Here is a 114,509-nt window from a genome sequence, read left to right as displayed (position 1 = left end):
AAAGTAAAAAAAAATGTCAATAAATGTTTTCTCAACAAAAACATGAGAAGGGGTAGCAATGATTGTTAAGCAATGCACCTTCTATCTGACCAATATAATGTAACCCTTCTATTAATTGCAATAAAATATATGTAAAAATAAATAAATAAATGTTTTCTCAGAGATGCTTTTTGAGATGTGTAGGGGATAAAAAAAATAGGATGTCTAAAAATTTCTGTGGTGTTGGCAAGTGTTTATCAATCCAACTATGGCAGAAAGTATAAATAGGGGAGGATTGAAGTCAAGCCTGGCCCAGACAAAAAGTGAGATCCTACCTCAGAAATAAATAGAACAAAGCTGAGCGCCAGTGACTCACGCCTGTAATCCTAGCTACACAGGCAGCTGAGATCTGAGGATCACGGTTTAAAGCCAGCCTAGGCATGAGAGTCTGTGAGACTTATCGCCAATTAACCACCAGAAAACTGAAAATGGTTCTGTGACTCAAGTGGTAGAGCAGTAGCCTTGAGCTGAAGAGCTCAGGGACAGTGCCCAGACCCAGAGTTCAAGCCCCATGACCACCACCACCACCAACAACAAATACCTAGAATAAAAGGCTCAAATGGCACATCTACCTAGCAAATACGAAGCCCTGAGTTCAAACCCTAGTAGTGCCATAAAAGCAAAATGAAAGGGAAAGCCTATTGTTCTGGACTCAAAGACAAACATAGCCGGAAGACTTTTATGTAAATCCTTTCAATATGTCTTAAAGTACAAATGCCAAAACACAAAATACGTATTATATGCTATAGTCATTTAAACAAAACTCTACTAATATTGCACATGGTAGTTAAAATTTGTTTCTTTTTTTTTTAAGTTTTTTTATTTTTGTCAGTTGTGTGGCTTGAACTCTGAGCCTAGGCACTGTCCCCGAACTCTTCAGCTGTACCACTTGAGCCACAGTGCTACTTCCAGTTCTCTGGTGGTTAATTAGAGATAAGAGTGGACTTGGGGCCAAGAGCGTGGCTTAGTGGTAGAGTGATGGCCTACACTCGATTCCTCAGTACCACATACTCGGAAAAAGCTAGAAGTGGTGCTATAGCTCAAGTGGCAGAGCACTAGCCCTGAGTTCCAGGCAAAAAAAAAAAAAAAGAATCACATGGACTTTAGTGCCCAGGCTGGCTTTGAACCGTGATCCTTAGATCTCAGTTTCCTAAGTATCTAGGATTCCAGGCTTGAGCCACCAGCACCCGGCTAAGATTGTTGGTTATATGAAATTTCCATTAGACACCATTGGCTAAGGTTCCACCTTTCAATCAAATCATTCATTTAACAAATATTTCCTGAGAAAATGTCATCAGCTAAATATTACTCTGTCCACTAGGGATATAATAAAGAGAAGACCTAGTATTGGCATTCATGGAATCTATATCTTCCTGCAGTTCTAATAGGGCAATTTAATCAAAGACTGTCTGTATATAAGACACCTAGATAGGAGGAGTCAAAACTGTCATAAAATCATAAGGGCCAGGAGTGGTGGCTCATGCCTGTAATCCTAGCTACACAGGAGGCTGAGGTCTGAGGATTGAGGTTCAAAGGCAGCCCGGGCACTAAAGTCTGTGAGAGGCTGGGAGTTTGGCCTAGTGGTTAAAGTGCTTGTCTAGCATGCATGAAGACCCGGGTTCGATTCCTCAGTACCACATACATAGAAAAAAGCCGGAAATGGTGCTGAGGCTCAAGTGGTAGAGCTCTAGCCTTGAGAAAGTCCAAGGACAGTGCTCAGGCCCTGAGCTCAAGCCCAGGCTTATTATTATTTAATAATTAATTAATTAATTAATAATAAAGTCTGTGAGACTCTTATCTCCCATTAGCCACCAGAAAACTGGATGTGGCACTGTGACTCAAGGGATACAGCAATAGCCTTGAACTGAAGATCTCAGACAATGCTCAGGCTCAGAGTTCAAGCCCAATGACCGAAAAAATCATAAGAAGGTCTGGGAATGAGGCTTAGTGGTAGAGTCCTTGCCTAGAATGCATGAAGCCCTGGATTCGAATCCTTGAGATCATATAAACAGAAAAACCTGGAAGTAGTGTTGTGGCTCAAGCAGTAGAGTGCTAGCCTTGAAAAAAAGAAGCCCAGGGACAGTGCTCAAACCCTGAGTTCAAGCCCTAAGACTGGCAAAAAAAAAAAAATATATATATATATATATATACACATACATATGAGAAGAAATACTTTCTGTCCCTCCGAAAAGCCTATGACAAAGTCAGGCACTGGGGCTCCCACCTGTAATCATAGTTACTCAGGAGGCTAAGATCCGAGTATCCAGGTTTGAAGCCAGTCCAAATAAACAAATGTAAGAGATGCTTATTTCCAATAAAGAAAGTGGAGATGTGACGTGACTGTCAACCTTGAGCGAAGAAGCTGAGTGAGAGCTCAAGGACCTAAATTTAAGCCTCGTTACTGGCACACCCTCCCCCCCCCCCGACACACACCCCTACTCAAATGCAAGTACAGTTACATACATTACAAAGCAGAGTATGTGGTAACTTCAGAAATATGAATTCTTAGTTTATAAATATTACTGAGCTGGGTGCTGGTAGCTCACAGCTGTAATCCTGGCTACTCGGGAGGCTAAGATCTGATCATTGAGGTTCAAAGCCAGCCTATGCAAAAAGTTCATGAGACTCTTTATTTCCCATTAACCACCAGAAAACTGGAAGTGGCACTGTGCCTGGAAGTGTTAGAAAGCACCAGTGCCAATGGCTCCCACTCATCATCAGAACTGCTTTGGAGGCTGAGATCTGAGAATCATGGTTCGAAGCCAGCCTAGGCAGTAAAGTCTGTGAGATGCTTATCTCCAGGAAACTACTCAGAAAATGCTAGAAGTGTTGTTGTGGCTCAAATGGTAGAGCACTAGCATTGAGTACAAAGACTCAAGGTGCTCAAGGACTGCACCCAAGCCCTGAAAAAAAAAAGTGATAGAAACCTAGCCTTGAGCATAAAAGCTCAGGGACAGTGCCCTTGTCCTGAATTCAAGCCCAGTGATCAATAAATAAATAAATACAGGGGCCGGGAGTCTGGCCTGGTGGTAGAGTGCTTGCCTAGCATGCACAAAGACCCAGGTTCAATTCCTCAGTACCACATACTTAGAAAAAAAGCTGGAAATGGTGCTATGGCTCAAGTGGTAGGGATCTAGCCTTGAGAAAGCCTAAGGACAGAGCTCAGGCCCTGAGTTCAAGCCCCAGGAGGGGCAAAAAAGAAAAGAATTAAAAAAATACATACATAAATAAAACACTACTGAACTGTGCATGATAATAGATATATAGCTCTGAAGGCATTTTCAGTATGAAATAAAACAGGTTTAAAGCTTTCTATAAATCTCAAATAAATATAGTAATGAGTAAGTAATGATATAAAAGATGAAGCACAGCTTGGCATAATGGCTCATTCCTGTAATCTTAGCGCCTTAAGAGGAGGAAATCCAGAGGATTTCACTTTGAGGCCAGCCCTGGCAAACATGTACAAGATATTACCGATACACTAGGCATTGCCATACAAGCCCCTCATCCTAGCTAAGTGGGAATTATCTAGAAGAATCTCAGGCCAGGATGCCCTGGTAGAGGTGAGAATCTAATTCAAAAATATCACAGCAAAAAGGGCTAGAGCCTGTATCAGGTGGTAGAGTCTCTGCTTAGCAGACCCTTGCAAGACCCTAAATTCTAACCTCAATAAAGAAATAATAGCAACAGCAACAACAACAAAAACAACAAAAGCAAAGACAAACATCCAAACCCATGAAAGCATATAATTTAGGAACACTTCTCTGAGGAAGTATAGAATGCCATTGATAACAGAGAGAAAAGAATGAGTTGATTTGGTCAGGTTTCTTAAAAGAATAGGTATTTGTTTTTCATAAGTTTTTGGTTAATTATGAGTTTTGTTTCTGTTTTCACTGTTTTGTAATTTTTTTAAACCAATACTGGGATTGAACTCAGGGCCTGAGTACTGTCCCTTAGCTTTTGCACAAGGCTGGCACTCTAACACTTGAACCACAGCTCTAGCAAAAAGCTAGAAGTTGTCTGCTCCAGTTGTCTTTGAACCATGGTCCTCAGATCAGACTTCTTAGTAGCTAGAATTATAGGCACGAGTCCCTGGCGTCTGGCTGCTTTGGTATTTATATAAACTTGAGGTCTTCCTCCTAGGTATCCAGATTTCTGGGATTACAGGTATCCATGGTCACACTTCCTAGGTATATTTGGGGGTTTTGTTGTTGTTGTTGGTGGTGGTCATGGGCTTGAACTCTGTGCCTGGGTACTGTTCCTGAGCTCTTCAGCTCAAGGCTACTGCTCTACCCCTTGAGCCACAGTGCCACTTTCTGTTTTCTGGTGGTTAATTGGAGATAAGAGTCTCCTAAACTTTAGAGCCCAGGCTGGCTTTGAACCTCAATCCTCAGATCTCAGCTTCCTGAGTAGCTAGGATTACAGGTGTGAGCCATCAGTGCCTGGCTTTTCCTAGATATATTTGAATGAGTCTTAAACCAAGTGAAAGTTTCATTTTACAGAGATGGTAAGAGGAGTATTCCAGGCAAAGTGGGGGGGAAAGCATCAACAGAGAAATTTAAATGAGAGAAAATACAAGGTGGTCCGGGGTGACTGAGGAATGGAGCATGAGATATCAAGAAGAACGGTAGGGGCTGACTTGAGTCAAACCTGAAGGAATAGACTGAAGCCTATGTACAGGAATTTAGACTTTATTTTTTTAGTCAGTGGAAAATGCATTGACTTAAAATCTTTTGGGACTTTGTAGATCAAATGAAGATTTGGGCATTGCCACCAGAGGGTAACATAGGAGATGGTCTGCCTAAGAAATTAGGGAGTGCTTTCCCTTAGCTGTTTCTACTAGAACATAAAAATATTGGGGCTGGGCACAATAGGACCTGAGACTCTTCTCTCCAGTTAACCTCTAGAAAATGGGAAGTGGGGCTTGGCTCAAGGGTAGGGTGGTAATCTTGAGTTCAAGAGCTCAGGGACAACACCCAGAAAAAGGGTAGGGTGGTAGTCTTGACCTGAAGAGCTAAGGGACATGACCCACCAAAAGAAAAAAAAGAAAGGAAAAGAAAAGAAATGACTACTAAAGCATAGGTGATTTCTTCCTGAAGTAATAAAAATGTTTTAAAATTAGATTCATGGTTGTATAATTTTATGATTTCACCAAAGTCCACTGAATTGTACCCTTAAATGAGTGAATTTTATAATATGTGAATTATGTCTTAATAAAACGATTTTTCAAAAAAAAAATATTGGGGCTGGGAGTTTGGCCTAGTGGTAGAGTGCTTGCCTAGCATGTACAAAGACCGGGTTCAATTCCTCAGTTACCACATACATAGAAAAAAAAAGAAGCCAGAAGTGTTTCTGAGGCTCAAGTGGTAGAGCTCTAGCCTTGAGAAAGTCCAAGGACAGTGCTCAGACCCTGAGTTCAAACTCAGGACTGGCAAAAAAAAAAAATTAATATTGAAACTACTAAGGGGACATTATGATGTCTCAATACATTATACACCCCATAATTTTCAAATCTGATTAAATCAAACATCTTGTTTTTTAAGTATGAAAAATGTTTAGCTGGGTGCCAGTAGCTCATGCTACTCAAAGCTAATTGTAGCTACTGAAGAGTCTGAAATCTGAAGACTGTGGTTCAAAGCCAGCTTGGACAGGCCAACCCATGAAATTCTTATCTTCAATTAATAACCTAAAAGCTAGAACTAGTTCTGTGGCTCCAGTGATAGAGTGCTAGCCTTGAGCAGAAAAGCTCACACTTGTAATCCTAGCTAGTCAGGGGACTGAGATCTGAGGATTGTGATTTAAAACCAGTCTGGGAAGGAAAGTCTATGAGATTCTTATTTTCAATTAACTACCAAAAAACCAATAGTGAAACCATGACTTAAGTGGTAGAATGCTGCTTAAGCTAATGTATAGTGTCTAGTGTCCTTGAGCTCAAACTTGAGAACCAGCACACACATATACACACACAAAGGAAATAAACAATTCATAATTATTATCTATATTCACCCTCCAGTCCAGTAGCTCACAAGAACTTTCTCCTATCAACTATAACTTAGTACCCATGGAATAACCTTTATGCCAAATATTTGTCTTTTTCTTTTTTTCTAGTCCTGGGCTTGAGCTCAGCGTCTGGGCACTGTCCTTGGACTTTCTCAAGGCTAGCGCTCTACCACTTGAGCCACAGCACCACTTCCGGCTTTTTTCTATGTATGTGGTACCAAGGAATCGAACCTGGGTCTTCGTGCATGCTAGGCAAGCACTGTTCCACTAGGCCAAACTCCCAGCCACCCTTTGGCATTTTTATTCAAGACTAGCACTTTACCACTTGAACCACAGATCTACTTTGTGTTTTATGGTGATAAATTGGAGATAAGAGCCTCCTGGACTTTTCTGACGGGGCTATCTTTGAACTATGATCCTCAACTCTCAGCCTCTTGAGTACAGGCGTGAGCCACTGGCGTCTTCTTGCTATTTTTATTTCTTCCTTTCCTTGGGACCACTGCTTTGTCTATGTGGAGTCACTGAAGGGTTTTGAGCAAGACAGAAATATAATCAACTTCGAGTTTGATAAAAACATAACTCTGGGAGCCAAATGAAGGTGGGAAGTTCTAGACAGCAAGATAACAGGAAGCTACGATGGTGAGACGGAGACAGAGGGGACAGGGCGAAGACAACGGAGAGACAATCTTGAGAGGCACAGGGAACAGGACTTAAAAACTAATTTGATATAATACTAAAAAGGGAAGAGGAAAAAAAAAGAAATAGAAGTTTCCAGCATAGGTGATTGTGAAGGTGAGGTTGGGGACGTGGTGGGGACGATAGATGTAAGAACAACTTGAGGGAAGCCAGTTGAGTTTTCAACCCAATCACCCAATGTTATGTTTTGGACCTTGAATGTCCCATAAAGACTCATATGTTAAAAAAAAAATGAGAAGGAAGGAAGCAAGGAGAGAGGGAGGGAGGGAGGGAAGGGAAGGGAAAGAAAGGGCCTGATGCGGTGGCTCACACCTATAATCCTAGCTACTCAGGAGGCTGAGATCTGAGGATCACGGTTCAAAGCCAGCCTGAAAGTCCTTGAGATTCTTATCTCCAATTAGCCACCAGAAAACTGAAAGTGTCGCTGTGGCTCAAGGGGTAGGGTGGTAGCCTTGAACTGAAGAGGTCAGGGACAACACTCAGGACCAGAGTTCGAGTCCCACAACTGACCAAAAAAAAAAAAAAGGAAGGAGAAAAAGAAGGAAGGAATAAGTGGGGGGGGGGGATTTGAGGCATGGCTTAGTTATTAGAGACTAGAAAATGAGTAAAAACATCAGGTACCGAGTTGGAGTTCCTATCTCAAACCAAAAATAAAAAGATAAAAGAAAGAGGAAGGAAGAAGGGAAGGAGGAAAGTAAAGAGAAGGGGGGAAGGAAGGAAGGAAGGAAGGAAGGAAGGAAGGAAGGAAGGAAGGAAGGAAGGAAGGAAGGAAGGGAAGGAAGGAAGGAAGGGAAGGAAAGAAAGAAAGAAGGAAAGCAAGGAGAAAAAGGAAAGGAGGAAGGGAAGAGAGGAAAGAAGAAAAGGAGAGAAAGAAGGAGAAGGGAAGGAAGGAGGGAGAAAGAAATAAAGGGAGTGAGGAAAAGAAAGAAAAAGAAAATTGTAGCACCTGGAATAGTATTTAAGTGTCCAGGCTCTGGTTTAGAGAGCTAGTCCCTGTCTGCCTTAACGTCTAATATAACAGATAATACTATTGCTACCAGTTTTGTGTCTGTTACCTATTTTTCCACTCTCATTTGTTTTGAGGCAGTGTCTCCATATGTAGCCCAGGTTGGCCTCAGACTTTTAATCCACTTGCCTCAACCTGAATACTGAGATTTCTGGCATACACTACCACTTCTAACTTCCCTTGGGGTTTTTATGTCATCCCTCTATTCTTTGATTCATTTGGTAAGAACAAATTCACGCCCAGGCTGGGAGTGTGGCTTAGTGGTAGAGTGCTTGCCAAGTATGCACAAAGCCCTGGGTTCAAGTCATCAGTACCACATATACAGAAAAGGCCAGAGTGGTGCTGTGGCTCAAGTGGTAGAGTGCTAGTCTTGAAAAAGCCCAAGGACAGTACCCCAGGACTGGCAAAAGATAATACTAATAATTCATGCCCTATATCCTACATTCCAGGCTCTCCAGCATCATGTGACACTCAGCTGCATTGTCTTCTTGAAAGGCACTCTCCATCCTGTTCTGTTTCAGAAGAGGTAGCTGTCCAAGCTAGCTGCCCACTCATCCTGGGTTTTTCGATGACTTTCTAGTTTGTGGCACCTTGTTCCTGAAGCGAGGGTTTTCTTCATTGTTGGGTAGTGTTAGATCTGCCCAGGAGAACAATCCCTCCCCAATTCTCTTCACTTACCTGAAACCATTTATCTCCTGACTGTCTATCACCTGACTGTGATTTGGCAGAGTTCCCCAGACTCTGAAGTCACTTCCACATCTGCTTTTCCCTATACAATCTGGCTCCACATGAGTCCTCTCCACTCTTCCCTTTTTCTCTTTTCCTTGCCCTCTATCTCTGCATGCCTCTATTTTGTGTGGGCTCACAGTTTGCTCTTTCCTCAAGAAACCTTTTCTTTCTAAACCATGGTGGAGGGTTTCCTTTCATTTGTGGAGAACCTTACAGATGGTAAGTACACACATTCTTTAAAGCTTTCTAAAAAAGGCACAAGGAAGGTAAAGTTGACATCTTGGATTTTGGAAAGGATTTTCTTGTATGCATTTATCTGAATAATATGAGTGATGTTAGCTTTATATGACTTTTTATGTTTCTTATATTTAAGTAGTTGTACAAAGAAGTTACCACTCAACAAATCAGTTTATGAATACAATGTGTCTTCAGCATTCTCCCCATCCCACCCGACTCAACTCTGTCAGAAAAGTGGAAGAGAATGCAAAAGGAATAGGCTGGACTCAATTGTCAACAGGCAAGGACTGTTTATTGAGGAACAGCAAGGAACATAGACCTTCCCACGGAATTGGAGGTTGTGCTCAGGCACTGGGTTTGGGGGTAGGTTTATATAGGGCTTAACAAGGAGGTAAAAATTTAAAAATGGACCAGGTGCAGTGACTCATGCCTGTAATCCCAGCTACTCAAGAGGCTGAGATCTGAGGATCAAGATTCAATGCCAGTGGGGGCACTAAAATCCTTGAAACTCTTATCTCCAATTAACCACTAGGAAACAGGAAGTGGCTCTGTGGCTCAAGGGGTAGAGCAGTAGCCTTGAGCTGAAGAGCTCAGGGACAGAGCCCAGGCCCAGAGTCCAAGCCCCATGACCGACAATAAAATAAAAAAAAATAAAATGAGTTATGGTCTCTTGGGGGCCCTGGGTGGTGTTCTTGGCCAGGCCCACACACAGTGGAATGCTCTACCAGGTGGGGGAGGGACGGGGGGAGGGTGCATTATCCCCCAGGGAACAGGTCAGAAGGAGGCTGCCTGCAGACAAGCACAAGAGCATGCACCTGGTGTTCTACTTGACCCTGGGGAATACGGCAGCACTCCATCCTTCAAACTCCACCCTTCAATTTTCTTAATTTACAGGTTCTGAAAATAAATTCTTTTCTGCCTGAATCATGTGGCAGTTTCCTTTCCGTGAATCTTACAGTAAGTGAAGTAATTCAGACCCAGAGAGACAAATGACAGATTTTCTCTCACATGAGAAAGCTAAAACTAGGGCCGGGAGTTTGGCCTAGTGGTTAAAGTGCTTGCCTAGCATGCATGAAGACCCAGGTTCGATTCCTCGGTACCACATACATAGAAAAAAGCCAGAAGTGGTGCTGAGGCTCAAGTGGTAGAGCTCTAGCCTTGAGAAAGTCCAAGGACAGTGCTCAGGCCCTGAGCCCAAGCCCAGGACTGGCAAAAAAAAAAAAAAAAAAAAGAAAGAAAGAAAGCTAAAACTAGTCTATAAATGTACAAGTAAACACATAGCTATGTAGTTTCCTAAAGTACAAATTATTTCCCTTTGGACTTTTGAATGCATTGCTTCATTTAAACATCTAGCATTGCTTGTGAGAAATACAACACTATTCTGATTCCTGAAATCACGGACAGTACCAAACTCTATTAATACTTCCTTTGTTAGGTAAATAAGCTATACTGAGAGTGGGGGGGAGGAGAAAAAGATGTAATATGTTTATCTATGGTCATTGAAGTTCTTGAAGATAAATCATCTCATCACCATTGTATTATTAATGTCTAAAAGTTGTTCACTAATTGACTAAAGTAATGGCATTAGTTCAACATACGGAGGTATGTGTATTTCTATTTATTTTTTTTTTATTTGCTATACTGTCACTTGAGCTCAGGGTCATTGACGGGAATCTGCTGTGTTTCTCATAACTCAATGTTGCCTCTAGGGCATGGCTCTACAGACATTGCCAGAATTCTCCAGAATCTTAGCAGCTAATCCTGAAGGATGGGAATCTAAATGTGAGAGCCCGTCCTCCCCCTCCTCAGGTGACAGGCTCCAGGTTCCTCAAGGCAGGCCACACACCGGGCTGAACCATAACCTGCACAATGGATTTGCACAATAGGTTCCCAGAACCACACTTAAGCCACCAACTTGCAAGGCCCATCCCCAAACTCTTTGAGCCTTTCAGCCCTATGATCCTGTTCCCACCCAAGATCCTTCTTAAAGTCCTTCCACCTCTGTCTCCATTATGTTTCATGTCTCTCAACCTCAGGTCACCCTGGGTCCCTCATCAACTTTCATTAAAGTTGATCTGGTCTGTTGAGGTGGGTATCTTTGTTTTCTTATTTTCCTGCCTTTTGAATCCATCCTTTTTCCCTAAGAGTCTTGAGCCTACCTACTTAATTCTCTTGAGTCATGTTTCCAGCCTGGCATTGGGCTGGTTAGTTGGAGATGGAGTCTCACTGATTTTTCTGCCCAAAGTCAAACTTCTGCTTTCATTCTTCTTAGTAATCAGGATTATAAGTGTGAGGCCACAGTCATTTGGCATGATCTAATTTCTATTAAAGTTTCTTTCTCTACTAATCTAATAAATGATGTAGTATTGGAAATCTGAAAGACTACATTCTCTTATCATAGATTCTGTATTCTATATCAATGTCTCAAAACTGCTCTACCAAAAGTTTCCCATGAGGGGCCGAGAGTTTGGCCTAGTGGTAGACTGCTTGCCTAGCATGCATGAATACCCTTCCTCAGTTCCACATACACAGAAAAGTTGGAAATGGTGTTGTGGCTCAAGTGGTAGAGGGCTGGCCTTGAGGAAAGCCCAAGGGTCAGAGTTCAGGCCCTAAGTTCAAGCCCCAGGACTGGGGAGAAAGAAAAAGTTTCCCATGACTAGATCTGGAAATTTTCAGGTGTAACCTGGGTGATCAGGATATAATCTCAGAGAAAGGGGAGTTGACTGCCTTCAGGTCTTCCTGGCAGCTGCATTAACATAGGTGCTGGGCGCAGACTTCCTGCGTGGGAAGCAAAAGGGGTGGCGACATTCAAACTGGCACAGAGAAAAGCTGTGCTCTTCCCGAGCGCCGCCCCCCAGCAAACCTAACAGTACCACAGAAGTAGAAAACACCGGAAGTGGTGCTGTGGCTTAAATGGTAGAATGCTAGTCTTGGGCAAAGCTCAGTAGTGCCTAGGCCCTGAGTTCAAGCCCCAGGACTTAAAAAAAAAAGGGGGTGGGGGGGTGGGAAAGGAAGATAAAACTAAATTGTTGTCTTTTAGTCCTCTGACAATTCTGATAGAGGAGACAAAGAAGCAAATAAATAATGTTAGATAATCTTTTAAAAAAGCAATCAAGATTCTAGTTTTGAAGTTCCAGTTTTCTAGAGGCTAAGGCAAGAAGATTATGAGTTTGAGGCCAGACTGGGCTACACTGTGAACACCTTATCTAAAAGGAATTTATTCATAGATGACCCAGCAACATGGTAGGTAGTAAGGAGCTCCTCTAGGGATACCTGCAAGAAGTGTTTTTTTTTGTAATGGTGTAACAGTTTAACAAAGGAATGCCAGGAAGCTGAGACCTGTTGTCAAGGGGATGGGAGAGAGGGGGGATGGGCACATGCACTCATAATATTCAATTTACATAGGTGAAAATAGAACCAGATAACTTAGGAGGATGGGTGGGGCTGGGAAAGATGAGGAAGGATGGAAGGAGTGACATTGATCAAGATATCATTGTAGGGCTGAGACCGTGGCTGAGTGGAAGAGTGCTGGCCCAGCATGCATGAAGCCCTGCCTTTGATTCCTCATACCTCATACACAGAAAAAGCGCTAAGTGAAGCTGTGACTCAAGTGGTAGAATGCTAACCTTGAGCACAGAGACAGAGCCTAAGCCCTGAGTTCTAACTCCAGGACGCAAAAGGAAAAAAAATATGACATTATACTCATAAAATGTTTGTACAACTGCTTGAAGATAATTTTTATTTTAAATTTAAGTGGTTTTGGTTGAAGTTGCTGCTGGGGTCGGGGTGGGTGGGGGCCCGAGGAAGAGCTGTGTGTTCTGAGACTGAAGGACCAAGGAAAAGGAAGAAGACTCTGTGGACTGCACTCATCACTGGGTCAGGACCAAGGCTTTTTTTTTTTTGCCCATTGTGGGGCTTGAACTCAGGGCCTGATCTCTGTCCTTGGACCTTTTTCCTCAAAGCTAGAGCTCTACCACTTGAGCCACAGCATCACTTCCAGCTTTTTTCTATGTATGTGGTGCTGAGGAATAGAACCCAGGTCTTCATGCACGGTAAGCAAGCAGTCTACCACTAGGCCAAACTCCTGGCCCTACCCTATGTGCTTCTATCACCAGACAAAGCAAGGCTAAGACATGACCTGATTTATGTTTATAAAGGATCAATCTAGATAGAACATTACTTGCCAACATTTGCAAGGGTTCAGTCTCCAGATGAAGGAAGGAAGGAAAGGAGGTAGGACAGGAGAGGAGAGGAGAGGGGACGGGGGAGGAGAAGGGAGGGGAGGGGAGGGGAGGGAAGGCTCAAGTGAGAACTGACAGGGAATGTGATGAACCAAGTACTAACATTAAATTTAGTCAGTATCTATTTTTGAAACAGTAAAGATAAGACCCTTACTGTTACATGTTTCTAATGGGTTTCACCAAGGCATATTCGTAATTTGATAGGAATAATTCAATAAAGAATAAAAATGTGGGGCTGAAATATAGCTCAGTGGCAAAGTGCTTGCTTAGCAAGTGCAATGTCCTGGGTTTGATCCCCAGTAATAAAAGAGAAAAGACAAAAAAAAAAAGAATAAACATGTTATGGTGAATGAAAGAGAGGAATAAATCTAAGAGCAAAGACACTGAGCAGGGAGATGGGGCAGCGTCACTGGCACACACATGGCAAAGAGCATAGACACACAGGCTAAAAATTCATTTCTGTGGGAGGGAAGGCCCAGCTGAAAGACAGTAAATAAAAGATGTAGAAATCCTCTTCTGCACACTTCTATTTTGTCTGAGTCCCAGAGATGTTACCAGGAAGTGAAGATGTAGAGGGGCCAACTAGAAGGGAAGGGTATGTGGAGTGTGAGCTGATTGCAAGTGTGCAGTGCTGCACGGGGCTGAGGGTCTATCTGAGATCTGTGTTCAACTTGGAATATGTTCAATCAAAACCTGCTTTTTGTCTTTTCCCCTTTCGGTACCCCAGGCCCTGTCCAGACACTGAGGACACTGGGGGTTCCATATTACAGTTAGCTAACTGGCTTTTTTTTTTTTTTTTTTTTTTTTGGCTGGTCCTGGGGCTTGAACTCAGGGCCTTCACAGTCCTTGAGCTTCTTCTGCGAGAAACTAGTACTCTCTACCACTTGAGCCACAGCACCATTTTCACCTTTTTCTATGTATGTGGTACTGAGGAATCAAACCCAGGGCTTCATGCATGCTAGGCAAGCCCTCTACCACTAGGCCACATGCCCGGCCTTCTTTGCTTATTATATATTAAAGTAATCACCTTTTAGGCAGGTGCTAGTAGCTCATGCCTGAAATAATCCTAGCCACTAACAAGGTTGAGATCTGAGGATCGTGATTCCAAACCAGCCTGGGCAGAAAAATCTGTGAGACTCTTTTCTCCACTTAACCAGCAAAAAGTGGAAGTGGCTGTGCACTGGCGGCTCACATCTGTAATCCTAGCTGCTCAGGAGACAAGAAGATCGAGGTTGGAGCTAGCCTGACAGGAAAGTCCTTAAGACTTGTCTACAATAAACTACCAAAAGAGCTGGAACTAGGGCTGATCTCAAATAATAGAGAACTAGTCTTGAGCAAAAGAAGCTCAGGGACATCACCCAGGCTCTGATATCAAGCCCCAGTACCATCACAAAAACAAGCAATCATTTTTTTTGTTTATTCACTCATATTTATTGAGCACAAGCACAGGTACTGGATTCTAACCATGAAGAAAGCCGGTCTCGAACTTCTAGGGACTCACCATTCACATCTAAAGACATGAACCTTCATCTTCGGTAAACGTAATAAAAAGCAATTAGGCAATTAGCAATTAGTAGTTCCACTTGTAAGTATTTAGAACTAGAGTTCACCTAAACAGAAGAATGAGAGACTGGGCCCAGCAAAGAATGCATCGAGGTATGTTCTGCTACATCTTTATTTCTTTCCCACTAATGTTGGGCTAAATGGCCGGAATCCAGCTAAGTGCAGCAGACAGAGAGATAATCTGCTGGAATTTTTGTCTCTAGTGTCAGAGCAAGGATTCATCATCCTCTCCAGAGAGTGTGAATTAATTATCCATCATGACAAGTCAGAGTCTCCTCTATCCAAATTCTCAGCACCGAATAAATTCTAGAAGACACAACTGTCTTTGAACTTATGAATGTGTTCAAAAGGCAAAAAGGCAAACTGAAAAGGGTTTATTAACATTTCATCTTCCTTTCTTCCTGACCTGTTTTGACCTTTTAGGGTTTTGTTTTTAATTTCCCATCCTTTTTCTTTTGTCTTCTGCTTTTCCCTTTTAAAATTGTGAAGACTTCTAGAGGTGGTGATACGAGACTGGCCTTACCAAACATGAAAGCCCAAATTCAAATCCTGGGATCATTAAAAAACAAAACTTTTTTTTGTCAGAATTGTTGGCCCCAGAAGCCATTAAGTAATGTACTGTAAACTTTAATTTATGTACCATAAGCTTTAATTTAATTTCGTCTGTCCGGGACATGTAGGACATGAATTGAATAGGACTAGGTGCCAATGGCCCATAGCTATAATCTTAGCTACTCAGGAGACTGAGATGTGAGGATCATGAAATTAGCCCATGCAGGAGATTCTTATCTCCAATTAACCAATAAAAAGACAGAAGTGGAGCTGTAGCTCAAATGGAAGAACCTCATCCCTGAGCAAAAAACTAAGGGATACCATCTAGGCCTTGAGTTCAAGCCTCAGTACTAGGAGAGGGAGGTAGGGACAAAGGGAGAGGGAGGGAAGAAAAAGAGAGGGAGCGGGAGGGAGAGACTGAGGAGACTGAGTTGTCTTTAGGTAGAGGCTTGGGTTTTGATGGTAACCTTAGAATTCACTGCTCTATTACAGAGAACAAAAATAAAATCCTGTCATTTGGTTCCAGAAAAATGACAACAACATGCAAGAATGGAGTGGATGAGTTTTTGTGATCCAGTGTTTTGCACTAACAGTCACTTTCCATGTGTTGGTTCTAAAAGGAAATATCACAACATGAGTGTTTTGTCTACTAGTAACATGTCAACTCCCTTTTTATACAGTAGGTGTCAGCCACACACAGCCTTCTCTTTCTGAGTCCACGCAGAATTTGCAAGTGAACAACCGTACTCATCCTTTCTCTGGTTAAAAGGATTGATTTCTTCTCATTGTAGGCATGCAAAACAATAAGAACAGTCATTCATATACTAAAATCATATTAAGTGTCGAAGATAAGGACAAGCAGAGGACTATGTGAAGAGGGTGAGAAATGTCAGGAGACACAGCTTGAGTCCCATGAGCCCCCATGAATAGATGAAGTCTTGACCTTACGAAGAAAGTCTTAATACCCAGTTAAAGCCAAATGTAGCAGTCAATGCAGAGCCACAGGCGGGAAGATCTTGAGTTTGAAGCCAGTGGAGGCAAATTTAGAAAGACCTTATCTATAAATAAACAAACAAATAAGTAAATAAATAAAGAGAGAGCCTAGAGTTACTTTCCTAACAAGCATGAGGCCCTTAGTTCAATCTCTAACACTTCAACAATAATCAATCCATTAAAGCTTCCGTTATGACACCTACTCAAGAACATATGGAGGACCAGAGTTCAAGGCCAGCCTGGGCTACAAAGAGAGATCCTATCTAACAATAACAAGAGGAAGAAGAAAAAGAAGAAGGGGAAGGGGAAGGAGAAGGAGGAGAAAGGTCCAGTCTAGAGTCTTCATTTCCTCCAGGTGACAGAATTTGAAGTATTCACAAGTAGCTATGGAGTTTCTGAAAACAGCAGAAGTATAAACCACTCATATCTTAGTTTATTGACTCTGTGTCTGGTCTTTGGCCTCAGGTGAGACATTACCTTGAGCTCAACTTCCTAAACCATTAAAATGTTAAAATAATAATAATAATAAGGGATAGTGGAGGTTTAGCTCTGTGGGAAATAGTTTCCTAGTAAAGCCCTGTGTTTGATTCTCATCACTACAAAAAGTAAAGGTAAATTTAAAATAACAAGCTTTAGAAAACAGTTTTTAGGCCGGGAGTTTGGCCGAGTGGTAGAGTGCCTGCCTAGCATGCATGAAGACCCGGGTTCAAGTCCTCGGTACCACATGCATAGAAAAAAGCTGGAAGTAGTGCTGAGGCTCAAGTGGTAGAGCTCTAACCTTGAGAAAGTCCAAGGACAGTGCTCAGGCCCTGAGCTCAAGCCCAGGACTGGCAAAAAAAAAAAAAAAAAAAAAAGAAAACAGTTTTTAGGGGCTGGGAGTTTGGCCTAGAGGTAGAGTACTTGCCTGGCATGCACGAAGACCGGGGTTCAATTCCTTGGTAGCACATACATAGCAAAAAAAAAAAAAAAAAAAAAAGCCAGAAATGGTGCTGTGGCTCAAGTGGCAAAACTCTAGCTGAGAAAGTCCAAGGACAGTGCTCAGACCCTGAGCTTAATTAAGCCCAGGACTAGCAAAAATAAATAAATAAATAAATAATAAAAAATAAAACAAAACAGTTTTTAGACCATAAAGCATTATTCAAATGCTGAGAGTAAAAATATAAAGATGGATGTCAATTAGAGTTATGACAACAAAAAGAAGTCAGTGCTCAAAATGTAATGAACTCCAATTAACATTTTTCTTTACAGATTTTTCTCAATATATAACATCAAAACTTTCTTCTCTCCTGTTTGATTTTTTTGTTTTTTTTCTCCTGTTTGATGTTAATTGTTTGAAACTTTGATACATTTAGAGTTCATGTCACAAAAAAGACCCCAATTTTAATGGAGATCTATAATATGATTTTTTTTGAAGTAGAGGAGAGTCCTATGCTAGCTTTTATATCAAATCATTAATAGACAGGCACCAGACACTTAATATGTTCAGAGTACTCAAAAATAGAAATAATAATCTTCAACATTTTGGTATTACACTGTATCCCAAGAATGTCTTTGATCATTCAACATCACGTAGCTTCCTAAATTCATAAACTGAGAATACTAAATTTACTACATTGTCTGCTTGCACTGGTTTTGACCAATACTAAACTAAAAACAATACTGAAAGAACTCACGTTTGAGAAGTAGAAACATGGTTTTATTTTTTGATTTCTTGAAAATTGAGCAGAAGTCTTCAAAGTGGATCTTTAATGATGAATCTGTCCAGTTTTCCCTCCATGCTTTCTAAGATTGTCAGGGAAAGGGAGGCAATTTCTTTCTCTCTCTCTCCCTCTCTCTCTCTCTCTCTCTCTCTCTCTCTCTCTCTCTCTCTCTCTCTCTCTCTCGCTTTTATTTTCCATGACTCATTGCCTCCCATGGAGTTTTGTGCTATATATTCCTTGACTTGTCCTTTTTGCGGAAAATCCTTTATACACCACCCCCACCTGTTTTTTCTTTTCTTTTTTTTCTTTTTGCTGAGCTTTCAATTTACTCTATCTTAAACCAGCAGAAGGAGAAGGGGTTGAGAGCTCAACCTTTGAAACATCTTGCTGAGTGATCAAGGGGCAGACTGAGAAGAGGATTGCTGATCAGACTTTTGCCATTTGCAAAAGTTTGGGCTGCAGTAGTTCAATGAAACCCATTTTAAAGAATTAAGTATTTATTTTCCTACATTCTTTTGGAAGATTCTCTAAAATACGACGTCTAATTTCGGTAGTAAGTGGTTAGTATGGGGAGTTTTTATTTTTTTAGCCACACTTAAAAGTTTTTAAAAATTACATTTATATATCATATATATATCAGACTTAACAGTATCATCTACTATTATTGCTTCATGTTGTTCATTCTAGCTCTTGTGGTAAAGCAACAATTTGAAACTCTTCAAGGAAGCAGGAGAACTATCCACATGGAAATAAGTTACTCATCTTTTAACACTAACATCTGCTTCATGAGTGGTGAAGTGCTGTGTTCTGGGGTGTTTTTAAAGTGTCGATACAGAGTCTTGAACTCAGGGCCTGGGGGTGTACCTTATAGGCTGGTGTTTTACCACCTGAGCCACAGTTCCATTTCCAGCCTTTTGGTGGGACTTCCTGCTGCAACTGGCTTCTCACTGGGTTCAGAAGATCCCAGCCTCCTGAGTAGTTAGGATGACAAGATCTGAGCCTCCCGAGTAGTTAGGATTGCAAGACCTCGGCCTCCTGAGTAAGAATTACACGCCTGAGCCACCAGTTCCCAGTTTCCATTGTGCTTTTGCAAATAACGAACAGGTTCAGAGAAAGAAAGATGGGGGAGGGGGAAGCAAGCTGCAGTTCAGGTTCAGAGAACCAGCAATGGCCGCCAACTAAATGCAGAACTTGCATTTCTTCCATTTCTTTCTCAGTAATTCCGTTATTCTCCTTGCTGGCGTGTGAATGTTCCCTGTTTTCAAGAGCCAGCTTGACAGTGACGCTCTCCTGGGTGTCTCCTGGGTCCTCACATGATCCACTTAAATATTTTAATACCTCGGCCAGTTTGTTTCTGCTGGCATTAGAAGTATCCGCACAACTGTTCCCTTATTTATAAGGCTCCCAATTGCTGAACGACTTGTAATGCAATCTCTCCCGGAGCCGCGGGTGCGAAAGGATTCGACTTCCCCTGGGCGGGGAGGAGGCCGCTGGGACCCGCGGGGACGCGTCGTCGCCGCGGGGGTCTCGGGGGAGGCCGGAGGTAATATTTAAATCGCCGGGGGAGGAGAAGGGGCTGAGGATGCGGAGCAGAGGCGGCGGCGGGGGCGGAGCCTCGGCCGGCGAATAAAAGCCCGGGCCGGGAGGGAGGCACGCCGGCGTGCGCAGGAACCACTCTCCCGTAACCTGGAACGATGGAGCCGTGCGAGCCCTGAGCGCCCAGATCCGACCCGGGAAAGCAGGGCGCGGAGAGAGGACGCGAAGGGGGACTGGTGGAAACTAGAACAAACCGGTCAGGTCTGCCGTTTTATTTTTCTGGAAGAGGAAAGCACCTGAGGATTGCTTTTTTTCCCTCTTCTTCTTCTTCTTCTTCTCCCCTTTGGCTACCGAGAGCTACTTTCATCCTTATCATAAAGACTTACGGGCTGGCAAAGGCCATCCCAAGAGTCTACCATAAACCAGTGCTTGCGTGGTACACGCGGACACGGCCCTTTCGGGAGAATTCCCACGGGAATCTCCGGTTCCCGTTCTGTTTTGGTATTTGCACATCTATATGCCTCTGACATTTGTTTCTTCTTCTTTGGAAGCAATACCTCGGTTCTCTGCTTTTTATGAGCAGTAGTGACAAAGTGTCAGCACAAAGTAGGACTATTTTTTTAAGTTGTCCCTTGTACCTGCTGTTTTCTTTTTAAAGAGAATTTGAGTGGTTCCTATTTTGGAAAAGGGCATCTTAATTTGAAAGCCTCTACACACGTGCGCGCACACGCGCACACGCACATTTAGAAAAAGAGGCAGCTTTTGGAGTCCTACTAAGAAAAGATGGCAAAAGGAGCCAGGCACCGAAACAACACTGAGAAGACCCAGCCCGGTGAGAGCAAGTCGGAGGACAAGCCCGAGGCCGGGTCCGGAGCGGGCGGAGTGGCCCTGAAGAAGGAGATCGGGCTGGTCAGTGCCTGTGGGATCATCGTGGGTAAGTCCGGGTCCTCCCCCTCGTCGGGGGGGGGGGTCTTCTGGCGGGACTGTGGCCTCCTGCTGAGGAAGGCATCCTCAGCATCCGTGCTCTCAACCCCAGCTCTGCTGGTTCAGGGTGAGAGGTGTCAGCCCTGATAAGCATGATGCAACTCTCCCTCCAAACCAGTCATTACAAATCTAGCGGAGATGCATCCAGCCAGCCCCGACTGGGAACGGGTGAATTCCCCATCAGGTGCTCTGGGTTCTTCTCCAGGAGGTCCCGATTCAGCCTGACATACCTGGATTTTTTGTTAGGCGTGTGTGTGTGTGTGTGTGTGTGTGTGTGTGTGTGTGTGTGTGTGTGTGTGTGTGCGCGCGCGCGCATGTACCTGTGTGCATACACATCCTGGGACTTGTGTTCTCACTAGCTGTGTGTGTGTGTGTGTGTGTGTGTGTGCGCGTGTGCGCGTACGCGCACGCATGCATACGAGTCAGTCCTGGGGCTTGAACTTAGGATCTAGATACCATCCCTAAGGTGTTTTTTTGTTTTTGTTTTTTTTTTTCCCCCCAGCACTCTACCACTTGAGCCTAAGCTCCACTTCTGGCCTTTTGGTATTTAATTGGAGATGAGAGTCTTTCTGCCAGTGCTAGCTGGCAGATCTCATCCTGAGTAGCCAGAATTACAGGCATGAGCTACAAGCACCCCGCTGATACCTGGATTTTAAATTAGCTTTTATTTAGCCTCCTCCACTTTCGGATTGACTCTTGAGGCATCTCTAGTAGAAATGTTATAGCTTTATGTTTGAAGAAATTGGCATGTGTAATAAAAATTATCCATAGTAGTGATAATGATGATTTTTTTCCCCCTAGCCCTTTCTATCCATGAACATTTGCAGCGATTTCTCTGTGTGAGGGAACAGGGGGGGCTGTTATTCCCATTTCACAGATGAGGGATTAAGGAAAGAGGGAGAAGACAGATTGTGCTCTTCTGCAAACTGTTAGTTTGCATTTTATAATTAAAATTCACTGGTGGAATCCACCTGTTTTATTTTTTAACCCACAAATGATCCTGTAAGGTTCTCAGAGAAAGTCAGAAGTAACTAGTGTGGGAGGCTGGGAGTTTGGCCTCAGGTAGAATGCTCACCTAGCATGCAGGAAGACCCTGGGTTCGATTCCTCAGTACCATATACATAGAAAAAGCTGAAAGTGGTGCTGTGGCTCAAGTGGTGGAGCTGGAAGTGGTGTGTGGCTCAAGTGGTGGAGCTCTAGCCTTGAGAAAGCCCTAGGATAGTTCCCAGGCCCTGAGTTCAGCCCCCCAACTGGCAAAAATGGGGGGAGGGGGATGGGAGTGTGGTAGTGTGCTTGCCTAGCACACACGAAGCCCTGGGTTCAATTCCCCAGAACCATATACACAGAAAAGGCAGGGACCCTCTAGACAACATTCAGGCCCTTGTGTCATCTTTCTCCAGAGGTCCATTGTGAAGGCTTTCTATGCCTTGGTGCCCATGAACGGTTTCTGGATTTCTCCATGTTCCATGCATAGCTCAGAGACACTTGGCACTTGAGCAATAGTGACACTGGAGAACACTGTGGAAGGCAAATGAAATGAGTGCAGTATCCTGATAATTCTCATCACCTTTACACCCAGAACTCAAGGAGTATATTGTCTCCTATATTTTTTTCAAAATAGAATCCCATTTTATCTAATTTCTGATTCTGAGAGATTTTTCCACTCATTTATAGTCATAAAAAATACAATGTTTATCTTGGGCCGGGAGTTTGGCCTAGTGGTAGAGTGCTTGCCTAGCATGCACAAAGACCCGAGTTTAATTCTTTGGTATCACATACATAGAACAAAGTTGGAAGTGGTGCTGAGGCTCAAGTGGTAGAGCTCTAGCCTTGAGAAAGTCCAAGGACAGTGCTCAGGCCCTGAGTTCAAGCCCCAGGACTGGCAAAAAAAAAAAATAAAGTACAATGTTTGGGCTGGGACTGTGACTTGGTGGTGGAGTGCTTGCCGAGCATGCATGAAGCCCTGGTTTGGAGTCCTCAGAACCACATAAACAGAAAAGGTGGAAGTGGCACTGTGGCTTGAGTGGTAGAGTGCTGGCCTTGAGCAAAAGAAGCTCAGGGATAGTGCCTAGTAGGTCCTGAGTTCAAGCCCCAGGCCTAACAAGACAATGTTGTTGAGCTCCAGTGGCACATGTCTATAAACCCTAGCTACTCAGGAGGTTGAAATCTGAGGATCTTGGTTCAAAGTCAGCCTGTGTGCCTTTTATCGCCAATGAAGCATACAAAAAAAGCTCAAGTGGCAAAGCACCAGCCTTGAGCATCAAAGCTCAGAAACAGCTCCCAGGCCCCGAGTTCAAGTGCCAGGACTGGCACAAATAAATAAAATTAATACAATGTTATAAAAAAGAAAGCTAACACCATTATCTTCTCATCTTTTCTTCTATTCTTTCCTTCATCTCAGTGCTCCAAAAACTAAGGTCAACTAGGTACTCCATATTTATAGCATATGCCAATTTCAGGTCTATAAATAGCTCTTTTGTCAATTTGACTGATAGGATTAAGTTTTTTTCCTTTGAGAAGACTCTGATTCATGCACAGCTGTGCTCACACATGCAACACAAGCACACATACATACATACATGCACACACATACACAATCAAACCTCCCTCTTCCTGCCTCAGACTGCCTGTTCATCCTTTCATCTGTGCAGGTATCCATGAATGGAGGCTATTTTCCCAAATACTGAAGTTTTTAATCTTTAACTTTGTGTGTGAGTACACATATGAGTGCACATGCATACACACACACACACACACACACACACACACACACACACACACACACACACCCCAGCATGATGGATTAAACGGAGGACCTAGGTTCAGTCCCTGAGCTTTTTTGCTTAAGGTTGACACTCTACCACTTGAGCCATACCTCTGTTTCTGGCTTTTTCATGGTTAATTGGAGATCAGAGTCTCCCAGACTTTCCTGCTTGGGCTGGGTTTAAACTGTAATCCTCAGCTCTCAGCCTCCTGAGTGGCTAGGATAACTGTCATAAGTCACTAGCCCCTGGTTTCTTCAACGTTTTTCAAGTATATGACAGTGTCCCAGTGTAGTTAGGCACAGTTTCAGTGGTATGGCTGGTACCATCTGCCTGTGACCTAATAAATGATACTTCAATGTGAGACAGCCCCAGCACTCCCCAGGGTGACCTTATGGTAACAAGAATAACAAGTCGGTGAAAAGAATTCCAAGCACAGTGTGTGATTTCAGAGGAATGAGGTTATTTCTTTGACATGTAAGAATTGTTCTGCTCTCATTCATGCAAGGATGAGAAATACATTTTCCCTTCTGAATAATATGGGAGCCAAATCCATTCTACTAACCCTCCTGTGTGGCTGTTGAATTGCAGATGTGCTGAGGAGCTGCCCTGAACTCGTCTAGAAGAGTTTCAAAGGGGATGACAGCAATGCACTTTCCTTTTTTTTTTTTTTTTTTTTTTTTTTGGTGGTGGCACTTGAACTCTGGGCCTGAGCACTGTCCCTGAGCTCTTCGGCTCAAGGCTAGTGGTCTACCACTTGAGCCATAGCACCACTTCTAGCAGTGTAGATTTTTACAAGGTAAAATGCAAAGACACAACTGGCTTTCTTCATGCAGAATTCAGTGACTCGGTGTTCTGTTACCAACATTATGGAAGAAAGAAGAAAATGTAGAGCTTTTAAAAAAGCTTTACAGGAACCAGGCACCAGTGGCTCATGCCTGTAATCCTAGCTACTCTGAGATCTGAGAATCACAGTTCAAAGCCAGCCCAGGCAAGAAAGTCTGGGAGATTCTTACAAACTACTCAGAAAATGCCAGAAGTGGCCCTGTGGCTCAGGTGGTAGAGTGCTAGTTGTAAGCCAAAGGGGCTCAGGGATAATGCCCAGGCCCTGAGTCCAAGCCCAAGGTCCAGAGGGAGAGAGCAGAGAGAAAATTTCCTAAATGGATGGGATAAAAAATAGCATTTGCTCTAAATCTATGTATCTCATACTCAACTGACCTAGAGGGCTAAGTTGAAATTATTATAAGCTCATAAAACTTCACTCTCAACCATCATAGATGATTAGGCATAACGGAGTGGTGGGTATTATGGAAATACAAAATAACAAAAGATTCATGACTTTGAGTTTAATTTATAATCTTGATTAGGAAGATGAGATTTATGTAAATGAACAGAGAACATTGAAAATTACAGTATGGCTCAGTTATAAGATAAGGAGGAGGGGCCGGGAGTTTGGCCTAGTGGTTAAAGTGCTTGCCTAGCATGCACAAAGACCTGGGTTCGATTCCTCGGTACCACATACATAGAAAAAAATAAAAGCCGAAAGTGGTGCTGAGGCTCAAGTGGTAGAGCTCTAGCCTTGAGAAAGTCCAAGGACAGTGCTCAGGCCCTGAGCTCAAGCCCAGGACTGGCAAAAAAAAAAAAAAAAGATAAGGAGGAGAACGAAGTTAAGTGAATAGCAGGAAAGAAAGGTTTGTACCAACAACCAGGTAAAGAAGCCCAGAGAGATAAGCAACTTAGGGAGGTCACACAACTAAAATGTCTTGGAGCCAGGATTCAAATGTAGAGTTTGTCTGAATTTTAAATCAAGTTCTAAATATTATTTTCTACTATTTCTTTTCTTACATCCTAAAGGAATATTTTCATTTAGAACCTGGTCAAGAGCCCTTTGTGTGCGGGGGAGGGGGGTGCGCACGCGTGATACTAGTACTGGGACATAAACTCAGGGCCTAGGACCTCTCCCTTAGAGCTTTTTGCTCAAAGATAGTACTCTACCATTTGAACCACAGCTCCATATTCAGCTCTTTGATGATTAATTGGAGATAAGAGTCTCATGGACTTTCCTGCCTGGCCTAATTTTGAATTGTGATCCTCAGACCTCAGCCTCCTAAGTAGCTAGCTATAGTAGATTAAATGTATGAGACAAAAGCACCCATCAACAATCAAAAAAAATACTATTGACTGATTGATTTAGGCAAAAATCTTTTGATGTGGCAAACCTAGTCTCAAACAGCAATCCTCTTGCCTCTCAAGTGCTGGAAATATAAGAATATACTACTAAACTGGCTAAAAAAGCACTCTACTTACTGAGATCTTAGTAAATGCTAGTTCTTGTGCTCTGAACTCTTTCCATGTATTTATCTTATCATATCCACAGTTATAAGGACAAGAATATGATTATGTTGAGTATGGGAAAGTTGAATCACAGAGCTAGTAGGATCACAGGACTGATAACTGAGTGGCCTAACTCCAGAGCCACAATCCTTCACCGGTCCTTATTTGTAACTAGTAACCAAGAGAGAAGGAAGGAGGCTGGGAATGTGCCTTAGTGGTAAACTGCTTGCCTAGCATGTATGAAGTCCTGGGTTTGATTCCTCATTGCCACATACACAGGAAAGCCAGAAATGATACTGTGGCTCAAGTGGTAGACTGATAGCCTTGAGCAAAAAAAAAGCTAAGGCATAGTGGCCCAGACCCTGACTTCAAGCCCCAGGACTGGCAAAGCCGGGGAGGGTGGAAAGAAGGAAGGCAAGCAAGCAGGCAGGCTGCTGTGTACAGCATGGTAATGGAGTAGACAATGGATTGGAATCTGGGAAGACTATGGGTATCGTACTAAAAAACATGGAAAAGACATTTTTTAAAAAAGGACAGCTAATAGCATATGCAAGTAATCTTAGCATATGGGAAGCTGAGGCAGGAAGCTTGAAAATTCAGGGTCAGCCTGGGCTTCCATAATGACACCCTGTCTTAAAAAAAGGGGGGGGGGAATAGAGAAATGTGGTTGCAAGTACAACTGTATCGAAATGGCACTGGGTTAATGGAAACATTCAAGCCCAAAAGATTTCAGACTCAGATGCTTTACCATTTCAGAGGATTTCACATTTTAGCAGCTAACGTAATGTATTAGCATCTAATCCCAGCAATGTTAGCCAGAGAAAGAAAAGATGAAAGTTTGTTCTTGAGTATATATTGCCTTTTTTTTTTTTGCCAGTCTGTCCTCGGACTTTCTCAAGGCTAGAGCTCTACCACTTGAACCTCAGCACCACTTCCGACTTTTTTTTCTATGTATGTGGTACCAAGGAATCAAACCCGGGTCTTCGTGCATGCTAGGCAAGTACTCTACCACTAGGCCAAACTCCCAGCCCTGTATAGCCATTTTAAAAACATGGATATTAGGACTTGGCTCATTCATGATGAAAATATGACCAAAACTCTCCTCATTCTCAAAAAAAATACTAGGAGAAGCCAACTAAGAGACATTTCAAAACAAACCCGTTTTGTTTTTGGTTGGGTGGTTATTTTTTTTGCCAATCCTGGGGCTTGAACTCGGGACCAGAGCACTGCCCCTGAGCCTCTTTGTGCTCAAGGCTAGCACTCTACCACTTGATCCACCGTGCCACTTGTAGCTTTTTTGAGTAGTTTTTTGGAACTTTTATGCCCTAGCTGGCTTTGAACCACATATCTCAGCCTCCTGGGTGTCTTGGATCACAGTCATGAGCCACCAGAGCCCAGTTTCAAACCTATCTTGAATAGAGTAGGTGCATCGGGAAAGGCTATGCCCAGCAGTGGAATAAGTGATTGCCATTTGTTGAGCACTCACTGTGCTCCAGTTATACAGCACCTGATGAACACTTTCCAGATAATCTCACATGCTGAGGACCACTATAGAAATAAGCTGGTACTGGTGGCCCATGCCTATAATCCTAGCTACTCAGGAGGCTGAGATCTAAGTAAGAATCCTAGTTCAGAGCTGGCCAGCAAAGGAAGTTTGTGAGACTTTTCTTTCCAGTTAACCACCAAAAAGTCAGAAATGGCGGTGGATCAAATAGTAAAGCACCACCCTTGAGAGAAAAAGCCAAGCAAGAGGATGAGATTCTGAGTTCAAGCCCCAGCACACACACAAAAAAAGGTTTACTTTGTAAGTGACAGAGTGATTGCGTGCTACAGAGCTGGGTTCCTATCCTGGTTGTTAAACTCTGAAGCCACTCCAAAAGTCTGCACAGCATGGATCCCCTGAGCCTGGGACCAGCGATCCTGTTTTGTGCTTCCTGTCTCTAAAACCTAGAAAGTTCAAGAAATAGTTTGGTGCCAGGGAGCACCAAAAGAGCAGTAAGTGATGAGCAGGAGATGCTTAGAGTCTGGGGGAAAAAAATAGGTACCCAGAAAGTGAAAACTTGCATTTAAGTCCAGGAGTATAACCTAGTGGTAGAGTACTTGCCTAGCATTCATGAAGCCCTGGGTTCAATTCCTTGGTGCCGTATACACAGAAAAAGCTGGAAGGGGTGCTATGGTTCATGTGGTAGAGTGCTAGATTTGAGGAAGCTCCAGGACAGTGCCCAGGCCCTGAGTTCAAGCCCCAGGATTGGCAAGAAAAAAGAACAAAGAAAAATTTCACTTAAAGGACAGAACCAAACCATCATTTTCTTTAGAGAAATAACCAGCATTTAAAAACTACCTTGCACCAGACATAGGTGGCTCGTGCTTGTAATCCTGCTACTCTGGAGGCTGAGCTCTGAGGCTTGTGGTTCAAAGCCAGTCCAGGAAGGAAAGGCTGTGTGACTCTTATCTCCAAGTAACCACCTGAAAACCAAAAGTGATTCAAAGTGGTAGGGTGCTAGCCTTGAGCAAGAGAGCTCAGAAACAGTACCCAGGCCCTGACTTAAAGCCCCATGACCTACAAAAAACAAAACAAAAACTACCCCACACCCAAATCAAATAACTTAAAGATGTGGCCACCATATAGATGTATAGGGAGATAGAGATATACAGATAGAGATATATCCATAGATACATAGATATAGATATAACTTTTCTGAGTTAAGATGGCTTAGTGAAGGGAAATAGAGACACAGGGCTTAGCACTCAGCTTCTCAAGCTGTCAGGTTGCCACAGATTTCTGCTTTCCTCTGCAGGCTAATCCAGCAGCACAGCTGCCTACCAAAAGTGCTTCAAGAATTTCTCGTTGCTCTGTGTTTTGTTGCTATTGCAGAGTGAGGGGCAGATCTAGAGAAGCAGGCAGGAGCAATTTATTCCAGGAATAGATTCTGATCGTCAGAAAACAAGAAGCATACAGGAACTTGGGGCTAGAAGCTATTCTCTTCTGACATTGTGTGTGTGTGTGTGTGTGGTCTTGGGGATCCAAACCCACCCTGGCCTGTTGCATGTTAGGTAAACACTTTAATCTGGTACTGTAACATTTCTTTTTTTTTGTATGAGAACAGGGAATTGAACTCAAGTCCTGGCATGCTACCTCTTAGCTTTTTCATCCAAGGCTGACACTTTACCTCTTGAGCCCACAGCACTACTTCTGTTTTTTTTGGGGGGGGCGGGGGGAGGGTTGGTGATAAATGTACCAATCTCAGGCTGGCTTTGAACCATGATCCTCAGATCTCAGCCTCCTGAAAGCTAGGATGTGAAGCTGTGGAGGTTACACATCAAGCAGCACTAATACTCTTCTCCTTTTCCAACATGCCTATAGAGAGCTACCCTCAGTCCAGTCTCTTTTTGAAAGTCTGACAGCAGCAAACTGCATGCATAAAATGGGACAGAGTTGAAGGCTGCGAGTTTTAAAATTAGGGATTGTTCTGTATTTTAGCCAGAAATAGGTCTTGTGCTAAGGACTGGTGAATTTTATTTCTTAGGAGCAAAATAAACTGGATGTGATGTCTCATGCCTGTAATGCAACTACTTGGGAGGCAGGAAGACCCTGAGTTCAAGGCTAATCTGGACAACATACTGAGACCTCTGTGTCAAAATAAATAGTATTAAAAAGAAGCAAAATAATTCTTCAAGGGCTGAGCGTGTGGCTTGAATGATAGCAAGCATGAGTCCCTGGGGTTCAAATTTCAGTATTGAAATGAAAAAATTAAAAAAAAATCCCTCAAGTCTATTTTAAGCTGCTTTATTTATAGAATGAGAGAAGTCTGAGCTGAAAAGCTTTATCGATTGCATCTCATGCCTCCTCCCCACTGGTTTGCTCTCTGCTGTTAATATCCTGAGCATCAGCAGTGACGTCACTTCCCGAAAATGGTGTGGCTCTCACAGTATGTGTGAAAACAAACTGGGCAGTCTCACCCTGAACTGCACATTGTGAAGACAGCATGCTCAGAGTACCCTTGCTCATCTATATTTTAATATAAAGATGCCTGCTTGCACATCTATGGAATGTGTACACATTTAGGCAGCTTCTTTAGTAAGCAGCTGATACAGGCAGGCCAGGCTGCTGTTAGGAGACACTGGGTCCTGGCTCTGGGAGTTGGAAGCTTAAGATGAATTCTTCCATGCTTTGCATGAATGTGTTGTGCAGAGGGAGAGCCTGTCAGTGATATAGCCCAGGTCCAGTCTTCAAAACCTGGAACAGGTTATCCATTTACTTCCTTATAAAGTGGACATTTATTTTTTTAAATTGTAATTATTATTTTTGTGTGTGTGTGCAGGTCACGGGACTTGAACTCTGCCTGGGTACTGTCCCTGAGCTCTTCAGCTCCATGCTACAGCCCTACCCTTGAGCTAAGCCCCATTTCCTGTTTCTAGTGGTTAATTGGCAATAAGAGTCTCAGGTCCTTATGTACTGGGCTGGCTTTGAACCTTGATCCTCAGATCTCAGCCTCCTGAGTAGCTAGGAATTTAGGTGTGAGGCACCGCACCCTGCTTGTGGAAATTTATTTTTAATTAATTAATGTATATTTGATGCCAATACTGGAAATTGAACTCAGAACCTGGGCACCGTCCTTTAGCTCTTTTTCACTCAGTTGAGCCACAATTCTATTTGTGGCTTTTTGCTGGTTCATTGGAGATATAAGAGCCTCATCATCTTTCTTGCCTACTTGGCTTTGAACCACAATCATCAACCTCCTGAGTAGGATTATATGTATGAACCACTAGCACCTGGCTTGGAAATTTCTTTTTTTTTTTCTTTTTTTCTTCTTTTTTTTTTCTGTGTATGTGTGTGTGTGCCAGTCCTGGGCTTGAACTCAGGGCCTGAGCACTGTCCTTGGGCTTTTTTCCTCAAGGCTAGCATTTTACCACTTGAGCCAGAGCACCACTTCTGGCTTTTTTCTATGTATGTGGTACTGAGGAATCAAACCCTGATCTTTGTGCATGCTAGGCAAGCATGTTGCCACTAGGCCAAACTCCCAGCCCTGGAAATTTCTTATGAAGTATTAAAACAAAGCCCTTTTTCTGTAGTATATGTTCAGTAAACTGGTTTACTTTCTCCTTGAGGTCATCCTCCACCACCCTCAATTTCCCTCCTACTCTTAAGCTACACATTCCATACTCACTAATGACCTAATGATAGCTCTGAAATTTTATACCCATTGGGTAATAAGAATTGGACTCATTCAGCCCAACTCTGACTTGCTTACCAGCCAGCCAGCCAATTGCCTATACTTTTTTTTTTTTTTTTGCCAGTCATGGGGCTTGAACTCAGTGCCTGGACACTGACTGTCCTTGAGCTTCTTTTCATCAAGTGGCTTTTCAAGGCTAGCACTCTACCACTTGAGCCACAGCACCAGCACCATTTCTGACTTTTTTTGTGTGTATGTGGTACAGAGGAATTGACCTAAAGATCACAGTTCAAAGCCAGACCAAGTAAGAAAATCTATGACATTCTTATCTCCAATTAACCACCAGAAAGCCAGAAGTGTATCTATGGCTCAAGTAGTAGTGTTAGCCTTAAGGAAAGGAAGCTCAGGAACAGCACCCAACCCAGGCTTGAGTTCAAGAGCCAAGACTGGCATCAAAAGCAAGGAAGAGAGGAAGGAAGGAATCAAGGAATCATTTCCCTGAATAATTATCTTGTAGTTCTCCTTTTTTTTCTTTTCCTCATTCTCTCCTCTTCTTTCTCTTCCTCCTCCCCTCTTCTACTTCTTCTACCTCCTCTTTTCCTTTTCTTCTCATCCTGGAACTTGAGCTCAGAGCTTTTCGAGTGCTTGAGTAGGTTTTCCTGCTCAAGGCTGAAACTCTACCACTTGAGCCATATCTCCATTCCCAGTTGTTGTTCGTCAATTGTAGGGCTTGAACTCCGGGCCTGGACACTGTCCCTGAGCTCTTCAGCTCAAGGCTACTGCCCTAACCCTTGAGCCACAGAACCACTTTCCGCTTTCTAGAAGTTAATTGGAGATAAAAACTCAATGTCTTTAGTGCCCAGTCTAGCTTTGAACTGTGATCCTTAGATCTCACCCTCCTGAGTAGTTAAAAAAAAACTAGTTAATTGAAGATAAGAATCTGTTAGATTTGTCTGTCTTGTTTGGCTTCCTATAGGATCCTCACATCTCAACCTCCAGAGTAGCTAGGATTATAGGCGTGGTCTGCTGGTGCCCAGCAAAAGTGTGGCTTTTCAACGTTGGCACTATTACGGTTTTTTGTTGTAGAAAGCCATCCTGCTCATTGCCATTTCAGGATCTTCAGCAGGTCTCTTGATCCTAGGTGCCTATAGCACCGTCACCCCATAATCAAAACCAAAGTATCCCCATGCCAGGTGCCTAAAATCCTAGCTCCTCAAAAAGCCCAAACCCAGGAGGATTGTGTTCAAAGCCACCCAGGGCAGGAAAGTCCAGGGAGACTTCATCTCCAGTTAACCAACCAGACTGGAGTCAAGGCATGGCTCAGGTAGAGTACCATCTGTGAGTGAACGAGCCAGAGTGCACCACATACAACAAAGATCTCAGGAAGTGGATGAGGGGACAAAAATCAGCCCTACTTGGAAACTACTGAAGAAGGTCCAGCTTGCGGCTGTAGGGTACCCACCTCTTCCATCATGCAGGGAAATGCTGGAGGCCAGCCAGATGGGAGCCCTTAATGCACATACTTGAGGACTCAGTACTCTTTTTAGTCCCGCAGGCCACAATGCCTGTCTTCCAGTTGTTGGTGGGCGGTGGTTGGCTCCATCTATTTCATTAAAAGACCTTGTGTGAACAAGTGTTCTCAGTCACCTTCCAAAGCAAGCATGTACAGAGTGGGCGATCAATAAATAGTTCTTAAGATGTAATTACCTGCTACCCACCCACCTGCGGCAGCTAACAATTAGACCTAGACAAGCAGACAAATGACTCAGAGGATGCTGCTTGGTCCTGTCTCAACACTGCTGTGGGAAAGCCAAGCCGCCAAAGCAAGTGGGTCAGATTCTTCTACAGCTGGTCTACATCTCCACTGCCACAAATCCCTGTCATTCATTCTAACAATGTTAGCATAGCACAGATTATCAAGTGATCCACACAGCAACAGAAGGGATGAGGTTCCTAGTTCCATGCATGAAGACAAGAAGTGTCTGATCAATTCAGGTGACATGCTTGTGGGAGGTAAAGCAAGGACTCTGGTTAATCCAACTCGAGTCTTGAACATCAGAGCCCTGCAGGGCCTTCTCCACCTCTAATCTGCAGGCCATGCACCCCCACAGAGCCAGTGCTGGAACTTTGACCTGCCCTCCCCACCCCCAACCTTGCAGTAGCTGTTTGTACAGTCCTGATGGGAAGTTTATACAGCAGAAGAAGCCCAGTGAGCTCACATGCCTGGTGTGAAGATCAAAGTCCAGCCCCAGCATGCAAGACCCCCTTCCACACTCTTCCCCCTAGTCCTGAGAAGCTCTCAGATTCTCCCAGCCAACATATGGAAGAAGCACAATGCAGGTCACTTCCGCTTTCTCCAGATCTTATGGAAACGGCCATGATCTCCCATCACCAGCAGGAAGCTGTGGCTAGACTTCAAGACTAGCATGAGGAAGAAAGGAAAGCCAAAGCCCTTTGAATCTGAGGGGCTGGTGGGTGCTAAAAGTCTATAATTTCATGCCCTAGGAAATTCTTTGATGGCTCCAACATACTAGTGTGGACAAGCCTGGATGTGAGTAATGTCTTAATGGGAGTCCCAGGGGCACTGGCTTACAAGTGAGGAAGTGAGGGATTATTTATTCATAGCAAATGTGGATTTTCTCAATTCTGGCAGTTTTCCTGGTGCAGGCTTGCCCATTGCTACAACTTGGCCCCCATTTGAATGGAATGTGTAACTTTCCTTGGCCAGAACAAGCCAAGATCAGCCCCATTGTCGAGGCATCCTAGAATTCTTTTCTAAAATTATTATTGTTACTATTAAAGAAGATCTGTGTGATAAGATGATGACTTTCTTCACTGGGGTAGAGGAAAGCAAGAGTAAGACCCTGACCTCCATCCAGTAGCTCAGCTTTGCTAGACAGGTGTGTATCAGATTCCTAAATGGTTCTAGATGAGTCTAAGAGTAAAACAATAGAGAAATCTTTACTCCATTTTCTTCTTACATTTTCTTTCAAGAAAGATTCATAATAAAGATAGATAAGCCCTTCCCCAGCTCTCATGCCTCAAAGCGACCTCAGGAAAGTCTCCCTTGGACTGAGTCCAAATGTAAAAGCCTTGTTGCCTGCTGTGGTCCAAGTATCTATTGTGCAATTTCTGGAAGAGAGACAGCATGAACTCTGGAGGAAGCCTTGGGGTGTGGGGGTTCAAGGACTTGGCCTGTCATCCAGACCTTGCTACTTATGCAAGGTGTGACTTGGGTCAAGTCTTTTCCCTGCTCTGAGCGTCAGTTTCTACAAAAGTAGATAAGAATGAAGGTGCAGGGGCCAGGAGTTTGGCCTAGTGGTTAAAGTGCTTGCCTAGCATGCACGAAGACCCGGGTTCGATTCCTTGGTACCACATACATACAAAAAAAAAAAAAGCCAGAAGTGGTGCTGAGGCTCAAGTGGTAGAGTTCTAGCCTTGAGAAAGTCCAAGGACAGTGCTCCGGCCCTGAGCTCAAGCCCAGAACTGGCAAAAAAAAAAAAAAAGAATGAAGGTGCAGGGGAGAGGAGGTGAAAGTACAGCAGTTCTGAGAATCAAGCAAAGGAAAGAACCTGAACGCTCTATAAATCACTGAAGGGAGAACTACAATAGAAGGAAAAGATTTGGATCTATGTTCCAGTTCTTGAATAATTACCTTCTAGTGTGAGTTCTTCCCATTGTCTCTGGTGGAGTTGAAAGGCTGTCTCCAGTGTGCGAGGAAGGTCTCTTATTTTCAAGGAAAGTTTTAGAGTGTGGCAGAACACATAGGTTCTAACCCAGTGACTACCACCATCATAAGCCTGTGACTTAGACAACTACCTCTCTGAGTCTGTTTCTTCACCCACAAACTAGGAATAAAAACTCCCTCTTTTTCCCTGATTGTAAAATGGGAATATAGCAGTTACACTACTCTCTTCCCCTACAAATTGGAGATGGGAACAACGGACAGTATTTTCCTTGTCAGTGACGTAAATGGGTTGTTGTACTAATTGCCCCTACACACTTGATATTTTTTCTCTCCTTCCCTCCTTCATCTCTTTCTCTGTACTAGTACCTGGGCTTGAACTCAGGGCTTCATGCTTATTCAAAGCTGACACTCTACCTCTTGAGTCATACCTCCACTTCTGGCTTTTTGCTGGTTAACTAGAGATAAAGATCTTCTGAATTTGTGTGTTTGGGCTGGCTTTGAACCTCAGTCCTCAAATCTCAGTCTCCTGAGTAATTTAGGGTTACAGGTACAAGACACCAGTGCCCAGAGCTGGCACACACACACATATGTATATATGTATGTAGTCATCTTACATATTTATTTTTGTTACTTCTAAGACATTCATATTTATAGAAGATGGTATTTACATTAATAACCTATACTCGGGAGTGTGGGGGAGGTTGTGTGTATGGGCTGGTCCTAGGCTTTAACTTGGTAGCCTATATTTTTTGTTAGCACCAATAACACTTATAGGTATTGAAAGTTCTGAAGAGAAATACAGTACATGATATGAAATATTACTTACTGGAGTAAGTATGCATAGAGTGAACGTCTAGTAGAGTACCGAAAGCAACAGTTTCTGCTCTTAGAGCTTATGGTCCATTGAGGAAGGTGGGTATTCATGATGTAACCACCTGAGAATTGTACCTGCTAGGGATTGCTTTCGAGTAAATGTGAGCTTTTGTCCAGATCCAAAGCCTAACTTTGTTTTACCTAATGCTCTCATACATAAGCTCCTCAGGCTGTTACCACAGAGGGAAATGTTCTCAGGTTATACATTTCTAAGTAGTGGCATGCTAGGAGCAGAAAGGGCTTCCTTCCTGAGCTTGAACACAGCATAAGTGAGCATAGTTGGATGTCTCAGGCTTCAATATGTATAATTTAAAGTTGGCTATATATATATATTTTTATCATTGGAGAAGAACCCAACTTTGTGGGGGGGGTGCGCACACCCCCACATCCATATCTCAGAGTCTGAGCATTTTCTCTAAGCTCAAGACTAGCACTGGAGCTGTCACTTGAGCCACAGCTTCTCTTCTCGCTTTTTTGGTGCCTGATTGGAGATAAGAATCCCATGGACACTCCTATCCATTGGCTTTGAACCATGGTCCTCAGATTTCAGTCTTCTAAACAGCTAGGCTCACAGGTGTGAGCCCCCAGCACCCAGCAGAAAATTCTTTTCCTACTGACAATGTACTGTGACTCTTAACAATCACTCTGCCAACTCCGTGGAATGTCATGGCACCTCCAACAACCAGTGGAGGCAGGAAGTGGAACAGGCTCTCCAAAGACAGGGCAAGAGAGCATAGGCTCCAAAAATGTCACTGCACTAGCAAAAAAGAAGTGCCCACAGATTCTGTGATCCCTGTTTGTTTTCCAAGAATCCTTAGTAGAACATTGACTCTCCTTCAAGAGGCCAGATCTTTTAAATAACACCTCAACACCCCATAGTCAATCCCTTTGCAACAGCCATTCCTGCCTCTGAGGAATGCAGAGCGGTTCCTTTTCCTGTCCTAGTACCTTAAAGACCAAAGTCAAACCTTGTTTTTCTCCTGGTATTGTTTTTTTAACCTCTTGATCTGATTTTACAGCCCTCGTTCTATCTCTCTGTTCTTGGCTGAGTTTGGAATGCCTTATAACACTTTTTGATAACTACCTGATTAGGTAAGGGATTTATTATTCTCTTTCAGCAGTCTTCACAACCTGTCTCTAAATCACTTTCCCAATACTTGGTGCCTTTGGGGAACCGCAGTTTTGTTCTGGCAAGTGAAATCATTTGACAAAGTGAATGTGTCCTGAATCCTGGGACACTAAAAGTAAGATTTTTCCATCTCTCCTAAGTCAACAGATCACACAAAGCATATGGAGACTGGTTGACGAGACGAAAGGTGAAAGACATGCTCTCATGCTTATCATAGGGCTTCACATACACATACAAGAAGGAAATGTTTTTAAGAACTGCAGCCAGGCCCTGGTGGCTCATGCCTGTAATCCCAGTTAATCTTGGAGCCTGAGGTCTGAGAATCAAGAAGCTAGCCCAGGCAGAAAAGTCCATGAGACTCCTCCCCACCCCAACCCCCAAGTCCTGGGGTTTGAACTCAGGGCTTGGGCACTGTCCTTGAGAAAGCTCAAAGACACTACCACTTCTGGCTTTTTTTGTGTATGTGATACTAAGGAATCGAACCCAAGGCTTGGTGCAAGCTAGACAAGCACTCTACCACTAGGCCAAACTCCCAGCCCCTTCATGAAACTCTTACCTCCAGTTAAGGAGCAAAAAGCTGAAAGTTGTGGCTCAAGTAGTAGCGCACCATCCTGAGTGAAAAATCCAAGTGTGAGGTCCTGAGTTCAAGTCCTAGTACAGGCACAAAAGAGAAAGTGATGAAAATTGTTATGTTTTAGGACTAGGCACCTGTCCCTGGGTTAAGTACTGAATTGTAGTTTAAACATGACTTTCAGGACTGGCTTGAGGTTAAGTTCTAGTTCAGAACTAAAGGTCAATGTAGGGAAGTTGAACATACAACTTTATAGTCTCCATCTCACTGATTCCAAGCCACTAGAGAGACTCGATGGGCACTTGAGATGCCCCCCAAACAATGTCAAGCCCAGCTGGTCTCCAGCTCTGCATTTCTACCTAGATTTAAGTTTGTCTCTGCCTCTCCCCATAGGCATTTAGTGGTACTCTTAGGCTGGGCATGAAAAGAACTATCAAAGCATCCATCCATTGGACCTGACTAGTCTTTAGTCATAGAAATGGACAAAGGAAAACTTGGAAAGAATCATGCTCTGAATTGCCCTTCATCTCCTACTTTTCTCCTGCCTGACACACACAACCCCAGGAACCATCCAATCTGTGCTTCCGGCCTCATGTCTCAGAGAAAACCCACCCTGTGCACACAGTAGAAGTGGATTGGTGAAGGAAAGTACTGGCTTAAACATCAGGAGGCTGATTTTGAGGTCCAGTTTCACCCATCATTAGCTGTAGAATTAGGAGAAAGACACTTAACTTAGATTCCGCGTAAGTCTTTTAGTTTGAGAGAGAGAGAGAGAGAGAGAGAGAGAAATATGTGCCCTTCCCCATCTTTCTGAATTCTGAAAAGTTGTATAAGGGCCACAGGAAACCATGGAGAAGGCATATGACCTTTGGAAGAATAGTGCTGGGGTTTTGCACGTATGTTCGTCAACAAACCATTTCCAGACTACTAGGATGACTTTTATAGGATTATTTCCTGTTCTTCTAGGGTGGGACTATTGTATCTGGAGGAGAAACCAGTTTGCAAAGGTTCTGCCTGCACTCATGTGTTCTGTTTTATTACCACAAATATATATATATATATATATACATATTTGTCTTTATTATATAATGTTTTATTAAGACAAATATATAGAGCCTAGGCTGGCCCCATATTCATGATCCTCCACCTCTGTCTCTATTGTTGGAATTACACATGGACAATTATACTGGGTCCATATACATTGGTCTTGAAAACTCCTGGTTGTTCAGTGTGGCACTAATCTGTCCAGAAGACTTTGCCCTTTGGCTAATTGTGTGTGTGTGTGTGTGTGTGTGTGTGTGTATACGCACATGTGTGCATGTGTGCATATGTGCATGCGCATGGGCCAATTCTGGGTCTTGAACTCAGGACCTGAGCACTGTCCCTGAGAATTTGTGCCCAAGGCTAATACTCTACCACTCGAGCCACAACTCTACTTCTGGCTTTGTTTTAGTGCTTAAGTGGAGATAGAGTCTCATGGACTTTTCTGCCCAGGCTGGCTTTGAATCTCAGTCCTCAGATCTCAGCCTTTTGAGTAGCTAGGATTACAGGCATGAGCCACCAGCACCTAGTCCTTTGCCTAACTTTTGAAGCTTTTAGTTGGCAGATGGTTCCTAAAAGTAGCTCACTTCTCCACTCTTGCCCTTTTTTTTTTTTTTTGTGAGTCTTGGGGCTTGAGCTTGGCCTGGGTGCTGTCCCTGAGCTCTTCAACTCAAGGCTACTATCCTACCACTGGGCCTGGGCATTGTCCTTGTGCTCTTCAACTCAAGGCTACTGCCCTACCCTTGAGCCAAGCCCCATTTCCCATTTTCTGGAGGTTAGATGTAGATAAGTCTCAGGTCCTTTTTAACAGCAATCCTCAGATATCAGCCTCCTGAGTAGCTACGATTACAGGCATGAGCCACCTTGCCCACTACACTCTTGCCATTTTAAAATCCAGTCCTAAACCTGTTATCCTGTGTAGCCCAGTTAGTGTCATGAGATTGGATATTTGCTCCATTACTTACTAAATGGCCTTAGGCAGCTCATTTGGCATCTGAGACTTGTTCTCACCCTCTGTAAAATGTAAGCAATGTTATCTGGACTCTACAGGGTTGTTTTGAGGATTCAATAGACTTTGAAAGTACCTGACCGTGTTCTTAGTCAATACATGTCCGTTTTGTTTTCTTCTCTTTTCCCTACTCTAAGGAGAATGACTTGTAAGCACACCTACCTAATGATCATCCATGCATCTCGGAGGTACTTCAGAGTCAGATCAGAGAAGAGAGCCTGGGGGAAATCTTGCTAGACATACCTGCCTGGAGAACATTTATACATCTCTGGGACATTTTAGAATCCAATCAGGGATACTTGATCTTCCTGCCAAAGCCCATCTTGCCAATTGTCCTGACCCTACTGTCTTCCCCTGCTTACCCTTGGTGTCTTTTGCAGGGAACATTATCGGCTCTGGGATCTTCGTCTCACCCAAGGGTGTGCTGGAGAATGCTGGCTCAGTGGGCCTCGCCCTCATTGTCTGGATTGTGACCGGCCTCATCACCGCTGTGGGAGCACTCTGCTATGCTGAGCTAGGGGTCACCATCCCTAAGTCAGGAGGTGACTACTCCTATGTCAAGGACATCTTCGGAGGATTGGCTGGGTAAGCAAATTTGGGGAGGTGTCAGTGAATTTGAGGAAAAGAAGAAAGATGACAGAAAGATGCCAGTCGAAGGAAACCAAGACCAAGGTTTTCTGGTCACCAGTGTGCCAAGAAGGGCAAGGGATAGGATTATTCTTTGTTTGGCCTCTTTGTCATGGCTGTTAGTGTAGCCTATGTCCTCTTCACACTCCTGAGAGTGACAGAGGAGCTAAGGTGTCATTTTGGGTGTGGGTGCCTGCACTGGCACTTGGAGGGTGTCTGTTAGCTTTTCCACTCAAGGATAGCCACTCCCACGTGAGCCACAGCTCTACTTCTGACTTTTTGCTGCTTCACCCGAGATAAGCATCTCATGGACTTTCCTGCACAAGCTGACTTCACACTCTGACCATCAGATCATGGTCCACAGATCCTAGCTTCCCGAATGCCTCGGATTACAGGGATAAGCCTGGCTGTTATTTTAATCTATTGAATTTGGTAGGCAAGATTGTATAAGCAAGAGAAAATAGAAAGCATGTGGCAACACGGACCACAGACTGCTAGGAAAAGTAACCAACAAAAACACAGTGTTTTGTCTTGACAAATGAGAGTAAGTACCTAAAAGTAAAGTGTTCCTTTTCTTATATTGCCGAGGATAATAACCTCTTTTATGTGTATGTCAGTACTAAGGTTTGAACTCAGGCCAAGGCATTCTCCTTTAGCTTTTTTTGGCTGGTGCTCTACCACTTGAGTCACACTTCCACTTTTGACTTTTTGCTGGTTAATTGAAGAGCACAGTCTCGGACTTTTCTGCTAAGGTTGACTTTGAACCTTAATCCTCAGATCTCAGGCTCCTGAGATTACAGGTGTAAACCACCAGTGCCTTGCCAATGGCTCCCTTCTGTCAACCTCCCGTCTCCGATATCCTTGTCTCTAACTTTACTTAGGAGCTCAACCTTTACCAATGGGCCAAGGTACAGAATTCACTTGGCCCACAAATCCCAACTAAATCCATTCCCTGACTGGCGCTTAAAAAACAGCATAATTAGCAAGCCATAGCTGTCAGAATTCTGCACTTACAGATTTACTTTTTCTACTATGGGATTGGGCAGGGGGTGGGCATGGTGGGGTGTCATAGCCACAGAGAGGAGATGCTGAAAGTAGTAAGGAGAAGAAAAGAACTTTTAAGACATGTCAGTGCTAGTTGAAACTTAACACTTGATCATTAAATTATTTTATTGCCATTGTGGAGAGCTGCTGTCTCCTTTGGGTTGGGGTGGGAGCTGGGTGCTGCAGCATCCTTGAACCTGTTTGGGCTCACCTGCTCTGCTCATGGCTGCCCAGTGACTTGCCTGGGCTTTCCACTGATGACTAAATCCCTGCCATTCCTGGCGGCGGGGTGTGTGTTCCTCCTTCAGATTCCTGAGGCTCTGGATTGCTGTGCTGGTGATCTACCCAACCAACCAGGCTGTCATTGCCCTCACCTTCTCCAACTACGTGCTACAGCCACTCTTCCCTACCTGCTTTCCCCCAGAGTCTGGTCTTCGACTCCTGGCAGCCATCTGCTTATGTAAGTGTTGTTTGGGCCTGAATTTCAGGTCAGTCTCTGTCAGCCTCATTCTTTTTTCTTTTTTCTTTTTCTTTCTTTCTTTCTTTTTTGTCTTTCTTTATATTTCCTACAAATGTGTCTTGAAAATGTTTTGTTTTATTTGGGTTTGACCCCAGAACCTTGAGCTTGTTAAGCAAGTGCTTTACCTCTTGAGCCATGTCTCCTGTCCATGCAAGTATGGACGAATGGATTCTGCTTGTAATGATCTGGTGCTAAAAACAAGAAGTCACTGAACACTTTAGATGGACATTTTAAGTTGTCGTCCCTTTGTAGTTAAAAAATTTGAAGTTAAAAAAATACAATAAAAAAAACCCCAAGGCAAATCCTAAGTAGCTTCTTGACAAAGTAATTTCCACAGACAGTTTTTTACATGAAGCACTTTCACCTCTATTATCTGATTTGAGTCTCATGAGAAATCCATGAGGTAAGCTAGGCCAATATTATCCTTTTCCTTGAACAGATAAGTAAACATAAAACTAAGCAAGTGACTTAACCTAGGAAGCAGGTCCTGATTTGTTCTCTTTCCAGCACAGTAGAACATGCTGGCTTCTCTCAGTTGATGACAGGAAGAACATTCTGGCCTTACAATGGTCTGCTTTTACATCAACTTGCCAACTTGTGTATGTGTGTGTGTGTGTGTGTGTGTGTGTGTGTGTACACATGCATATGCTGGAGACATGCATATGCTGGTATTGGGGTTTGAACTCAGAGCCTGGGTGCTATCCCTGGACTAGTTTCCCTCAAGGTTAGCACTCTACCACTCGAACCACACTCCACTTCTGATTTTTTTGCTGGTTAATTGGAGATAAGAGTCTCACAGACTTTCCTACTCTAGCTGGCCTATAACAAAGATCTTCTGATTAGCTAGGATGACAAGCAGGAGCCACCAAGCATCCAGTTTCAACGCACTTTTTTTTTTTAAACTGTCCTAAGAGCGAGTTTATCCCTGGCTGGTCCCTGCCCTGAAATTAGCTTTTTGACTAGAGGGAACACCTTATATGCAGATCTTATGTTTAGGGGGGTAATCAGGAGTTTGGCCTCATGGTAGAGTGCTTGCCTAGCATGCACAAAGGCCAGAGTTCAATTCCTCCATACCAGTACATGGTGGGGGGCAGGGGGAAAGCTGGAAGTGGTGCTGAGGCTCCAGTAGTAGAGCTCTAGCCTTGAGAAAGTCCAAGGACAGTGCTCAGGCCCTGAGCTCAAGCCAGGACTGGCCAAAAAATAAAATAAAATAAATTCATAAAAGGGGAAAGATGGGGCCAGGAGTTTGGCCTAGTGGTTAAAGTGCTTGCCTAGCATGCATGAAGACCTGGGTTCGATTCTTCAGTACCACATACATAGAAAAAAGCCGGAAGTGGTGCTGAGGCTCAAGTGGTAGAGCTCTAGCCTTGAGAAAGTCCAAGGACAGTGCTCAGGCCCTGAGCTCAAGCCCAGGACTGGCAAAAAAATAAAGGGGGGGGGGGAAGATGGCTGTGATCGCAAACAGGTAGAGAGCCTTGATAGAGAAAGTCTGCAGAGCCTTATTTCTCAAAGCACTGGGGCCAATGATCTCTTTGGATTGAGATACTTCATGTCTTTAATCCAACGCTAACTTCTCAAGCAACTTGTTGGCTGTACTTCTAGGGTTGCTCCCCATCGCCTTCTGCTCACATCTTCCAACAGGTTACAGCTAGCTCACAGGCTCAGGACCATCCTTGCTATTCCTTTCCTCTATCCCAAGACTTCCCTTCTGATGTTTGCTGAGGGGATGAAGGAGGGGGAGGACCACTGACCTATCTCAGCCCCCTCCCAGGCAGGCAGTTGCATAGGAGAAGAAAGAGGGTTCTTTTAAGCATGTACATTCAGGAACAGATCCTACCACCTAGGCAAGTTGTAATGTGGGGCAGAGACCCTCAGGGGAAGAGACTTCTTCACACATGTCTAATGAAACCTTCAGACCTAGAGGCAAAGGGATATAAGTCCCCAGGCTGGCCAAAGCTGGCTCCACTCTGCATTCTAACTGCAGTGCTTACCCAAGCTATTGTGTTGATGGGCTTGTAACTTGTGACCCTGTGTCTAGGGAGGGTTAGCACAGCATTCGGTTTTTAGTGCCAGATCTTGTCAGTCTAGGGGTGGGCTGGGGTGTTGGGACCCCTTGGTCCTTGCTCTGTGCTTTCTGGCTGAATCCAGAGCTTGAAGGAGAGGAGGGGAGGTGTGGGAATGCAGGGAAGATTTGTTTCTGCCATCACACAAGCTTTTGGGGAGGAAGAGGAAGCACATGAGTGCTGGCCAGTGCTTGTTTCAGTGTCTTATGCACACAGCTTCCTTTTTCCTGCTGATGCTGCTGAAATGTCTCAGACCAGAGGCCCTTTTTTCCTCCTGTTATGGTAAGAAAGCCTAAGATTGCCAGGACAGTGTGGTTCCTGCCTGTAATCCTAGCTTCTCAGGAGGCTGAGATCTGAGGGTTTCAAGCCAGCCTAGGCAGGAAAGCCCATCACTTTTTTTTGGGGGGGGAGCAGAGGGTGGGTTTGAAACTCTGGGCCTAAGCACTATTCCTAAGCTCTTCAGCTCAAATCTAGTGCTCTACCACTTTGAGCCACAGCACTACTTCCAGTTTTTGATGGTTAATTGGAGATAAGAGAGTCAGAAACTTCCCTGCCTAGGCTGGCTTTGAACCATGGAGTAGCTAGGATTACAGACATAAGCCACCGGCACCTGTCACCCATGACATTCTTTTTTTTTTTTTTTTTGCCAGTCCTGGGCTTGAGTTCAGGGCCTGAGCACTGTCCTTGGACTTTCTCAAGGCTAGCGCTCTACCACTTGAGCCTCAGCACCACTTCCGGCTTTTGTCTATGTATGTGGTACCAAGGAATCAAACCCGGGTCTTCATGCATGCTAGGCAAGCACTTTAACCACTAGGCCAAACTCCCGGCCCCCACCCATGACATTCTTATCTCCAATTAACCACCAAAACACCCTAAGTGGATCTGTGGTAGAGTGGTAGAATTCCAGCCTTGAGCAGTTCTCAAGCCCTGAGTTCAAGCCCCTGTACTGGCTCACACACACACAAAGGTTAAGGCTTGTTCAGTCCCTCTCTCCCTGGAGACCAGCCAGGCCTCGCCACAGTGTGCAGTTTGTATTCCCAAAGTCTGTCTGCTGCACTCAAACCCTTTTTCAGTCGTTTTCCCTGAGCTTCCCCTGGGACAAGAACTTGCTTCCAACTTAACACATAGTCTGTCTTATCCTGTAAAGACAGGAATTCCTCAGTGTCATTGAGCTAGGTATTCAAGTATTTTTCTACCTGTTTTGAAACAGGAAAATCTTAAGCCCGAGAGCATAGGCATCCTGTTTCCCTGCAGGGGAGAATGGAGCACCACACCCTGCCTCTCTACACAGCTTACCTCCGCTGCCCAGGTGCACTGCAGACCCTTCCTTCTTTCTAGGCCACGCAGTCACAGCTGCTTGCTGCTTTGAATGTGGCTAGAGGTCCAGCTTTCTGGTTTATTGGGCACTTTTTATTTATTTTTATTATTTATTTATTTTTTTTTGCCAGTCCTGGGCTTGAGCTCAGGGCCTGAGCACTGTCCTTGGACTTTCTCAAGGCTAGAGCTCTACCACTTGAGCCTCAGCACCACTTCCAGCTTTTTTTTTTCTATGTATGTGGTACCGAGGAATCGAACCCGGGTCTTCATGCATGCTAGGCAAGCACTTTAACCACTAGGCCAAACTCCCAGCCCTTTTTATTTTTTTTTAAGTACTATGATTTAAACTCAGGGCTTCATGCCTTACCACTTGAGCCACATATCCAGCCCTTCTTTTTGTCAGGTAATTAGAGATGAAGCCTAGCAAACTTTTTCTGCTCAAGCTGGTCTTCAATGGCTCACACCTGTAATCCTAGCTGCTCAGAAGGCTGAGATCTGCAAGTCATAGTTCAAAGCCACCAAGTCACGAAAGTGAGTGAGTCTCTTATCTCCAGTAAACTACCAAAAAAAAAAAAAAGCCAGAAGTAGATCTGTTTCTCAAGTGGTGGAGTGCTATCTTTGTGCAAAAGAAAAAGGAAAGATGGGCTGGGAGTTTGGCCTAGTGGTTAAAGTGCTTGCCTATCATGCATGAAGACCCGGGTTCGATTCCTCGGTACCACATACATAGAAAAAAAAAAAAAAGCCAGAAGTGGTGCTGAGGCTCAAGTGGTAGAGCTTTAGCCTTGAGAAAGTCCAAGGACAGTGCTCAGGCCCTGAGCCGAAGCTCAGGACTGGCAAAAAAAAAAGAAAGAAAAAGGAAAGAAAAAAGTCTTTTTTCTCCTCTTTCTTCTTCATGTAGAGGATTAAAAAAAAAATTCTTTGTAACCCAAAGAGCCCTTCCCAACCCCCCACTCTCAGCATCCTTCAGCCCACCCTTACAACAGGTGTCTGGGTAAGCCAGGAGCCACCCAGCCTGTCCTTACCCTTGAGAGAGAAGCAGCAGAAAAGCTGGGCATGCAGTGAATGTATATATAGGAAACTGCTTTCCACTGTCTTATCATGGCAGGCTGGTGATGGGATGGTGAGAGATTTTGAAGGCTGTCCTTTGTGGAAAGGTCACTGGTGTGCATATATTATGCAGAGCCCGGAAGAACGGGGCAAGAAGCCCAGAGTGTGGCAAATCCCAGGCTGCCTGAGGGTAGGGTTTGCTGTGGGAGGGAGGAGATGAAGTCAAGTCTAGTTATGTGGTGGGGCAGTTTTGGAAGCTATCAGATGAGAAATTAAGTTTGGATGAGCCAGATGGCTGGGGGTGGAGAGGCAGAAAAACCTGCTGGAACTAGCTTGCCTGGCCTAGAGGAGAGCCGCCAGGGGGGTGGGGAGAGGAAGAGGACAGAGAGAGAGAGGGGGGGGGGAGGAGAGAGGGAGAGATAGAGAGAGGGAGAGGGGGGGGGGGAGATTTGGATTTGCTTGTGCAAGTAGAGCCACCACTGTGAGTTCTTTTATTATTTAGGTCAAAGCTGATTATTCACTGCTGAGTCAGCAGATTATTCTTGGACACCAGGCAGTAAAATTTTTTTTAAGGCATTTTACATTTTAATTAAATGAAAATCCTTTTTCCCTTCTCCAGAGCAAGCATATTCATGGGAGGAGGGAGCTAAGGTGTTAACTTGGTTTGGGTGCCTCTTTTTGTGATTTAGCTTCTCCCTTTTATTGTCTCATAAATAATGACTGTATTTGACTGTATTCTGCACATAGAAGAATCAAGTTAAGACATAAAAAGAGTCAACAGGCTAGCTAATGCCTGTAAATCCTAACTACTAAGGAAGCTAAGATCTGAGGATTTCAGTCCAAAGCCAGTCTGGGCAGGAAAGACTCTTATCTCCAGTTAACCAGCAAAACCCAGAAGTAGAGCCATGGCTCAAGTGGTTAAAAAAAAAAAAAAAAAAAAATATATATATATATATATATATATATATATATATATATATATATATCTCCAGGGAGGTCTGGAGTTTGGCCTAACGGTAAAGTGCTTGCCTAGTGTGCACAAAGACCCTGATTCAATTCTTTGGTACCACATACATAGAAAAAAGCCAGAAGTGGCACTGGGCTCAAATGGTAGAGCAGTGCTAGCCTTAAGAAGGCCCAAGGACAGTGCTCAGGCCCTGAGTTTAAGCCCCAGGACTGGCAAAAAGAGAGAGAGAGAGAGAGAGAGAGAGAGCGCTCCAGCCCAGGCCTTGAGTTCAAGCCTCTAGGCCAGCACACAAAAAAGGCAACAATAAAAGCCACCTTCTTTGCCTCACTCCTCCCTTGCTATGGTTCTAAATAAAATAAATAATGTTGAGGTCTGGATTTGTCCTGACTTATGTTATCAACAGCTTATTTCTACAGCTTGACCCTTTATCAAGCTGTTACTTGGCTTTCTAGAATCAAAGAACAAAATTATGACAATTTCAGTTAGAGATTATACTCGTTTACTTATTTATTTAGTGCCAGTACTAGGGCTTAAACTCAAGCCCTTGCACTCCCACTTGGCTTTCTTGCTCACCACTTGAAACATGCCTCCACTCCAGCATTTTGCTGGTTAACTGGAAATGGAGTCTCAAGGGGTTTTTTTTGCCTACAGCTACCATTGAACCACAGCCCTCCAGACTACAGCCTCCTGAGTAGCTAGTATTATAGGAGTGAATGAGCCTGTGGTGCCTGGCTCTTTGTCTAGGCTGGTCTGGAATTCCTGGGCTCCAGGGATTCTCCTACCTCAATCTCCTAGTATAAGGAAAATGGAGAATGGAAAAGGAATAGGCTGGACTCGGACTCGATCCTCTATAGACTGTTCATTGAGGAACAGCGAGGGGCACAGAGCTTCCTGTGGGATTAGAAGTTGGGCTCCTGACTGGATTTGGGAGTAGATTTATATAGGGCCTAACAAGGAAGCAAAAATTAAGACGGCTCACAATGGAATGCTCCACCAGGGGTGTGGAGATCATTGTCCCCTGGGGACCAAGGTCAGAATGACCTGCCTGCAGACACCAGCAGGTGAGCATGCACCTGGTGCCCTGATTGCCTCTGAGGAATAAGACCAGGACTCCATCCTTCATCTAGGTCTACAAGGGATCATCACAATGGCTAGCTTAATTGGTCCTGTGTTTAATTCCAGAATGGAATAAACACTTTATTCCATAAAGGAAGTGTACCAATGGGCTGAGAAAAAAAAAAAAGTTGGTATCATAGGCAGAGAAGACATGAAAGCACAGACAAAAACCCAATAGCACAGCAGTCGTGCCAAGCATACTCTCCTTATAAGGTGAGTGTCCTCAGCCTGACAGGTAAGTAAATGCTCAGTTAACATTTCAGGTCATTACTGCTTTGTGGAAAGATTAGAGGCACAGAATCATCAATGAATCTGATAGGACTGGCAGTTTGGATTATTATCCCAGATAACAGAATTGGTCAGATAAGTGATTTACTTCGAGCTTGTTGGTATAGAACTTGACTGGACTAAGTTAATTTTGGTTTTTAGTGTGGTTCTGAGACAAATGTTACCCCTCTGGGCGAAGCACTTCCTAGCTTCTAGTTGCAGGAATGTGGCCCTGAGGGACTGCTCGGCAGGCATTATTTTAAATAACAATACAGAAAATATAGTTATGGAATGTCCGGATTCCTGCACAGCTAGAAAAGAATTGCCCACCTGGTCAGAAGTAGATGACAACCCACCTGACCTTTTGTATACGTGATTAATGCCTGCTAACTGTGTAACCATCTTGCATAAGACCCAAGGTCTTCCCTCCCTTGCCATCTGAACATCTCCCTGGAACTAGCCTGCTTTGGGTTGCTGACAATAAACTCATTTATCCTCTCTAAAAAGTGGTCTTGATCTTAGCTAGTCCGCATTGCCTAACAGTACCTTGGGTGGGGCGGGGGCAGGGCAGTTCAGGAGCTGAATCTAGAAAAATGGCCACCTATTACTGTGTAGATATGCACGTGTGCCAGTGCTTGAACTCAGGGCCTGGGCACTGTCTTAGTTTCTCCCCCTTAACGCTGACACTACCTTGAACCATATCTCCACTTCCAGCTTTTTGCTGGTTCCTGGAAGATAGGAGTCTCATAGACTTTCCTGCCCATGGCTGGTTTCAAACTGTGATTCTCAGATCTCAGCCTCCGGAGTAGTTAGGATGACAGGTTTAAGCCACCAGCACCTGGCAACTGGTATTTAACAATTGTCTCAGTCAAAGTGGCTTCAACAACAGGATTCCTGTCAGCCTCTGTCGCTCTTGCTTCCCAACATCCATTTTGGTCGACATTTGTTGGTTCCCTCCCATCCTTTTTCTCTTAGGAACTGGAATGTCTTTCATTTCAGATCATTCGTGGCCTTTCCTCTCTCTTGAGGCTGGAGTCACTCTTCAGTGTCTAAAGTAGAATGTTCATTCAAGTTCCTTCTCCCTGAGGGTCTTGTCCTCAATAAATTCTTCCCCCTCCTTCACCCGGAGGAGAAAAGAAGGATTCTGTGTGCATTTCACAAGGAAAAATGCTTCTTATCTTGTTTTTCATCATTCTGCTGAAATTCCTAAGAAGCTCCTTTTCCAGGGCTTCAACATTTTCTCCTCCTTCAATGAGTGTTTGGAAAGGGAAACAGTTCATGGGTTTCTTCTAACCCTGAGATGCCCTGTTGTTCCTTTATAGAAGCTTCCAGCTGCCTGCAGCTAGATGCTGCCTGTTGTTTTGCAAGTCTCCCCACAAATTAATCCCAGGACATGAGAGAACTCAGTAGTCTTTCCTAGCATCTAAGTCCCTTAATCTCAGTTGATCTTCCCTTGAGCCTTCATATTCTCTAGCCTCAAATTTCTCAACCCCAAATATTAAAGATATTACCTCAGATACCTGGGCAATGCTGCCTCTTTGCCCTTTCCAAAGTTTCCAAAGAGTGTTCTGGGTATCTTGTATATAGTACAATTGGCAAAAAAAAAAAAAACCCAGACTGACCTAGATCTGATTCTCATATACCCAATACCTCTTTCCCCCCTCTCAGTGTGTATGTGGGTCATGGAGCTTGGACTCACTCAGGTCATGGTCCCTGTCCCTGATTTTTGGTAAAGCAATAGCACCATTTCTGGGTTTTGTTGTGTAGGTGGTTAGTTAGAGTCTCACAGCATTATTCTGCCTGGGCTGGCTTTAAACCACTATCCTCAGATCTCAGCTTCCTGAGTAGCTAGGATTACAGGAGTGAGCCACCAGTACCCAGCTTTAGAAATCTTTTGAGTTTTACTCAATGGACAATAGGTGTGTGGCATACTCTCATGGTTATAGCTACTAAGGAAGGAGAGGTAGGAGAATCTTGAGGCTGGCCCAGGCCAAAAACCAAAGGAGAAGTGAAACAACAGGGAGGTTCTGCTTAGAAGCACAAAACCCTGAGTTCAACCCCGGGTACCAGGGTTGTAGTGAAGGTCAATTTTACTATATGTCTCTTTTTTGAGGTTGTTCCTTGAAACAGGATCTCACTATGGAGTCCAATCTGGTTTGAAACTCTAAATGGTGCCTAGCCTGCCTCTCTCTCTCTCTCTTTCCCCCTCTCACTTTTCCTCCCTTCTCCCTCTCCCTCTTTCCATCCCCCATACACATACATACATACTTTGTTATGATACATTAAGATTAAAATTCAGGCTATAGAAGATGAACCATCAATCCTTAAAATTCCTTTTAAGATTAGAATGGACCAAAGTTGTTTAGAAGTAGGATGGATAGATGAAAAGACAGGGAAAATACCTATCTTTTTAGTCATTATTAAGTATAAAACCAGGAGATAAACTTCAGGCAGATAATCTCCTTTTAATTTTAAATTACAAAATTAGATGCCGGGTGGGATGGCTCATGCCTATAATCCTAGCTACTCAGGAGGCTGAGATCTGAGGATCAAGGTTCAAAGCCAGCGTGGGCACAATAGGACCTGAGACTCTTATCTCCAATTAACCACCAGAAAACTGGAAGTGGTGCTGTGGCTCAAGGAGTAGGGAGGTAGCCTTGAGCTGAAGAGCTCAGGGACAGCACCCAGGCCCAGAGTTTAAGTCCCATGATGGCAAAAAGAAAAAAAAAAAAATTACAAGATTAGGAAATATGGGAGGAACAATCTAACTCTGTTTTACCCTTTAAAATTGTAAAAATCTAGAAATTCCTTGAATGGATAAAGACCTAAAGAATGAAAGAATACATCTGGCTGATAAGAATCTTGAGAGGCCAGGAGTTTGGCCTAGTGGTAGAGTACTTGCCTAGCATGAACAAAGACCCAGGTTTGATTCCTTGGTACCACATACATAGAAAAGCCAGAACTGGTGCTGTGGTTCATACTTAGGTGCATTTTTGGTGTGCTTGGCTATCTTAGCTACCTGAAACCGTGGTCCTGAGAATTAGGACTGGCTAGTCTACAGGTATTCTCTCAGCTCAAAAGGTAGTTCATGCTTTAATCCTAGCTACTCAGAAGGCTGAGATCTGAGGATCTTGATTCTAAGCCAGACTGGGCTGGAAAGTCTGAGTGACTCTTATCTCCAATTAACCACCAAAAGCTAGAAATAGAGCTGTGGTAGAGTGCTATCCTTGATCAAAAGAGCTAAGGGACAATGCCCAACCCCTAAATTCAAGCTCCAGGACTGCAATCCTCCCCCAACCCCCCCCCCCAAAAAAAAAGTATAAAAACTACAGATAAGTACTGCCATTTTGAGCCAGGAGTATGGCCTAGTGATAGAGTGGCCAGCATACATGAAGCCCTGGGTTCAGTTCCTTGGTACTACATACACAGAAAAGGCCAGGAGTGCTGTGGCTCAAGTAGTAGAGCACTAGCCTTGAGAAAGCTCAAATACAGTGCTCAGGCCAAGTTCAAGCCTCAGGACTGACCGACCCTCCCCCCCCCCCAAAAAAAAGCAATTTTGAGTTCATAACTTCTATTTTCTGCATGGGGCACAGGAAATGTTTTTCTCTCTTCTCTACTCCCTACTTAACCTTTTTTATACTAAAATAAATCCTTGGAAAAAAAGAAACAAAGTAGAAAATCTATTTGTCAGTCATCATATTAAGTTGATTGAGTCTTGTGATATTAAGAATTTAGGATTAATTAAAGACTTTATCAAGACAGAATGGAAGAAATAAAGATTTATTAAAACACCAGTACAAGAGATAGCACGATGCTATTGCTCCTGCTGTTTTGGCTAAGCTCCTGCTCTCCTATGGGGTTAGGGGCATACTTTTATAGGGTCAGTGGGGATTTGATTGATGGCCTTTTTGGATCCTACTAACTGGCTGTCTGTTTCTGAGACCATGGTTCAGATTTTATTTGTGCAGAAATGCCTTAAGCACTCAGTTTTCATATCTGCATTCCATCTGGCCCATTTTAGGGGCTTACCTCATTTCCTCATTCCACCTGGCCTGTAGTGAAGAGGTTGATGACAATACACTGTGACAAGAAAAAAAAGTGTACAGCAGGCAGAAGAGTGTTTTGAAGTTGAGACGGGGTAAAAAGGAAGGCTCCAGATGGACATAAAGTTGAGAATAGCACGTGGATATAGTGGATCAATCCTATAATCCTAGTTATTAGGGAGCAGAGACTGAGAGGATTGAGGTGTGAGGCCTGCCTGAGCATGAATTTGAGACCACTATCCTAACACAGAAATCAAATTCGGCTTGGTACTGATAAATCACCCCTGTCATTCTAGCTACTCAGGAGGCTGAGATCTGAGGATCATAGTTTGAAGCCAGCTTGGGCAGAAAAAGTCCATAAGATGGTTACCTGCAGTTAACCAGAAAACCTGGAAGTTGAGCTATGGCTCAAGTAGTTGTATGCTAGCCTTGAGCACAGTTCCCAGGCCCAGAGTTCAAACCCCAGGACCAACAGGAAAAAAAAGAGTTAACTATGGCACCAGCCTGTTATTCTAGCTACATGTATAAGTAGGCAGATCATGCTCCAGCCAGGTCTGAGCATACACTTGAGACCCTGTTCAAAAAAAAATAACAGGGGTCAGGAGTGTGGCCTAGTGGTAGAGTGTTTGCCTAGCATGCATGAAGCCCTGGATTCGATTCCTTGGTACCACATACACAGAACAAAACAGAAGTGGTACTATGACTCAAGTGGTAGAAGGCTTGCTTGCCTTGAGCAAAAAGAAGCTCAGGGACAGCATCCAGGCCCTGAGTTCAAGCCTCAGGACTAGCAAAACAAATAACAAAGATCTATTATAAAGGGTAAGGTTGTGGCTCAAGAGGTAGAACACCTGTCAAGTGAGTGTAAAGCCCTGAATTCAAATGCAGTACCACCAAAAACCGTAACGACAGAGAACAACTAGGAAGAAGAAAGGGTTTGAGCATGATTTGGGATCAAAAGAAAAGTAACTTCTTGGGGAAAAGTAACCACTTTTTTTGTGTGTGATCGGAGCCTCCAAGAGGGATCGGAAATGAAATAACCAGGTGAGTAAGAGCCAAATCTTTGTGTGTATGCGTGTGCGCGCGCACACACGCACGCACTGGTAATGGGGCTTGAACTCAGAGCCTCATGCTTTTACTTGGCATTTTTGCTCACAATAAGCAATCTACCACTTGAGCAGTCTGATCTCAAAGGATACTGCCATACCCAACTTGCTGGTTGAGATAGAGGTCTTTTTGCCTGGGTTGGCCTCAAACCACCATTCTCCCAAACGAATTGCTGGGATGATAGCTGTAGGCTATCATGCCTGACAGGCTTCTCTCTGAATAACTATTTGTTGAGTGTAACTGCTTGTCCTCTTACAGGTACAGCGGGAGATACAGAATCAATCATTAGCCAGTATTTCAGTACTGGTTTTTCTGCAGGCACTGTGCCAGGCATCGTTTGTGTACTAAGAAACTAACCAAATATACAGAGAATTTCACTTCAAAGTAGTAAGTTCCCCAATAGGACAAGTAGGGAATTAGCCCTAAGAGAAAGAAAGGCATAGAAGTGGCTTAAAGAATATCTTGGACCATGTGGAAAGAGACAATCCAATATCTACAAGAGGGTAGAATGTTCTCACAGGAGGTTATTTAACAAGTGGTAAAATCTGGGAACATGGTCCTTTGTGTCACCACAGCATAGAGGAGGAAGAAGGAAGTGTAGCAGAAGTGGGGACCCCCATTATAAAGGGATATAGGCCCACGCTAAAGAGATTGGCTTTACCTCAAGGGCAATGGGAAGACATTGAAGGTTCAATTGGGGCAGTGAAATTATATCAGGATTTTATTTTAGAAGAATCTTGCTATGACAGTAAAGGTGAAAGAGCAAAGGATAGATTGTCCAGGGGAGAAAGATCAGAGATAAGAAACAGATTATAGTGTAGTTATAGAATCAGATTAGAAATGACAATTCTAGGGCCAGGAGTTTGGCCTAGTGGTAGAGTGCTTGCCTAGCATGCATGAAGACCTGGGTTCGATTCCTCCGTACCCCACATACATAGCAAAAAGCCGGAAGTGGTGCTAAAGCTCAAGTGGTAGAGTGCTAGCCTTGAGAAAGTCCAAGGACAGTGCTCATGCTCTGAGCCCAAGCCCAGGACTGGCAAAAAAAAAAAAAAGAAGAATTACCTGACCCCTGTATATAATATATTTATAATAATAAAATTATATTTTAGAAATGACAATTCTACAATTTGGGGCTTGGGACACAGGAGAAAAGAGAAATGAATATATTTGATATTAGGTTATAACATTGGCAAGATTTGGTAATTAAGGGTGATGGAGTTGGGGGTGGCACATTTTGTTGGGGGAACATGAAGTAAATTGAGGACAATGCTTGATTGTATTTGAAGGCCTTCTCATTGGCACAATTTACACTGGTTAAATTGGCCCTCTGTTTTTGCTAGGTAGCCAGTACTCAAAATCTGTTTCTGAGATGTCATCTCTTATACCTCTGAACTCCATATCTGCTGTAGTAAACACCTGTTCATTCACTGTCAGGCCTATACAGTGTTCCTTGTTCCAATAGTGCCTGGAACAAAGATACAGTTAAAAGTCATAGAGCCTCAGTCTTGCGCTCCATTAAAGAAAGAACATTGGTACAGTGACTTATAGTTTATATATCATAGTTACAATTACATATATCAAAGAATTCAGCAGTCTTACAGAGGCTTCTTCCCCCACTAGGGAAGGAGATATTAGATATGCCTATCGACTTAAGTCTTGTCTGTTCAGTCTCTTGGTCTCTACAGACTACCTAAGAAATCACAGTCTTTCCAATTTCAATATGCTTCCATTCCTAATCCAGATCACCACTTCTTTCCTGGTTTTGCATCATGTCTTTTCTAATCTCCATTGTTTACCCTTGGATTGGGATTTTGCTATTCAAAGTATACCAATTGAGATCACACTTAGGAAACTGAGGCATAAGGGGCTTTGTTTCTCCACTTCCTGTGTGGGAGATGATAAGAGGACTGATGAGCTTGGAAATTGCCAGTTTTCCTGGAGTTGAGTTTCCACTGGGTGTGGTACCAACTTGCTTGCTTTCTCATGCCAACTTGAATTCTCTTCCATCCTTTTCTTGTGGACTCTCAAAATCACTTTGTTTTCCCCAGGGGAATTCATGCCCAGGGGTTAGAAACTCACCCATTAATCATCTAATCATCTAGTGAACCTTTTTTTGATGATTGTTCTAGAGCTTTGAACTCAGGGCCTGGTCATTCTCCCTTAGCTTTTTCCACTCAAGACTGATGCTATATCATTTGAGCTACAACTGCACTTCTGGGTTTTTGGTGGCTAACTGACTCTTGTCTCACCGGCCTTCTTGTTCAGGGAGGCTTTGAATAGTGATCCTCAAATCTCAGCCTCCTGTGTAGCTAGAATGAGCTAGCCTCCAGTACCTGGCTTGTCAAGTAAAATTTTAAAAGCTAATATGAGCAGTCCAAGATCTTATCATTTACCCAGGAATATAAAATCACAAGACTTAAGGGATTCCGAGAGTATGGCCTCCTGGGACTGGAGATTTAAGGAGAAGGGACAAAATGTCAGAGATTAGCAAGTTTGAATGCTAGCTGCCCTCACAGTTGGAATATAACTGAATCATTTGAGGACTACAGACTTTGGTTAACAGACACAATGAGCCTTCTTGTTTTTGTTTTGTTGTTGTTTGTTTTTGTTTTGTTATGTTTGGGGTTTTTATTTCTTTGGTTTTTGGTACTAGTACTAGGATTTGAATTCAAAGCCTGGATGCTGCTCCTTAAGCTGTTTTCACTCAAGGCTGACATTACCATTTCAGCCACTACTCCACTCCCAGCTTTATGGTAGTTAACTGGAGATAAGGGTCTCTCAGCCTTTTCTGCTTTGGCTGTCTTCAAACCAAGATCCCCACATCTCAGCCCCTTGAGTGGCTAAGATTAGAGGCAGGAGCCAGCAGCCCTTGGCTTCCATGAGCCTATATGTGGACCCATGAGCTTTTTTAGGAGCCACATCCTCTCCTCCAAGCCTGAATGTGAGGGATTGTCTAGCAAACCCTGCCAAGCAGTGCAGACCCAACAAAACAACCCCATCCACTATATTCCATGCCTGAAGGTCATCAGCCTGGAGAACTGGAAAATGAGGTAATAAAATTTTCACACATAGGCTGGCAAAGGAATGAGATGAATTCAAATGAGTCCTGCCTGCCAGCCCTACCCCAGGTAGAAGGACATGTCACACCTGCTTTTCTGAGTGTCTTCCCTTTTCCTATGCCCCTCCACCCCACTCAGCTTAGAAGCCATGAAAGCCAGTGTTGAAGAAAGAACTACTCAGCTCTTGGAAAATGCTGAGCTGGGTGGTTGGGCTACTTGGCTGAAGTAAATACGGGATGGTGAGTCAGCAGAAAGTCCAGGTCCAGCAGCTGACACTGGAGGGAACAGGATAAGAAAGAAGGGGAAGGGGGGGTGGGGCAGTGTGGGAGAGCATAGCATAATCCAAGGAAAGCTGTGCTACATTTACCTGGTCCTGGGGCTTGAACTCTGAGCCTGGGCACTGTCCCTGAGCTCTGCTTGCTCAAGACTAGCACTCTACCACTTGAGCCACAGCTCCACTTCTGGCTTTTTCTGTGATTTATTAGAGATAATTCTTGTGGCCTTTTCTGCCTAGGTTGGCTTCAAACCTTGATCCCATGATCCTCAGATCTCAGCCTCATGAGTAGCTAGGATTACAGGTTTGAGCCACAAGCGCCCAGCTGGAACACTTTTTTGTGTCTTGGGACTTGAACTCCTGTTGTCCCTGAGCTCTTCAGTTCAAAGCTACAGCCCTACCCCTTGAGCCACTTCCTGTTTTCTGGTGGTTAATTGGAGACTAGAGTCTCATGGACTTTAGTACCTGGGTTGGCTTTGAACTCAGTCTTCAGATCTTAGCCTTCTAAGTAGCTAGGATTACAGGCGTGAATGAATGGCCATGCCGCCAGCGTGGAACACTTCTTTTAAAAAGGAATTCTTTTTTTTTTTGGTTGGTCTTGGGGCTTGAACTCTGGGCCTGGGCTCTGTCCCTGAGCTCTTCAATTCAAGGCTACTGCCAGACCCCTTGAGCCACACCATTACTTCCAGTTTGCTAGTGACTAATTGGTGATAAGAGGCTCAGGTCCTTTTGTGTCCAGGCTGGCTTTCAACCTTGATCCTTAGATCTCAGCCTACACCGCACCGGGCTTAAAAAGGAATTCTAAACGCTGTGTGCTACTGGCTCATAACCTGTAATCATAGCTACTCAGGAGGCTCACATCTGAGCATTGTGGTTCAAAGCCAGCCTGGCAAGAGAGGCCACTCATATTTCCAATTAACCACCAAAAGGCCAGAAGTAGAGCTGTGGCTCAAGTAGTAGAGTGCCAGCCTTAAGCAAAAAAAAAAAAAAAAAAAGCTAAAGAAGAGCATGCAAGGCCCTGAGTTCAAGCCCAGTACCAAAAAAAAAAAAAAGGTTCTGAGATTTAAGATGAAAAGAGGAAGGACAGGGATAGCGGATGAGGGAGAATGATGGAAAGGTAATGAGTTCAATCAAGGTGCACTGCGTGCATATATGGATCTATCAAATCGCCTTGTATAACTAATTGATGCAAATTAAGAAGGTCAGAAAGAAAGAATAAAACAAAGGTGGGGGAAAATGTTACTCTACTGTGTTGGCAAGATCTATTTGAAAGCTGGCTGGATACCAGTAACACATGCCAGCCATCCTAACTCCTCAGGAGGCTAAAACCTGAAGGATCAAGCTTTAAGTCAGCCTGGACAGATACCATCTGTGTATCCTAAGAGACTCCATCTCCACAGGAACCAGCCAAACACAAGATGGGAGATGTAGTTCAAATGGTAGAGAGCACAGCCCAGCAAGAAGGAGGCCTGAGTTCAAACCCCAATACCAAAAACAACACACCCCCACCCCCCCAAAAAAAGCTCACCTAGAAGTACACGGGATCAAAGTGTAATTTATGACGAAAGGCTGCTTTGATTTTATTTTTGGTTGCAGTTGCTTTGCTTTAATGTTTTTGTCTTTCACCAGTCAAGTTATTTACATGTATGACTGCACCAGTCCAGTTATATCACATGTACAATAATACAGACCTTTGATCTCCATAGACAGGGTCTGGAGAACTTTAAAACATGGTTCCTCATCCCATAGGAAGGCTTCTATGTAAGAAACTGGCTCCCTATCTCCCCCACTCATATCCCAGGACTCTCTGAGGTCTTTGAGAAGGAAAAGATGGCTCCGTCTCCCCTGCAACTTGCTTGGGCAAGAACTGGAATCTTATCGGGTGTTTGTTGCAGGGTGCAGTGTTTTCTCTGCCTATCAGTGCCTTTTGGCCGCCCACACCAGAAACGATCTGGAAACGGACAGACAGGCCGGGTAGTTCCACAATTAGAAACCCGTGCCTGCTTCCTCCACTGAGTGGAGGCAGCCAAGGGGTGTGTGTGTGTGTGTGTGTGTGTGTGTGTGTGTGTGTGTGTGTAGCCAATCACAGAGCAGAGCGTGGGCACAACCCCCTCCGTGGCTGAGTGGCTCTCCCAGCTCCTGCCTGGCACCCTGCGGGCTTTGCTGAAGGGCAGCCTTCTGCTGCTGCAGTTCCAGGGTCAGGGAGCCAGTGGGTGATGCCATCGTGGGGCAGAAAGCAGAGAAGTGCATGCCCCTGAAAAAGGTGAGACTTTGAAACTCTCCCTTCAGCCAGATTCACCAGATGAAATGTATGGCTAGTTCAGAGGGCTAAGGGCACTCCATCCAGAATAGGTGGAAATTGTGGAGAAGGAACAGGGCATTCTGCTTCCTACCAAGGGGCGTCACTCCTTCCTTTTTTCACTAGCTGTTTAAAGCTTTGCATCTTCTTCTTCTTCTTTTTTTAATTCCCCCAGCATTCTCTTAATGCCTGTCTTCTCAGTTTTGCCTCTCTCGTGCTTTTTCTTTATCGTTTGTATTACTCTCCCTTTCTGTCTTTCCTCTTCTACCCTGCTGATTCCTATGTCCTCTTGTCTTCATCATCTGTCTGTACAGACTTCTGCACTCCTTTTACACACTTTATACTGTCTAGGTTCATTTTCTCTGATCAGACCAGAAGGAGAGGCCAAGTTCTGACAATATAAAAGGAAAACAATGTTTTTCAAGGTTCCTCCAGTACATTCCTTAGATCCCAATCAGTGAGACTAAGAAAACCCAGGGGTAGCTGAGCACAGGTGGCTCATGCGTGTAATCCTAGGTTCCCATGAGGCTGAGCTCTGAGGATGGATGGGAGAAGTCAGCTCAGGCAGGGAGTCTTATGGCCAATTAACCAGTGAAAGGTGATAAATGGAGCTGTGGTTCAAGTGGTAGAGCACTAGCCTTGAGCACAGAGGCTCAGGAACAGTGCCCAGGCCCTGAGTTCAAGCCCCAGGACTGATTAAAAAAACAAATAACCCACAGAAAGAGAGAGAGAGAGAGAGAGAGAGAGAGAGAGAAAGAGGGAGAGAGAGAGAGAGAGAAAGAGAGAGAGAGAGAGAGAGAGAGAGATTGAGAGAACGCCAGCGAGAGCGCCAGCCAGGCTACAGTGGATTAGGTCTCTAATCCTAACTACTCTAGAGACTAAGATCTGAGAATTACCATTCAAAGCCAGCCCAGGCAAGCAAATTCATGAGACTCTTACCATTAATTAACTAAGTAAAAAAGCTTTGAGGAAAAAGCCCAAGGACAGTGTTTAGACCCTGAATTCAACCCCAGCACTGGCATCAAAAAAAAAAAAAAAAAAAAAAACCAGGAAGTAGGGGTGTGGCTCTAGTAGAAGAACACCAGCTTTGAGTGGAAAAAGCTAAGGGATAGCATAGCATTAAGTCTAAATCATCCTTTTCCCAGCCTTGGCCTCTAATTGTCAGCGCGATCCTGAGCAAATTACAGCCTCTTTTTGAGGATGTCATTTCCATGAACAATAAAAAACATAATCATCTAAGGTCACTGAAGGTTTTATAGCAAGACACAGGTTTTAAATATACAGAATATGCTCTTAGGATGAAATGGGCTGTTTCCCCATTTCACAGAGGGAAGGGAAGCTCACAGAAGTTAACCAGCTTGTCTGGGTTCCTCAAGAGTCAGTGACTAAGCTGGGAGAGACCGCATGGCCTCTGGGTACTAGTAGTTCTAAAGTCCTGTGACCCTCAGACATGCCAGGTCCCTCTGAGGGAGCCGTGTCTGCCTCCTCCCTCCAGGTTACTGATACCCCTACCTTGTAGCTCACTCCTTACCTAATAAGCTACTCTGAGCTCTGCTTGTTCTGCCCTCAGAAGATACCAGAAGCAGAGTCATAGGTCAACCCTGACTCTGCAATGTTGTGGGGATTTCAACCCAGCTCCACTGCCACTTAAAGGGACTTATAGCCCCTGTTTCTCCCCCCCTCGGCCCCCCACACACATACTTGCTTTCTCTCCCTCTCTCCCAGTACTAGGGCTTGAACTCAAGACCGGGGCATTTTCCCTTAGCTTTATTTGCACAAGGCTGTCTCTCTACCACTTGAACCACAGCTCAGCTTTTGGCTGCTCAGGATTCATTGGAGGTGAGAGTCTTATAGACTCTTCTGCCCAGGCAGACTTCAACTTAGGATCCTCAGACCTCAACCTCCTAAAATAGCTAGGATTATGGGGGTGAGCCAAGCTAAAACTTTTTAAATGAAAATTGTTTATGCTGGTGAGTCAATGATATTCTGTTTGAAAATGGCCTAGAGAGAATTTTAAATTGTTCTTAATCTATGTTATATATACATCGAGGTGAAAATTCTTCCCAAAATGCTTACAGTTTTACATACTGGGTTTTCGATGACTCAAAGACAAATCACAAAACAAGCTCTACCATTGTGGGTCTCATGTTATCAACAGCAATATGGTAAGCCATGTGACTACTCCATAACCTCCAACTTGAGGACTAAACTTATATATAATACTTCTAGGATTATCTCTTCCCTTTCCATTTAAAAAACATTTTTTGGGGTTTGTTTTAGGACTAGAGATAGAATCCAAGACCTTACACACACATGCTAAATACATTCGACCATTGAACTACAGCCCTCATCTGCCTGGTTGTTCTCTTTTTTTTTTTTTTTTTTTTTTTTGCCATTCCTGGGCTTGAGCTCAGGGCCTGAGCACTGTCCTTGGACTTTCTCAAGGCTAGAGCTCTACCACTCGAGCCTCAGCACCATTTCTGGCTTTTTTCTATGTATGTGGTACCAAGGAATCGAACCCGGGTCTTCGTGCATGCTAGGCAAGCACCTTAACCACTAGGCCAAACTCCCAGCCTTGCCTGGTTGTTCTTAACAAAGCCTTTCATCCCTGTAAATCCTAGCCTCTCAGAAGGCTAACCAGAAAAGCCCACGAGACTTCTATCTTCAATTAACTCGCAAAAAGTCAGAAGCGCAGCTGTGGCAGCTGTGGCTCAAGTGGTAGAGTACCAGCCTTAAGTAAAAAAGCTAAGAAAGAGAGAGGGAGGGGCCGGGAAAGTGAGGGCTTTGGCCTCAGCAGACAGTTTAGGAAGTCACAAGTCCTAAACTGAAGTGCTGGTGAGGACGTACCCCTCTGAAGACTAGGGAAAGTCGTTTCCTTGCTTTCTCCAACTGCAAGGGACTTCCTGCATTTTCTGGCTCATGCCCTGCGGGCCTTCTCCTCCCCCCCCCCTCCCGTGTCCTCGAAGCCAGCAACAGCATCTTCAAATCCCTTTCTCCCTCCTGGCCTCCAGCACCACTTTCTCCTCTGCCTTTATAACTGCTGTCTCTCCCCTTGTAAGGATTCTTATAATTATACTGGGCTCACTCAGATAATCCAAGATAAACTCCCTATCTTCAATTCCTTAATTGAATCACTTTTACCAAGTTCCTTTTACATATGCACAAATCCTGGGGATTGGAATCTATTGACAGTGGTTGAGATGTCCGCTCTTCTGCCATTGTCTGCTTTCATGGCTATGGGGAGGAAGTGAAGGAGGCTTCTGGATAGCCAAGGATCAAAGCCTGGGGATCAAGGTAGAGGCGGGGCTGAGGGCCCCTCTCTGCAGGGAGCAGGCCTGCTCCACCCCTCCACCATGGGCAAGTGCTAGTGCCAGGGTGGGGATGGGAACTCTGCATGTGTGCAGTCCCACAGCTTTCCCAGAGCCGGAAGGGCTGAGCCCCCTCTCTCTAACTTGGCACAGGAGAGCCACTGCTGTAGTCTGAGATTTTCGCCTCCTGCCTACCTCATTTTTTTTTCTCTTTCTCTTTTGTCAGTTGTAGATCTTGAACTCCGGGCCTAGGCATTATCCCTGAGCTCCTCACTCTCTACCACTTTGAGACACAGTGCCATTTCTGGTTTTCTGGTGGTTAATTGGAGCTAAGAGTCTCACGGACTTTCCTGCCCAAGTTGGCTTTGGACCTCAGATCTCAGTCCCCTGAGCAGCTAGGATTACAGGCATGAGCCACCCATACCCAGCTTGCCTCATTTTTTATGTGTCTCCTGACACCTTGATATTGAGTTCTTTATTCTGGGTAGGTTAAGCAAATAACCCTATCTTTTTTTTGGGGGGGGGAGCCTGAGAGGAGAACCGAGGCTTGAACTGAGGGCCTGGATGAGGTTGGCTGGGTAGTAGAAAGGCTGTGGCAGCAGCTTCCTGGGCACAGCAGGAGTGCTTGACAAGCGCCTTCATCCCTGACCTTTCCTCTCTGGATAGAGGCTCAGGTTTCAGCTGTCTCAAGGCACTGTCCTGCAATAGCAGGAGACTGAAAGTTCCCGCACGGCTTATTTCAGTCACGTGCTGCCATGGCCCAACTGTGGGGTGAAGAGTGAGACCTTCACCCTTCAGCCTTGTTCTGAGATGAAGGGGCACAGGCAGACTGCCTATCTCTACTTCATTCTCAGAATTCTCCTCTTGTTTCTGAAGGATCCCTGTGAAGGTGAAAGGTTAAATATTAGTCAAAGGCTAGGATCTTGTGAAGTTGAGGAGATAAAGTACAACAGAAGACCCTGAACTGTGCAAGATTTTGCTCTCAGTAGATCCTCAGAACATCTGTGTGTGTTCAAATTCACAATGTTGGCCAATCTAACTGGGATGAGATGGATCAGAGTTGTTTTGACTTGTATTTCCTCTATGGCCGAGGTGATGAGCATTTTCTCAGGTGTTTCTTTGCCATTCTTACTTTTTCCTCTGAGAAGTCTTTGTCCATTAGCTTTCGGGGTGGCGGGGTGGGGGTAGTTCTTGAGATTAGGCCTCTGGCTGATATGTAGCTGATAGAGATCTACTCTCAACCTGTTGGCTGTCTTTCTAGTTTAGTAGCTAGGTGCTTTGCTGTGCAGAAACTTTAGTTCCATATAGATCCATTTGTCAAGTTTCTCTCCTATTCGCTGGGCCCCAGGGACTCTTGTCAAAAAGTTTCTGCCTATGGGGGGCCAGGAGTTTGGCCTAGTGGTAGAGTGCTTGCCTAGCATGCACGAAGACCCAAGTTCAATTCCTCAGTACCACATACATAGAAAAAAGCTGGAAGTGGTGCTGAGGCTCAAGTGGTAGAGCTCTAGCCTTGAGAAAGTCGAAGGACAGTGCTCAGACCCTGAGTTCAAACTCAGGACTGGCAAAAAAAAAAAAAAAAAGTTTCTGCCTATGAGTCCTCATGTTTCTCCTGCTCCCTCTTACAGTAATTTCAAAGTTTCAGGTCTTTGATCCAGTTTGACTTGATATTAGTGCATGATGACAAACAGGGATACACTTTTAGTTTTCTGCAAATGGATGCCCAGTTTTCCCAGCACCAGTTATTGAAAAGAGGAGGGGAGGAGAGGAAGGAAGGAAGGAAGGAAGGAAGGAAGGAAGGAAGGAAGGAAGGAAGGAAGGAAGGAAGGCAGGCCAGAGAAAGAACTTCCCAGTCATCTGTCTCATCTAGTCTCCCTGCCCTGCCCCCTGGCTTCTCCTCTGGGTGGAAGGTAATTTTCTCTTCTGAATCAGAATCCAGTCTCTTCTGTAATCCTCATCCACACCCATGCCACATGAGTTTTGTTTTCTAATGTCCCTTTCCTTCACAAAGCAATTTTTATTCTTGAATCATGACTGCTTATATCTGCCTGGATTCCCAGGTACAGGGGCCAGCCTTGTGCTTGGCAGGTTTTCAGGGCTCTGGGGAGAAGCTGAAATCACACCCCAGTTGTTTAGAGTGACTTGAGTTGGATTGTCACCAGGCACATGATCCTGAAATCTGACTGAATTGAGTAAGATAATCAAGTGTGTATTTGTCAGGATGTCTCTGTCCATCTGGAACATTCTAGTATTTACAAAATGTTCTCGCTGTTCAGGCACTTAAAAACCTTTCCTCAGACCACATGTTTTGATTCTCCTTGTATGATACCGTCTTGGATAGCAGCTCCTCCACAGAGTCAGGAGTTTCTTCCCTTAAACTCCAGCTTCCTGTTGCTCATTTGGCTTCATGAGAGGAACTGGGGGTGTGTCTCATTAAATACACTGTGGCATGTGTAAAGGGAGGTGACATTGGAGGACTGATGAGTAGACTGTGACATGTTTGTTCTGTATTAAATATTTGTTGAGCACCTACTTACTTGCAGGCATCAATGATATGGGGATTCAAAACATGAAAAAGTTACAGCTTTGTCCTCTTCCTCTACCAGGAAAGAGAAGGAAGAAATAGATCACTTTAGTATGAAGAAGTGAGTACCACAATTAGATATAAACAAAGTAGTGCCAGGAGCTGGAAGGGGGTAATCCTAGCTACTCAGGAGGCTGATCTGAGGACTCTGATTCGAAGCCAACCAGAGCAGACAAATGCAAGATACTCATCACCATTAACCAGCAAAAAGCCAAAAGCAGAGATGTTGCTCAAGTGGTAGAGTGCCTTCCTTGAGCAAAAAAAAAAAAAGCCGAAGGAGAGTACTGAAGCCCAGAGCTCAAACCCCAGTATAGCCATAGCCCCCTCCCCCTTACCCCCCCCCCGCCTCTAGTGCGTGTGCACGCCTGGTCTAAGATTGTTGGAGCAAAGAAGGACAAATTTTGTGCCTTATGGATAAAATGTGACTTACACAGCTTGGCACTCTACCACCTTAGCAACATTTCTTTTCTTTTGCCAGTTCTGGGGCTTGAACTCAGGGCCTAGGCACTGTCCTTAAACACTTTTTGCTCAAGGATAGCACTCTGCCACTTAAGCCACAGCTCCATTTTCAGCTTTTTCTGTGTATGTGGTTCTGAGGAATCAAACCCAGGGCTTCATGAATGCTAGGCGAGCAAGCTACCACTAGGCCATGTTCTCGGCCCCTTAACAACATTTCTCTGTCCAGCTTTTTGCTGGTTAATTGGATATGAGTCTCTTGGATTTGGACTGGCTTTGAACTTCAATCCTTAGATCTCAGCCTCCTACGTAGTTAGGATTAAAAATACAAGCCACTGGTTTCTGACAGCAGGCTCCATTTTTAAGAATAAATATAGGGTGAGATAAGTCAGGACCAAAGGAACAAAAGCTACATGGTATCCTTAATATGTGGATATTAGATCAAACAGTACAAGAGAGATGACTCAATATTTGGGTAGCCAATATTATGGATATGGTCTTGGAGATATAAACATAACTACAAAGACATAAAAATCTATAATGGGCTACATACTCTATAGACATAATGTTTTATTACCTAGATTAATATGTATCTATGACATTCAAACCCTCAGTTTAATTTTAATTATGTTCTAAAACCTAAGTGCCAGTGATTGTCTATAGAGATTCCCTTCTTGAATACTTGTTTGTTAATCATGACATTTGAAATATGATATAAAATTCAATGTTAATAAATGTTAATAAAAAAAAGAAGAAGAAATATAGGGGTCAGGAGTTTGGCCTAGTGGTAGAGTGCTTGCCTAGCATGCACAAAGATCTAGGTTCGATTCCTCAGTACCACATACATAGAAAAAGCCAGAAGGGGAAGGGGAAGAGGAAGAGGAAATAAAATCACAGAGCTTGGTGGAACAGAGGAATCTAAAAAAGCAGGGAGTTAGTCAGGTAGAGATGGTTGTTTTAGGGAGGAAGATTACAGACAGATGCAATAGAGCACACTCCTTCCCTGCTGAAATCAAGCACAGATCAAATAAGGTTGTGAAATCCTTGGAGAACAAAAGCTTAGTTTAACTGCAAGGTGTTGCTAAACTTCATCAGTCATTCAGGATTGTGAGTCCTGGCAGAAGTCTGGTGCTTTTATGTTCCTGAGCACTAGGGGGTGTCCTGGAGGGTTTTCATTTTCTTCTTCCTTCGCCTCAAGCTCTTTAGAACCATCTGGAAACCGGGAACCACACTCCTCCACACAGAGCTTGGTGGGTGGCTTGAGGAGTGTAGAACAAAGCAGAGAGCCCCCCCCCCGTCCCCCCGCTAGTGCTCCCTATCACTTAGTCATTAGGGAAATACAGATCAAAACCACAGTAAAATAATATTCCTGCTTCCCATGAGACAGGCAGGCTTGCCCCTCCCCCACACTCCCTCTCCTGTCTCTCCCCCTCCTTCTCTCTCCCTCTCCCATCACACACACACACACACACACACACACACACACACACACACACACACACACGTTGATAAGGATACAGAACAACAAGAATTTGCATATATTATTGGTGGGAATACAATGTGATGTTGACTTTTTGGAAAACTGGCTGTGTGTGTGTGTCTGTGTCTGTGTCTGTCTGTCTGTCTGTCTGTCTGTCAGTCTGTCTGTGTCTTAGTATCAGGGCTCAAATTCAGGGCTTTGCACTCAGCTTTTTCTCTCACAGCTGTCTCAAGCTACCACATGAGCCATATCTCCAGTTCTGTCTTTTTGCTGGGTAACTAGAGATGAGTCTCTGATTTCTCTGCACAGGCTGTTTTGTTGTTGTTGTTGTTGTTGTTGTTTTTTGCTAGACCTGGAGCTTGAATTAGGGGCCTTTTCAAGGCTAGAACTGTATCACTTGAGCCACAGCACCACTTCCAGCTTTTCTATGTCTGTGGCATTGATGAATCGAACCCAGGTCTTTGCATGCTAGGCAAGCACTCTACCACTAGGCCAAACTCCTGGCACTCAATCAATTTTTAATGTTAATTTCGTTAAAGGCTCTTTGCCTCTGTGTGTGTGTGTACATGTGTGTGTACATGTGTGTGTACATGTGCGTGCACGCGTGCACCGGACCTTGAACCCACCCCGTGGGTGCTGAGTTTTTGTGTTCAGGGTTAGTGCTCTACCATTTTGAGCTATGGCTCCATTTCCAGCTTTTTAAAAGCAGTTAATTGAAGGTAAGAGTCTCACATGTTCCTGCATTGACTGGCTTTGAACTGTAATTCTCAGATCTCAGTCTCCTGAGCAACTAGGATTGAAGACTTGAGCCACCAAGCCTGGCTGGCTTTTTTTTTTTTTCTGCACAGGCTGGTTTTGAACCTCTATTCCCAGATCCCATCATTCTTCTGAGTAGCTTGGATTACAGGTGTGAGACACAGATGCCCAGCTACAGTTTTTTATTGTTGTTGTTCTGTTTTGGGTTTTTTTGTTTTTTGTTTTTTTGGACAGTCATAGGACTAGAACTCTGGGCCTTGGTGCTGTCCCTGAGCTCTTCAGCTTGAGGCTACCATTCTACCCTTTGAGCCACAGTGCCACTTCCTATTTCCTGGGGTCTAATTAGAGATAAAAGTCTCATGGACTTCAGATGTAAGTGACTGGGCTGGCTTTGAACCACGATCCTCAGATCCTTAGCCTCCTGAGTAGGTAGGATTACAGGTGTGAGCCACCATACTCAGCTTCCAACTACAGTTTGATAATCTTTTATACAATTAAATGTGTGTTTACCCTAAGACCCAATTTTTTAAATTTATTTATTTTTGTCGGTTGTGGGGCTTGAACTCTGGTCCTGAGTGCTATCCCTGAGCTCTTCAGCTCAAGGCTATCACTCTACCACTCCAGCCACAGGTCCACTTCTGGTTTTCTGATGGCTAATTGGAGATGAGAGTCTCACAGACAATTTTATGGCTGGGAGTTTGGCCTAGTGGTAGAGTGCCTGCCTAGCATGCACGAAGACCCAGGTTCCATTCCTCGGTACCACATACATAATAAAAAGCTGGAAGTGGTGCTGAGGCTCAAGTGGTAGAGCTCTAGCCTTGAGAAAGTCCAAGGACAGTGCTCAGGTCCTGAGCTCAAGCCCAGGACTGGCAAAAAAAAAAAAAATAGCAGTTTTATTTACATAGAATCCCCAAACTGGGAGCAAGTCCATCAAAGTGGGGGGGGGGGAAGGATATATCCATATAACGGAATAACCTTCAACAATTCAAAAGAACAAGCTGGGTGCCAGTGTCTCACACCTATCATCCTCACTACGCAGAAGGCTGTGATCTGAGGATCGTGATTCAAAACCATCCCTACTAGGAAACGCTGTGACTCTTATCTCTAGTTAACCACCAGGAAACGGGAAGTGGCTTTGTAGCTCAAAGTGGTAGAGCCTTAGCCTTGAGCTGAAGAGCTCAGGGACAGCATGCAAGCCCAAAGTTTAAGCTCCATGACCAACAAAAAATAAAAGGAACTACTACTATAAAGCAACATGAATAGACTTCAAAGCATTATGTTAGGTGAAAAAAAATACATATGAATGCTTACACATTCTATAGTTCTGTTTATGTGGTACTCTGGAATAGGCAAAACTACTGCTATAGAGACGGAAATCAAATGAGTGCTTGACAGAGATATTGGAAGAAGACTAATAACTACAAATAGACAACTTTACAAAGTGTTAGAAATGGTCTATATACTGAGTATGGTAATAATTAACAATGTAGATACATTTGTCAAATCTCATTAAACTAGAGTCTTTAAAAAGGTAAATTTTAACCAGGCCAGTGGCTCACATCTATAATCCTACTCAAGAGACCTGAGGGAATCACAGGTCAGAACCAGTGAGGGGAAGAAAAGTCTGAGGTACTCTATTTCTAAGATATCCAACTAGAGGTGGAGTATGGCTCAAGTGGTAGAGCACCAGCCATGAGCAAGGAAAGCCAAATGAGAGTGCAAGGTACTGAGTTCAAGCTCTGGTACTGACAAAATAACCAAGAAAAATCTAGGCTGGAAGTACTGCTTAAGTGGTAGAGTACCAGTTGAGCAGGTAGGTCTTGCAAGTACCAGCTCTTACTTCAAACTGTAGAACAACAAGAAATGAAATTTGAGCCACTTGTAGTGATTCATGTCTATCATCCCAGCTCTTGGGAAGCTGAGGCTAGAGGACCAGGAGTTTGAAGCTGAACAATGCTACATAGAAAAACTCTATTATCAACAACAACAGTAATAATAGTATTAGAGTTGTAGCTCAGTAATAGAGTGCTTGTATGGGCCCTGGGTTTTGTCCCCAGCATCACAATGTACACACATTCCCAGGCGCGCGCACACATGCGCGCACGCGCGCGCACACACACAGTGACTTTCACAGGACATAGATAATACCTTGATAAATGAAAAGAGTCTCTAGATATCACTTGCTTCAAAATCAGGCTCAGAAAAGTGATCTCATTCCATACTCAGGCCTAACTTCCCCGCTTGCTTTTGGCTTCTTGCCTTGGGTATGCTCTGACCAAGCTCTAATTTGGGCCATGTTAGCCTTATTTGTAACTGGTTAATGGAGCCAAAGTTTCTGGTCACTGGGGCTTAGCTTGTGAGGGGTTTAGCTGGCTTATCACAGTTCCAGTCTCAGGAGCACGAACGTTTATGCAGTTGGTGTAGTTTCTGACGACGTGTCTGGGCTTCTCTCATTCCAGTGCTTCTAACATGGGTCAACTGCTCCAGCGTACGGTGGGCCACTCGCGTTCAAGACATCTTTACAGCTGGAAAGCTCCTTGCCCTGGCCCTCATCATCATCATGGGAATTGTACAGATATGCAAAGGTGAGTGTCATGGGAGCAGCAGAGCCCATGAGATTCCTCCCTTCTGGATTCCAGAGGCTTCTGTTCTTTGCTTGCACCATAAAGAGAATAAAAGCCATTTTTTCCAAGGTTAGGAATTCTTTCACCACCACTACCCCGTCTTCGCAAAGATCTATCTCCCCAGGCTTGCACAGCTAGGTAAAAGATCCCTAGGTCTCTGTAATGCAGGTCTCTGTTCCGCATTTTCTTTTCTGCCCTGCCCGTAGCTTAAAATGGAGAACAAAGGAGAATTTTATGTTTCAGAATTACTCATAATCTCTACAAGAGAGAGCTCTACATTTCCGGGGCCCCTGCCAACATTCCCCATCGGATTTAGTCCTTTCTAAGCTGGGAGGCTTCTATTTGGTTTCCATGGTAGCAGTGGCACTGGGCTCTGTTCAGCGTCACTTTTTAAAATCAGATGACAAACAGGAAGACCTCTTGCCTACCCAGAAGCCCTGCTTCCAGTGGGGGGAACCTTCCTCCGGAAACCAAATATCTGTGACAGTGTATTCCTGATTATTTTAAGTGGATTATTTCTTTGTTGCTGGAAATCCCACCAGGGCTTTGGAGCCTGCTCGTGGCTAAGCAGGCTCTCTACCACTGAGCTATGTACACGCTGCCATCCAGCAATCTCTTTTGAGGACCAGAGTGTGTAAGACACTGGAAAGCACTGGGAAGGCAATTGAAAGGCTCTTTACTAAAAATACCATGAAAAGGGAGGCCAAACTGTACCTTATAAAGAGACAGGCTAGCTGGGCACTGGAGGGCTTGTGTCTGTAATCCTAGCTACTCAGGAGGCTAAGATCTGAGGATTTTGATTCTAACCCTATCCAGATTTGGTCTGGATTTTGACAAACAACCAAGCAACCCTCTGTAAAACTCTTGTTAACCAGCAAAAAGCCAGAAGTGGACGTATGACTCAAGTAGTAAGAAAAATAGCTGAGCAAGAGTGCAAAGCCCTGTGTTCAAACCCTAATACTGGCAAAAGAAAGAAAGAAAGAAAGAAAGAAAGAAAGAAAGAAAGAAAGAAAGAAAGAGAGAGAGAGAGAGAGAGAAAGAAAGGTGAAAATGAAAGGAGGGAGGGAGGAAGGAAGGAAAGAAGGAAGGACAAAAGGAAAGAAAGAATGAAGCAAAAGAATTAACAAATTCGAACTACAAAGAAATTCACATTTGTTCTTGATGCTTTCTTCATGAAAATGTACACAGATATCCGGGAAGGTGGTCAGGATACTTTCAATGGCTCCAATACTGTTTCCAGAGTCCAACAAGCCAGCCTCCTATTTTACCCTGGCCTTTCTCATCACATTAGCCTTGTTTTTGCTGCTGTTGCTGTTTGTTTTAAAAGGGCATTCAGAACCATGCTTTGAACCCAGGCTATATGAACTCAGGACTCTGAGGTACTAGGAAGTTGATGACCTGCATCTCCCTGCTTCTTTGAACTCCACTTCTGTGACACACTGGCTTCATTGCAGACCAAAGAGCTGGAATATGGTCCCAGGTGGAGGGAGTGGAGTTGGGAGACAGTGAGCCTGGATGAAGGGGGGTTTGGGGCGGGGGGCTGGACTTGTCTCTCTGAGCAGCCTCTTGTCCATTTGGTCCTTAGGTGAATTCTTCTGGCTGGAGCCAAAGAATGCATTTGAGAATTTCCAGGAACCTGACATTGGCCTTATCGCCTTGGCGTTCCTTCAGGGCTCCTTTGCCTATGGGGGGTGGAACTTTCTCAATTATGTGACGGAGGAACTCGTGGATCCCTATAAGTAAGTTGAACTAGCCAGCTTCTCCCTACCCCCTTGAGAGGCCCCACAGTAACTGCCACTGAGCCAAGGGAACAGGTGTGCACTGACCCGTCACCCACACCCATCCTGACCCTGCTCTGGTCTGCCCTAGAGAAACAGCTCATTTCCCAGGAACTGAAACCGTTCACCATCCTCCCTGTCCAGAACAGAGACAGAGCCTTGTACATGGCCCCAGGCAGGTTAAAAGATGCAAACTGTGTTGACCAAGAGTCAACTGCCTTAGAGAATGAACTGTGTCCCTTGAGGCTCTGGGCTACTTCCCTGTTACAGGACAGACTGGTCCTTGTGACTTGAGGCAGCAGGAAGAGTGTGTGGCAGAGATTTGGGTCAAGAAGCCAGTGGTCAGCACCTGCCATTTCATGTCTACATTTCCCTTGTCCCAACTGAGATAAAACCCACCTCTCAGGGAAGCCCAGAGAAGCTGCAGAGCCAGGCTCCTGCAGACTTCTAGGCAGAACAGGCATGCTGCCACAGGCTTCCCTCTCACCTCCTCTCCCTCTACAGGAACCTTCCCAGAGCCATCTTCATCTCCATCCCACTGGTCACATTTGTGTATGTCTTTGCCAATGTCGCGTATGTCACTGCAATGTCCCCCCAGGAGCTGCTGGCATCAAACGCAGTCGCTGTGGTAAGGAATTGAACTCAGGGTCTCAAACCCAGAACGCTGGCATTGACTCACCAGCTAGGCCTGAACCATGATCTCATGCAGTTGAAATCATCCCAAATCATCAGGATAGAATTCACAAACTGTTGGCTGGGTTTAGTCTAGAATAGCTACATGACAGAGCTAAGAACATTCCACAGAGAGTGTGTTGGTTTGTGAAGCTGAAATAGCTGATATCCAATCCTTTACAGAACAAATGTGCTCGCCCCTGAGCTCAGACACTTTCAAACTTTGAACTTGAGGATTGTGTAGAGAAGCAGTCATACATACCAGTGCATAAAGCAATCATTTATTTTTGGCTTTGGTTGTTCTTTTTGTTTGTTTTTGGTTTTTTGCCAGTCTTGGGGCTTGAACTTAAAGGCTTGGCACTATCCTTGGGCTTTCTCAAGGCTAGAGCTCTACCACTTGAGCCACAGCACCACTTCCAGCTTTTTCTATGTATGTGGTACTGAGGATCTGAACCCAGGCTTTATACATGTTAAGCAAACACCTGGCCCGCAAACATTCATTTCTCTGCCTCTGTTCCCTCCTCTGCGAATCATACGGGCAGATACCGTCCCTCATCAGGGAAAAGTGGGAGCTGATAAACAGTTCAGTCATTGAAGCGGTTCATGCTCTTTGGAAACTATACCATGAGATCCTTGACCCCTGAGAAAGAACTCGAAGCAATGTTGCTTCTGGCCTCAGGCTGGGCCACTCTCCACCCTGCCCATGTCATTCTGTGTCTCCTCTCAGGAGTCAAAATTGAAAGGGCCTGCTACCTACCTTGGCAGCCTGTTCCCATGACCAACCACCTCCCACACAGCAGGACATCTGCCCTAGACAGTCTCTCCCTGGCATGGGCAATAAACCTGAATCAGAACAATGAGAAGCCCAGTCCACAGCATTTTAATCTGTCAGCCAAAGTAATCTATACATTTAGAACCAAAATAATGGTTGATTCATTTTTTTCACCAACATAAACCATTTTACACATTTGGGAATCCTCATGCTATCAGTTGGGATCCATCTCTATTTTACAGACAGGAAAATGAGGCTCAAAAATTACAAACCTGGGCCGGGAGTTTGGCCTAGTGGTTAAAGTGCTTGCCTAGCATGCGCGAAGACCCGGGTTCGATTCCTTGGTACCACATACATACAAAAAAAGCTGGAAGTGGTGCTGAGGCTCAAGTGGTAGAGCTCTAGCCTTGAGAAAGTCCAAGGACAGTGCTCAGGCCCTGAGCTCAAGCCCAGGACTGGCAAAAAAAAAAAAAAATTACAAACCTGACTGGTCATGGTGGCTCACGCCTGTAATCCTTGCTACTCAGGAGGCTGAGATCTGAGGATCAATATTCAAAACCAGCCCAGGCAATAAAAAACATGAGGCTCTTACCTCCAATTAACCACTAGAAAATGGGAAGTGGGGATCAGGCTCAAGTGGTAGGGTGGTAGCATTGAGCTGAAGAGCTCAAGGCCAACACCCAGGCTCAGGTATAGGGCAGTAGCCTTGAGCTAGAGAGCTCAGGGACAGTGCCCATGCCCAGAGTTCAAGCCCCATAACCCACAAAGAAGAAAAAAAAAATGATAAACCTGTGAGAGCCAGTGGGTGTGTCTACCTACTCAGAAGACTAAGATCTGAGGTTCACAGTTCAAAACCAGCTCAGGCAGGAATATCATTGAGACTTTCCTTTTTTTCTTCCTTTTTTTTTTTTTTTTCTTTTGGTTGGTCCTGGCGCTTGAACTTGGGGCCTGGGCACTGTCCCTGGGCTCTTTTGCTCAAGGCTAGTGCTCTACCACTTTGAGCCACAGCAGCATTTCCAGTTTTGTTTTGTGGGTCATGTGGCTTGAATTCTGCTTAGGCGCTGTCCCTAAGCTCCTCCACTCAAGGCTACTTCCTGGACCTGGGCGGTGTCCCTGAGCTCTTCAGCTCAAGGCTACCACCCTACTCTTGAGCTAAGCCCCACTTCCTGTTTTCTAGAGGTTAATTAGAGATAAAAGTCTCAGGCACCCACCTAGCTAGGATAAGGGCTTGAATTAAATCTTTAAAAAGGGAAGGAGGGATGGATAGAAGAAGGGAAAAGATTATAAACTTGTAGCATTCTGGAGGCTGAGACAGGAGAATCCCAAGATAGCAGCTAGTCTCGTTATATGATAGACCTATCTCAAAAAGCAGACAACCCAGGTGCTGGTGGTTCACCCCTCTAATCCCAGCTACTCAGGATGCTGAGATTTGTGGATCCTGGGTTAAAGCTAGCCTAGGCAAACAAATCTGAAAGGCTCTTATCACAAATGGAAGTAGAGCTGGGGCTCAAGTGGTAGAGTGCTAACCTTGAGCAGAAAAGCTAAGCAAGACTTAGGAGTTCAAGTCCCAGTACTGGCACACACACATGTGCACATGCACGTTAACAAACCTCAGTCTAGACATGTACATCAATGATTGCCAACCCCTCGATTTCATCCCTGGCGTTGGAAAAAGAAATTACAACCTGGATTCAGGGTGGAGCTAGGATTTGAATTGAGACCTGTGTAAATTACAAGCCATATCTCTCCCTCTCCCTGGGAGGTCTGGATTCCACTTCCTAAGTGGGTACTGAAATAAGCTACTGCACCTATCTGCCTCCATTTCTTCATTCATAAAGAAGGATGACGCTTACTATTGCCACATAACACTGGCTCCTTCCATGAATTAGCCCAGAGCATGCATGGACTCTGGATGAGTCACTGTCAGTGGACGTGGCGCCAGGACCCTGGGCTCAGGAGAGAAGCTGCAGGTGGGGATGGGGGAATACAAGCTGGGGTGGACAGTTATAATTCTTTTCTACTCCCCAGACCTTTGGAGAGAAGCTTTTGGGCGTTGTGGCCTGGATCATGCCCATCTCTGTTGCCCTGTCCACTTTCGGAGGCGTCAATGGGTCTCTCTTCACATCCTCCCGGTGAGTCTTGCCCAGGCCCTTTCTGGAAGCTTCTGCTGTGTGTGTTCTGTGTGGATTTGGTGGGCTTGTCTCTATCCGTGGTGTAGGCTCCTTCCGAAATAACTTTGCAGAAATGTGTATGTCAGTGTGGGTACTGAGGGGGTATGCTACACACATAGGGACTGGTGCACGTGGGGTTCAGGCCGTTGGTCCTTCGCCTGTGATGGGCTACATTGTTTCTGAAGGAACAAGGGGCTGTGATTTGCAGCAGTGCTTTGGCTATAGTCTACTGACCTATGCCCAGGCTGCTGCTGGCTAGAAAAGAGCCCCACTCTGAAAAGGATCAGGAGGGATTCCTGTCTTGGAGCTTCTAGATCTGGTATCCCCTGTATTCTAGAACAAGGCTGGACATGGAATAAGAGCACTCAGAGTGTCAGGACCATTTCAGGTCTGGTCCCTACTCAATAGGCAGATGTTACTCAACTGGATGCTGGTGGCTCGAACCTGGAATCCTAGCTACTTGGGAGGCTGGGGTCTAAGGATTGAGATGCAAAGCCAATCCAGGCACAAAAGGCTACTAGACTCTATCTCTAAAATATCTGGCAAAAAGCTGAACAGGAGGTATGGTTCAAGAAAGATCAAGGACCTGAGTTCAAATCTTAGTGAAAAATCCCACAGGGATGTTTCTGTGACATGACAAGTAGAACCATCGTTTAGAAACCCAGGGCAGAAGAGAAGGTGTGTGGGTGTCCAGAGCCTATGACACTCACCCACAGAAACCTCATGTGCGTGTTACACAGGAGCCGTGGCTGCCTGCAAGCCCCAGCCAAGGGTGGACAGTGGAAGAGCAGTGACACATGAGGCTGTTGGAGGACAGTGACTGGCTACAGTCGCTTTAGAGTGGGGTTTGTCCCTCAGGCAGGCCACGCAGCGGCCTGTGTGCATGCAGCATAGTTGTGCATGCATGTGGGAGACGGTGGTGCACTGTGGGCTCAGCCCTCTGCTTCAGAGGCTGGGCATCACCTACCCAGACCTCCTTTGCTCATCTTCTGGTTCTTTCTGTCCCCCCTCCTTCCTCTGCTTCCTTGCCTCTTTCCTGTTCTGGGATCCTGAGGAGCCAGGACACCGGAGAACACTGAGGGGACCCGGGCAGTTATTCTCAGTCCTGGCTGCATGTAGAGGAAGGGTGGGAATGAGGGGCCCTGGCTGTGTGCACAGTGAGGTCCCACCAGGGACCAGGGCTCAGTCTGGTGCATGTGGCTGCATGGCAAGGGGATATGGCATGAGGAGGGAGGTGAGTGAGTGCATGAGACCAGTGACACTGGTCTAGGTGACACAGGGCGGCAAGTCTACATCTCACAGCTGCTGCTGTTCACGCACGCTATCCTCATATACCATTTACAAAGCAAAGAACCGTTCTCTTCAGAACTCCTCACGTGTTGGGGGCGGGGGATGCCTGTAATCACAGCACTTGGGAAACTAACATAGGAAGATTTTGAGTTCAAGGCCAGTCTGGGCTACATAGACATACTATCTCAAAACAAAACAAAACAAAACAAAAACCTGCAAATGTGTGTCTTTCTGTCCCTATCACACCATCCCTTTCCTCCGAGGTGCTGGCTTCAAACCTTCATCCTCACATCTCAGCCTCCTGAGTAGCTAGGATTATAGGTATGACCAGCACCTGGCTGCCATTTTACTGTTTTGTTTGTTTGTTTTGTTTTGTTTTTGCCAGTCCTGGGGCTTGAACTCAGAGCCTGAGCACTGTGTTGGGCTTTCTCAAGGTTAGTGCTCTACCACTTGAGCCACAGCACTGCTTCTGGCTTTTTCTGTGTATGTGGTACTGAGGAATCGAACCTGGGTCTTCTTGCATGCTAGGCAAGCACTCTACCACTAGGCCACCCTCCTGGATTCTCATGCAATTTTCTTTTTTACACATTTCCAAAAATAGGTTTTAAATTTATTGAGACCACAGTATTCTTCATTCCTTCCTAACTTCCTTCCTTCCTTTCTGCCTTACATACACTTGCTATGTAGTTCAAGTTAGCCTGAAACTCTGAATCTCCCCCCACCCCCCACACACACTCCTCCTGCCTTCCTGGTGCTTGGATTACAAGTGTACTGCTCCATGACAGGCTTAGAATCACAGTTTTCTCTCCCTCCCTCCCTCTCTCTCCCTGTCTCTCTCTCTCTCTCTCTCAAATTTAATGTTACATTGTGATTATATACATGTTCTCTTACAACCTTGGTTGATTTGTTTTCAAAACAATCTTTCTTTTTCTTTCTTAATTGTGCTAGTCCTGAGGCTTGAACTCAAGGCCTGAATGTAGTCCCTGAGCTTTTTTGCTTAAAGCTTGAACCACAGTTCCACTTCCAGCTGTGTGTGTGATTACTTAAAGATAAGAGTCTCATGGACTTTTCTGCCCAGGCTGGATTCAAATCCCAATCCTCAGATCTCACCCTCCTGAATAGCTAGAATTACAAGCATGAGCAACAAACACCCAGCTTCAAAAACATTTTTTAAATTTTTATTTTTTTTTTTACCAGTCCTGGGCTTGAGCTCAGGGCCTGAGCACTGTCCTTGGACTTTTTCAAGGCTAGAGCTCTACCACTTGAGCCTCAGCACCACTTCCGGCTTTTTTCTATATATGTGGTACCGAGGAATCAAACCCGGGTCTTCATGCATGCTAGGCAAGCACTCTACCACTAGGCCAAACCCCCAGCCAGCATATTTTCTTTAATCTATCAAATCCTTTTAAGCATTTAGGATATTTCCAGGTTTTTTTTTTCTTATCATCAGAATATCTTATAGGGCAGAGGATATAACTTAAAGATGCACAGGCCCTATGTGAAGTAATGCACCTTCTATCTGGTGAATATGATGTAACTCTTCTATTAATTACAATAAAAAATATATGAAAAAAGATGCATAGACTCTATGTTTAATATCCAGGATTGAAAAATAATAAAATGACAATAATAATAATAACTTTATGTATGTATATAGATAGATATGTATATAGAGAGATATATATATTATATATATATGCCTATCCATTCATTTCTTTGGGACAGGAATTTCTTTGCTTAGGAATACAACAAGTAGCTCTAGTGGTATAAATTTTAAAGAGTATTATTTTAAAATTATTACAAAATATACAACAAAATGTATAGATTATAAGTATTCAATCTCATGGGTGTTGGCAGATATTTACAGTCATATGACCACCACCAGAACATTTCTATGGCTCCTCCAGGTTCCCACCTGACTCTTTTGTCTGCTGCTCACTACCTTCTGAATGGAGAAAAATATTTTAAAAGTTTTTCATGTACAATTCAGTCCCCACAAGTGTATCAAGGAATCGGTATTCTTTGTAGGTCAAGAAGGTCCCATTTTTTTTAAACCAGGCACCCATAGCTCCAGCCTGTAATTCTAGCTACTCAGGAGGCTGAGATCTGAAGATCAAGAGTCAAAGCCAGCTGGCCAGACAAATCTAAGAAACTCTTTTCTCCAATTAAATAGCAGAAAAGCTACATGTAGAGGTGTGGCTCAAATGCTAGAGTGTCAGCCTTGAAGTGAAAATAGCCCAGTGCCCAGGCCCTGAATTCAAGATGCAGAAACAGAATTTTAAAATAGCTCATTTTAAAAGGACCTACAGCATTAGAGGCTTTAGCAGTGGTGTCAAGTGACAAGCCAATCAGTGCCTTAAGCCAGCCAAACCACACCCAGGGTGAAGACGCATCCAGAAACACTGGTCTGACTCTGGATGGCCTATACATGCATTTGTGATGCGGGTCCCAGGATGACTCGTGGGTGGAAGATGTACACACAAAGGCCGGGTTCTGGTTGGAGAAGGGTGCTGCTGTACGGGCAGACAGTGGGCATGGATGAGGGTACCCTGGCGTGATGGTCTGGGGCTATCCCAAGCTGACCTGCTTTTCTCCCTGCTAGGCTGTTCTTTGCTGGAGCCAGAGAAGGTCACCTTCCCAGCGTGCTGGCCATGATTCACGTGAAGCGTTGTACCCCAATCCCGGCTCTGCTCTTCACAGTAAGGGCCTGCCTGCCACTAACCCAACACACGTTCTTTTTTGTGCTTATGCTCAGCTGGGAGTCCATAGTTATATACATACACCTTAAATAGTCTAGAAACTGTATTCATTGATTTTAGTGATAGTAAATAATGTAAGAAGCCAGGCACGGATAGCTCATAGCTATAATTCTAGCTTCTCAAGAGGCTGAGATTGGACAATCATGGATTAAAGCTAGCCAGAGCAAAAGAGTCCTTGAGACTCTTGCCTCCAATTTACCAGAAAAAAAAAAAGCCACAAGTGGAGCTTGTATGGGGGAAAAAAAAAAAGCCAAGGAACAGCTGCTAAAGGCCCTATATTCAAGTCCCAGTTCAAACACAAACAACAAATAAACAAAAAAGCCAGGCTCTGGTGACACACCCCTGTCATCCTAGCTACTCAGAAAGTGGAGATCTGAGGAGAGTGGTTCGAAGCCACTATCCTCATTTCCAGTTAACCACCAGAAACCCAGAAGTAGATCTGTGATAGAACATTAGCTTTGTACAAAAGCTCAAGGACAATGTCTAGGTCCTAAATTCAAGCCTCCCAAATATAAAGAATATGATGAGGAAAGATCTTGAGAGACAATATCTTAAAACTCTCAGGCTGGCGCTTTTTCCTCAGGATGGATGGAAGATGAGGCAGATAGAAGTGGTTGCCTTAGAATGCTGCAGTGTCGCAGAGACTTCCCCGTTTCCTGACACTTGTTTTCTTGGGGTATGGCTCTGGTGCAGCCTTGCTGGTTATCACACCACTCTCCACTCCACATCTCTGACCTCCCACCTTTTTGCCTCAGGAAACACAGTCCATTTCTTAAGAAATGTCACTGGAGCAAAGTCAGTGTGAAAGATACACCAAAATGGGGTGAGGTGATGGGAGGAATCTTATAAAGAGAAGACTCGATCACCTAAAGTTAGAAAAAGAGAAATTTGGAATAGAGAAAAGACAGGGGTTAAAATGTCCCTGGAGAGATAAAGGATAGAGCAACGACTTGCCACGATTGAGTTGGTAGTTATGTTTTAGTCTCCTGAATCCTGAATAGAATATTAAAAATGACTTGAGTGTACAGGAGAAGTGGCCAGAGGTTACCGGGGGAAATTCAGAATGTTCAGGCAGAGAGAAAGTGAGGTTTGTGACCACTTTGTTGTAGATGGAGGGAGAAGTGAGCCAACCATCTTTTCTTTCGAGCAGCTGATGCAATTCTTTGGCTGTAGGACAAGTACAACAAGAATGTGGCTTATCCACCCTTTATAATCTTCTCACCATAAGATTTCAGAGGAGACCAGAACCTTTCTTTGGCCTTCACAGATAATCAGGGAGCGAGAGTGTGGTTCCTTCTCTGAGAGCCACAGAGATAACTTTCAAGTTAGGAAGTGACCTTCATGAAGAAAACCTCATAGGGATATTATGAAGGTTAAATGAATTCCTATCATCAAAAGGCTCGGATAAAACCTGGCTATGTAACTTTATCCATATTAAAAAAAGAAAAAAAAAGGAAAATAAATGAGATGACTTGGCCAGAAAAAAGGAGAGGCACAATAACAAAGCTTTAATCTTCAGTTAATAAATGTTCCCTAAAAAGGAAACAAAAAGGAAAAGGAAATCTGCTTGAGGCTATAACCAAGAGAAAAATATAAAATGACACTAGGGTCACATTTGGCCAAACCAGGAGTCCGTGATGACTGGTTAGTCTCAAGAGCATACTATGGTTACATAATTTGATTATACTTTTGTAAGAAGAGAGAACTTCACTTATGTGTGTTATCCTAGCTAGCTACTCGGGAAAGCATGATCTGAGGCTTGTGAATCAAAGCCAGCCTAGACAGGAAAGTTCATCAGATTCCAACTAACCACCGAAAAGTCAGAAGCTGAGGCATGACTGAACTTGATCCAGTGTCCAGGCCATGAGTTCAAAGGGGAGGGAAGCTCCTAGCAACAAATATAGAGTAATGGCAGAGCTGCTAGGGATGGGAAGAAGTCTCCATCCTGAGATGTTCGCCACGTTATTTTATTTATTTACTTGGCCAGTCCTGGGCTTGAACTCAGGGCTGTCCTTGGACTTTCTCAAGACTAGAGCCCTACCACTTGAGCCACTGTAACCACTTCTGGCTTTCTCTTATGTTTGTGGTACCGAGGAATCGAGCCTGGATCTTTGTGCATGGTAGGCAGGCACTCTACCACTAGGCCACACTCCTGGCCCTCCCACACTTGTTTATTTAGTATAGTCGATATGGAGCGGAGGTTTTCTCCCTGACCTATGAACATCTTCCAGACCCCCAATGCCCTTCTCGTCGCCGATGAGCCCTTCTTTCCCCAGTGTCTCTCCACGTTGCTGATGCTGGTCACTAGTGACATGTACACACTTATCAACTACGTGGGCTTCATCAACTACCTCTTCTATGGGGTCACAGTTGCTGGACAGATCGTCCTTCGCTGGAAGAAACCTGACATTCCCCGCCCCATCAAGGTAAGAGGACCTGTTTGTTCTTGGGGGCTCCTTCTCCATCCTCCACCGGTCCTTGCCGCAGCACTGAGTCCATCACCTCTGTTCTTAGTCACTGACCGCAGGACAGCACCCTGTGATAGTAACAGACTGACAGACAAATCAAAGTCAAGAAAAATAACATAATCTCCCTACCCCCACCATTCCCTCTGAGAAAGCGAGGCCAGGAAGAAGGCTGCTACACCTCCAGCTTTCTTGATTTCCTAGGAACTAGTGGATTTAACTTCTCCATTTGTTTCTCTATTGAGACTGATCCTAGCCCCCCCCCAAAAAAAATAGTGGGGGCACTACTTGCCATTGTATTCTCCTATGAGCGCTACCAAGAGATGGTGGGGAGCCAGGTACCACATAAACCCAGATCCTGATCCTCCTTGCCTCTCCTCCACTCGAGGACCTCGGCAAGTGTTACAAGTTACTAGTAAGCCTGATCCTCACAGAGTCCTCTGGCTACCACAGGTGCTTGCCAGGGACTTGAGGGCACAGAAGACATGCGCAATGAGGATCCTTCCTTCCCCTTCCCCATCCTATTCGTGTTACACTGTCCAACCAACATTTGTTCTAGCACTTGTCCTGTCAGAGCTGAGGATATGAGACACAGGGTAGAGCAGAGCCCAGCCTGTGTCCTAAAAGATGTGGGTAAGGAAGAGGGATGGTGTCCTGATCTGGAGCTCACAGTGCCTCTCCACAGGTCAGCCTGCTGTTTCCCATCATCTACCTGCTGTTCTGGGCTTTCCTGCTGATCTTTAGCCTGTGGTCTGAGCCAGTGGTGTGTGGCATCGGCCTGGCTATCATGCTCACTGGAGTGCCAGTGTATTTCCTGGGTGTCTACTGGCAACACAAGCCCAAGTGTTTCAGCGGCTTTATTGGTGAGTTGTTGTGGCTCTGGTTGCACTGGGGGCTCTGGGACACAATGGTCAGCAGTTTGCCAGGGGAGTTCGAACTAAATCGAGAAACAGCCAAGTGCTGGTGGCTCATCTGTGTAATCTTAGCTACTCAGGAGACTGAGATCTGAGGACTGGGATTCGAAACCAGTCCTGCCAGACATCTGAGAAACCCTTATCTCTAAGCAGCAAAAACAAACAAACGAAAGGGTGCCAGGAGTTTAGCCTAGTGGTAGAGTGCTTGCCTAGCATACCCAAAGCCCTGGGTTTGATTCCTTGGTTCTACATATACAGAAAAAGCTGGAGGTGGTGCTGTGATTCAAATAAAAGACTCAAGGACAATGCCCAGGCCCTGAGTTCTAGCCACAGGACTGGCAAAAATAAATTCAGAAATAGAGGTATGGCTCAGGTAGTAGAGTACCAATTTCGAGCAATAGAGCTAAGCAAGAACCCAAGGTTCTAGCTGGATAGCAGTGAGTATCTCACACTTGTAATCCTAGCTACTTAGAAAGTTGGGATCTGAGGATTGTGGTTTAAAACCAGCCCAGGCAGGCAAGTCCATTAGACTAGAGTTTAAGTCCCATGATCAATAACAAAAAGAAGAATCCAAGGTTCTAAATTTAAACCTTAGTACTGGTACACACATGTGCCCATGCACACACACACAGTCAGGATCAGGAAGAATGCGTCACCTTCACCGGAGTCCACCGGGCTCTCAAGAAAGGGTTGGAGCCGGAAGTGGCAGATGTTTTCCCAAGACTCTCGGAGAGAAGAAAACAGCTGATGTTCTGCCACAGACATTAGACAGCCTGCCAGCCCTACTGCAGGACCTACCCAGTGCTGAGTGGAGGCCCGCAGCGACTCTGGAATTGGGTGGGGTCAAAGGGCCCAGGGCAGATGGAAGACTAGGTCCTAGATGAGTGAGTAACAGCAGACACAAAATAGCCAGCACTAGGGTCGGGAGCATGGCCTAATGACAGAGTGCTTGCCTAGCATACACGAAGCTCTGGGTTCAATTCCTCAGTACCACATACACAGAAAAAGCTAGAAGTGGTGCTGTGGCTCAAATGGTAGAGCACTAGCCTTGAGAAAGCCTAAAGACGGTGCTCAGGCCCTGAGTTCAAGCCCCAGGACTGGGGCGGGGGGAAAAAAGTCAGCATTAGAGAGTGAGCTGCTGGCTGCTCCACAACAGTAAAGCCTGGACGAGAAGGGCTGCTAGGGTCATGACCTGGTCAGCACTGACTTGGTTTCTCCATGTTTCCTTCTACAGAGTTGCTAACCCTGGTGAGCCAGAAGCTGTGCGTGGTTGTTTATCCCCAGATGGAGGGGGATTCGGGGCTAGAGGGGGCGAGTGAGGACATGGAGGAAGAACAGCAGCCACAGCAAGCCATGTACCAACCCACTCCCACCAGGGACCAGGACTCAGCGGAGCAGCCGCAGCCCTGAGGACACCACGTTCTCATACCTGCTCACCTGGCTGCTCCCTCCTTTCTCCTCCTTTCTGCCTGTTTTCCTTGCCTGGGTATGCACCACACACACACACACACACACACACACACACACACACACACACACACACACACACACACCACTCTACTTCTACCAGGCAGGAGCAGGTCCTATGTGTAAGTGGTGAATAATGATAAAGACACTGACATCCAAAGAAGCAGCCTGTCACCCCAGGGCGCATGTCCAAAGCCCCACGCAAGGACAGCCTACACTCCAGATGCTAGAGAAGAGTAGAGATGCCAAGAGTGCCCTTGAGGGTCCTGCCTCCCGGGCCCACACCCTCAGGTTGAATCCTGAATTACTACTGCCTTCCCTTTCCATTCCTGAGTCCCAGGAACGCTTGTGTTCTGAGACAAGTTCCCACCCCAGGGAGTTGCTTGGTGAAGACAAACTCAAGATTACCTTGAAGAGACCTAAACCCCTCTCTGTTTACCAGATACCCCAAAGTCAAATGGGTTCCCTTCCCTCCACCCTCTCTTTCCCACCATTCCTCTTCCTACCCGAATTGGCCTTCTTGTCCAGAAAGACTCCTTTCAGCAGACCTCCCCCTCACTGACCTATGGACCAAGGGCAGGAGAACTGTCCCTTCCCCAGCTCTAAGCTAGAGCTACAGAACACCCGGGGAAAGGCCCTGCCCCACCTCCTCCTGCCTCCTGCTCCCAACATGGTGCCAAGGCTCCCTGAAGCCAGAAAGACTTTATTCCCACTATGGTAGACAACTCTCTCTGCATGACCAAGACTCTGCTGCTTCTCCCTCCCCAACCCCTAGAGAGGAGTAAGGACTACAGCACAGCCACACCAAGCCAGCACTGCAGGTTCCCCTATCATGCTCTCCGCCTCCTCTGGGCCTTGGCTCAGGGGCCAGGTATGAAGGATCCGCAAGCCCTTCAGGCCTGAAACCAAATGGGAGCCAAACAGCTTCTAGTCACTTCATCCAAGAACTGGCCTAAAAATACCCCCTATTTCTATCCCTCAGGAGGTATTAGTGTTAAAAACCCCTTCCCTGGGAGGAAATGTCACTTCCTGTCTCTCCCCCACCCCCCTCACAGCTGCCCATTCTAGAATCTGGGGGACTGGGTGGAGAAGCTGTTTTGTAAAAATCACTTCCTTAAGCCAGGCCAGTGGCTCACACCTGTAGTCCTAGCTACTCAGGAGGCTGACATCTGAGGATCAAGGTTCACAAAAAGACCTGAGACTCTTATTTCCAGTTAACCTCTAGAAAATAGGAAGTGGGGCTTGGCTCAAGACTAGAGTGGTGGCCTTGAGCTGAAGAGCTCAGGGACAGTGCCCAGGGCCAGAGTTCAAGTCCCATGACCCACCAAAAAATGTCAGTTCCTTCTTGGGTTGGTATCAGTGGCTCTTGCCTGTGATCCTAGCTGAGCTCTAGGGACTGTGGTTCAAAGCCAGCCCACACCAGAAAATCCTTGAGACTCATCTCCAGTTAACCACCAAAAAGCCGGAAGTGGAGCTGTGACTCCAGCTGTAGAGCACTGGCCTTGAGCAGAAAAAGCTCAGGGACAGCGTGCAGGTTGGGTTCAAGAACCAGGACTGGTATACACACTCGCGCGCGCACGCACACACACACACACACACACACACACACACACACACACACACATCCCTGCTGTGCTAAGGACAGGATCCTTATATCCTGAGATGGAACACTTCCCTACCACCTCCCACTCCAATTCCATCTGCTGAAACTGGAATACCCAAGGGACTCTTCATGGCCTGAGTCAAGTCTCCCAGCTCCCATGTGGCTGGCTCTGTTGATCCCTTCCTGGTGAGAATGGAGCCCTTCAGAGAAGACTCCAGGCAGGCTGGGGGGAGCCTCTGGAGGACAAGGGACCAGCTCATGATCTTCCTCTTCTCATTCCTCCAGTCTCCTACCCTTCTTCAATTATTATTATTTTCTCTTTTTTGTAAAGTGGATGCCTTACTTTTTGGATACATATTTTTGAAGCCTTTATTTCTATTTCTTTTGGATTTTTTTAATGTAAGATTGAGGAATAGAGTTAGAACCTTGATCATCTTCTGTCAGTGAATTGGTTTTAGGTTTTAGACTTTTTTTGTGTGTAGGTTTTTATTTTCTTTTCATGGAATAAAATTTTAAATGGAAATGAATTTGGTGTTGATAATTAAATGACCTTCTCAAAGTCAGTGGATTTTTTTTTTTTTCTTAATCAAGAGGTCCTGGGTTGTCTGGTTGTTTCTAGGATGGCATTCTGAAAGCCCTTCACCTCCATAAACTTCAAGGCTGCCCCTAGGGACTCAGCCTGTACATTCAAACTACCTCTGCCTCCTTCTGTGGAGTCACAAGGGGTGATAGTGTCCAAAAAGAAATGTACTCTTAGCCAAGTGCTGGTAACTAATGCCTGTAATCCTAACTACTCAGGTGGCTGAGATCTGAGGATCAAGGTACAAAGCCAGGATGGGCAGAAAAATCTGTGAGACTCTCCAGTTAACCACCAGAAAACTAGAGCTGGTGCTGTAGCTCAGTGATAGCTGTGAGCAGAATCGCTCAGACAACACCCAGGCCCTGAATTAAAGCCCCATAACTGACATTAAAAAAATAAAATGGAGCCGGGAGTTTGGCCTAGTGGTAGAGTGCTTGCCTAGCATGCACGCAGACCCGGGTTCAATTCCTCGGTACCACATGCATAGAAAAAAGCTGAAAGTGATGCTGAGGCTCAAGTGGCAGAGCTCTAGCCTTGAGAAAGTCCAAGGACAGGGCTCAGGCCCTGAGCTCAAGCCCAGGACTGGCAAAAAAAAATAAATACATAAAATAAAATGTACTCTACCTGACTTAGGTAACTTTAACTCTCTGAGTACATCAACTTTATAATAATAACAATCTTATAAAAGGTTAAACAAAAAGGGGGGGCTGAGAGTTTGGCCTAGTGGCAGAGTGCTTGCCTAGTATGCACGAAACCCTGGGTTCAATTCCATTGTACCACATACACAAAAAGAGATGGAAGTGCTGCTGTGGCTCAAGTGGTAGAGAACTAGCCTTGAGAAAGCCCAAGGCAGTGCCCAGGCCCTGAGTTCAAGTCCCAGGACCGACAAAAAGTTATTAAGCTTTGGTATATCATCCTCAAAGCTAGTATGCTGACCCAAAAGAAAAGCCAATTATTTCCTAAGGTGGCAAGAAGTCAGCTCAGCAGGCAAAGGCAAGGTTGGTGCCCCAAAGCCTGACAACAAAGACTTCAGCTGAATAGGGAGGGCTGAGTAAAGACTAAAGCATCCATGAGGTGCTGAGACTGAGATCTGAAGATCATGGTTCAAAGCTAGCCCAGGCAGAGAAAGTCCCAGAGACTCCTAGCTCCAATTAACCATCAAAAAAAGCTGAAAGTAGAAGTGTCGATCAAGTGGTAGAGTTCTGGCCTTGAGCAAAGTAGCTCTGGGACCATGCCCAGGCCCTGAGTTCAAGCCTTGGTAATGGCACACCAAACAAATAAACAATAAAGCACCTAGATCATCCAAAGAGCTTCCTAGGAGAGTCAGCCATGAAGAGCTATCTGAGAGGATGATTAGCTTAGGACTAGGGAAAAGGAAGACAAAGAAGATAGGCTAAAATCAGGTGCCAAAAGCTCACACCTGTAATCCTAGCTAATCAGGAGGATGGAATCTGAGGATTGAGGTTCAAAGCCAGCCTGGGCACATGAAGTCCACGAGACTCTTATCTTCAATTAACCACCAGAAAACCAGAAGTGGCACTGTGGCTCAAAGTATAGAATGCTAGCCTTGAGCTGAAGAGTTCAGGGACAGAGTTCAAACCCCATGAAAGAGAAACAGAAAAAGGTTAAGTACTTTCTAGTGTTTGGCGTGAACTGCGAGAGGAAGCTGATGGCACTGCATCCAATTCTTGCTTCAGTCTGTCCTCAGGCAGCATCATTCCAGAGCCGGCTCTGCTGTTAGACCTACAGCCTGTGGGGATGGAACAGAGAGGCAGACTTCCTCCTTCACCCTTGGTGACACTGAGGACACTGCCAGGTTGGATACTCCAGACTAGCTTAACACCCCTGCTGGGGTTGTGGCATTTCCTGGCAGGACACTTGCCATCCTCAGGGACACCCAGCCACCATGCCAGATACTTAGCTCCTAGGCTCAGCCAACCACAGAATAGTTGTGTGTCCTGGGGCAAGTCACTTCACCTGTTTAACATTTCTGGAGGAGGTGTGATGAGGCCTAATCTCAGTAGAGGCCAGCCTTGTGCAAGAAGCTATTCACCAAGCCTCCCATCCATTTTTTATTAGTTGTTTGTTTATTTATTTTGTTGATCATGGGGATTGAACTCTGGGCCTGGTGGCTGTCCCTGAGCTCTTCAGCTCATTTGGTTTAACCATTTATAACAACAATTTCAGTAACTGTTATTGATCAAGTAGAAACAAGGTTCACATTCCAAACTGTTCAATTTTTGATTATTTCTAGAATTTCCAGGTGACAATCTAAAGATAGTTATGCTCAGTTTCCTTCACCATCTACATAGAAAAAGCTGGAAGTGGTGCTGTGGCTCAAGTAGTAGAGCTCTAGCCTTGAGAACAGCAAGAAACTCAGGGACAGAGCCCAGGCCCTGAGTTCAAGCCCCAGGACTGGCCAAAAAATTAGCAAACTGACATGATTGGTATGAGGAACTAAGCCTATCAAAAATATGTTTACAGAAACAAAGCAAGCAGAGTGGAATAAGCAGGGGCTAAGGGCAAGCATTTTTTGGAGGATTCTCCTAGAGCAACCCATGCCACATCTGCAATTCAAAGAATGACCTAGATCGCTTCTGGAGTTGTCAGAACTGGATCAGAAAGTCCCCATCATCTATTAAGACACCAAGATGGCAGTAAGTACAAGATGATGGTGTTACTTAGCCTGTCTCCATATTTTAGGTCTTAGCTGGTTAAATGGAGATAACAGTCTCCCAGGGCTGGGCACAGGTGGTTTACACCTGTAATCCTAGCTACTCAACAAGCTGAGACCTGAGGATCTCTAGTTCAAGTCAGTGGAGAAAGGAAGTCAGTGGAGACACTTATCTCCAATTAATTGCCAAAAGAGCCAGAAGTGGAACTGTGACTCAAGTGGTAGAGGGCCAGCCTTGACCAAAGAAACTCAAGGACCTTGTCAAAACCCTGAGTTCAAGCCCAAGAACCAGCAATACAAACACACACGCACGCACGCACGCACGTACGTGCGCACGCACACAGATACGCAAATCTTCTCCTGGACTCTTCTGCTCACAATCCTCAGATCTCAGCCTTCTGGGTAACTAAGATTACAAACAGGAGTTCCTCTTCCTCAGCTCATCCACTTTTCCTGGCCTGCCCCATTTCTGGGCTTTTCCCACTCCACTGAGACACTAGTTCCTGGGAGTTCTGTCTGTACAAAGACACCTGCTGATCTTTTCAACCTGATTAAATGGCCAGATGTGAATCTCTTCCTGAGCAACAAACCTTTATTTTATTTTATTTTATTTTACTTTTTGTCAGTCCTGGGAGTGAGCTCAGGGCCTGAGCACTGTCCTTAGACACTTGAACCTTAGCACCACTTCTGGCTATATATGTGATACCAAGGAATCGAACCCAGGTCTTCGTGCATGCTAGGTAAGCACTCTACCACTAGGCCAAACTCCTGGCCCCCAAACCTTTATTTATTTATTTATTTATTTTTGCCAGTCCTGGTCTTGGGCTCAGGGCCTGAGCACTGTCCTTGGACTTTCTCAATGCTAGCACTCTACCACTTGAGCTTCAACACCACTTCCGGCTTTTTTTCTATGTATGTGGTACCTAGGAATCGAACCCAGGTCTTCGTGCATGCTAGGCAAACACTCTACCACTAGGCCAAACTCCCGGCCCCAAACCTTTATTTTTAACCCAGGTCTTTTTCCTGGCTTAACTCTGCCAGTCACTTAAAAAAAAAGAAAAAGAAAAAGAAAAAAAAGAAAAGAAAAATTATTAGTGACTCACGCCTGTAATCCTAGCTACTCAGGAGGCTGAGATCTGAGGATCACGGTTCAAAGCAGCCCAGGTACTAAAGTCCATGAGACTCTTATCTCCAATTAACCACCAGAAAACCAGAAGTGGTGCTGTGGCTCAAGCTAAAGAGCTCAGAGACAACGCCCAGGCCCAGAGTTCAAGTCCCGTGACTGACAAAAATTATTATAATGTTGGTTATAGTTACATAAGTCAGGGAAAAAGTACATCTCTTGGGGCCAGGAGTTTGGCCTAGTAGGAGTGTTTGCCTAGCATGCACAAAGACCCGAGTTCAGTTCCTCAGTACCACATACATAGAAAAGCCAGAAGTGGTGCTGTGGCTCAAGTGGTAGAGTGCTAGCCTTGAGAACACTCAAGGACAGTGCCCAGGACCTGAGTTCAAGCCCCAGGACTGGCAAAAAAAAAAAAGGACCAGAAACTAGTGGCTTACTCTTGTAGTCCTAGCTACTCAGGAGAATGAGATCAAAGGAATGTGGTTTCAGCCTAGATAGAAAGTCTGAGATATTCTATTTCAAAATACATAAATAACCTGAGCTACAGTACCAGCTGAGCAAGTTCAAGACCCTGAGTTTCAGCCTCAGTACTAGGAGAAAAGAAAGCTTAAGATGCCATACTAAACACCAGGAGTAGGTGAGAAGGAAGAAGGGGACTTGTACTCCAAATCTACTATACATATACATGATCTTATTCTAAGTTTAAACAACCCTTTGGAGGAGGCATTACCACTACCATTTGACAGGTAAGATGAAGCGGTTACCAAGATCATCAAGATAAGCTATCAGGAAGCTAAGACAAGACAATCATGACTTAAAGCCAGGTGTGGCAGAAAAATCTGTGAGATTCCTACCTCCAATTAACCAGCCAGAAATGGAGCTGAGGCTCAAGTGGCAGCCTTGAGTGAAAAAGCTACGAGAGGCCAGGAGCGCGGCCTAGTGGTAGAGTGCTTGCCTAGCATGCCTGAAGCCCTGTGTTCAATTCCTCAGTACCACATACAGAGAAAAAGCCAGAATTGGCGCTGTGACTCAAATGACAGAGTGCTAGCCTTGAGCAAAAGTGTCCAAGGACAGTGTCCAGGCCCTGAGTTCAATCCGCAGGACTGACCCCCCCCACCAAAAAAAAAAAAAAGAAAGCTAAGGGACAGGACACACACACACACACACACACACACACACACACACACACACACACACACACACAGATGGTAGATGCGGGAGCCAGCTTTTACCCCAGATCTGACATTTCTCAACTCTGCTCAGTCACTTCCCTTTGGGGAAGCCTGGTGCTCAGGGAGTTAGCGTGTGAAGGGGGCCGGTCATCAAGTCACTAACATAATATACATTCATTGTTTTAGTTAATCCAAACAAATGGCAACATCCATGCAACGGGACCAGGATCTTTCCCTTCTTGAGCATCAAGAAGCACCCCTAGCCCCTGGCTAGTGCTGTCCTCTCATCTCCCTCCCTCCCACCCCCAGCCCTTCCCCAGCCCTGCATCTAGAGCACCAGCTGCCCACCAAATCTTCAGTTGCTAGGAAACGCTGATGTCAGTGGGCAGGCGCATTGGCCCTTTCCAGGAACACAGGGACCCCAACCACTTATCTCAATGACCCAAGCTGCCAGCTTTCTCATTTCCTGCCGGCTGTGTTTGTACATCTCCTCGCTTCCTCCAGCACCCAATTTGCTGCTCCTGAGGCAGCCTTCCTCTGACCCTGACTGGGAGTGACTGGTTCTCTGAGTCACATAGCAATCCCCTCCCCATCCCTTCAGCCCTGTGTCATTTCAAGAGCAAAGCCATGGCCTTTCTGAGACCAGCAAGGGAGTTGGATCTCTCAACCTTATTTGTTGTTGTAGTCGTTGTTAATAAATATAGGATTAAAAATAGTGTCTGTGGCTGGGAGGGTAGCCTAGTGGTAGAGTGCTCGCCTAGCATACACGAAGTGCTGGGTTTGATTCCTCAGTACTACATACATACATTTTTAAAAAAAAAGCCAAAAGTGGTGCTGTGGCTCAAGTGGCAGAGCACTAGCCTTGAGTAAAAGAAACTCAGGGACAGTGCCCAGGCCCTGAATTCAAGCCCCAAGACTGACCCCCCCCAAAAAAAAAAAACAGAGAAAGAAACATACTCATCACCTGACTTAAGAAATGGTAACCCCTAGGTATGACACCTCAATAACAATAAATTATTATTATTACTTTTTTGCCAGTCCTGGGCTTGAGCTCAGGGCCTGAGCACTGTCCTTGGACTTTCTCAAGGCTAGAGCTCTACCACTTGAGCCTCAGCACCACTTCTGGCTTTTTTTCCTATGTATGTGGTACTGAGGAATCAAACCCGGGTCTTGGTGCACACTAGGCAAGCACTCAACCACTAGGTCAAACTCCCGGCCCCAATAAATTATATTTTTTAAAAATACTATCACTACTCCTGCAATCCTAGATACTCAGGAGGCCAAGATCTAAGGATCAAGTTTCAAAGCCAGCCTGGGCACAAAAGAACCTGAGACTCTTATCTCCAATTAACCTCCACAAAATGGGAAATGGGGTTTAGCTCAAGGGTAAGGTGGTAGCCTTGAGCTGAAGAGCTCAGGGACAGCACCCAGGCCCAGGGGTAGGGTGGCAGCCTTGAGCTGAAGAACTTAAGGACAGTGCCCAGGCCCAGTTCTAGCCTCATGACCCCGCCCCCCTCCCCCCTCCCACCAAATACTATCTCTATGCACATAAGTGTGAACGAAAGTATGGTATATGCAGGGGAGAAGTCCAATAGTATAACTCCTTTGAATAACTAATGTACGTCTAACAAAATGAAGACCAGGGAGGTAGAAGTTGACCTAACAAGGGTGCAGCAGGGTCAAGAGGAGGGGAATAGAGTGGACCCAGGAAGGGTGAGAAAAGGAAATCATGTTCAAAGTATACATTTAGAAATAGGAAACCCGGAAGGATGGGTGGGATTGGGAGAGAATGGATGAAAGGGAAGACAGTGATCAAGATGTAGTAACTCAGATGTTGACTTGAAACTCTTTTGTGCATCTACTTCAAGATAAAAATAATAAATATTAAAAAAATTACTGTCCACTTGCCAAACATCAGTGGCTTATACCTTTAACCCTAGCTATTCAGTCGGCTAAGCTCTGAGAATCAAACTTTGAATCCAGCCCGGTCAAAAGAGCAAATGAGCCTCTAATTTCCAATTAAGCACTAAAAGACCAGAAATGGAGCTGTGGCTCAAGCAGCAGAGCACCTGTCTTGAGCAGAAGAGCACCCAGGACCTAAGTTCAAGCCTCAGTACTAGCATTAATAATAATAATAACAATGATAATGATGATGATGATGTTTGCATTATGTTCTTTCCTACTTAACTCACAGAAAAATCATTAGTGTGAGAAGTTGAATGTTCCAATGATTGAAAAGGCATAATTTACATCAAGACATGATAGATTATACAGAACTCTAAGTATCCACACACAGTGAGACCAAAGGAGGACATTCTCAGGAGAAGAACACAAAGGCACAATGCCCAATGTGCCTCTGATGATACAAAATAGTATTTATCAGGGAGAGGGAAATGGGGACCAAGACATGAGAAAGGGTATCAATGTACATGAAGTAATGCACTTCCATCTGGAGAATATAATGTAACCCTTCTATTAATTACAATAAAAAATATATGAAAAAAATAGTATTTATCAAAATGAACCCCGGTGGGGGGGGAAAGAAAAGGCATAATTTATCAGACAACATAAGGCTAACCATTATTTCAAAGTTGAGAGAAGACAGGATTTCTTTTCTTTCTTCTTCTTCTTTTTTTTTTTTGGCAGTCCCAAAGCTTGAACTCAGGGCCGGAGCACTGTCCTCGTGGTTTCTCAAGGCTAAAAGCTCTACCCCTTGAGCCACAGCACCATTTCCAGTGTTTTTCTATGTATGCTTTTCTGTGTATGTATGTATGTGATAAGGAATCGAACCTGGGTCTTCATGCATGCTAGGCAAGCACTCTACCACTAGGCCATGCTCCTGGCCCAAAAGGACAGAATTTCTCCAGCAATGCCCTAGCTAGAGTCTTGCCCACCTTCCCAGTAACCTAGCTGTAAGTCCCCCAGGTCTGGCTATGTTTTCCTGTTCCTGCTTCCTAAGGTCCAGCAGCTTGGGCTAGTGCCAGGGTAGAGAGTGGCTGCCCTCTGTTGACTACCTGATTCCAAACCATAGAAAGTATGGAAATCCGGAATTTGAAAATCAACATTGCCACCTAGTGGTCAACAGGAGCACTGTCACAAAACTGGAGTCCCTTGCTTTACTTATATCTATTGGCAAATGGAAAGGAAAAACTCTCCAACATATTTCCTGAGCTCTGTCTGGGATGGATGCTGATCAACATGTCAGGGATTTTTAGAGAAAGTATAGCTGGCCGTACTTTAAGTTGTGCTCTGACTGCACTTGGACAAGACCGAGGGTAAGGGACAGAACATTATCTAGACTTGTTGACAAGTTCTAATTGTTATTTATTTATTTATTTATGTTTTGCTAGTCCTGTGACTTAAACTCCGGGTCTAGGCCCTGTCCCCGAGCTTCTTTTGCTCAAGGTTAGCACTCTACCACTTGAGCCATAGGGTCCAGCTTTTTTTTCTTTATGTGGTACTGAGGATGTAATTGTCCTGTGGGGGGGGGGAGGACTGAGCACTATCCCTGAACTGCTTTTGCTCAAGGCTAGAACTCTACCACTTGAGCCACAGCACCACTTTTGGCTTTTTCTGTTTATTTGGTACTGGGGTATCAAACCAGGTCTTCATGCGTGGTAGGCAAGCATTCTACCACTAAACCACAGTCTTAGCCCCTATATTTACACTTTTTTTTTTTTTGCCAGTCCTGGGACTTGAACTCAGGGCTTGGACACCGTCCTTGGATGCTTTTTGTTCAAGGCTATCACTCTTCCATGGCGCCACTTCTGGCTTTTTCTGTGTGTATAGCTCCAGGGAATTGAACCCAGGGCTCCATGCTTGTTAGGCCAGCACGCTACCACTAGGCCACGCTCCCAGACCAACATTTGTACTTTTTTTTTTTTTTTGGCCAGTCCTGGGCTTGAGCTCAGGGCCTGAGCACTGTCCTTGGACTTTCTCAAGGCTAGAGCTCTACCACTTGAGCCTCAGCACCACTTCCGGCTTTTTTCTATGTATGTGGGTACCGAGGAATCGAACCTGGGTCTTCGTGCATGATAGGCAAGCACTCTACCACTAGGCCAAACTCCTGGCCCCCATACTTTTTATCTGAATGTTCAATGACACGTGTATCCCATCCATATTTTCCCTCACAGTGATCAGGTCCTTAGAGTACAGCAAACTTACAAAAGCTTCTAGCTACCAAAGGACTTGCACAGCGCTTGTTGGTAATAAAGAAGCCCATGAAACCAGGGGTGATATTTTATACCTGTAATTCAATCACCAGGAGGCTAAAGCAGAAGAATCGTGAGTACATAGCCTAGGGTATGTAGCAAGACCTTATCTCAGAGAAAGAAGAAAAGAGAAAGAGAATGAGAAAGACAAGAGGAGAGAAAGGAAGGGGGAGGGGAGAGAAGAGGAGAGGCAGATGTTAGAGTCTTGTGTCTGTTATCCAAGCTACTTAGGAAGTTGAGTCCGAGGATTGGAGTTCAAAGCCAGGTGGAGTAGCAAAAATCCATGACATTCTTACCTTCAAAAAGCCACCAGAAAGCCGGAAGTAGAGCTCCAGTTGTAGAGTTCCAGCCTTAATGAAATAGCAAAGGTACAGCATCCATGCCCTGGATTTGAGCCCCGGTACCAGCACAAAAGAAAAGAAAGAGAGAAGACAAAGAAGGGGTGACATTGATCAAGATTCATTATACTACCAGGCACAGTGGTTCATACCTGTAATCCTAGCTACTCAGCAGGCTGAGATCTGAGGATCTCCAGTTAACCTCTAGAAAACAGGAAGTGGGGCTTGGCTCAAGGGGTAGGGTGGTAGCCTTGAGCTGAAGAGCTCAGAGACATCGCCCAGGCCAAGTTCAAGCCCCATGACCTGAAAAAAAAAAAAAAAAAGGATTCATTATACTTGCCAAGTGCTCATGACTCAGGCCTATAATCCTAGCTACTCAGGAAGCTTAGATCTGAGGGCTTCAGTTTGCAGCAGGAAAATCCATGAAAATCTCATGGAAGTTGTGCAGTAGCCTTGTACTGCACAAGTAGAGTGCTAGCCTTGTACAAAAAGCTCAGGGACAGGGCCCAGGAGTTTGGCCTAGTGGTAGAGTGCTTGCCTAGCATGCACAAAGACATGGGTTCGATTCCTCAGTACCACATACATAGAAAAAAGCCGGAAGTGGTGCTGAGGCTCAAGAGGTAGAGCTCTAGCCTTGAGAAAGTTCAAGGACAGGGCTCATGCCCTGAGCCCAAGCCCAGGACTGGCAAAAAAAAAAAAAAAAAAGCTCAGGGACAGCACCCAGGCCCTGAGTTCAATTCCCATGGCCAACAACAACAACAACAAAAGCCAGAAGCAGTGCTGTGACTCTGTGGTAGAGCAGCAGCCTTGGGTAGAAAAGCTGATAGTGCCTAGACCCTGAGTTCAAGTCCCAGAACTAACACATATGAGGGTATACACACACACACACACACACACACAATTATTTGTACTTATATACTGATATGTTGAGTGGTGCTATGGCTCAAGTGGTAGGGTGCTAGCATTGAGCAAAAGAAGTTCAAAGCCAGTGCCTGAGCTCTGAATTCAAGCCCGAGGACTGGCAAAAAAAAAAAAAAATCAATACGTTGGATTAAAACCCTTTTGTACAACTACTTAAAGATGGGAGAAAAAAAATCAAAAAGAAAGAGCCAATATCATCCATATCTGTGTGTCTTTTTCTTTTCACTTGACTTGCAACGCCATTTGAAGTTTGACAGGTAAAGGAGGACCACAGCAGGTAGCTCTAACACAAGGGCAGGTGTTCCCAAAGGAAAGAGAAAAAGGAAGTTGGGGGGGAGGGGGCGGAACAGTACAAGACCAAGAAACCATGAGCTTCTCCTGAAGACCCTGACACAGAGCTCCAGGAAGAGGTGATGACAAAAGAGAAGGCTTCTCAAGCCTACAAGAGGAAGTGGACCCAAGAGACACACATTGGAGGTCAGAGAACAGCCATGCAAAAGGAAAGACAGCAAACCGAGTTGCAAAGAGCTCGGAGCCTGCAGCCCAGGGCACAGGAAGTGAGGGGTAGAGCCTCAGGCTCACAATGTATGTGTCAGGGTGCCAGCCTGAGCCTTCTGCGGTGCAGGGTAACTGGAGGAGAGCCACCAGAGCAACTAGAGGAGCATGGCTGTTGGTTCCGGGGTAACAACCAGCCTAGATTGGAGGCACAGAGCCTAAGTCCTAATCAAGCCCTCAGCCAAGGCTAGGAAGCCACGGACTCCACCAGGGCTGCTGGAGCTAGCCAGGTCTGGGAATGTTGGCATTCAGGTTTCTGCATAGACCCCATGTTAAAAGCCCAGCAAATGAGCATACATGGTGCAGGGCCCAGGCTCAAGAATGGCTTGTTTCTAGAACCTACCACTCTGTTCTAAACCCCTCAAACAACACCCCTGGGTCTGCGCCCGGGAGAATGTTTTGGGAGGTGGGGCAACAGAAGGAACTGACTGGGGGTGGAGCTCAGCACTGAGGGACCAGGAGGAAGGCTGGTCAAGGGAGGAGTTGGGAGCCACCCTGGGGGTCAACTCTGGAGGAGGGCTCTGACCTGGTCCTCTTATTCTGCACAGAACTTTCCGGAAGTTGGTGGAGAAGGAGATGCAGAGTGAGGTGCTGCCTTCTGCAAGGATTTGGACCCCCCTGAGCTCTGCAGGGAAAAGCAATCTCCCCTAAAACAGCAGCTCCTGGTCATCTCCAGAACCTTTGATGAGAGGCCTCACCAAAGAGTATCCCCAAGTGCTCAGTAGGCTCAGGGTCCCCTTTCTAGAAGCCTTGCATCCCTCCCTCTGGGGTGTGCCCTGCCCCTCCCTGAGTCACCCCAGGGAGAGAGGGGGGGGAGAAAGGGAAGAGAGTAGAGGCATTGCCTGCAGAGGAAGGAAAGGGAAGCAGAGCAGGGGAGGGAGGAGAGAAAGCCACACAGGAGTGGGTGCCAGAGGAGAGCAGAGAGGGCAGATCTAGGGCAGATCTAGGGCAGGGGGGGTCCGAGCAAGGGCAAGCGAAGCATCCCAAGGGGCGCCCCAGGAGTGAAGCCCAGGGGCGGAGAGCTAAGGGGGCGGGCCAGCATGTCCCACGGGACCTACTATGACTGCGAGCCCCGGGGTGGCCAGCAGCCACATGAGTTCTCAGTAGCCCGAGCTGGGGCTGGAGAACTGAGTGATATGTGCGAGCATGAAGCCTCCATCGACCTCTCGGCCTACATCGAATCTGGGGAGGAGCAGCTACTCTCTGATCTCTTTGCCATGAAGCCAGCACCAGAGACCCGAGGCCTTAAAGGCCCTGGAACCCCTGCCTTCCCACATTACCTGCCACCTGACCCACGATCGTTCGCCTATCCTCCGCACACCTTCGGACCCGACAGGAAGGTGTTGGGATCTGGCATCTACAGCAGTCCTGGGAGCTACGACCCTAGGGCTGTGGCTGTCAAGGAAGAACCCCGGGGACCAGAGGGCAGCCGAGGGGCCAGCCGAGGTGGCTACAATCCCCTGCAATACCAAGTGGCACACTGTGGCCAGACATCCATGCATCTACCGCCCACCCTGGGAGCCCCTGGCCAGCCCATGCGAGTCCTTAAGGTAAGAGCAAATCAGTTCTCCCTGCCATGCCTGGGGGGACAGTGGGGGGGGGGGGTTGGAGAGAGGCTGGGGTGGGGGCATGAATGAGTCTAGTTTGATGTTGTTTGTGTGCTACTGACCCACCAGAAGTCGTCAGCACATGAACATCTCCCTCTTTCCTGCTCTGTGAAATTCTCTCCATCCTGAGCTCAAGTCACTATGGCAAAGTCAGCCACCTGCCTCATCCCAAGACCCCCACCAGCTTCCCAGCTACCCACCATACCACTTTCACGATTGTCTGCTCCCTGCTCCTGGGAAAGGAAATGTCTGATGATTGTAGTCTAGCAGGCAGAAAGGAGAGTTTAGCCAGGCAGAGCAGGATCTCTGTGCCCAAGAGGCAGCGCCATGGTGGGTCCTGGGACTCAGGGTTGGCTGGGAATCCTGTGTCCTTGTGGTTTGCCTAAGTGTGTCGCGGCTGCCGGGATTTCTGCCCTGCCTTCAACTCCGGCTCTCAACTCGGGACCTTCTGTGCCTTCCCCTCCAGGCCCCTCTGGCTGCAGCTGCGCCCCCCTGCAGCCCGCTCCTCAAGGCCCCATCTCCAGCAGGCCCCTCGCACAAGGGCAAGAAGACAGTCAACAAAGACAGCCTGGAGTACCGGCTGCGGCGAGAGCGCAACAACATCGCCGTGCGCAAAAGTCGGGACAAGGCCAAGAGGCGCATCCTGGAGACGCAGCAAAAGGTTCTGGAATACATGGCGGAGAACGAACGCCTGCGCAGCCGCGTGGAGCAGCTCACCCAGGAGCTGGACACTCTCCGCAACCTCTTCCGCCAGATCCCCGAGGCTGCCAACCTCATCAAGGGCGTGGGGGGCTGCAGCTGAGCCAGTTGGTGAACTGTGGGCACCAGGCAAGGGGCCTGATCTTGGGGCGCTCCACCCTGAGGGGGTCCTAAGAGCCCAAAGACACAGACCATGGTCTATGGCAGCTGGTGGCAGAGGACTGCACGACCCATACTGATTCTGTGGCTGAATAAATTGCACTGTGACTTGTTCTGGGGCTGCTGTGTGTGTGTGTGTGTGTGTGTGTGTGTGTGTGTGTGTGTGTGTGTGTGTGTGTGTGTGTGTGTGTATGTGTGTGTGACCTTGAGGGCAGAGAATGCATGTGGTCTGGTCTATGTATGTCTCCATGCTCAAATGAGTATGTAGAAACAGATCAACGACATAGAGCTCCTGCCCAGGTGATCACGGGAAAGACCTTAATGGCTTTACTGTGCATTTGTGGTCCATCTGTCCAGTCCCATAATCTGTGATGATCAGACTCACCCATCCACTCCCATCTTTATCCTTCATCCCAAGCCTCGAGGGTTGGTTGGGCCAAGCCAGGAGATCTGATTTGTATGTGAAAACGCTGACAAGGAAGGAAGAGGAGGAGAACAGGAGGAGGAGGGGGAGAAAGAAAAGGGGGAGGGGAGGAGGAGAAGAAGGAGGTCGAGGAAGAGGAGGGGGAGGAGGAGGAGGAGGAGGAGGGTCTGTGTCTGTGAAACCCCTGTCCAAAGCATTTTTCTTTTCATACAGCAGCTTAGGAGACAGACTAAAACAGTAGTTGTGTGCCTCAAAACAGAGGCTAGGCTGGGAATGTGGCTTACTGGTAGAGTGCTTGTCTAGCATGCATGAAGCCCTGGGTTAGATTCCTTATTATCGCATACACAGAAAAAAGCCAGAAGCGGTGCTGTGGCTCACTTGGTAGAGTGCTAGCCTTGAGCAAAATCAGCTCAGGGACAATGTCCAGACCCTGACTGAGTTCAAGCCCCAGGACTGGAAGGAAAAAAAAGAAAAAGCAAAAGAACAGAGAGACCACTCTCTGCTGTTTACTGTTTGTGTGACCTTCAGCCAGTTACTTCTCCTTTCGGTGCCTCAGTCTGCAAACGGAGAGTGATTTGGCTGCGCATCTCATACCATCACTATATCCATAGGAAACAGAATGGCACAACATAAATATGAGTATTTGTTGATTCCAATTTTACTAGACATGACGAGAGCTGAAAGAGCTCATCTGAATTTCTCCTTTGGCCGAGGAAGAAACTAAATTCTCTGAGAGGAAAAGAGACTTATTCAGAATCAAAATTAGCTCCATAAAAAAATCACAGATCTCAAGCAATAATGAGAGAGACCTCAAGAAATCCTCTGGTGAGCTTTGTCTTCACACAAGCAAGATAGTGTGAGCCACATCTGATAGATAAAGCAGGGAGGGGCTGAGGGGCTGAGAGGCCATCTCCTGAAGCTCATCTAAGTCTCTTGCTGTCTCAGCACTCAGCACTTAACTTTCGCCTCCCTCAAACCCCAAAGATATAGAGTGTGGGTAGCGTACATGAACTGCAGTCAAGAAGTAACATGGAGCCAGTGGCTCACAGCTGTAAATCCTAGCTACTCAGGAGACTGAGACCTGAAGACCGAGGTTCAAAGCCAGTCTGGCTAGGAAAGCCCATGAGATTCTTATCTCCAGTTAACCACCAGAAAATTGGAAGTGGTGCTGTAATTCCGTAGTAGAGCCTAGCCTTGAGCACAAAAGCTCAAGGACAACACCCAAGCCTTGAGTTCAAAAAGCACACAGCATGGGGCTGGGAGTTTGGGAGGAGGAGGAGGAGGAGGAGAAGGAGGAGGAGGAGGAGGGAGGAAGGAAGGAAGGAAGGAAGGAAAGAAAGAAAGAAAGAAAGAAAGAAAGAAAGAAAGAAAGAAAGAAAAGAAAGAAAGAACGAACGAACTCAGGAGAGGCTAGAGATGTAACTCAGTGGTAGGCTGGACACTGATGGCTCATGCCTATGATTCTAGCTTCTCTGAAATCTAAGACTTGAGGTTCAAAGCCAACCTGGTTAGACAAATCCAGTAAGTTAATGATACACTGCCAGCCTTGAGCAGAAAAAAGAGAAATGAGAGTTCAAGGGTCTCAGTTTAAGCTCCAGTAGTGAAACAAAAAAGAAAAATAAAGAAAAGAAAGGAAGAGGAGGAATCATTTCCCAGCAGTGTCAAAGACTTAGGACAGTCTGTCTTCTAGGCAGTGCTGTACAGCCTAGACTTCAAAGAATAACTCTCTGAACCAGATGCTGCTAGCGCATACCTGGAATCCTGGCTACTCAGGAGGCTGAGATCTGAGGCTCACAGTTCAAAGCAAGCCCATGAGACTTTTATTTCCAATTAACCACCAAAAAAAAAAAAAAAAAAAAAACCCAGAAGTGGAACGTGGCTGAAATGGCAGATCACTAGCCTTGAGCAAAAGAAGCTCAGGGACAGTGTTCAGACCTTATTTAAAGCCCCAGGACCAGCACAGAAGAAGTAGGAGGAGGAGGAGAAAAAGAGGAGGAGGAGGAGGAGTAAGGGAAGGGCTAACATTTTTCAAAAACAAATGTACTCTTGCCGGGCACAGTGGCTCATGCCCGTAATCCTAGCTACCAGAGGGCTGAGATCTGAGGATCGAGGTTCAAAGCCAGCCCAGGGAACTAAAGTCCCTGAGACTCTTATCTCCAATTAACCACTAGAAAACTGGAAGTGGCACTGTGGCTCAAGCATAGGTCAGTAGCCTTGAGCTGAAGAGCTCAGGGACAGCGCTCAGGCCAAGTTCAAGCCCCATGACCAACAGAAAAAAAAAAAAAAAAGGGCCGGGAGTTTGGCCTAGTGGTTAAAGTGCTTGCCTAGCATGCATGAAGACCCGGGTTCGATTCCTCAGTACCACATACATAGAAAAAAGCCAGAAGTGGTGCTGAGGCTCAAGTGGTAGAGCTCTAGCCTTGAGAAAGTCCAAGGACAGTGCTCAGGCCCTGAGCTCAAGCCCAGGACTGGCAAAAAAAAAAAAAAAAAGAAGAAGAAATGTACTCTACCTGACTTATATAACTAAAACCCCTCTCTACATTACCTTTATAATAACAACTTTAAAAAAATAGTAATAAAGAAGCTGGGTGCAGTGGCTCACGCCTGTAATCCTAGCTACTCAGGAGGTTGAGATCTAAGGATCTCAGTTCAAAGTCAGTTCTAAAGACGGTGAGAATCTTATCTATAATTAACCACTAGAAATTGGAAGTGGCGCTGTGGCTCAAGGGGTAGGGCAGTACCCTTTAGCTGAAGAGCTCAGGGACAGCACCTAGACACAGAGTTCAAGCCCCACAAGCCCAGAAAGAGAGAGAGAGAGAGAGAGAGAGAGAGAGAGAGAGAGAGAGAGAGAGAGAGAGAGAGAGTGTGTGTGTGTGTGTCAGGGGTTTGGCCTAGTGATAGAATGCTTGCCTGGCATGCATGAATCTCTGGGTTCAATTCCTCAGTACCACATACACAGAAAAAGCTGGAAATGGGGCTGTGGTTCAAGGGTAGAGTGCTAGCCTTGAGAAATTCCAAGGACAGTGTCCAGACCCAAGAACTGGGGTTCAAGCCCCAGAACTGGCCAAAAACAAAAAAGGAGGAGGAGGAAGAAAAGGATAGAAAGAAACAAAAAGAGAGAGAAAGAAGGAAGGAAAGAAGGAGGGAAGGAAGGAAGGAAGGAAGGCAGGAAGGAAGGGAGGGAGGGAAGGAAAGGAAAACTCTCTGAGAGGGAAAGACTTGTATCTGGGCCAGCCCAATCCTTTGTTTGTCTCTGTTTCCCTCTTCTCTAGACCCCTGTGGTTCAACCCTCCTACATCTTAGGTATTCATGCGTATCAAGTCTACCTAAGCCAAGACTCTGCTACAGATCTGACTTGGGTTGGTAAACCAGAACCTGCAAGTGGCAGCTGCCTGCGTTTGGGAGAGGGAGGAGCTTGTTTCTATGACACCTGGGAGAATCCTAGCACCTTCCCTTCAGCCCAGAGGATGAGTTGCATAAAGAGGTTTGCACAGAACTCTGCAAGTGACTCAACCTCCGGATTTCCTCCTCTCAGCTCAAGACCACTACCCCTTGACTTCTTTTCAAGGCATGGATGGTGGGACCTGGGTTGCCTCAGCCTTCACCCAAATTTCCCACAGCTCTGAGCTATGTTTTCTCCCAGCCTCTAATCCACCTGTCACTCCCAGGGTGGGTGCCTGGTAGAACCCTTCGGATTGACACTGAAGCTGAAGAGCCGTTAGAAGTGACATGGAGCTCTACAGCACACCCCACTCTTTTCGGTCGCATCCCATCTCAGGAAGATTACTGCCAGCCACATGGCTCATAGCTTGAAGCAGGCTTTCAATTTTGCTTCAACTGGTTTTAGCCAAAGCTGTTTCTTTAATAAACATTTGTCAAGCAATTTTTCTGTGAAGAAAATGGGGTAAGAGGAAAAAGACAATAAATGGATGTGCATGCCAACTGCTCACGCCTGTAATCCTAGCTACTCAGAGAGCTGACATCAAGGATTCTAATTCAAAGCTAGCCCAGGCACGAAAGTCCATTAGATTCTATTAAAAAAGAAAAAAAAAGCCGGGAGTAGTGCTATTGCTCAAGTGGTAGAACATTTGCCTTGAGCAGCAGAAGCTCAAAAACAGCACCGAGGCCCTGAGTTCAAGCCTCAGAACTGATACAAATAAAAAGGGAGGTGAGAAAAGAAATACCTCTCAGAGGAAGTGACATATAAGTTGAAACCTGAAGATGTTCAAAGACCGATGTGTCATTGGGTCAAATCTTAGCAAAGGGAAAATCAGATGCAAAAGCTCCCATTCAAGTAGTAGAGCACCAGCCATAAGCAAAAAAAGCTAAAGTACAGTGCATAGGTCCTGAGTTGAAGCATCAATATGACATGCATGTACACAAATACGCGTGCACGCACGCACACACACATACACATACACACATGCAAATCCAGCACATCCAGGTCCAAAACAATTTATATACAATGCTTTTGCTTTCGAAACTGCCATAGGACCCACTTTTACTTCTTGACACAACTGGGGACCAAGCTAGGAGAGAATGGACAAGAAAGGGGGTCCCAAGAAAGCTTTAGGGAGAAAGAAAGACTGGGGAGCTGTGAAAAAGAAGGAAGATGCTGCCCTAGGTGAACTGGCAAGGTCAGCCAGCCACAGCGGTGGTGGCTTGTGAAAGCTGTCCTCCCCCACCCCTGCCAGTGCACACCTCCCTCTCAGGCACATAGATTGCCACATGCCTGTGCCCCCAGGGCCCCCATCCCGGTGTTGCAAGATCCCGGTTGGGGTTGTGGTGGAAAGGGGCCTCTTTACCCCCTGCTCCATGCCAGTGATGGGACTGTAGAATGGAAGCATAAGAGATGGCAGGGATGAGAGCCCATGAATTCCCCTAGAACTCTCAGCCTCCCGCTAGCAGCCAGAGCCCTCCTCCTAACCTGCTCTAACCTGGACAGGGTTCCTAGGGGCCTCTGCCAGTTGCCTCAGAAAAGCCAATGGTACAGGAGACAGTCTCTTGATGGGGAGAGAGGATGGGTGCTGACATCAAAATGGCCATGGGCTCTGACTACAGTGCTAGCAGCCAGCAAAAGGAAGGTATCTTCATGGAGAAAGACCTAGCCACAGAGCTGTAGCCACTCACTTCTCCCTTACAGAGTCAGGGCTCTGCTGTAGCTAAGAGGCAAGCCATACATAGAGTGGATACATCTCATACCCCCAAATGAGGTTTTACTCTGAAGCCCCAAACTGTTCAAACACTGCTCCCACCCCCCACCCCAACACCTAGGCCCCTGGTCAGGCCATCTACCCCTGCTGCAATCAGGACGGTTTGCAAAATGTCTGCTAGCTCTCTCTTTGTCACCATCTGAGGTTAGAACTGTACTTGGGAGATAAGCTCAGGCCCCACCCGCCTGTCCCACAGACTGCTGGCCTGCTGTAATCGGGACAGTTTGCAAAACCCCTGCTAGCTCCAGCTCTGTCACCAGCCAGGGCTTCCTAGGGCTGCACTCCAAGATAAAGTCCAGCCCGCCCCAGCCCTGCCTTCAAACCTCCCAGCCTTGTGGGCCTGACAGATAGAGCTCCTGAGGCCAGTCGGTTGTCTGAAAAGCTTGCTCAGGCCAGGCAAGGACCCAGCTTTCTGAATTTCCCCTCCTCTCTCTATCCCCAGCCACACCTTTGGATCCTGCCCTCATCTCATCCTCATCCTCTCCTCTGTCTCCAACCACTCTTCCTGCTGTCATCCTCACCTCTTTCCCACCATTCATTCATTCACTCAACTGACTTTTATTTTAATTTTAATTTTTGCCAGTCCTGGGGCTTGGGCTCAGGGGCTGAGCACTGTCCTTGGGCTTTCTCAAGGCTAGCAGTCTACCACTAAAGCCACTGCACCACTTGGGGCTTTTTCTATGTATGTGGTACCAAGGAATCGAACCTGGGCCTTCGTACATGAGAGGCAAGCACTCTTACCACTAGGCCAAACTCCTGACTCTTCAACTGACTTTTTTTTTTTTTTTGCCAGTCCTGGGCTTGAGCTCAGGGCCTGAGCACTGTCCTTGGACTTTCTCAAGGCTAGAGCTCTACCACTTAAGCCTCAGCACCAAGGAATGTGGAGTACCAAGGAATTGAACCCGGGTCTTCGTGCATGCTAGGCAAGCACTCTACCACTAGGCCAAACTTCCGGCCCCTTCAACTGACTTTTTAAAAAATATTACATGGATGGCTGGAAATGTGGCCTAGTGGTAGAGTGCCTAGCATGTCCTGGGATGGATTCCTCAGTACCACATAAACAGAAAAAGCCAGAAGTGGAGCTGTGGCTCAAGAGGTAGAGTGCTAGCCTTGAGCAAAAAGAAGCCCAGAGACAGTGCCCAGGCTCTGAGTTCAAACTCCAGGACTGGCAAAAAAAAAAAAAAAAATTGCCGTTTATGGGCCGAGGGTGTAGCCTAGTGGTAAAATACTTGCCTAATATGCAGGAAGCCCTGGATTTGATTCCTCGATACCATATACAGAGAAAAAGCTGGGAGTGATGCTGTGGCTCAAGTGCTAGAGCCCAGGCTCTGAATTCAAGCACCAGGACTAGCAAAGGGGGGGGATAAAGAAAAAGTATTAGTTGTGTAATGGTGGCTCTTGCCTATAATCCTAGTTACCTAGGATGCTGAGTTCTGAGAATCACAGTTCAAAGTCAGCTGGGGCAGGAAAGTCCAATAGACATTTTTTTTTGCCAGTCCTGTGCTTGAACTCAAGGCCTGAGCACTGTCCTTGGATTTTCTCAAGGCTAGAGCTCTATCACTTGAGTCTCAGCACCATTTCCGGCTTTTTCTATGTATATGGTACCGAGGAATTGAACCTGGGTCTTTGTGCATGCTAGGCAAGTACTCTACCAATAGGCCAAACCCCTGGCTCTACATTTTTATCTTCAATTAACTACCAAAAAGATGGAAGTAGTAGAGCTGTAGCTCAAGTCACAGAGCACTAGCTTTGAGCAAAAACAAACAACAACAGGGACAATAGCCCTAGAACCAGCTTGCACATGGGCATGCATACATACACACACACACACACACACACACACACACACACACACACACACACACACAAAGTATTAAACACTTAATCTGGGTAAAGCACTTGCAGAACATACAAGATAATTATAGGTCCCTGCCCTTGTAGAGTTCATAGATTATCCATGGTGACAGAAAAATGAAACACAAGCAAATGCATGAATCTAGATCTTGTGCTATGTGACAAAAATGAAGAATGACTGATAATACACATGGTTTATTTTGAGATGGGGTCTGACGGCATCACCCAGACTGATCTTGCACCTGTGATCAGCCTCACCTTCCTGAGTGCTGGGATTACAGATGTATACCACCGTTTCTTGCATAGAAATAATAGACATTAATGATGGATATTGATGAGGGTATCAGATTTACATGGGAGGGCTGGGAAAGGCTTCGTTGAAGGAGATATTTGAGAGGTAAGTAGCATTTGTTTGGCAAAAGCAGGGTTTGCAGCATTAAACAGAAGGTCTTTGCTCATTGGCAGAGACTGGGGTTGAGGGTTGGGACAGCCTAGACTGAATAGGGAGAGGGAGGCCCAGGTTGAGGCAGAGGGTAAGGCGAAAGCTTCCTCCAGTAATCCAGAGCATTGGGGGCAGGGAGACTGAGCTCCCAAGAACTTTTAGCAAGAAAAGAGATAAATGACAACGGACACCAATGCAAATGTTTGTGATCCACTGAGGCTTTCCTGTCTTAAGATTCTTATTGTCACTATTTTAATAACAATAATAATAAATAAATAAATAAAAGAGACAACTGGGCCAGACACCAGTGGCTTAGTTCTGTCATCCTAACGACTCAGGAGCCTGAGAGCTCAGGATTGCCATTTGAAGCCAACCTGGGCAAGAAAGTTTGTGACTCTTAATCTCCAATTAACTAGCAAAAAGAGCCAGAAGTAGAACTGTGGCTCAAGTGGTAGAATTATAGACTTGAGCAATAAAGCTCAGGAACAACAACAAAAAAAAGCCAGAAGTGGAACCATGGATGGATCAAGTGATAGCCAACCTTGATGGAAAAAGCTGAGGGACAGTGCTGGACCTTAAGTTCAAGTCCTGGTACCAGCACAACAAGAAGCGAGTCAGGAAAGGAGAGACGTTGTCCAAAAAGGAATGTACTCTTCCCAGGGAGCTGGTAGCTCACATCTGTCATCTTAGCAACTCAGGAAACTAAGATCTAAGGATAACAATTCAAAGCCAGCCCCAGCAGGAAAGCCATGAGAGTCTTATCTCCACCTAACCACCAGAAAACTGGAAGTGGAATTGTAGCTTAAAATGATAGAGTGCTAGCCTTGAGCAAAAAAGCTTGGGGACAGTGCCCCATGACCAACAATGCTGGAAATAAAAAAGAATAAAACAAAAAGAAATGTACTCATTATCTGACTTAGGTAACTGTAACCCCTTTTTACATTGCCTTTTTTAATAACAATTCAAAATTAAATAAAATGGAGGAGGAGGAGGAGGAGGAGGAGGAGGAGGAGGAGGAGGAGGAGGAGGAGGAGGAGGAGGAAAGTGCTGAGCTGGGAGTGAGGCTGGAAGCTTCGAGGTGTAAGTCCCCATTGAAGAGAAAGCTGGTTGCTGAAATCTCTGACTTTGGAAGAATGCATTTGAATCCGTGGCTGGTGCTTCCGTGTCCATGTTCAAATGGTTTCCTTCACTGGGTTTTAGCTGCTCAGGAACAAGTACAGCCAAATATTGGGTCCATTTGGGATTGATTTTTAACCTGGGAAGTGGGGTGGAATGGAGGCAGGGAAGAGGAGTTGGGAACGTTTAGGGAAGAAGGGTTGTGGTGGTGAGCCAGGGACCTGAGCCAGATAAGAGGAGACAGAAATATGGGACTGGCGGAGGTTCCCCACTGAGTTCGTCTAACAGATGCAGTGAACCAGCTTAGCAAACAAACCGTAGGAAAGAAGATCATATCAGAGAAGGGGGATGTTTGATTCAGTTATTTCGTAGGTGTCACTGTTTCTGGTGATGATAAGACTGAATATGTCCTTGGACTGGCTTTCAAGAGTGAACTGGAGAAGAAGAATGTTAGAGACGGGGATAGGGCTGCAGGAGGCCTGCAAGCGTCACCACCTGCAGCCACCCAGCTCCTCGCCCATCCTCTCCCACACTCCACCCAGCTCCTCATCAATCTCTTCTCTCCAAATTCTATTGTCTGTCTCCATACCATCGTCCTACCCTTCTTTTCTTTTTTTTCCTTGTGCTAGGCCTCATGTTTGTTTGGCTTGCTCGTCCACTCACAACTTGTACTCTAGTACTGAGCCATGCCTCCAGGCCAGCTTTTGGCTGGAGATGGAATGTTGCAGCCCTATAGGCTTTCCTTCTCCAGATCTTGGTGAGTGGCTAGGATTGTAAGACTAAGCCACTTGGACCCAGATATAGATAGCTAGCTAAGTAGGTCGGTACATACATAGATGGATAGATAGATAGATATGATTTATTGTTATTATTAAGATGTTGTACAGAGGGGTTACCATTTCATTAGTCAGGTAATGAGTATATTTCCCATCCCTGTCCACAGTTACAAAGGTCATTTTCCACGTAGTGCATACTGAATATCATGGTTGCATTTTTTCAACTTTTCTCTTTCCTTTTCTTTTGCCTCCCTTAAAATAAAAAAAAAAAAAAAAATAGCTGGATGCCTGTGGCTCATGCCTGTAGTGTTAGCTACTCAGAAGCCTGTGATCTGAAGATAGCAGTTCAAAACCAGCACAGGAATGAAAGTCCTTGAGACCAATAATTCCAATTAACCACCAGAAAACCTTAAGTGGTGCTGTGGCTCAAAGTGGTAAAATACTAGCCTTGAGCTGAAGAGCTCAGGGACAAATCCCAGGCCCTAATTCAAACCCCACAACCAATAAATAAATGAAAAAGCTAAAAATCAAAGCAAAAACAAACACCACCACTAGCAGTAGATTTTTTTTTTTCCGTAATGGGACTTGAACTCTCATGCCTGGACTGGCTTTGAACCATGATCCTCATATCTCAGCCTCTTGAGTAGCTAGGATTACAGGTGTGAGCCACCACACCCAGCTAGCAGCAGCTTTTAAAAACAAACAAACAAAAAACCCACAAATAAATGGACAAACAAAATAAACTATGACTTTGGTAGCAAAATAAACCAATTATTGATTCATACAACACCATGGAGAAATCATAAATGTACCATGGGCCAAAAAAATGTTTCCAAAGATTCCAAGTTGCTGGCCAGGCAGAGGTGGCTTACACCTGTAATGCTAGCTATTCAGGAATCTTGAGATATGAGGACTGTGGTTCAAAGCCAACCCAGTCAGGAAAGTCCAAGATTCTTATCTACAATTAACAAGCAAAGAGCTGAAGGTGGAGTTATGTCTCAAAGGGTAGATCACTAGCTTTAAACAAAAAAGCTCAGGAACTACATTCAGACCCTAAATTCAAGCCCCATTACCCACACGCATATGGGTACATACATGCATGAGCGCACACACACACACAAGTTTCATGGACTTTCCTCCCCAGGCTGGCTTTGAACCTCCATCCTCAGATCTGTCTCCTGAGTAGCTAGGATTATAGATATGAGCCACCAGCACCCAGCTTTACATGTGTCCTCATTTTCTTTTCTTGTCACCTCATTTTCTCCTTCCTCCTATTTCTCTCCCAATTCTCTTCCTCTTGTCACAACAATATTTTCCCTCGTCATTCTTTGTATTTGAGAAGCAATTCTGCTGGGCTCCTGGGAGTCTATGTAGGTTAAAATCCTACACTACCATTTACCACTTACACACATTGCTTAATTGTGCTGTGCCTCAATTCTAAAATTGGAATGATAATAATACCTACCTCTATGATTGTCTGAAGAATTACTTCAGTATTAAGTGCTTAGAACCATGTCAGAGCATGAAGAGTGCTTGGTAATGTGGTTTCTATTTAAAATTATCTTTGCGTTAGTTGAACAAAGGGATTTCAGTTTAGTAAGCCAGTTTATGAGTATAATGCATTTTGATCACTGTCCCCCTCCTTTCATTATCCCAGTAAAGTGATTTTTTTTTAATATGTGCCAGTCATGGAATTTGAACTCAGGGCCTTGAACTTTCAGTTGGCTTTTCCACTTAAGGTTTGTGCACTTCTGTTTTTTGTTTGTTTGTTTGCTTGTTTGTTTTGTTTTGGGTGGGTTGTTGTTGTTGTTTTTATTTGCTGGTTAATTGGAGACTAGAATCTTACAAACTAAACCAAGATCCTTAGCCTCCTGAGTAGCTAGGATTATAAGTATGACCCACCAAATCCCAGCTCTGGGAAAAATGATTCTTATTTTTAGCTCCTTCTCATTTTCTTGCTCTCTCCCATCTTCATTCTCTCACCTCCACTCTCCCTCCATAGCTATTTCAGAAAGCAGAGATAATTTAAAACTCAGCTCCTGCCTGAAATCTGGTAGGGAAATATGCATATATAACAATAAAATGTCAAGATAGAGTCAGTTGTAGTGGTACATGCCTATAATTTAAGCACTGGAGGGAATGATAAGAGGGCCACAAGCACAGACCAGATTTGATTACATGGTAAAACCCTGTTTCCACCACTCCCCTCCACACACACGCACCAACTAAAAAGAAAAAGAAAAAGAAAACCTCAGAGCAAGGTGCCCATATAATCCCAGCTATTCAGGAGGCTGACATCTGAGGATTGAGGTTCAAAACCAGTGGAGGCACAAAAGACTGTAGACTCTTATCTCCAATTAACTACCAGAAAACTGGAAGTGGTTCTGTGGCTCAAGTGGCAGAGCTCTAGCCTTGAGCTGAAGAGCTCAGGGACAGTGCCCAGGACCACAGGTCAAGGCCTCCAACCCTTCAAATATGTGAATTATGTATGGTGACATGTGTTTATAATTCCAGCATTCAGAAGGCAGAGATAGGAGAATCATAAATTCAAAGTTAGTCTACATACCAATGCCTTGTCACAAAAAACAATAGAAATGCTGGGTACCAGGGACTCACACCTGTAATCCTAGCTACTCAGGAGGCTGAGATCTGATGAGTCCAGTTTGAAATCTACTCAGGGAAAATTTTGAGATTCTTCTCTCCAATTAACCAGCAACACACACACACACACACACACACACACACACACACACACACACACAGAATTAGAGATATAGCTCAAGCAATAGAGCACCAACTTTAAGAGGAAAAATCAAGGGAGAACGAGAGAACTAGAGGGAGGAAGAGAGAGAGAGGTATCTCAATGAGCAGATGACGTGAACCTTGAAAAGGGGAGGGGGTGAAGAGGAAAAAAGAAAGGAAAAGGAAGAAAGGAGAAGGAGTGAAAATGTATGATAGTCCAGTGAAGTGAACACAAAGTCTTTCTTCCTTTTTTTTTTTTTTCCATCCTAGGGCTTGAATTCAGGGTCTGGGTTCTGTTCTGTCTCTGAGCATCTCTGTGTTCAAGGCTAGAGCTCTACCACTTGAGCCACAATGCCACCAACTTCTGGCTTTTTCTGGGTATGTGACAACCAAGGAATCAAACCCAGGGCTTCATGCATGCAGGGCAAGCACTCTACCACTAGGCCAAACTCCAGGCCCCTTCTTTTTCATTCTTTCTTTTTTGTCTTGGAGCTTAAACTCAGAGCCTGTGTACTGTCCCTGTGTTTTTTCACTCAAGACTAGAGCTCTACCACATGGAATCACAGCTTCACTTACAGTTTTGGGGTAGATAAATGGAGATAAGAACCTCACTGGAGGCCAGGACTGTGGCCTAGTGGTAGAGTGCTTGCCTAGCATGCATGAAGACCTGGGTTTGATTCCTCAGTGCCACCTAAACACACAAAAAAAGCTAAAAGTGGTGCTGTGGCTCAAGTGGGTAAAGCACTAGCCTTGAGAAAGCTCAAGGACAGTACCCAGGCCCTGTGTTCAAACCCCAGGACTGGGGGAGGGGAGGAGAATCTCACTGGATTTTCCTATCTGGACTGTCTTCAAACCTCAGCCTTCCAAGCAGCTAGGATTATAGGCGTGAGCCACCAGTGCCAGTTCTACAAGGTGTTTCTTTTGGGTTTATTGTACACGGGCTGGAAGACTGAGAGTAAGCCAAAAATGTTTCAACAACTGACTTCCACCTCCTAGGGGGTGCGTTGTAACAGACGAGAGGCTTCACAGAGCTTACGTACAGCCTTGTGGAAGGAAAATGGAGTCAGTGTGCTACTTCCGCCTAGTGCAGCTCAAGTGCCACCCGGTCGTAGGTGGGAACAGCCCCTTCGCAGGCAGCCACACCCTCTCTTTGCCTGGCCACAAGGGAGCAGCAAAGCTCTAGGAGTGGCTGCAGACTTGGCCCACAAACAACCAACTGCCACACAATCATCCTCACCATTTTTCTCAGGGAAAAGAGCTTCATCAGAGAACATGACATCTGTCCTAGAGAACGGGTCACCTAAACAGAAATTCTTCTCTAAAAATGAAGTGTATGCTTTGTGTGTGTGTGTGTGTGTGTGTGTGTGTGTGTGTGCGTGTGTGTGCGTTTTGCTTTTTTTTTTTGCGTGGGGGGACGGGTGGTCATGGGGCTTGAAGTCGGCCTGGGCGCAGTCCCTGAGCTCTTCAGGTCAAGGCTACCACCCTACCCCATGAGCCACGGTGCCACTTCTGGTTTTCTAGTGGTTAATTGGATATAAGAATCTCACAGACTTTAGTGCCTGGGCTGGCTTTGAACCTTGGTCCGCAGATCTCAGCCTCAGATTACAGGCGTGGGCCACTGCACCCAGCTACTCAGGAAGCTGAGATTTGAGAATTGTGGTTCAAAGCCAGCCCCAGCACAAAAGTCCAAACACTGTGAGACTCCAATTAACCACCAGAAAACTGGAAGAGGCATTGTGGTTCAAGTGGTAGAGGGTGAGCCTTGAGCTGAAAAGCTCAGGGACAGTGCCCAAGGCCCAGAGTTCAAGCTCCACGACCTATTAAAAAAAAAAAAAAGAGTCTCACGGACTCTGCCAGAGCTGCGTATAAACTACGATCTTCAGGTCTCAGCCTCCTGAGCAGTCAGGATTAGAGGCATGAGCCACGGGCACCCTACCTTGACATCAAACTGCTTCAATCTCCCTGGTGCTGAGATTGCAGACATGTGCCACCACACCTAGCTTTTTCCTTCCTTCTTTCCTTCCTTTCTTCTCTTCCTTCCTTTCTTTCTAGGTTAGAGATTGAAAGGAGGATCTTGCTTTTGGTAGGCAAATACTCTATGACTGAGTTACACTCCCAGCTTATGTGTGTTCTTTCCTTGACTTAGAGCTAGATACTATTCTTTGTGCTTGTCAAACTTTCACGTGTTCTTTGCAACAATCAT

The 114,509-nt window shown here is 45.2% G+C and overlaps 2 protein-coding genes across 2 annotated transcripts; both read left to right on the top strand.

The window, feature by feature from the left end:
• The first annotated feature begins 19,720 nt into the window (after window positions 1–19,720).
• Window positions 19,721–84,385, top strand: Slc7a8 (solute carrier family 7 member 8). Its single transcript, XM_090345249.1, has 11 exons — window positions 19,721–20,226; window positions 39,238–39,442; window positions 40,837–40,988; window positions 69,645–69,770; window positions 71,395–71,548; window positions 72,092–72,215; window positions 75,060–75,163; window positions 79,095–79,191; window positions 81,528–81,677; window positions 82,402–82,579; window positions 83,865–84,385. Exons 1-11 carry the CDS (start codon window positions 20,076–20,078, stop codon window positions 84,038–84,040), a joined length of 1,617 nt encoding a protein of 538 aa, XP_090201375.1. The 5' UTR covers window positions 19,721–20,075; the 3' UTR covers window positions 84,041–84,385.
• A 13,929-nt stretch (window positions 84,386–98,314) lies between these two features.
• Window positions 98,315–99,683, top strand: Cebpe (CCAAT enhancer binding protein epsilon). The gene is made up of 2 exons (XM_090345474.1): window positions 98,315–98,824; window positions 99,348–99,683. Exons 1-2 carry the CDS (start codon window positions 98,315–98,317, stop codon window positions 99,681–99,683), a joined length of 846 nt encoding a protein of 281 aa, XP_090201600.1.
• The last annotated feature ends 14,826 nt before the right edge of the window (window positions 99,684–114,509 follow it).

This window comes from Megascapheus bottae, chromosome 14 (assembly GCF_031878675.1).
Source record: "Megascapheus bottae isolate mThoBot1 chromosome 14, mThoBot2.hap1, whole genome shotgun sequence".
Taxonomy (NCBI): domain Eukaryota; kingdom Metazoa; phylum Chordata; class Mammalia; order Rodentia; family Geomyidae; genus Megascapheus; species Megascapheus bottae.
This window is presented reverse-complemented; position numbering and strand designations above follow the sequence as displayed.

Excerpts from the sequence above, each read along its gene's own strand:
- Slc7a8 (XM_090345249.1), top strand. The coding sequence starts at position 20,076 with ATGGCAAAAGGAGCCAGGCACCGAAACAACACTGAGAAGACCCAGCCC. Across the intron at positions 69,771-71,394 it reads AATTGTACAGATATGCAAAG|GTGAATTCTTCTGGCTGGAG; the intron begins GTGAGTGTCATG and ends TTTGGTCCTTAG. Across the intron at positions 75,164-79,094 it reads TCTCTCTTCACATCCTCCCG|GCTGTTCTTTGCTGGAGCCA; the intron begins GTGAGTCTTGCC and ends TCTCCCTGCTAG.
- Cebpe (XM_090345474.1), top strand. The coding sequence starts at position 98,315 with ATGTCCCACGGGACCTACTATGACTGCGAGCCCCGGGGTGGCCAGCAG. Across the intron at positions 98,825-99,347 it reads AGCCCATGCGAGTCCTTAAG|GCCCCTCTGGCTGCAGCTGC; the intron begins GTAAGAGCAAAT and ends CTTCCCCTCCAG.